The sequence below is a fragment of the Emys orbicularis genome, chromosome 1, assembly GCF_028017835.1.
Source record: "Emys orbicularis isolate rEmyOrb1 chromosome 1, rEmyOrb1.hap1, whole genome shotgun sequence".
NCBI lineage: Eukaryota > Metazoa > Chordata > Testudines > Emydidae > Emys > Emys orbicularis.
In genome coordinates this window covers 165,740,576-165,883,717 of record NC_088683.1, presented here as the reverse complement: position 1 = coordinate 165,883,717, position 143,142 = coordinate 165,740,576, and the positions used below count along the sequence as shown (strand labels likewise).

The 143,142-nt window shown below is 47.3% G+C and overlaps 3 protein-coding genes and 4 non-coding genes across 7 annotated transcripts; 3 read left to right on the top strand and 4 right to left on the bottom strand.

Annotated features, from left to right (window-relative positions):
- The first annotated feature begins 27,840 nt into the window (after positions 1–27,840).
- CPOX (coproporphyrinogen oxidase) lies at positions 27,841–42,611 on the top strand. The gene is made up of 7 exons (XM_065398920.1): positions 27,841–28,294; positions 30,640–30,783; positions 32,000–32,110; positions 32,946–33,087; positions 36,841–37,059; positions 39,906–40,010; positions 40,720–42,611. The coding sequence occupies exons 1-7, from the start codon at positions 27,841–27,843 to the stop codon at positions 40,805–40,807; spliced, it is 1,263 nt and encodes a 420-aa protein (XP_065254992.1). The 3' UTR covers positions 40,808–42,611.
- Positions 42,612–59,028: 16,417 nt separating this feature from the next.
- TRNAI-AAU (transfer RNA isoleucine (anticodon AAU)) lies at positions 59,029–59,102 on the top strand. Its single transcript has one exon. It is a non-coding gene; the product is annotated as a tRNA-Ile (tRNA).
- A 657-nt stretch (positions 59,103–59,759) lies between these two features.
- On the bottom strand, positions 59,760–59,833 carry TRNAI-AAU (transfer RNA isoleucine (anticodon AAU)). The gene has a single exon. It is a non-coding gene; the product is annotated as a tRNA-Ile (tRNA).
- A 419-nt stretch (positions 59,834–60,252) lies between these two features.
- On the top strand, positions 60,253–60,334 carry TRNAS-AGA (transfer RNA serine (anticodon AGA)). The gene has a single exon. It is a non-coding gene; the product is annotated as a tRNA-Ser (tRNA).
- A 3,221-nt stretch (positions 60,335–63,555) lies between these two features.
- TRNAL-CAG (transfer RNA leucine (anticodon CAG)) lies at positions 63,556–63,638 on the bottom strand. The gene has a single exon. It is a non-coding gene; the product is annotated as a tRNA-Leu (tRNA).
- A 4,464-nt stretch (positions 63,639–68,102) lies between these two features.
- On the bottom strand, positions 68,103–116,254 carry TTF2 (transcription termination factor 2). The gene is made up of 23 exons (XM_065415907.1): positions 116,216–116,254; positions 115,842–115,947; positions 113,904–113,990; positions 109,688–109,754; positions 108,058–109,089; positions 106,643–106,769; positions 105,592–105,792; positions 93,982–94,139; positions 91,271–91,352; positions 90,822–90,938; positions 89,091–89,241; positions 88,729–88,834; positions 87,485–87,675; positions 86,235–86,388; positions 83,783–83,874; positions 80,787–80,872; positions 79,921–80,048; positions 77,054–77,224; positions 75,713–75,771; positions 72,676–72,829; positions 70,936–71,018; positions 69,231–69,305; positions 68,103–68,247 (listed from the first exon to the last, which is right to left on the bottom strand). Exons 1-23 carry the CDS (start codon positions 116,241–116,243, stop codon positions 68,103–68,105), a joined length of 3,600 nt encoding a protein of 1,199 aa, XP_065271979.1. The 5' UTR covers positions 116,244–116,254.
- Positions 116,255–124,182: 7,928 nt separating this feature from the next.
- Positions 124,183–137,164, bottom strand: GPR161 (G protein-coupled receptor 161). Its single transcript, XM_065423474.1, has 5 exons — positions 136,782–137,164; positions 133,569–134,293; positions 130,631–130,735; positions 127,358–127,477; positions 124,183–124,430 (listed from the first exon to the last, which is right to left on the bottom strand). The coding sequence occupies exons 1-5, from the start codon at positions 137,162–137,164 to the stop codon at positions 124,183–124,185; spliced, it is 1,581 nt and encodes a 526-aa protein (XP_065279546.1).
- Positions 137,165–143,142: the final 5,978 nt, after the last annotated feature.

Below are 143,142 nucleotides of genomic sequence, written 5' to 3'. Positions count from 1 at the left end.
TGTATTTTCCATCCCAATAGAAGGACTGAGCCCAGTCTCACATTTTTCCATGTGATCATTCTGCTCAGGTAGTTCAAGGTTCTGTGATCACACTTAGCTGTGATTTGACAGTCTGTTCACTAACGTGTTGTCCTCTGTCATTTCAGCTCTCCAGGTCCTACAGAAAGACCCAAGTCCCACTGTCCAGCTGGTGGCAACTGAGATTGTAAGTGACATCTGTTCTGGCCGAGTGATTGGGGAATGAAGCGGAACGGAGACAAACAGAAGGCGGCGCTCCAGTACTATAAGGGCCCTACTGTCAATCAAACGTTAACCCCCACCCCTTGCCCACCGGTCACCAGAAGTCCCACACCCATGGGGTATTACTTCCGGGGTCAAGGCAGACACGTTAACCCCCACCCCTTGCCCACCAGTCACCAGAAGTCCCACACCCATGGGGTATTACTTCCGGGGTCAAGGCGGACACATAACCAGAAGCAAGATGTGTCATGTGGCCCCTCTAAGAACTCCTGACACCGCCCTCTACCAATCAGGAGGGGATTCAGCCGCTGGGGACCACCCAAAGAGATTTGACCAACTGGGGGGAATTCTGGGGTGGGGTGACCCATCCGGAAGTGTTTCATGTGACCCCTCTAAGAACTCCTCCCACCACCCTTTACCAATTGCGATGGGTTTTGGCTGCAGAGGACCGCCCCAAGAGGAGATTTGGCCAAAAAAGGCCAGGTTCTTGGATGGGGTGAACCGCCCAGCAGAGGGTCATGTGACCCCTCTAAGGACTCCTCCCAACGCCCTCTGCCAATCAGAGTGCAGAACCATCACCCCATAAGTCCCAGTACCGGGCAGAGGAGGCAATCTCTTACCAAGAAGACATGTTTTAGAAATTGTGGAAAGGCTGAGAGGAAACATGAACTCCTCTACCACCCCCGTGAGAACTTCAGACTTTGGTTTAGCCCCGAGGACCTTTGGACTTGTATGGAGAAAGTGCTACAGCAGTGACAGTTCCAAGGAGGGCCCTTTGACTCCACCGTTGATAGATACCTTGGAACCCGACCCCGAAACCCAAACCAGTGAGTGTGACGGCCTCTCATTGTCCACCCCCCTAAAGTTGGAAGAGGATCATGGCTTGGGGGAGTCACCAGCGGACAAGGTGAACAGAAAAGACGTCGCTCAGGTAAATGAATGATTAAGAAGCGACGGTTGATCATGGGGGTGTAATGGGGTTAGGAATCGACCTGGCATTGCATAAATCTAAAAACAAGCAGTGGGGTGCTTACACTGTTTTTTGTCTGAAAATCTCTCAACAGCTCAACGATGCCTTTCTAGAGGCCTTTGAGAACTTACACATCGGTAGCCCTGTGGGAGTAAATATATCATGCATCAGCTGTTTTTGCTCCTGTCTGAGACACAGATCTCAAGAGGAAAATCCAGAAAAGGACAAAATAGAAGAATGAACCAGATCAGACTCCCTCATTGTAGGGGTCATGGCATCCATTTTTACAGGCGGCTGTAAAAGGTTGTGTTAAACCAGGCAATTAATAAAACTTATTTAAATGTGTCCATATGAATGTGTCCCCCTCCATACTTGTGTTAGTAAAAGATGGTACCAGGAACAGTCATGTCTTCACCTATGGCTCTGTTAAAGAAAATATATTACACCCCCAGGGAAGTTGGGAGCTTGGCGTGGTGAATGCTCTTTTTCAAGTGGCCAAAAAGCATAGTAAAACTTTAACTAGAAGACAGGTAACAGCTTGGCTTTCAGACCAGGATGCTTACACTTTACACAAACTGGCTCGAATACAGCTTCACAGGAAGGATCGGGGCTGATGTACATTAAAAGGAGGAAGAGAAAGAGAAATGTATCATACCTGCAACACACTGGTCCCCCAATACCCTTTAAAAGAAGGGCTTTGATGCGCTGGGCCAGCCATAAGCAAAAGTCCAAGAGGAAGCCTGGGCGAAAGAGAAGACGCTCTCCGCCTGGTAAAAGAGAGATATTTTAATCAACATGGCTTTTGTTCACTGGGGGTCTGAAGAGTGCACCAAATCCGAACTAGACTTGTTTCAAATAGCCCCTACGCAGACCAGCATTGAGAAAAGCATCTACATTGAGGTGCCGCCTCTATCGGCTGTTTCGGAGTCTGCCCCCATTGATGTTTTTATAACAGGGAATGGCATCGATTATATGGATTTAAACAACACGCTGCTGTATCTATGTTGCAAGATTGTAAAAGGAGACGGAACTGAACTCGCCGTGGACGCCGAAGTGGGCCTGGTGAATTACCCCGTGGCCTCTGTTTTCAGTCAGCTGGATGTCACGCTTGTAAGCCAAAGCAACAACTGTTACCCTTAGAGAGCCTTTATAGAATCGGTGCTCAATTACAGCGACGACACCCTTGACACGCAATTTTCCACTGGCCTGTTTTACAAAGACACTACCAGACAACACGAAGAAACAGAGTTGGATGGCGGGAATCTAGGGTTTGTGAGGCTTGCAAAGCTGACGGCCCAGAGCAAGACGGTAGAGCTGCTGGGTCATCTATGCAGCAACCTGTTTTTTCAAGAAAAACTTTTCTTGAATGGAGTGGATGTGAAAATTAAACTGACGCGCAGTAAAGACGCCTTCTGTTTAATGGGGAGTGCAGGCGAAGGCTTTAAATTGCGTATTGTATCAGCATCCCTTTTTGTAAAAAAAGTACGGGTGGCCCCGAGCGTTCGTCTGGGGCATGCAGAGGCCCTGCTTACCCCTAATGCTAAATATCCCGTGGACCGTGTGGGAATGAAAGTGTTTCGCAACCCCGCGAGCAGCGGGGTCAGTAACCAGGAGAACCTGTTTTGGGGACAGTAACCCAAAATGCTTGTCCTAGGGTTTGTGGATAATGATGCCTTTAGCAGAAGTTACACTACAAATCCCTTTCATTTTAAACATTATGATATTAATTTTTTGGCCTTGTATGTAGATGGTGAACAGATACCAACCAAGCCTCTGCAACCAGACTTCGAGGCAGGACGCTGCATGAGAGAATACATGAATCTGGTAAACACATGAAAGGTCGTTCTCTGTTAAATCGACCGTGAGGAGTTTGCACAGGGTTACACCTTGTTTGCCTTTGACCCGTCTCCCGACCAGGAATGTACCGATCAGTATTCCCTGATTAAAACCGGGAACCTGAGAGCAGAAATATGTTTTGGGAAGGCTTTAACCGTCACCGTCAATATGATCGTGTATGGGGTTTTTGACAACGTCATAGAGATAAATCAGAGGAGAAACGTTCTGTTTGACTATATGTGAACATGGACACCGTGCAGCTCTCACATGTCTTATCAACGGACCCTTACACGAAAAAGAATTTCTTAGATGTGTTCCTTTGCGATTGGCTCCCTGGCGGCAAGCTGTCTCAGAGACCCCTAGCTTTGGTGGTCAACACGCATCCACCCAACCAACCTGGTGAACACTGGCTCACCTTGTATCTGGCGGAGCGTAACCGTGGAGAGTTTTTTGACTCATACGGGCACCCCCCAAACAGCCTGTTGTTTCCTAAAAGCATTATGAAATTTTTAAACAAAAATGCCACAGACATTGTGTTTCACAATAGACAATTACAAGACCCCTGCTCTGTCGCCTGCGGCTATCACTGCGTGTTTTTCTTACGTCATCGTAGCAAGGGTTTAACTTTTGACCGGATTTTAAAATTCTGTTCTAATGACTTTAGTGCAAAACGACCGGATGGTGATGAATTTTGTAAAAACTAAATTTAAATTCTTGGGCATGCCTAGCCTTGCTCAAAACATGTTTCAACAAGCCCAGACATGCATATCTTGCAATGATTTTGATAGCCATGTTATCCAATATTCTCAGGCATAACAGACAATGTTTGTTTGGCATTATCCAACACATTTTTTATAAAGTAACTTTTCCCACAGTTGCTAGGCCCCACGAGAATTGCAGAAAAGAGGTGTTTCCACCTCCTATCTATTTTAAAAGCCGTAGGGCAAGGTTTTAAACCCTTCTCCTAGGACCCTCTTGTTGTAAACGACTTTCTGTGTTTTCTTAAGGGTTTTTGTCTCTATTTGCCACTGATTTTTTGTTCTTTACGACAGAGGACTGCTGCACCTCTATCTTTTTTGAGGTGTTTTCTTGCAGGCTCGTGCAATAGTCCAGGACTAGATCTTTCAAACTGTCAAAGTTGGTCTTTTCACAGTTTGCTATGTTCAGGGTAATACCTTTGACTTTCATGCAGGCCTTTCTTCCTGACAGCTTATACCTGTATGTTTTCGGGCCTGCCAACACAAACTTGGTGTTGATCTGGCAGGACCTTGCTTGTGAGGTCCCCTAAATAATCCCGCAGAGGGGGATTCCAGTCACCCTCCCTTTTCACAGATATCACCGAGTCAGTGTCGTGATACAGGCACCGCTCTTGCAACCTGTCTAGCAGGCTGCATAGTTCTAAGCGGGCGTAAGCAGTGGAGAAACAGGCTATGAAAACATTGGTATTTCCAGAGACAGAGTACCGGTCTTGTGTGTGTTTCCAAGACACGCACGCTGTTTCATCGTCGATAAACTCGCAGGATGAAACCTCGTAGTTGGGGGGAAAACAGGTACTGAAAGAGTTAGTCAGGGTCTCTCACGATGCTGATGTTGGGTAGGTTTGTTCTTTGGTCGAATTTACCCCACAGCGAATTTCAAAACAGTTTAGCGATTTGGCGTTTAGCAGTGTTAAACCTGATCTCATGTTGGCATAAATGCACGCCTTCTTTCTGGTAGAAATCGTTAATGTACTTATTTTGATTTTCTTTGTCTGTGCACCAGCTGGGATACCCTGAAGCCTCTTGTTTCTGGTGGAGGTGTAATTTTATGTACTCTGAAAAGAGTTCATCAGATTTTTCATTAAAATGCAGTTTTCATATATTTTAGCCACCGCGTACCCCTTCGCTATGGCCGCGTTCAATTCCACCGGGCACCAAGTCCCCAGGAGGGCCCTCTCCGTGTCAGTATGGGTGCACGTCTCCCGCTGCTTGGTTTCCACACAGGTTCAGCATAGCAGGAACATAAGCTTGCCACCTACTCTGACAGGTAACAATGGGAAAAAGAAGCCTCGTGGGGGGTACACTTTAACTTTTGCAATTCCAAAATAATTTGCAAGGGGTCCCAATTTGTCATATACTATATTGGGGTGTCCGATAGGGTATTCTTTGGTTTTGCTTACGAAAGGGGACAGGCTGGTAAAATCCTAATAGTGGATTTCTTCCCCGGGGTTAGGCTTGTAATATAGGCAGATAGCGTTTGTCCTCCCCCAAAAAAGAGCATCCCTAGGCACGAGAGGCTAGGGCAACTGGGCTCGGTTTAAGAAACCTGCAAGCTTCCTGTCTGTTTCTTTCATCATCTGCCACTCCTGCTCCTAAAGAGTCCTCACTACAAAACCAAGTCGTTTCAGACAGTCAGTCTTGAGCTGCATCTTGTAATAAAGAAACTCAAAAGTTGTCCCCGTCGTAGGGTTTTGTGCTTTTTCACAATGACAGTGACACAACCATGGAAAAAAACAACTATTGAACTCAAAGGCTGTGTGTACCCCGTCAACATTGGCATAACCGTCTAAAAAGTAGGGGTCTACCTGTAGTTCCCCACCCTGTAAAGCATGCCGTATATGTACATTTTCTTTGTGAGAGGTATACAACAGCCACTGAATAGCTGGGGTCGAATATCAATTTTTCTGCCTGTGATAGTTATCTGGAGGGAGAAGAGCTACCATGTTAGGCTCCAAAAACATAAACCTGTACATAGCCATGCAGACACATGCCAGTGTTATGTACCGGAATGGATCTATACACAGTTTTATCTCAGTGAATGTACCAGGTTCTGTCTCTACTAGATCTCCCTTCTCTGTCATTTTCATAATCTCTTTTCTGTATAGGATACAAGCCTGTCTCAAAATTTTGACAGCCTGCTGACAGTTGTACGCGAGCTCTTGCTGCAAGTCAAACGTCTCATACCTGTGGTCCCAATATCAGTCGAGAAACTCTGCTTTTTCCCTGGGCATCATGCTTTCTACACCATAGTGCTCCACACCGGGCATAGGCCCCACTTAATTTTGATTTTTTCAAGTGTTTAAAAAAATGTGGAAAATACCCTTTGCACCCTTCAAACCCCATCGCCTGTGGGAGCTTGCTAAGCTTCATGGGCAAGAAGTTTAAAGAGAGTCTATAAAACGAATGCCCAGGGCCTTAACTTCCACACACATTAGTTTACTACCCTGAGTGATCAGTTCTAGGCACATCTTTTCCTTCAGTAACTGTCTAACGATGAAGTACGCATCGTAACCTTTGGAATTGTGTGCTAGGAATGTGTAGTCCTGGAACTCTTTGCCACTAAAGGTCTTAACCATAGAAAGACACTCATCGTCCTTAAATTCCCAGGACTTTTCCGGCTTTAGGGACATAGTGAAAATGTAATTGGGAGTGTGCAACCCAGTCTCAGTCTATTCAAAATCATAAAAAAATATACTTTTCTGAGGATTCAGACTGTCTAAGGCTGTCCATAAAACAGAGGTGACTTCTACATCACCAGCGATCAAAGCCTGACACTGCTTACAGCGCCTCCCTTTACACCTGTGCCGCTTGTCCACGTAAGACTGACACTTCTCACACAAAGTTTTAGACAGGCATTTGACTAGTTTTTTTGATGCACAGTCGATTTGTCTGTCTAAACACTCTTTGGACTGACAATATAGTCTACAGCTAGGACACCTCAGCTGCATGCCCATGCTGTCTGAGTATGTTACGCTCAGGCAGAGGCGGCAACGATACCTGCAAGAGTGGTCGTGACTGAACACCGTGTGGCAAAACTCACAATAATTTTTCGCTCCGAACAACTTTTTCACATCCAGAACCCCATAGTAATGCTCATCATGCAACAGGATGAAATAAGTCTTGGGGTACACTGGGCCCCCGTTTTTAAAAAGCCCCATCCACCTTTCGCCGCATACAGCACCACCTGTATGTTGACTCCTAAATGCTGCTCAAACGTTGCTATGTCACTGAGCATAATCTTTTTTTGATCTGACCACCCCAGTTTCTCACGCAATTTTCTCGCCCCTGCTAACAATTCCACGTCCCTAGGTTTACGGTCGGACATGACGGCCAAGAGCCCACCTGCAAAACACAGACTGGTACCCGTGTAAGTTTTGAGTTTATTTCTACCACTTTAAAACAAAAAACAACAAACCCACATTTTTTTTAATACACCTCATTTTGCAAAATAAAAACCAAACTGCTTTTAAAAATCAACTTTTAAAATCCAGTTTCAAACCATTTTGCACAGAAAAAAAACCCACCCTCTTAGTTTGAAACACACCATTACCATCAGTTTGCAGCCATATACTTAAAAAAACCCACCTATGTTTTACACACACACACACACAGTTAAAAACATAGTTTGCAACAAAATACTGTTCAATAAATCCACATGCATTTAAAAGCCAATTGCAGAAAGTTACCTTCTACTACAGGATAAAGTGTTGCAGGCACATACTTGTTCTGTTTTCCCCCATGTGTGTTTGGGCCTTTGGATTAAAGAACAAGCAAAAATGTTTGTTAGTATTACCCCCAAATCCCTATACAACCTGTGTAATACCTGAAGTTATTAAGCAAAACTACAGTTAAAATGGTTTTTACCTTGGCCTGGTGATGAAATGCAATTTAAAGTTACTGGTTCCATACTAAACAGATCACACTGCAATAAACATAGGCATCATTATTTACTAAGACAACATGGCCAACGAGTGATATTATATAATATATATTTTCAGAGTTAAAAACAGGGAGCATACCTCCTCTTGCAGTCCAGCTGCCGTTCAAGAGAGTTCCTGTTGAAAAAGACAGTCTCCAAAATACCTGAGGTTTTTATGCCATCCTAACCCTTTCTTTCAAACAGACTTCAAAACAGTAGCTAACAGGTTGATTTGATTGGTATAACTCTGAAATAATAGATACTTAAGGACTTTAGGCCCCCTCCCTAACATTCCCTTTTGTGATCTAGGGTGGGGGAATTAAGCTGTCTGCACACCTGAGCTGCTTTTGGCTACATTTTTTTCCTTTTAGTTAAAATACATTTTTCTGTAGAAATAACAGGAGTACTTGTGGCACCTTAGAGACTAACAAATTTATTAGAGCATAAGCTTTCGTGGGCTACAACCCACTTCTTCGGATGCATCCGAAGAAGTGGGTTGTAGCCCACGAAAGCTTATGCTCTAATAAATTTGTTAGTCTCTAAGGTGCCACAAGTACTCCTGTTATTTTTGCGGATACAGACTAACACGGCTGCTACTCTGAAACCCATTTTTCTGTAGGGCCTTCTTACAGTATTAAACAGTAAATCCCCAATCCTTAGTGTAACTGCCCCATTCCCAAGTGGGGACCCTTTGCAGATATCAATACATGTCTTTGGGGCTTGTTTTTTTAAACATGTTTCTTTCATGCTTAAAGTTTGGGGTGGGGGTTTGAATAAAATGGTTGTATCACAACCATAATAAGCACCCAGAGCTTTTAAATGTTTGATTGTCTTTAGAGCAAATGCTTGTTCTAAAGCATGGTGAAGGTTTGTGAACCCTTGAAACATTTCAGTTTTGAGTTAGACACTTGTGTGTGGGTTGTGGGGTTTTTTTTTGGTAAATATATTATTTTAAACATTTAATGGCATTGAATTGCTAGAAAGAGTGACCCATAGCATTCAAACAACTCCTGGGGTCATATTTAAACTGTCCAATAGAGTTCTGCCAACTCCTGGGACATTTTAACTGTCTAATAGCGCTCTACCAACTCCAGGGGTTCTATTTAAACTGTCCAATAGCATCTGCGAATTCCTGAGGTTTTATTTCATTTCATATTAATCAGAACTTGCCCACCCACCTCCCTTACTATGGGTGCACACCAATCAAATTTATCCCTATGGCAACATGGGTATGTAATCATAATTACCTTCGCTATTCAGTGGGGGTGTGGTTAAAACCATTCAGTTCAACAGGATGAGTCAACTCTATTGTACTCCACAACATACATTTCAGCTTTTTGCTGTAAATGGGTCTCTTTTACACAAAGACACAAGAGCTAGGTTCTCACAAACCATTTTTTTTAAATTGAAAAGACATACAGCTCCTTGAAAACAAACCAAGATGTTCCATCAAAACTTTTAGCTCACTTAAGGGCCAGAGACCTTCTAACAGAAACACAGATAGTCACAAAGCCCTTTTCAATAGATTTTTTTAAAATTTACAGCTACCAAGTTTTATATTGCCTGTTTGTCCCCTCACCATTCTCTAAATTAATCCTTTTAGATTTCTTACAAATAGTCTTTTTCTTAAGCAGGGCTCTGTCACTTTTTGTGCAGACCAGACGGTCAATATAACGCTGTAAGCAGGCATCTTCCAGTTTGGGCATTTTCTTTAAAATGTGGCCAGGGTCTCCACTGAATCGCACAACATTTATCAAGGTCACCCCTTGCGCTAACTGTTCTTGGGTTAGGCACAGACATTGCATAGCATAACCTATGGCAATAATAGTGTTCAATAAACTTTCCAAACACAGCTCAGCACACAGGCCCCGGAGCTTGCAGTTTACATTCATTGAAGTCCAAGTCACACGGTCATGGTGCCATTGGGCTGGCGCATCTATGACACAGCCCTCACAATCTTCAAAAAGCTTTTCCCTAAGATAGTGATTAAGAATGGCATAAACAGCAACGCGTACAATAGTTCGCATAACTTTTTTACGCTCACGACGTGGCACTGGTTCAGTGAGTTCTATCCCAAGCCTCCTCCTAAACTCCTCATAGCCATCATCCTCGGAGTTCATCTTCGCTGCTTGATGCAATGCTGACCAGGGCCTCCGGTCCTCTAGAAAGGCATCGTCGAGCTGTCGAGAGATTTTCGGACAAGAAACAAGTGTAAGTTCCCACTGCTTGTTTTTAGATTTACACAACCCCAGGTTCCTAACCCCATTACACCCCATCATCGACCGTCACTTCTTAATCATTCATTTACCTGAATGACATCTTTTCCATTCACCTTGTCCACCGGTGACTCCCCAAAGCCATGATCACCTTCCTCCTCCAGGGTGATGGACGACGAGAGGCCACCATGCTCATCGGGGTGTCTCATGAGCGGTTGGGCTTCGGGTTCGGCTTCTGGCATATCCATCAATGGCTGGGCCAAAGGAATCCCCTCGGCTGCTCCCTCATCCTCTTCGGAACTGTCGCTGCTGTAACGTTTTCTCCACACAAGTCCAAAGGTCCTCGGGGTTAAAACAAAGTCCAAAGTTCTCACGGGGGTGGCAAAGGAGTCCATGTTTCCTCTCAGCCTTTCCACGATTTCTAAAACATGTCTTCTTGGTAAGAGATGGCCTCCTCTGCCCAGCGCTGGGACTGATGGGGTGATGGTGCTGCATTCTGATTGGCAGAGGGCATTGGGAGGAGTTCTTAGAGGGGTCACATGACCCTCTTCTGGGTGGTTCACCCCGTCCCAGAACCTGCCCTATTTTGGTCAAATCTCCTTTTGGAGCAATCCTCTGCAGCCGAAACTCATCGCGATTGGTTGTGGGAGGAGTTCTTAGAAGGGTCACACGAACCACTTCCGGACTGGTCACCCCACCACAGAATTCCCCCCAATTGGTCAAAGCTCCTCTCGGGGTGGTCCCCAGTGGCTGAAACCCCTCCTGATTGGTAGAGGGCAGTGGTAGGAGTTCTTAGAGGGGTCATACAAACCTCGGAACTCCCCCTGATTGGTCAATTCTTCTCTCGGGGCATTCCTATCAAGGCCAAAACCCATCCTGATTGGTAGAGGACAGTGGGAGGAGTTCTTAGAGGGGTCACATGACACACCTTGCTTCTGGTCATGTGTCCGCCTTGACCCCGGAAGTAATACCCTCATGGGGTGGGACTTCCAATGACCGGTGGGCAGGGCTTATTGGGTCAAGGTGTGGGGTTAACGTTTGATTGACAGTAGGGCCCTTATACTACTCGCTCCCGCTACCCAAAATTGGAAGAAGAGAGAGGCAACTATTATACTGGGCAGTATTAGCCGTTGTACTACTGCTCAGATGCTGTAAGTGAGAGAAGGATGAGGCCCTGTAAAGTAGCCTGGGTTGATTTTTATTACTCAAAGCGTTTTTATTACACATCAGGACATCTAGTCATTCTGATGGACATGTAGCCTCTGGACAAGCTCAGTGATAAGCATGTACATTATACTGCTTGCTCAGGGGTCATTACTATAGTAACAGCCAAGTACCAGCCCAGATCCTCAAATACACCTGAGCTCTAGACTCTGGGTTGTTCTAAATTATGCTGTCTTGAAACAGCCATTGCTGCACTGGAGATTGCTGTAGCACAACGCACACTGTGTGTGCCATCTTCTGTTTCCAGCTCACACCCCATATACTTGGGTGGGAAGCTAGGAGTTGGTGACATACAGCCAGCTACACTGGCAGTACACTATATATGCTAGTTCTCTGTGTTAGGGATTTGCACATGCTGGGGAAATCCTAGCTGCCTCTTAGGGCAGCTTTATGGCTACTTTGTCCTGCTCCACTGCAACATAGGGCAGCAAAAAGGTGACTTTACCACTAATCCCACCCCTATTTATGCACCTACATGTGGTTGTTAGGAGTCAAAGTTTAGGTATCCAGGTTTGGAAAATTCACTCACCTGGCATAAAGTTGTCTGATGTCAACCAAAGGACAAATATGCCTATAAACATCAGTCCCCTTGTTTTTCAAATATCTATTTTAAACACCAAAATGCTGATAGAGATTTAATCAGCACGGCTGCAGGTGGCTATAATGAGTATTTAGGCATCTAACTGCAGATTTTAGTGCTTAACTTTAGTCACCCAAGGCCTTTGTATTTGTATTGCCCAATCCTATGAGTTGCTGAGTGTTCTCAAACTCCCACTGATGTTATTGGGAGATAAGGATGCTCTGCCCTTCAGAGAAGGCGCTCAGCAGATAGAACTCATCCTCCAAAGTTAGCTACTATGATCCTCCACCTCATAGAAAAAGGTCACTGAATGATCAGGCTTCTAGTCTTCATCACCACCTCATTCTCCAGTTTACTGTCCCCCTGGGTTCAGGGCCTGTGGGGATTCACCAGGCAGCAGTTAGCAGAGGAGGGCGAAAGGCAGAGGGAGTCTGGGATGTTATTGCTTATAGCTCTCAATGGGGAGACAATGTTCCTGTAACAGTTGAATATTGGAAGGAAATCAATAGAGACCCCTGCTGAATAGACCCATTCCGCTCATTCAAAAGCGACTATATTAAGTAATATGGGTTCCCCTAATCTTGTAGTGTTTTATGTGTTGGTGTTTGCTTTCTATACCGTATCCAGCAGCTTACTCCCGGTCCATGTTATCAGATTGTTATTCCCTAGTATTCTCCACTCTGTTTATGTGTATTAAGGGGCACTGGACAAATACTCATGACTCTTCACATTTCTTTTTCAGGTGCTGGCCAAGTATCTCACAAAGAAGGTCATATGTAAATAACCCAGCCCCAGATTTTGGATTTACTGTGCACACATTTCCTACTAAACTGTTTGAAGTATCTGTTTCAATTGCTCAGAGGCCTGATTTCTTCTTTCAGAGAAATTGGGGCTTCCTGCATGTCCACTGTAACCATGATGTGGGGGCTTCCTCCCTTACCCTTTCTCTGCAGAGATGGAAGAAGACCTCAGTTCAGTGCCTCTCTGGGGTTTCTAACTACTCTTCCAGGATCTCCACTGTGACGAAATGGTGGATTTTCTTATATTTTTGAGGTTTTCCAATGATTTGCATGCAGAGGGAGTGGGACTCAGTGCCCCTGGGTGTTACTGGTTTAACGAGGTGAGGGGAGAGGGAGTTTGTTGTTACAGAGGACCAGAGAGGGAACTTGGGACCCCAGCCGATGGCCTGGAGGATGGACACCCCAGCGACCGCTGACCTGATGACCCAGATACCCAGATCAGGAGTCACAGCCGGTTCTAGCCAACAGGGCCGGCTCCAGGCACCAGCCCACCAAGCTTGTGCTTGGGGCGGCACCTGGAGGGGGGCAGCGCGGTGCTCCGGCTCCGGCCACCAGGGAGAACGGGGCCGCGGCGGGCTTGCCGCCCTCCCCCCGGCGCCCCGCCGGGGCTCTCCGCCCTCCTCCCGGGGCTCCGGCCGGTCGGGGAGAGCGGCCCGCGGCCGGGCTCCTGGGGGGGGGTGGCAGGAGGCTTTTTTGCCTGGGGCGGCAAAAAAGCCAGAGCCGGCCCTGCTAGCCAGTGGGAGGACAATGGGCTGCGAAGAGAGGACCCCATGATCCAACCAGCCGGTTCCAGCCAGAGGAGGGCAGAGAGAAAGGAGGCCCAGACGACCCTGTTTACCTGGAAAGAAGACAATGGACAGAGGGGGGCTTGGGGCCGGTGATCTCAGATGCAGCTGGGAAGCAGGGGGGGCTCTGGGCTGGAGAGGAGGGGCAGGCAGAGCCCACCCGGATGCAAGGAGACTGGGATGTACTGGGCTGAGGGAGGTCAGGCCTGAGGCCCAGAGTGTTTCCTGTGTTGTGTTCAATGCTCAATAAACCTTCCTGTTTTACGCTGGCTGAGAGTCACTCCGGTCTAGAGAACAGGGTTGCATCGTCCCCTTCAGGGGGAGGAAGGCCCCGGGGGGTCAAGAGCGAGTGGACTCCCTGAGGGGGCCCACGGCGAGAGACAGACGTGTTAAGGCTCAGAGAGGTGTGGCTCCAGGAGGTGGAGGGGCCTAACCCCGAGAGAGAGTGGACCCCCGAGAAGGGCTGTCTCACTGAAAGGGGTGCCCCCCCCCACGGACCACACAGGGCCAGGAGTGGGCACGATCTGTGAGTCCGTGACACCCACAAAGCTAGATCTAATCCCTGTAGTTAGTGATCTGGGGTCTGGTTCTTAATCATATTCTCATCTTTGTTTTTCTGGGAATTCGGTGTTGCTGATGAATTCTGGGTTGTAAGTGGAATGGACTGTGTTCTGGTGAGTTATCCTCCCTCCTGTCTAGTCTATTTCTGGGTCAGAAGGCTATCTGTGAACCGCGTCTGTTTACTTACAGGCTTAGGATAGGTGCCTGCAATAGTGGGCGAGGGAAGGCATCTCTGCTTTTCTAAGCCAAGTCCCTGTTTGTGTACTGCAAGACTTTATCCGAGAGGAACCATTGGATTCCCTAGCTTCCCCCACTGCACTACAAGGGAACGACTGTCATTGGGTATCTCTGATAGGGTATGTCCTGCTGTGCTCACTGGTCTTGTGACTTCTCCATATCAGGGACCAGCTCATTTTGTTAATAATTCACATTGGACTAGAGCTGGGTGAAGGCTGCAGGGTCAGTTCGCTGTGGGGCTCACCAGTTAAACTCCACAGTTCAGAGAATCCTGGAAATGTAGGGCTGGAAGGGTCCTAGAAAGATCATCCCATCCGGTACTATACTTAGACCGTCCCTGACAGCTCTTTGTCTAATGGGTTCTTAAAAACCTCCAATGATGGGGATTCTACAACCTCCCTTTGAGGCCTATTCCAGAGCTTATCTGTCTTTATAGTGAGAACGTTTTTCCTAATATCTAACCTAAATCTCCCTTGCTGCAGATTAAGCTGATTCCTACTTCTCCCACTTCCAGTGCACACGGAAAACAGTTGATCAGGGTCCTTTTTGTAACAGTCCTTAACATATTTGAACACGGTTTGAACATATTTGAGGTTTGGCTAAGATAAAGAGGCCCCTGGAGGAGGGAAAGCAGGTTACAGGGGTATGTGTGCAGCTTTCTTGGGGTGCCCAGGCTCTGAGTCACCTTGTTACCCATCTGGTGAGAGGAAGATTTTCTCAGGGAGCTGATATCTAGTCAAGCATAACATCACCGGTCTGTTAGCCATCCTACCAATCTCCACAGGGCTCTGCCAGCCCTTGCTCTGCCTTGCACGGTAACAGTAGTTGCACCGCAGCCCCCAAGCCCCTCTGAAAGTGTCCCCCAGTAGCATCGGGTTACTGTCACAGGACACTCACAGAAATTACCAGGGAACAGAATCCAAACAGCTTGATTGGTACAGCTCAAGATCAGATCGTTTATAACCTCGCAGCAATGAGATATATGTATAGTGGAATAATCCTAAATTTATTATCAAAGATTTAGATTTAAGAGGTACTGAGTCAGGATAATGGAAACAGAACTGGTTACATATAAAATGAAAATCATAACATGCTTCTTAGAGTCTAAATTTTACATGAACAGGCTAAAATCAATTATTACAGCAGTTTTTCACCTAAAGCAATCTCCCAGCATCGTCATTAACCAACATGCCTGGGATCCAACTTTCCTGAGGAAGGAAAAAGGCTTTTTGCATGCTGTTACCAGATGTGCCCGTCACTTTGGGTAGGCTCATTGATTAGGGTTACTCTTCTGGGGGAGGGGGTCTGTAATTCTATCAATGTGCTGCTTATGTCACTTGTGTGTTCATATGGAGCTCTACTCCTTCTTTCTACAAGTCCCCTCCCAATGGAGCTATCCTGCAGGACCTAGGCTCCCCAGGGCTGGGTTCCTCCAGCCCTAGAACTAGAGCGTCCCCTACCACATTGGCTGGGAGAGCGCATGCAATGAGCCAGCCAGCTGAGCCAGTGTCTCCCCCAGGGAGAGCGCCCCCTACCACCTAGGCTGGGAGAGCACATGCAATGAGCGGCGAGTCTGACAGCCCCAGCTGGCACCCGCCCTGGGCTGGGACCCCCCCATCCCCAGAGCACCCGGGCTGCTCTCAATCCAACATCTGCAGTCAGGAAGGGATTGAAGTGAGGTCAGCCCCGGTGAAAACCTGAGTCCCATGGAGGGGTCACAGGCAGCTGGTCAGGTCTCGCCTGGCCCCTCTGGAAACAGCACGGATGCTGGCCTGGACAGCGCCCGCCCAGAGCGCTGGGATGCCTGAGTCATTTTTGCTGCAGGAAGGGCATGGACGAGGCTGAGAGTAACAGGGGTGCCCATTACCCTGGCGTGGAAGGGGTTAAACACAGCAGGGAGAGTTGGTCCCAGCTGTGCCCTGGGCTAGGCGGAGAAGCTGGGGTTCCCCAGCCAGGGTCTCCAAGCACCCCCCCAGCACAGGCCTCACTCTCCTGTACAAGGCCCGTCCGGCCTCCACTGCCATCCAGTCGATGGCAAAGTCCATCTGGTGCACAAATGGGGACAAGCGGGCGGCCACAGTATGGGCAACACTCAGCACCACACTGGGCTGTTCCCGCACGATCCTGGGGAGAGAGCGGGCAGCTCGTCAGTGCACAGGTGGCCCCGTTGCTGCCAGTGCGCTGCTGACTGCAGCCGCCCCATCCCTGAGTCACCCACCTCCTCTGGAACAGAGCCAGCCAAGAAAACATGGCACCAGGACAGATCACAGCCCAGGGCAGGAGAATCCAGGCCCATGCAACAGGTGCACGATTGGAAGACTGGGACATGGGGCCTTTCCCCTCTAGGGGGAGGCAGCTCCAATCCAGCCCAGGGCAGGGGACTGGCTGGTTTATGGGGGTGGGGAATGGGACACGGTGCCTTTCTCCTCTAGGGGGCACTGGTCCCAATCTGACCCAGGCCACCAGCCTAGATGGAAGTGGGGTGGGAGGTGGGCAGAGCCTGCCCACAGGATGTGGAGGGGAAGGGAGACACCAACTCGTAGAAGTCCGATGTGGAGATCTTGAGGAAGGTGCAGTCACGCTTGGCCTTGATGGTGAAGATGAGGGGCTCCCTGGTCAGCACAGCCAGCTGGCCCACCATCTCTCCAGGCTGCGGCAGAAAGAGGCACACATCCTCCGCCTTGTCAATCATGCGCTGGTAGACGTGTAGGCAGCCCCACAGCAGGAAGTGAAGGCTGACGTCCTGTTGGGGGGTGGGGGCGGAGGATAGAGAGGAACGTCAGCCCCAGCACCAGGGTGAAGGCAGGGCCGGCTTTAGGCCGATTCAGCCGATTCGGCTGAATTGGGCCCCGCGCCTAAGAGGGCCCTGCAGCTGTCCACCCCGCCCCCAGCTCACTTCCCCCTCCTCCCCTCCCCTGAATGCTCCGCCCCCTGCTCCTCCCCCTCCCCTGCTTCCCGCGAATCAGATATTCGCGGGAAGTCTGAAAAGAAGCAGGTCCAGGCGGCAGCAGCAGGTAAGCTGGGGCGGGGGGGGGCGCGAGGAGGGCTCCGGGAAGCGCGGCGCGGCCCAGTCCGGCCCCGGCCGAGCACCCCCAGCCCCGGCCCCAGCGGCTCTGGCTCCAGCCCGGCTCGGGCCCCGGGGCACCGGCCCCGGTTCCGGCCGAGCGCGCCGGCCCGGTCCCGGCACCGTCCGAGCACCCCCGGCCCCGGCCAAGCGGCTCTGGCTCTGGCCCGGCTCGGGCCCCGGGGCGCCAGCCCGGCCCCGGCCGAGCGGCTCCGGCCCGGCTCGGGCCCTGGGACACCGGCCCCGGTTCCAGCCAAGCTCGGGCCCCGGGGCACCGGCCCCAGTTCCGGCCGAGCACCCCCAGCACGGCCCCACGGCTCCGGCCCCAGCCGAGCACACCCGGCCCCGGGGCGCCGGCCCGGTCCCGGCACCTCAGGCCCCGGCCCCGGCGGCTCTGGCTCAGGCCCCGGGGCGCCGGCCCGGCCCCAGCCCGAGCACCTCAGGCCCCGGCCCCGGCGGCTCTGGCTCATGCCCCGGGGCGCCGGCCGAGCACCCCCGGCCCGGCCCGACGGCTCCGGCCCCGGCCAAGCATCCCCGGCCCCGGCCCGGCTTGGGCCCCGGGGCGCCGCCCGAGCGGCCCCGGCCCGAGCACCTCCGGCCCCGGCGGCTCTGGCTCGGGCCCAAGGGCATCAGCCGCGTCCCCAGCCGAGCACGCCGGCCCGGCCTCGGCCTCGGCCCCGGCCGAGCGACTCCGGCCCGGCCCCGGCCGAGCAGAGCCGGCCGAGCACCCCCGGACCTGGCCCCGGCCCCAGCGGCTCCGGGCCGGACCCAAACCCCGCGACCCCAGCCCGAGCGGGGCCCAATTCCTGGGGGCGGGGCTTGCCGCTGGCAAGCCCCACCCCCAGGAATCGGGCCCTGCTCTTGCTAAGGCCGGCCCTGGGTGAGGGGCAGGCCTGCTCCCAAAGTGCGCACCCACAGATAGGCGGCCAGGAGACCTGGGGGACAGCCTACAGCTCCGGCTGAGCCTGAACTCTCTGGAGCACCCCACTAACCTTGGCAGAGCCACAGCCCAGCATAAATTCCCCCAGCTCCATGGAAACCAACCCCTCCCCATTCCAGCTGTGCAGGGGTTTAATGTTTCCTAGGCCTGAGGCCCAGCATCCGGGAAGGAGGAAATGGGGTGGGGGGGGATGCCATCCCACCTGCCCAAAAGGCATGTAGCCCCGGGGGGGGGGAGGGGAGCGCACAGGGAACTTCTGGCGAGGGCGCTGCCAAGCTTCCCTCCCCACCCCCCTGCCCCAACTCACCTACACCTCTGCCTCCGCCTCCTCCCTTGAGTGCGCCAGGTCCCTGCTCCTCCACCTACCTCCCAGCACTTGCCGCTGCAAAACAGCTGTTTCGCGGCGTAACAAGCTGCAGGAGGAAGGGGGAGGAGCGGGAACACGGCGCGCTCAGGGAAGGAGGCGGGGGTTGGCAGGGGATTTGGGGAAGGGGTTGGAATAGGGGCAGGGAGGAGGCGGAGTTGGGGTGGGAACTTTGGGGAAGGGGTTCGAATGGGGGCAGGGCATGGGCGGGAGGGGGCAGGGCAGGGCAGGGTCGGGGGGAGAGGTGGGCAGCACCCACCCAGCACCAACAGACGTCAGCACCTATGGCCACAGTGCCATTGACCTCCGCAAGGAGGGACTCAGCGTGAGAGGCTGAGGAAGCAGCAAGGCCCTGTGACGCTGGCAGACCAGGTGCCAGCTCATGCCAAGGCCCCCAGGCCTCACTGAGCACTGACAAACGCAGAGCCGGGAACCAGGCTGGCTCACCAGTGTGTTCGCACTGTTAGAATAGATGTGAAGTTGATGAGAATGTGTTTGGTGTTTAGAAATACTGAAATGCTTGTAGGATGCTGATCTCACTTATCACATCACTGGAGCCTATGGTGTAGTTACATCAAGCGTTTGCATTGTAAACCTCTTATTGTGTAACTCAACTTCCTTGATTCCACGCCCCCCCGCCCCCGGACACACCCATGAAGGGGAGCCAAGCACCGACCGACACTTGCCCCATCAGTTTGAGCTCTGGGGGAAGGAAATAAGGCCTGACCAGAAAGATTTGTATCACTGCAGGCGTTGGCATTCAGGGAAGGCAAGATTTCTAAGCATAAGCAAGGGATCCACAAGCAGCTTAGCTTGGGTTAGCCCTGAAGGTCGTATTGGTGACCCCTTTCACACAGCAAGCCTATCAGTGCAATCCCCCCTTATAAATTAACCTGGTCCCATCCTGGGAGAGTTCCACTTACCTGAGATATCAACTGGCATGGAGATGCAGCGGCTCAGCAGTGGCACTGCAGAGGGCTCCAGGGACCCCAGCTTGAGCTAATCAGCTGTGAGGGTGACACACACATCCCGTTACACTGGCACAGTGAGCACACGGAGTCCAGAGCCTCCCCTGCCCTGGGTCGGACCCTGTAGCTAGGCCACCTCCAGGGGCAGGATTGGTGACGAGAGCCACTCCACAGCTGTCATGGCATATGGAAGGTGTGCACCAGTTCCGTGCAAGGGGAGTGCCCGGGCCTCCACCCCGCTCCCTGCAGCACAGCACCCCGTACTGAGCCCTTCTGCACCCTTGACTTCTTTCACCCCGTCCAGTCCATGCCCAGCTCAGTTGCTCTGAGGGGGGGCACAGCTGCTGCGTTCCCCTCCCTGAGCCAGGGCAACCCTTATCCAGGTCCTTGGCGCTGGCATCTGGCTGCCTCCAGAGCTCTCCTTGTTGTGGTCGTTGGAGGAGATGCTGATGACGCGCTTGCTGTGTTTGACAGGGCTGGTGCGCGAGGCATGGCTGGGCTGGGGGAAGAGCCGCAGTGGCTGCATCTCCTCCATGACACAGCTGGCATCAGCACCAGGCCAGGCTGGGCAGTGCCAGTCTGGGGACCAGCCACACCCTCCACTCAAGGCCAATAGGGGCCATTCAGAGCATCTTGTCTGACCTCCCCCATCACGCAGGGGGCAACACCTCCCCCAGCAAGTCCTGCCCCCACCCCAGAGCAGAGCTGAGGCAGAGGGACGGGGACGGGCACAGGGACGGGGACGGGCACAGGGACGGCTTGGCTCCCCTCACTTGGCTGATGGCCCAGGAGGGAACATGCTCCACGCCAGCAGCCGCATGGCTTGTGTGAGGGAGACCCGTGTCCACGGAGCTGCGTAATGTGGGAGGGGCCAGATGAGCCACTGTAGACAAGGAGAGCGCAGAGCCCAGCTGAGCCCAGAGCGCCACGTGCTGCCGCCACACGATGGCCCCGCAAAGCTTGCTCTCGGCTGCTGGCTCCCTGGCAGCTGGGGCGAGGGGGTCACAGCGCTGGCCCAGTGACCCATCTGAACGCTGGGCTGGTTCCTCTGGCATCAGAGGATGGACCCGGCTGTTCCCACAGGCCTTGGCTCCACCCTGAGCCAGGTGCTCCACCCAGCAAGGCAGGGAACGCTGCTCCAGCAGCCAAGTCTGAGGGCAGAGCAGGGCTGTGCCAGGGGGAGGGGCTGCTTGGGTGCAGGATTCTCCACCTCTCCAGAGCCACCAGGCCGGGTGTTAAGGCCTCTCACTGTGACTTGCTGCCAGCAGGGGGCACCCTGCCAGGCCCTGCTCCATCCCTGCCGCACAGGGATCCCCCCCTTGCAGACACAGGGGCTTTGCTCGGGGGGTTCTAGCTCTTTCTGTCCCCTCCCCAGCCAGGTGCCGGCCTCCAGCCCCGCTAGTGGGACCAGGGTTTGGACACTGGCCCAGGTCTGGCCCAAACTGCCATGGGCAGGAGGGACCGGGGATGGGAAGGACGAAGGTTCTGGTGCAGGGAGCAGGACCCACCACTCCCGTGGGAGGAGCTCCAGGGCTGGGCCCATCACTCCCGTGGCTGAAGAGTTCATTAATCAGCCTCAGGTAATTGTGCAGGACCAGGAAGGTGACTCGCTGCAGACGCACCACGATGATCTGGAAGGGAAGGGGAGAGTCTGAGCGTGCGGCACAATGCAGGGGAGGGGAGGGCATCAGCACATGGGACGGGGGCCGAGGCCGCACTCACCTGCACCAGGCTCTCGGGGTACTTCTCGAAGACGGCAGAGAAGGCCTCGACCGGCAGCCGCAGCATTGTGGAGTCCTCGCCCACCCGCGCAGACACTGTCCGGTACGGCCGCTGGTGCTCCTGTGTGAGAACCCGAGTGCCCATGGGTCCCTGCACCAAGGCTGGGGTGCCCCCGCCTCCTCCTTCGGGTAGAGCAGCCTACCAGTGGCGGGCACTGCCAAGGACAGCCAGGGATCCGGGGGGTACCCCACGGCTTCAGGCCAAAAGGTCCAGAGAGCAGCCTACAACCACGTTCACCCGAGCCCAGCAGCCAGCCAAGGCCGAGATCCAGGCCCTGTGGAGGAAAGGTTCATCTCCTCTAGACTTCGTGTGGGGCAAGGTGGCAAGCACAGGGCAGGGTGATGGTGGCATGTCACCACCTGGGACCCAGGCTGCAAACCCATCACGGGATGAGGGGTCAGGTGGGCTTAGCACACACATCCCACAGGGCCTTTCTGGTGTGGGAATCTGTGACCAGCTTCCAAGTCCCTTCTGCAACTTCCCTCCAGACTCCTGCTGGGGAGGGCTGTGCGTGCCATGCAGGGGTCGGGGCTCATCCTGAGGGGGGAGCTGGGCTGGGCTGGGCTGCAGCGGCTCATGCTGGGTGGGGTGGGGGGGAATTGCCCGCTGAGGGGGCTGTGTATGTCGTGCAGGGATGGAGGCTCGTGGGGGACGGGGAAGGCATCTGTGCATTGGGATGGGGCTGTGTGTGCTGTGCCGGGGCGGGGATCATTCCACCGGGGAGTTGGCTCATTCTAGGGGCCCCTGTTCTGCCCTTGCAGCTGGAGCAGATGCTGGAGAACGCAGCCGTGCGTGCCCTGAAGCAGCTGATTCTGCTGCACCGGGAGGATGGTCCCAGCCCCTCCCGTACTGCTGAGTGGCTCAACATGCGCAGCTGGTGCTCAGGACACCTTCACATCAAGTGCCCACGCCGTGTCTTCTCCCGCCGGAGCCCCAACAAGCTGGTACTGTTCCTCTCGTCCCCAGGACCCTCTGGGCTGGTGCAGCATGGTGCCACATGGCGAAGCTGTCTGTGCTAAGGAAGACAAGACCCCATGGGGGTGGGCACAGAGCTGTTGTCTCAGAAAAGACCCCCAGGCCAGTCTGGTCCCTGTGGTGCCTCTGCTGCCTTCCATGGCATTAACCTGGGCAGAGCCTGATGCCAGCCTGGCCTAGGTCTGTGATGGCATCAGACCTCTCTGGAGTGCGGGGTGCAGAGCCAGGGGGTTCCCTGTTATAAGGGGGTGGGAGGGTGCTGTGTGTGTGGGAAGGAGTTGCTGTGGGGTGGGGAGTGGGCTCTGGGGCTGCATGGGGCCGGCGGTGCGGGGCCGGGGGCTGCGGCCAGGGGCCGGGGGTGCTGGGCCGGAGCCGCTGGGCCGGGGTCCGGGGGTGCTGGGCCGGGGCTCGGCCGGGGGCCAGCGGTGCTTGGCCGGGGGCCGGGGGTGCTCGGCCTCTTGCAGGCTCAGAGGGGCTGAGCTCAGAGCTGGGGGTCAGGGCTGTGAGGGGGATGGGGTCGGGGGGGTGCCCATCCCCGTCCCCTTACCATGCCGCTTACCCCCTCTCCCGGACAGTGCAGCAGCCGCATGGTGTCTCCAGCGGGGCCTGAGTTCCCGCCGCTCGGCCGCAGCTCGCAGCCCCGCCCCCTTACCGGCGGAGATGCCGAGGGATGGGGGAAGACGGAGGCGGGGGGAGCCTCGGACATATTCGTGGGGCCCCTGCGGGGTCCGGGGCAAATTGCCCCACTACCCCCCCACCCGGGCAGCCCTGACTCTGGGTGCCCCTCTCGCCGCTGCCGCAGCCCGGGCTCGGCTCCAGGGGACTCCGCTTCCCTCCCTCCCCGCTCCTCACACACTCTGGGAGCCCCTCTCGCCGCCGCCGCAGCCCCGAGCCCGGGCTGCAGCGGCGGCGAGAAAGGCTCCCTGAGTGTGTGAGGAGCTGGGGGGGGGCGGGATGCAGGGCGGGAGATGGGGTCCTGCTGCCGCTGCTGCTGCCGCTCCGAGTCTCCCCAGGGCGGCGCGGCGTTTCCCGAGTGGGCTGTGCAGGGCGCCGCCGGGCTGGGCAGGGGGTGCGGATCCCGGCTCGCGCTGACAGGGCGAGTGGCTGGGCCAAGGCCGGCTTCCGGCAATGCCGCCCCAAGCAAAAAAATAAAAATAAAAAAAGCGGGGCCGGAGTGCTGCCCCTTAGAAAGTGCCGCCCCAAGCACATGCTTGGAGGGCTGGTGCCTAGAGCCGGCCCTGGCAGCAGCCATCTTAACACCCTCCACTCACATACACCTGCTCTCTTTCTCAGCTGCTATCCTGCTGTGCTCCCCACAGCTCCCAGTCTGGTGCTGTGGAGGGTGCTGTGTGTGTGGGAAGGAGGGTGCTGTGTGTGTGGGAAGGAGTTGCTGTGGGGTGGGGAGTGGGCTCTGGGGCTGCATGCGTGCTGTATGGGGGTTGCTTTGGGGGGGGTGGCAGCCTGTCTGACTCGCTCCTGGCCCTGCAGAGGGAGATGTACGCAAAGGTCTTTGAGAAGGACGCTGACCGGCACAGTGACTGGCACGGGTCCTGGCTGGCAACAGCATTGCCCGGGTGCTGGGAGGAGGAGGGGCCAGGTAGGGGCTCAGACAGGGCCTGGCTGGGGCACTGAATTCCCATGGCACTCCTTTGCACCCAGGCGCAAACCAGCCCCAATGGGGGGCCATAGGCATCCACAACCCCAGCTTTACAGTGAGCAGGGGGGAAAAACCCAGGAATAGAACCCAGGAGTCCTGGCTCCCAGCCCCATGTCCCTACTGGTACACGAACACTGCCTCCCATTAAGAGCCATGGGAGTGGGGCTGGGACAGTGACCCTGCTGCCCACCACCCTGAGCAGTGCATGCTGGGAGCACCATTGCAGACATCCTGGCCGCCTGCCCCGTTGGAGGCATGGCAGTTGCGTGGCAGGTTGCAGAGTTTGGGGCCATGTGATGGCCCCTGGGGCAGGCTCCCTGCCTGCCATTGGTCTCTGACCCACCTTAGGGGTACCATACGTCCGGATTTTCCCGGACATGTCCAGCTTTTTGGGCCTCAAATCCCCGTCTGGGAGGAAATCCCAAAAAGCCGGACATGTCCGGGAAAATAGGGAGGGAGGGAGGGAGGGGCCGGCGGTGCTCGGCCGGGGGCCGGAGCCGCTGGGGCCAGCGGTGTGGGGCCGGGGCGGCCAGGGGCCGGCAGTGCGGGGCCAGGGGCCGCAGCCAGGGGCCGGGGGTGCTGGACCGGGGGTGCTGGGCCGGGGGCCGGAGCCGCTGGGCCGGGGGCCGGGGGTGCTGGGCCGGGGCCCCAGGGCCGGGGGTGCTCGGCCAGGGCCCCAGGGCCCGAGCCGAGCCGGGCGGGAGACACCGGGGGCCGGCGGTGCTGGGCCGGGGCCCCAGGGCCAGGGGTGCTCGGCCGACGCCCCAGGGCCTGAGCCGAGCGGGGCGGGAGACGCCGGGGCCAGAGCCTCTTCGCATGGACCGGCTGGTCGGTGTAGTGACACAAACAGACCCTGCTCCCGTTTCCCTACTTTGGGTGTACACCGACCGCCGGAGGGAGCCGCTCGGCCGGGGGGGCCGGACTGAGCCGCGCCCCCCCGCCCCATCCCCATCCCCAGCTTACCTGCTACATGCCTGCTTCAGGCTTCCCGCGAATCATATGTTCGCGGGAAGCAGGGGAGGGGGCGGAGTTGGGGCGGGGCCGGATACCATATAGGGATACCATATTTTAAGTGTCCAAAAAGAGGACCCTGCATGGCGCCCCTGCCTCGCCCCAACTCCGCCCCAGCCCCGCCCCCTCCCCCTCCGCCCCAGCCCCCTGCCCCTCCCCCTCCCCTACTTCCCGCGGTGCTCGGCCAGGGGCCGGGGGCTGGCAGTGCTTGGCCAGGGGCCGGGGGTGCTCGGCCTCTTGCAGGCTCAGAGGGGCTGAGCTCGGAGCTGGGGGTCAGGGCTGTGAGGGGGATGGGGTCGGGGGGGTGCCCGTCCCCGTCCCCTTACCATGCCGCTTACCCCCTCTCCCGGACAGTGCAGCAGCCGCATGGGCTCTCCAGCGGGGCTTGAGTTCCCGCCGCTCGGCCGCAGCTCGCAGCCCCACCCCCTTACCGGCTGAGATGCCGAGGGATGGGGGAAGACGGAGGCGGGGGGAGCCTCGGACATATTCGTGGGGCCCCTGCGGGGTCCGGGGCAAATTGCCCCACTTCCCCCCCCCCTCGGGCAGCCCTGACTCTGGGTGCCCCTCTCGCCGCTGCCGCAGCCCGGGCTCGGCTCCAGGGGACTCCGCTTCCCTCCCTCCCCGCTCCTCACACACTCTGGGAGCCCCTCTCGCCGCCGCCGCAGCCCCGAGCCCGGGCTGCAGCGGCGGCGAGAGAGGCTCCCTGAGTGTGTGAGGAGCTGGGGGGGGGGCCGGGATGCAGGGCGGGAGATGGGGTCCTGCTGCCGCTGCTGCTGCCGCTCCGAGTCTCCCCAGGGCAGCGCGGCGTTTCCCGAGTGGGCTGTGCAGGGCGCCGCCGGGCTGGGCAGGGGGCGCGGATCCCGGCTCGCGCTGACAGGGCGAGTGGCTGGGCCAAGGCCGGCTTCCGGCAATGCTGCCCCAAGCAAAAAAATAAAAATAAAAAAAGCGGGGCCGGAGTGCCGCCCCTTAGAAAGTGCCGCCCCAAGCACATGCTTGGAGGGCTGGTGCCTAGAGTCGGCCCTGACCTTTGAGGAGCAGTGGGCGCTGTCCGGGGTTCTCTGCTCGGTGTCCCCGTCAGGTTCCCTTCTTTTGACCCTTTAATCGCACTCCTGTCCCTGTTTATACATTAGTTGTCCCCCGTAATCATTTGGGTTTTAGGTCCTGTGGGTCCTCCCCTTAGGCTGGGGGGAGGATCCTTTAGCAGTGGGCGGGCGGAACCCAATAGGTACAATGCTATGTGAACATTATTATTAAAATTATTACATAGGATGAACAACATTGCCAAGATGCCACTGAAACTAATTTTTCAATTCTTGACTGATTTTTATCTATGCAGCCTTAAAAAAATTAACAGGGGGGGGTTGTTCTTTTGCATTTAATAAACAATAGTAATTTGCTAGTCAAGTGTATTTTAGAATGCTAAGATCACAGTTTATTACATCATCTCTGGAGGGTCAGATTAAAAATGCCACCAGATGGTAGTGACTGAATAGTCTGTGCGACAGATACAGAGCCTAGTCAATAGGGCACTGGATGAGGTATCAGAAGACCATGGATGGTTCTTTTCCTGGATCTGCTATGGATCTGCCGTGTCACCTTGGGCAAGTCACTCCACCTCTGTCTTGTCTATTCAGATTGTGAACTCTTCGGGGCAGGGACTGCATCTCACTATGTTTGTACGGTGCATAGCACAATACAGTTTGTAGGGACTACTTAAATGCTAATAAAATAATAATAATAATAATAACAATGTATAGTCCTAGCCCAATTAGCTAATCCTTTGGGCCACCAAAGCTCACCCAGCAAGCAGCCCATGGCTCCAGTGGATTCACTTGTTATTTTTAGGCCAACAGTAAGTAATCCAAATTTTCAGTGAATTCAAAAATTACCTCAACGTTTTTTTTATGCAACTCAGATATAAAACTAATTACTTTTATTAAAACTGGGTTGACACAAACTATGTATTTTAACAGCCAAATTCTTGTGCCTGGGAAATCACAGGACAGTTGAATAAAGTAACAAGTAAAAGTTGCTTTTCTCAGCATCCAGGATAGATCAGTACCATTCACAGTCATTGACAGTAGGCTTTCTCTGAGCAGTTGATTTGTTTGTAAGATACATTATAAAGCCCTGCTGTAGACTTCTGAGAGTAGGAGTACTTGTGGCACCTTAGGGACTAACAAATTTTTTAGTCTCTAAGGTGCCACAAGTACTCCTGTTCTTTTTGCGGATACAGACTAACACGGCTGCTACTCTGAAACTTCCGAGAGTGTTATCCCACAAAGGGCTGGAACCATTCAGTTAGCGTGGCATCAGTTTTGGTCAGGGGGCATGCTCTGGATCTGATCTCAAGGGCCGGTTTTCCAATAAGGCCTCCAAGTCTTCAGGGGATGAATGCTCACACGCCTGTTGTCACCTCGCAGCTGAGAACAATATTAATTAATGTAAACGCTACAACAGCCCTGCCTTGGGCAGCAACCATTGGGTATTTGGGGGATTAATCCCCTGCCCCCAACCTGCAGCCCCCCTGTCCTGGGCACCGGGCGGGTCTGTAGGGATTACTGCACTCCGCAGCCCCCTCTGCAGGGGACAAAGGGAGGGCCCCTGTGGGGATGACACCGGACGTCCTTATTACGCAGCCCCTCTCCTGCATAACCCTGCAGCACCCGCCAGGTTCAGACACCCCCGCAGCCGGGCGCTGCACCCACGCAGCCACCCCTCGGCCCATGTCCGGCGCTAGCGGGACGCCATGCGCTTCCAAGTCCCCGGTGCAGCCCCGCCCCCTCGTTCTCAGGTGCCTCGCAGCCCTCTCCCCTGCTGCTGCTGGGGGCTGTAGTCCGGCGCAGCGCCCTGGGCGGTGGAACTACATTTCCCGGCATGCCGTGCTCCCCGGGCTGGGAGCGCCGCTGGCTGGCTCAGGCTGCGCGAGGGGGCTGCACCGGCGGCCGCTGTCATGTCCCTGCTGCTGCCGCTGTTGCTGCGTGGGGCTGGGGGCGCCTGTGGCGCGCTGCGCCCATGCTGCCGCGCCGCCGCCCGTCGGGAGCTCAGCTCCTCTTCCGGCGGCTGGGGACCCCCGGGCGGCGGGGCTGGGGTCCGGCCGGGGCGGCGCTCGCTGCTGGCCGGGCTGGCGGGGGCCGCGGCGGCGCTGGCCGGGCTGGGGCTGGTGCGGCGGGCGGAGATGGTGTCGCGGGAGGCGGTGGCGGAGGAGGAGGACGAGCTGTCCCAGCGCTGTGGGGATTTCATGGCCCCGCCGGTGAGCGGGCTGCGGGAGCTGCGGAGCCGGCGCCAGGACATGCGGAGCCGCATGGAGATGCTGATCATGGAGACCCAGAGCCAGGTGTGCCGCGCCCTGGCCCAGGTGGATCGCGGCGCCGCCTTCACCGTGGACCGGTGGGAGAGGAAAGAAGGTGACGAGCCGCGGGGGCCAGGGAGCGGGGCCGAGGGTGCAGGGCATGGAGTGGGAGCCTAACTGCGCGCACCTGGGGCGGGAGGGGGGTGAGTTTCACGCAGGGTGGGTGGACCGGAGGATCCTTACAGGGTGTTTGTGCCTGGCCGCACGTACTCTCGGTATAACAAAAAGTTGACAGATGGGCGATCGGGCGATCAGACCTCAGACCCACGGTGAAGCCTCACCCTGGGTAGATCGTGCCGACCGCTAAGATACCGGAGGGGATTGTTTCTCTCCTACACTTCCCCAGCTTGTCATGACTAGGGTGGGAAGCAGATCCTGTGGGTGTTAATCATTTGATCGGTCTGGAATAGATCACATCACATTACCACTGGTCAAAGAAAAAGAGAGGTGCCAAAAGGGGGCATGCTCGTGTGCATCATCTGGAGAATGTTATATCTGATTAACCGTTCCTCGTGCTATTAACCCTTTCCACTTGCCGCTTTCCTTTCCAATATCCGAGCTCTGCTGCACCCTGAAAATAACTAAGGAATTCCTAGGAACAGGTCTTTGTGTCTGTAGCAATTAAACAATCACTTAAAATATGTTGTGTTGAGTAACTCTTGCAAAATACTACAGTCATCGGTTGTTGCCAAACAGGATAGAGCTGTTTGATGTATGGACAGATTCTGTTTTATAATGATACTTTTCTTGCAGATATGACATTTCTGCCTCCACTCTCCAAGGCATAAATTCTGGGCATTACTCACAATCACACAGAGATTCTAAAAAGGAAGATATAAATGGTCAAGGCTTGAAAAATTTACCAGACACATACTATGTAGAAAAACAAACCTACTGTACAAAAGAAGGCTAGGCCCTACCAATGAGTCCAGAATAAACGTATTAGTGAGAAGTCTGGCTCTTCCTCAGGCCTTCCCAGCTCCAGGGAAGAGAAGAGTTGCTGGGATTTCTACCAGGATGCTTTCCATAGACCCCCCACCACCACCACCACCCTCAAGCAGGGTACATCTTCTATATTTGCCTTTGATTAGTAGGTGTCTGATAAATGTGAAGATCTCTCTTCCTTTAATTGCAAGAAGTTGTTGTTTTCCATCATTTTTCCCCTCTCCAGACCTACCCCTTCTCGATAGCCTCCTGACTGCTGGGGGTAGGAGAAAGGTTTCTTTTGAATCCTCCTTTCTTCCTACTCCCTTTCTCCTGAACAACTCCAGTACTTGCATCTATGGTTGCTCATTGCTTTCCCAAGCAGCAGTGTGAAACTGACATGGTTTGTGACAGTTTTGTTATTCCATTCAGGGTTCTGAATAGCAGGAGAGAAGCTAACTGGTGCCTTCTTATCCAAACACTACTGCTGCTTAGGAAAGTTATGAATAGCGTGTGGAAGCACAGAAGCTGTCTGAAAGTCAAGTGTAATCTTCCTGAATTATCTCCTTCCATTTCACAGATTCTCTTTACAATCATAAGAACTAGATTTTTGTTTTAAATGAAACTAAGTCCTGTACAAGCCCCCATAGTTGCCAGGGAATATTTCACTATTATTGCTGACAAGTGGGAGAGTGAGAATGGATTTTTCAAGGCTTCTAAATGATTTGGAGCAATCATAGTATTTTAAAATGAGAGATTTTGATAAAATGTGTCCCTTAATGAGTGACAATGAATGACTGAGAATGAAGTGTGGTATTAATTACAGTCTTTGGTTTCACTTTGGAGACGTGGAACTGCTTAAAACAAATTCAAATTCAGAAGAGAGTACTAATGGTACTTAAGCTGACCATTTATTCTTGCCACTTATGTAACTTGGGTCATTGGGAGGATTTTTTATGGCGAAAACTCTGCTGCACATCTGAAGTCAAAATCTGGCTATTTGTTTCTACTTGCAGTTACAAGTGACTCTCTGGTTTATAGTTGTTTCTAGCCAGGTTCTAGTAACTCCAGACTTGTCTGTGTTTCCAGTGACAGAATAAATGGGCTCTCTAGGTACTTCACGCAATCTATGGTCAGCCTGTAAAATTCACTGCTTCAAGAGGTGATTGTCAAATAATCGAGGGGGATTTGTAAAAGAACTAGATAATGTTATCATCATCAACATCATTTGTAGTTTTTCGAGGTAAGCAAAGGAGTCAAGATAGCCCACGAAAGCTTATGCTCTAATAAATTTGTTAGTCTCTAAGGTGCCACAAGTACTCCTGTTATTTTTGCGGATACAGACTAACACGGCTGCTACTCTGAAAGATAGCTCTTGAAGATCTAATGGTCACCTATACTCTACTAATCAGTGTTAAGAATTGGCAGGATAAGATGCTTCTGAGATCAAAACTTTCCTGGGGTTGTATTTAACAGGTGGTGGTGGTATCAGTTGTGTGCTCCAGGATGGCAACGTCTTTGAGAAGGCAGGCGTCAATGTTTCTGTAGTTTTTGGGCATCTTTCCGAGGAAGCAGCCCAACAGATGAAAAGCAGAGGAAAAACTCTGAAGACCAAAAATGGTAAAACATGCTACTTAAAATCTAATTGAGTCTACAGTGTTACTGAATTATTGTGTTGGAGACAAATAAACCAGACTTCTCTTATCTATGTTTTTATAAACTGCCTTACCATATTCAAACAGATCTTGAAGAAGGCCACATTTCTGAATGAAATTGTTTTTCTTCTCAGTGCTCTACAACTCTTCCTATAGCATGCATGACAGGTTCTAAACATGAACACCCACCTAGGAAGCTTTCAAATCTCCAAAGATTTGAATATCAAAATAAGTGTCACCTCCTGTCTTGTTGCTCTGTCTTGAGGACAAAAGAAGTGCAGCCAAAATTGTTTGAGAAATTACAAAATCCAGATTAAAGAGGAAAGGGGTATATGGACTATTAAAACAACCTCAAGGTGAAACAGGGTTCATTGATACGATGCCATGATATGTTTGCCGGAAGATTTTTTTTATTTTTTTTTTTAACTCTTGGCTCCTATTAGCATTGCAGTAACACTAGAGTGTAATTCAAGTCAAAAAAGGATCCAGTAAAAATGCCATGAGACGAAGGAGGAATATGGAATACTATATTTGTTCATGAATAAAAATCTTGTTCCGTTACACTGGACACACACACACCCCGTACAAATGTACAATTTAGATTTCTGTTTTTCTTTTGTATATAACTAAAGGGAACTCCTCCCCTCCCCCAAGTAAATTAGAACTTGTTGAGTTGTTTTGTTGCTGAAACAAAAGGCAGAATAGAACCCAGTTTCTCCTGGTCCCCATGCAGTCGTAGTAATACTTCTTTACTCACTGCAATAAGCCAGCATAACTTGGAAGATGCGCCTGAAGCAAGCATGTAAGGACTTACACTGCCATTTTTGGGTCTCTTTTCTGACCATAAATACACTGTAATAAATGACAGCTCACTATTGAAAGCTTGAGCTTGCTTTGCATTTCTCAAATTCCAAATGTTGCTGTTTGTTTGGAGGAGAAAATTGCAAGAGCTGGTATTGTGCTTGTGCACTTCATTTCAGCATTCACTAGATTAGATCCTGATTCTTCAGCTAGCTCCTATGGTCAGACCCGTTTAGTAGACATGCTGACTTCAATGAGACACCATGCAGAGCCAGTTGCAGAATTGGAGTCATAGTTTGGAAGCCTTCAGGTTAAAAGGTGTTGCATGTAAATTGTTCCTGTTCTTAACTACTGCTTTTTATGTATGTGCTGCTGTCTAGGTAAATTGCCTTTTTGTGCCATGGGTGTAAGCTCCGTTATCCATCCAAAGAATCCCCATGTTCCAACTATACACTTCAACTACAGATACTTTGAAATTGAGAACGCTGATGGTAAGATTTATAATGGTCTGGCGTGTGTACAAATATGGAGTCAAATTTTAAGGATGGAGCGTGACTTAGTGGTTAAAGCACAGGATTACAAACCCTTCTAATTCTGTTTCCAGCTATGCCACAAAATTGTTGAGTAGTATTGAGTAAGTCACTTAAGTACTGAGGTTATTTTAGGGTGACCAGATGTCCCGATTTTATAGGGACACTCCCAATATTTGGGGCTTTGTCTTATATAGGCGCCTATTACCCCCACGCCCTGTCCTGATTTTTCACACTTGCTGTCTGGTCACCCTAGGTTATTTTTAACTTTATTTTAATGAAATTTATCAATCTGACACAAGGAGGAGCCAACACCATGTGACCAATCACCAGTGGTCCATGGACCACAATTTGCAAAACCATTTTTTAGAGGAAGTGACTCATTTCCCTGCTATCTTCCTGCTGCAGGGTTAACTTAAACTAATATACTGTAGATGGCTCCTGACTATCATTACAAACCTGAGAGAAAATTTTTGTAAGCCCGTTCAGGGTAGTAACGACAAAAGACTAACCTTGTGCAATTGATACCACATGAGAATGGGCAGTAGTCAGGGCAACTGATATAACACTGCACAAACTTTCCTGCTTGGAGGTTAATTTAATAATTGTCTGGATTCATGAGTCATTTTCACCCATATAATATTAGTTTAAACTAAGCATTTACAGTGCTACTTTTGGGTACTCTTGAATTTAACGTTTGAAAGTAGTTGCAATTGTTGGTTTGTATCTGACACCTAGCATTGTATATGATTTGTGTTTGGAAATAAAGCAGTCGTTGCATGTCTGTCTTCTGTAGGGACTAAGCAGTGGTGGTTTGGTGGTGGAACAGACCTGACTCCAACTTACTTGAATGAAGAGGATGCTGTTCATTTTCACAAAACTCTGAAGGAAGCTTGTGATCAGCATAATCCAGAACTGTACCCCAAATATAAGAAGTGGTATGTGTGGGGAGATGTACTTGCATTGTTGTTTACCTTGGGTCGGATTTTTTGTTTTTTATTTGTGGGAAGGAGGCGGTATCAGACAACAGGCCGTGCTAATGCTGTTGCTTTAAGTTAGTTATTAGCTCACCTCACAAAACTATTGGGAATCTTAGTTAAGCATCTGAGAATGATATATAATTAGTGTGGTTTATCAGGGCCATGTTCTGCCCTCTGATATGTATGAGCAGCTCCCAGTGAACCTCCGCTGGAGCTGCCAGTGTGTATCTGGGTAAAATTTGGCCAGACATGTTTGTAAAGCACTTGGAGATCTCCATTATTCATATGCAACAAACATTTCAAATATGAATGTCTAAAATTGGGCTCCTAAATCGATATTTGTAGCCTGTTTTCCAGAGTTGCTGACACAGATCTCCTGTGTCAGCTTGGGCAAGTAACTTAACGTCTGTGTGTCTCACTTTCCCCATTGGTAAAATGGAGGAAAATAATAAATGCCCCTGTGAGATGGATGGTAAGGGTTAACTTATTACACTCTGAAAAGAACTGAGATCCTCTGAAGGGAGTGACTGCTATAGAATCACAAGCTAATTCGTTTGCTGCTCTTCATTGAAAAGAGTTTTCTACTATGATATGGGCTGTTTGCACTAATAATGTCTTTAACTGCTCTGTTTTTATAATTTTACTTGTTGCTAACCTATCTCTTAATAAATAATACTGTACAATATGGCACAACGTCTGACACGTAACTTGTGCAAGGTTTAGGTGATATAACTCTAAAGAACACACTCGCCCTCTGTTACAATTGGGAATGTTTTTGCAAGTTATACATGACTGAAATTGCCAACTGCTTTTATTTATTGATAACAATGCCTTTCATTCGTGCCTGCTGCCTTCCATATGAGCATCTCAAAGCACATTACAAATATTAAGCAATTAAACCTAGACCTTCATTCCAATGCCCTAGTCACAGGACCATCTATATCTCCTTGTAACACAAGCATATTTTTATTTATTTTGAATCTTTGGAGGAAGAGATGGGGGAAAGTAGCAGGAGATACAGATATTGGCGGGGTGGAGGAGGGAGGGAATGTCAGAAAGCAAAACCGTTGAGAACTTTCTTCTAGTTTCTATGAAATAGTGTTAGATGTGAGGAGCCACAATGGGGCATCTGAATTTTAGACCTTCCGAGCTGCAAAAGACCTATTGGTTTACTTTGTCCATTCTCTGCCAAGGGAGGGTTGCAGACCAAAAGTGCTTTGTCCAGTTTAATCTCTTTTGTGAATGTTTCAAGCAACTGGGCTTTCATGCCTCCCCCTGGGAGATTATTCCACAGAGCTCTCTGGTGAGAAACATTTTATTTATGGTTCAAGCTAAGAAACGTACTTCACTTTTTATCCCTCTGCTCCCAGATATCTTGTACATTGTTAGCCCATCCTAAACAATTCCTCTTCCTCGTGGGGGCAAGACCCTCGGGTGCAATTGCCAAAAGGAGTCGGAGGTAGTTTCTCTGCTCCCACTGAAATCCGTAGTAAAACTCCCATTGACTTCAGTGGGATCAGTTGGGCTAGCACTGCACTTTTGAAAATCCCACCCCAGCGTCTTTGCTGTCAGACAAAGCAGCCAATTACTGGGCTAAATTATATTACTCAGAACTAATTAGGGTGCTTTTGGGGGTGGGGGAAGGAGTTTGTCCTTGTTGCATGCAAGGGGAGCGTCCTGCTAGGTAAACAGCTGCAGCTTTCAATGACAAATGCATTGGAAGCTCAGCTGTGCATCACTTAAAGACATAGATTTAAGCTGACTGTCTCTCTTGCTTTGGAAGACGTAGCTGATGGCGCCCTTCAGTCTTAAAGCATAATGGATTGCTTGCTGCTCTGCGTCCAGTGTCTTATCTGCCACAAGCTATGGTATCCAGAGGAAGGGTAACTTCTTTCTGTAAGCTGCCAGCCTTTGTCTGAGTGTGAGAGATAAAGTGGGTGGTGTGAGTTCATTTTTGCTGTTATCTGGGGGCACGCTAGTTAATGTGCATATGATGATCTTCTCTTCAAGGAATCTCTTATGTAGTAGGATATATCCAAGTGCTTCTGTGCAGGTTGTTACAGTTCCTTTACTAGATGAGAAAGCTATTCAAGCAAGCTACAGAGGTTGAGGATAGCCAGTAGTGTAGGGTATGTCTGCTTAAAGTGTTAACAGATACCCACAAGGAAGGCTGTACAACCATTACTCATTATCAAGTGATGTATATGTATGCAGGGGAGAGGAGAGAATCTAGTGGAATTAGCATGCACTTCCTTGTTCCTTACTCAGAAGGCAGCATCAGGGAGGAATACACTCCTTCCTCTCCCATGAGGAGCGGAGATGAATCACTTCCTTCCTATGCAGACAGCCCAACTCTAGTGTTTGGTTTAAGAAGCAGTTGTCTAGGGACATGCGTGCTGCACCTGAACCCAACTTTCTCAAATGGAAAAGCTCGCGCTTATACTTGCTGTGCTAATTTCTGTCCTAAGTGTCTCATCAGGTTTATACTCTATGCTCTTCTGTTGAGTTTCACACGCTGTCCCACTGCTTTCTAAGGCCTGGTCTATGCTAGGGGTGGGTATCGATCTAAGTTACGAAACTTCAGCTACATGAATAACGTAGCTGAAGTCGACGTACTTAGATCTACTTACCACGGGGTCTTCGCTGCGGTAGGTTGACAGCTGACACTCCCCTGTCGACTCCACCTGCGCCTCTCGCTCCGGTGGAGTACCGGAGTCGGGAAAGCGCTCAGCAGTCAATTTATTGCGTCTTCACTAGACGCGATAAATCGACCCCTGCTGGATCTATCGCTCCGGAGGTAAGTGTAGACATGCCCTAAGTTTCACTCTCCACCCACCTTGGAATAAAAAGCTGATTCTCCCAGCAAAAGAGAGATGTCTTTCAATTTACAGTAACTTCTCCATCTCAGTGCATGTATGGCCCCACATTTTTGTTTTTATTGCTTGAGAGCAGCCATTGTGGGCAGATCTTATGAGATTCTAGTACTAAGAGAGAGACGGGATCTCCTTGGAGGAACCCTCTAACAGGAAAGGAGATACACTGTCCTCTTTTGTCTCAAAATGCACAGCTGTTCTGATATCAAGACTTTCTCATTCTGTCTCAAACTTGAAAATGGGTCTGCTTTCATGGGCAAATGTTGCTAAGATTTGTGAATCTTTCAAGTGTTTTTAAAAAAAACTAGTAAAATTGCAAAGGAGAGAGTTTTTTAGGGAGAAGGTGACATGGCAAAAACTTGTGTGCAGTCTTCCACAAAATAAAATGTGGATTTTGATACAGCTCTGGAAACAAGGGCTGCAGAGCTCAGTGAGATGTACCTTAATAAGACTTTTCCCCAGTTTCCTTGGTAAGGTGAAAGGTGTGGACTTGTACCCTTGAAGACTAATGTTTGCATACATAGCCACGTGTTTCAAAATCTGCTGTTGTGCTTGTTCGCACATGTGCAGTAGCTGATCTTTTTTCAAGGTAAGCAGTGTCGTGCTTCGTTATCCTGAGAGGATGATTTAACCCTTAATGGCAGCTAATGTAGAGCCTAGTCCTGCATGGTGCTGAGAATCTTTAGCTTTCATTTAAGTCAATGGGCGAAGATGGCATTCAGTATCTTGCAGGATTTGGCCTTTCATCTGCATTTCACCAGTCTAATGTCTGGGGTTTTGATTGTTTTACTCTGAACTTAGTGCACTAGCCTTGACATCTGGTTGTTGCTTCTTCCAGGTGTGATGATTACTTTTACATCAAGCACCGTGGAGAGCGAAGAGGGATTGGGGGCATATTCTTCGATGATCTGGACTCTCCCTCAAAAGAAGAAGCATTTCAGTTTGTGCAGAGTTGTGCCAAAGCCATTGTGCCTTGCTACGTTCCCATTGTGAAGAAACACTCCCATGACTCTTTCACACCAGAGGAAAAGTTATGGCAACAGCTTCGTAGAGGGAGGTGAGTAATGCAGGAACAAAATGTAACGTAGTGGAGTTGGGGAAGAGGAGAAAGTGAGACTGGTTCCTCTGTCATGACACGAGGGAAACTTACTCTTCTGTAACATTCCCACATTGAATCTTTGCAGAGTCACAAAGTTATGTTTTAAAAATAGACCCTGAAAATCCTACTTAAGTTGGTACAACTGCATTTTTAGGGTTTCCCCCCCACACACACACTTTTTAAAGGTGTTCAGGCTGATTCCATTTTAGAAGTATAGGATCCTATGCTGCTTTTGCCAGTACAAACTGAACTCTTCATAGTAAATGCAGTATTTTTGCCTGAAGAGATTTCTTTTGCATACTCTGAAATCCTTGGAACTCTCAAGAGTTCAAAGAGAGTCTCTTGAGCACTGCCAATGATACTCATTAGTAAAACATGAGGTTTTTAAACTAAGAGGAAATTGGCCAGCCCTGCTGGTACAGCGCTTGTGTTTTAATAATTCTGTAATACAGTGAGTATGGGGACAAAGATAAATAAGAATACAGACTAGGAAAAATCAGGCCATCCAGTTCCTGCATTTCTTAAAAGTAATAAAGTGCTTTATGTTGAACTTTCCTTTTTAATTTCTCTCTCCCCTTTGAAGAGCCCATCTTTATGATAGTGAAATTTAGTGAGGCAAGATGTCTTGCAGGACAGTATTGTAGTGGGCTTTCACATGCCTTTTGTCACTAGATACATAATGAAAAGGAGCTACTGCATATATGGCACTCCTTAAATACCTTGCTCTAGCAAAACTCCTTCTCTGTTGATTTAGAAATTCTCTGTAGCATAAAAAAGCTGAAGGGACTGAGAATCCCCTGTAAATGTCAGCTGTAATCCTTTTGTTAATTGCTGTGGTACTTCCTTCCTTCTACACGGTGAAAAATAACCCTTTTACTCCACCATTTCTATTCAAAATATGTATTGCTATTTCTTATTGTCTGGCTTCCTCCCTTTCTTCAAAGAAAGTGAATGAACCAGTAAAGGGATATAGAAGATATAGAAAAGAATAAGACTGCAGTTGAGTTTAGGTCCCTGTCCTACAGCCTTTACTCACCTGAGCAATCCCAATTACTTTAATGGGACTACTCACATGAGCAGAGCATTGCAGGATCAGGCCCATTGAATGGTTGTGGCAAACTCTGGAGGGTTGTGGGAAAATAGGTTTCCATTAGGTTGCAGCCAAGACCCTACTAGGCTGCTTACTACGTTTGATCTCCCTGCAGAGCCTTGGGCTAGGTTATTTTCATTCCTGAGCATGAAGATAAGGAGCCCCTCCCTTCACTGTCTCTCTCTTAAACTTGTCTGGTTGTTAAGATAGCCACTTCTGAATTGTAGGGGCTCTTTTCAGTGCCCTAAATGCTGGAGCAAGACAGTGAAAGCAGAGCGGCTGCTGCTGTGCCACGCAGGGTCCCCGCACTCTCCCATTTGAGGGGCTGAGGCAAAGAACAATAACAAAGACAGCTGGGCCACAACAGTGCTTCAGGTGTCCCAATTTGCATGTTGACCCCTACTTACGGAATACACCATGTGCCTCAGGAAGTGTCTCCGAGCTTTAGCATTTAGGTGGGGATTGAGCTTTTTGTGATCTGTCTCGAATGCTTTCCACTAAAATTTTATCTTAATTTCCTTCTTTCTTAACTCCGTACAAGAGAGTTGTGTCCACTTTTGCACTGGCAGGTGCTACCTCATTCCTGTATTTTAAATCATGAAGTGAAGTTCTTGTCTTATATAGCTTTCACTTTTAAATCTCTATCTATAGCCACTCTTGGGGTCAATGCTTGGAATTTTGAGTGGGTGTTTTAGCCCAGCAACTCGGGCAGGACAGGTCCAGCACAGCCTGGACAGAGTTCAGACAAAATATGGCAGTGGGGACTGGGGTGGGGTTGGGAGGCAGGTGTTACTGGATAATAGAGTTTCCTTTTCCCAAATCCCCCGCCTCACTCTCTCTCTGCCACTGTTCTGGGATGCTGGGCATTTTATAATTCCCTGCAGCTGACTCTGCCCTACACATCCTTGTATAAGTGCTGGGTAGCTGTGGGTCTTTCTTAGTGGGAGACTGTTTACCCTTTCCCTATTAGCTATCGGACAGGGCCACCACAGATCCTTACAATAGTCAAAAGGGAGTCTAGCTGGATGAGCTCCTTTGGAAAATGTCCCCTTTGTGAAAAGGATTGCATGCTGGGAAGATCAGTGTTGTAAGGGCACATGGCTCCTTTGGACAGAAAGGTTGCCCAGAACATGATGGCTGTAAATTCATTAAGTGGCTGTTTCATTAGAAAACCTCATCTGGAGACTTGCTAAAGATTTCACTGCCTCCATCTTGTATTTTATTTAGGAGGTAAATATGGCTTCTGATTGTAACTGAGAAGAGTTTCCATCGAGAGTTTAACCAGACTGCATATTGTGCATTGCCTTTGTGCTTATTAATGAGCTGAGTCTGTGGCTTGCAGGGTTGGTTCCAGTATTCTCTCAAATAGTTGTTCAAGAATGGAGTAGATGTTCACAGTTGAGTCATTGAGTTGACAGTCAATTCATTTTACTTATTTGGAAACCTCCTGTTCTTGTTTTGTGATGCCTGTGTGTGCAGTGAAAGTCTCTACTTCCTGTTGTTCACAGGAGGACAAGGCTACATACTCATTCCTGCACATATGCTGAAGGGGGACAGCTGGTTCAAACCAGGTGCTCTTTGTTCTGGTGTCTTGGGGTCAAGGAGACTGAAACTGACTATTGTTTGCAGCCTCCTGCTACATGCAAACATCAACCTATGTGACAGTAAATCTGTTTTTGTGCTAATCCTTTGTGTCTGTGTTATTCCCCCACAGGTATGTGGAGTTCAATCTTGTTTATGACAGAGGTACAAAGTTTGGCCTTGCAACGCCAGGATCCAGGATTGAAAGCATTCTTATGTCTCTGCCACTGACTGCCAGGTAAGGGAAAAGTTGCATGTTATTCACATGCTAGAACACTGTTTGTTTTCTTTCCCGCTGTCCAGTCTTGGCCAGGTATTGGCAGCAGGAAATGTACCTTATACATACCTGCAGACTATATATCGCTCCCCAATCCTACTGTTGTGAAACCAGCATGTTGCAGGGATGGACTGGTTTTATATGTTGAAGTACTCAGACGCTGCTTCCCTTCTCTACATGAAAAGTAGTTCCTAATAAAAGAATGAGAAAATGGAAAAGGTTAAATACTCTCTACTGCTTGGAATATCTTTAACTATTTTTTTTCCACAGCTCCCCATACACTTTTATGGTTCCCTGTCATTTCAGCAGCAGCTTGTTGCTCAGTGGACTATTTTACCTTCATTTTTAACCTTGGATTATTGCAGAGCTCCGTGTTTAGTTTTGACATTAGACAATGAGCTAAGCAGTGGGTGAAAGGACCCCATGCTGCAGTTTGTGCATTGGGGCAAGAGGGAAGTTGAAACCTAAGGGTTCCCTCCCCCGCCCCATCCATTGAATATAATGGGTGTAGAAATATCTATTCCTAACTTGAGATGAAATTTCAGTTGTGTGTGACTATGGCATCCACAGAAAGGCCCAGCCGTCCACACCCAATCAGAACACAGCTTTGGACAAGTGGTGTCCTGCCAGCCAGACTCTAATCGTTATATTCCCTCTTTGTTGTGCGCAGGTGGCAATACATGCACACGCCGCCAGAGAAGTCCAGAGAAGCTGAAATCCTGGAAGTCCTGCGCAATCCCAAAGACTGGGTGCACTGATGAATAGTGTGAGGGAGATGCTCAACTATAAGCAAACAACATGAACTCTTACCAACTGGCTCACTCAAACTGCCATTGCCTGGCAGTTCAGTGTCTGGATTTATATTCTTATCACGTGCCTTAAAAATGTTGTAAACTTGTCATCCTTTGCATGTTGGTGCAGTGTTTCACTGGCAGACACACTTTTCTCTGTCTGTTGCCTTGTGGCGGGTACGTGAGATATTAGTAGGACCAACTGATGTGTTCAGTAACTGTTTCAATTTGTCTAAACACACAATGGTATAAAATACTGTGAAATGTTCCCCTAAAGAATTAGTGTTTTCCAAGCTAAAGGTGAGTTGTGCCCTAAATTACACTGCTTGCTGTTAGGAAATTCACAGGAAATTTTAACATTTTAAAAATAATGTTCTTATTTGTTTCATAGTTAAATGAGTATCTCTGTTCTGGTGCGTATTAAACCTCTTTTTAAATTCAGTTTCAAATACTTTATATCACAGTTATTTTTCACTAAGGGACAGATTTTTAAAGGTATTTTGGTGCCTGACTCCCACTGACGTCAGTGGGAGTTAGGCACCAAATTGGATTGGGTGCCCAAATACTTTTTTTAAATCTGGCCCTGCATTCCTAAAAATGTAGTTCCGTGGAGTGGTGGTTGCTTTAAAAAACAAGTTGAAACTCCACTGAAAGCAGGTAGGAAACATTTGACTCTGGGCCAGCTAAGGAAAATTAGCTCCCTTGCCTTTTTTTCAGACCTACCAAGCAGAGCTATGTTAAAGACAGACTGCACAAACAAAATAGTGAAGCCATACATTTTAAGGAAGATGTTTTTACTTTTAGTCATATCCCAACCATCAAGACTGCAGTATAAAAAATGTTTTATCAATGTGCTTTGTAGATCAAAAATCCTCTAAGATGTATTAAAATTCACTAAAACAGAGCAAAAAGTATGTTTAAACAAAGTGCTGACCCAAAAGAGGAGGAAATCCATCTATATACTAGTTTTTACACTAGGTTTTATTTACATGAATGTACTTCTGAGCTAAAGCATCCTTCACTAACTGCTGACTCTGAGGCCTTTAGGGGATGGTGGCAAAGATTGTAGAGAACACTTACTATAGGAGGGAAGTTGTGACATGCTGCACTGTACACTCTCACAGAAGAACATCCAACATTGTTAAATGTGGGTGTCAAAAGTTAAGGACTGAAATCCAGGATGCATTCAACCCCCCTTGATTATGTGGAATAGTCCCTTACTCCTTAAATAACTCCGTTCATGTCAAAGGGACTACTTGAGGAGTAAGGCACTACTCAGTATGAACAAGTGACAGAATCTCACCCCTTCCATGTCCGGGTATCTAAGGCGGCCTGGTCTAAACAAAGCTGCACCAGTTTAGCTAAAGGTCTGATCTTAAACCAACTTAGTTAAACTGGTGTAGCTTTGTGTGGCACTATTATATTTACTTCAACCTGGCTTATAGTAGCTTAGTTTGCACTGACAAATTTAAACCAGGTATAAACAGGTATGAATGTCCACATAGAGACTTGCACTAGTTAACCTGGTTTACTAATTCAGTTAAAGTTAAACCAATGGGCAAACCCCAAGTGGACTGACTTTCAAAGGTGCTCAGAATCTTTGAATATCAGGCCTTTTTTTTTATTTTTTTTAGGTGTTTATAGAATCCCAAATCTGAAAAATGTGCCCTGTTTGTTTTAGCAAGATGGTATTTACAGCTTTCTTCTGTTTGCTATTTGACTTGTCATTTGACACTACTGAGAAACTGAATAAAGTGGCTAGCGCTGCAAATGTGTTAGTGGTCACTGGTTTCTCATGGTGAAAGAGCAAAAATTATGGAAGTAATTTAATCACAGGCAGGGCCGGCTCTAGACACCATCAAACCAAGCACGTGCTTGGGTCAGCACAATTTCAGGGGTGGCTTTCAGGGCCCCTTTTTTGCTTTGGCAATTGCGCTTCCAGGGGTGGGTTGTTTTTTTTTTCTTGGGGCAGCAAAAAACCTAGAGCTGGCCCTGATCACAGGTACTTTTTAAACAATCTATTCTAATCCTATTCACAAATAGGAGTGTGAGTGCCATGGTAAGCACAAGCCGAGTTCTCTGTTAGCCCTTGCAATTTTATCATCAAGCTTATGATATTTGGTGGTTTTCTTAAAGCCCCGGCTCTCAGGGGCAAGTGATTACCGGAGAATCTCCGCTTTCTGCTTCCAGAGAAAAGCCTGAAACCATGAACAGAGTTCTGTTAGTCTTAAAGGTGCCACAGGACCCTCTGTTGCTTTTTACATGAACAGAGTGTAATTCAAAGGTTCAGAAGCCAGAATGCCAATAAAAAGAACCCATTTTGTGACTTTGTGACTCCTGATGTTTAGCAGCTGACTCTTTTTTTTTTTTTTTTTTTTGAACACTTGGGGTTGGCAATAAACGTATAGGATTTGCTACATATTGGCTGATGCTGTAAAGGGAGGAAGGTCTGATTTCCATAACTAGTGCTATGAACAAATTACTCTGAGACCAGATGCCCCTTCTAGATAGCATAATCTTCCCAGAAAGCCTCTATCTAATTGCCCTAAGTGCAGGGAGCTCAGCAACTGGAGCAGAAACAAGGCAAGCATGTTAGATAGTGAGGGTTTCTGAGCCTTGGCAGTAACCGCAAGGAGATTGGCTAGGTCTGCTCTACATTCTTCCCTTGATCTCTCTGGGACAAATTGATTTCATTAGCTGATTTTTTTTCCCTATATGAAGTTCACAATGTCTTTTATTTTGGGGTGATCTACAGAATCAGTCCTCTCCATCCACTGATCTTAATGTTCCTGACTGTCGTGACCCTGGACCAAGATTGATGCTTGCATTGGGTGTTATCAGTGTGAAAACTTAACTCTTCATTTTTTGAACAGCTACAAACAACATTCAGTAATGACATCTGGGGCTTGCAGTGTTTACCATGGAATACCAGGTCAGAGGGTCCAGCTGGTAGCGCTAGGTGCCATGGGGCTAGTAGAAGCCCCTGCTTAGTAAACAGGAGATCCTGGGTTATCACACTTCCCAGAGATTATTCAAGACTTCATCCTTCAGAGAAAGCTAAAGGTAGAGTTGCTGCACCAGTCTCTTCTTGAGATAAACTTCCCCCACTTTGCTAAAATTAGGATGCTTTTGCAAAAGAGAACTTGATATTTCCAGTGTTCATCTTAAGGACCCCTAACCTGTGGGGGTGAATTCTTCTCTGACATAACTGTACAGAAGACATAGTTGACCATCAGTTGAGCTAATGTGAAATTAGAGGGGATAAAACTGCTGATAATGCTCCATCCCAGTCTTGACTATGGAGAGAGTCATCCATTGCTCCAGGATTTTACTCCATGGATTGCATTAGGCAAGAGCAGCCTGTTAATTTCTTTGATTAAAGGGAAATGGTACCAGCAAGTATTGTAGATGAGGAAAGTCCCCTATTCTCTGAACAGAAAATGCCACAATCTGCCAGCATGGGACCCTGCATTTCCTAGGCTGCTCTAGACAGGTAGCTGGGAAGAGATCTGAGTTTTTCAATCACTCAGTGAATTATTAAGAAGAATTAATATGATTTCCTCAGTTTCCCTCCCTCCTTGTAAACTCCCCCATCCTCTCCAAGTAGCCAGCAGCTCACCTTCCCCCAAATATTTTCCTCCACGTTTTTAGTCGTGAGTATTTAAAATTAGCAAACTAAAAGAGAATGTTGATGAAATGTCAGGGACTTCCTTGATGTGCTGCAATGTAGCCTCAGGTTAGTAAGAGCTAGAGCTAAGAAAAGTATGGATGTATTTTTCACAAAAAGAACCAGGCTGCGGAGACATCAGCAGGAAGGAAGCAAGTACCTGTTTGTACCAGGTAGTTCTGGCTGAGGGGGGTTAAAGTAATGGCTTAGAAATCAATTGGGATCTCCCTAGGCAGGTTTGATTCCTACGAGCTGTGTGTTCCAATGAGTCTTATTTCTGCTGCCAGCAGATTTATTTTCCCCCAAGCCACAGAAACAAGCAGCCACTCCCACTTATCCTGGCTTTTCCCATAACCCTTTTCAACCCAGCAGTTAAGAGGCCTTGCTTCTAAAGAGAGGCCATTTCACGTGCTGCTATGTAATTTTCAATAAACTTTATCATCAATGATCTCGGCAAATTAATCTAAAGAATGGGTAACCCAGCCCCAACAGAGAGACTTTGCTGGGATTGGTGTGTTAATCCAAATCCCTTCACTAAGGAAATCGGGATGGTTTTAGCAGCCCCCATGAACACACTGCTGTGAGCCTTGGCAGGAATTCCCACAAGGGGCTAGCCAGAGAGCTATGCCTTTTACCTCGGCGTCTCTCTGGAGCAGTTCAAAGGTTGAGTGCATTGGCTGTGTTTCCCCAGATCAGTTTCATCATGCTTTTTCCCTCTGAGTGATTTACAGCATCCACAATATTCAATCAGTGGCTTCAGACTCCTAACTATCCCTCATGTCACCACTAAAGACTGTTCACTGTGTTACTGTTGCTGAGTTTCTGTACAAGGCACAATGGTGCATTATTTGGATGGCTATAAGAGGTACAAGTAAAGTTGAAGGCAGTTTCCAGAATTCAAAAGCATTTACCCCTTTTAGAGCCCATAATGCAAGAGCTCACTGTTGATTGGCTACTTAAGGCACCTGCCTAATAAATAGGAGGTGCTGGGGTCAAGTCCCACCAGTGCCCCGGTACTTACTTCCTTTCCTCTGACCTTTAGGAAAAGTTTAGATCTCCCTGACAGCAGAGCTGCAAGGCTCACTCTCAGCTGGTGCAATTCACTTCACACAGCCTGTAGAAGCTGTCATCATGAGCAAAGCTATTTCAGTGGGTTTCTTGATTTTTGGTTCCAATCCTCCCTGGAACTTTTGGGGGTTTCCGCCCGATACATGGACAAAACCCCTGATGTATTGCTGGGCCCTGAGATTGGAGAGATTTTCAGTCCTTCCCAGGGCTGGATTTCCAATTAGGCACACTAGGCACGTGCCTAGGGGCCTTGGGTGGCAGGTATCGTAGGCTGGGGGAGGCTGTGCCTCCCCAAACAGCCTGGTGTGGCCTGCCCACACTCCACTCCCAGGTCCCCTCCTGCCATTCCCAGCGTTCTGCCCTGGCCCAGGCTGGCTGGGGCTGGAGCTTGGGGTGGCTGGCACTCAGGCTGTGCTGCCCACCTGGCACACTGAGGCCAAGGGTGTTGCTGCGGCTGTGCCGCCCACTCCACTAGGGTCAGGGGCACTGGGGGCATGCGGCCGGGGAGGGGGCCACTGATTTGGACCAACTTCTGTTGGTGAGAGACAAGCTTTCAAGCTTACGCAGAGCTCTTCTTCTGGTCTGGAAAACCTACTCAGATGGTCACAGGTAAATACAAGGTGGAACAGATTGTTTAGCATAAGTAGTTAACACATATTTCAAGGGAACATTCAAGGTGAAGTGGCCTGTTAACACCTCTTCTGTCACAGCAGGGAGGGGACAAAGGCAGCTGGGAGGGATGTTAAGTGGGTTACAGATTATTGTAATAAACCATAAATCCAGTGGCTCTATTCAGTCCATGATTTTTAGTGTCTAGCAGAATTATGAATTTAAGCTCCCAGCTTCATCTTTTGAAAGTGTCGTACAGGTTTCCTTTGAGGATGAGAACTAAGACATTGGCTATAGAGTGATCACTTTGTGAAAAGTGTTCACCCACAGGTGATGTGTTTTTTGTCTTTTAACATTTTCTGGTGTTAACCATTTATGGTTATTGTCTGGTTTTCACATGCTTTTCATCTTTAGCTAGCATCCATCTAACACAGTGGTTTTCAAACTTTTTTTCTGGTGACCCAATTGAAGAAAATTGTTGATGCTCGTGACCCAATAGAGCTGGGGATGAGAAGTTTGGGGTGTGGGACGGGCTCAGGGCTAAAGCAGAGGGTTGGGGTGTGGGGTGGGGCCAGGAATGAGGGGTTTAGGGTGTGGGAGGGGGCTCTGGGCTGTGACAGGGGGTTGGGGTGCAGGAGGGGGTCAAGGTTCTGGGCTAGGGCTGGGGGATTTGGGGTGCAGGAAGGGGTTCCAGGTTTGGAGGGGCTCAGGGCTGGGGCAGGGGATTGGGGCATGGACTTACCTCCGGCAGGTCCCGGTCAGCAGCGCAGCTGGGGTGCACCGCGGACCGCTCTGTGCCCCGGATGCAGCCAGCAGCAGGTCTGGCTCCTAGGCGGAGGCATGCAAGCGGCTCCGCGCAACTCTCGCCCGCAGGCACCACGCCCCCAGTTCCCATTGAGCAGCTGCAAATAGCATTATTTCTTTATGTGACAGGGGAAGCAGCAAGATAGATGTATCATACTTTTCAATTTGATGATGTGGCAGAGAAAGAAAAATACAGGTCTTAAAGAATAAGTTGGAGGCATGCTGTGGACCTCAAAGAAATGTCACATGTGAAAGGCACAGATTTTTCACCAGAAGTCAGACAGATGGGGAAAGTAGAGACTAATATGTGACTGATTAAAACTGGCAGCATAATCTTGCAAATTTGGAGAACTCTGTGAATCGCTCATTAAAAACCAACAGAGAGTCCTGTGGCACCTTTAAGACTAAAAACATCTGTTAGTCTTAAAGGTGCCACAGGACTCTCTGTTGCTTTTTACAGATCCAGACTAACACAGCTACCCCTCTGATCATTAAAGACCGTGTTGTGTGTAGTATTGTGCCATTCTCAGCGCAAGCCAGGTTGTTGAAGGAGACTAAGGCTATGTCTACACTGGCAATTGAAAGACAAAACTTTTGTCTTTCAGAGGTGTTAAAAAAAAATCTCCTGAAAGACAAACGTTTTGCCGACAACAAGTGCCAGTGTGAACTATGCTTTGTCGGCAGGAGCGCTCTCCTGCTGACAACGCAAACACTGTCATTGGGGGTGGAAGTTTTTTGTTGTCAGCAGAGCCGACAAACAGCGGCTACATAGCGCGACTTTTAGCGGCAGGGCTGTAGCAACCAGGGCCGGCTCCAGGGTTTTGGCCGCCCCAAGCAGCCAAAAAAAAAAAAAAAAAGCCGCGATCGCGATCTGCGGTGGCAATTCGGCGGGAGGTCCTTTGCTCCGAGCGGGAGTGAGGGACCATCCGCCGAATTGCCGCCGAACAGCTGGACCTGCCGCCCCTCTCCGGAGCGGCCGCCCCAAGCACCTGCTTGCCAGGCTGGTGCCTGGAGCCGGCCCTGGTAGCAACACAGCCATGTCGCTAAAAGCTGTGTAGTGTAGACACAGTCTAATTTAACCCTTGAATGTGCTGTGGACATATGTCATGCTGATGAAATGACTGCAATACTATCAAAGGGGCTGGGTGAACCAGAAAAACATGTGCATACATTGCAGCATAAATCTGCCTTTAGTAAACACCCAGACTCGCAGGCATGGACTGGAGGGCATCCTGCTGCTAATAAAAGCCTGAGATCAATATTAGTAAAAAAAAGAGCAGTCAGAGGCAATTAAAGGTTGTTAGAAATGTGGCCGTAGCCATACCACAAGGAACTGCCCTGCATGTGGGCAAGAATGCTGAAGATGTGGCAAACACAATCATTTTGCCAAAATGTGCAATTCTGGAAAGGAAAAGTCCCATGGCAAACAGATGTTTACCCTCACAGAAGCAGATGAGCATTCATAAGAGCTGTTCCTCAGTACAGGGCCGGCTCCAGGCACCAGCTGAGCAAGCTGGTGCTTGGGGCGGCAGACTGTTCGAGGCGGCATTCGGCCCAATCCTAGGGCGGCACGGTCGCTTTTTTGTTGTTGTTGTTCTTGTTCCGCTCCGGCCGCCCTGTAGGGGGCGGCAGCGCGGAGAACCAGAACGCCCTGCAGGGCAGTCCTCTTCCTTCCCTCCCCGCTGACCGGAGCGGAGCCCTCACGGCAGGCGGCAGGAGGTGGCGCAGTGGGAGGGGCCGCGTGGCAGCGCCCCTGCTGTAGCCCTGGCCGCCCCCTTCTCTCTCTCTCTCTCCCGCCCGCTCCCTCCCCCTCCCCCCCCCCCCCCCGCCGGTCCCCCTGCACCCGAGCTCCAGCCGCGCCGCAGGTTTTTTTTTTTTTTTTTTGCTTGGGGCGGCCAAAAAGCCAGAGCCGGCCCTGCCTCAGTATGCTGAATACTGAGCCTCCCAAGGATGAGTGGAATGTGGATTTGCTCATTAATGATCACAAAACCGTGAGGTTTTAAATTCACAGCCACAGGCCAGTGTTATGCTTGTAAAATTATACAACACTTTAAGGGCCAAACCACTTCACAGCTTGAGTATCGATAACCTATTCAGCAGAAAAACTGCAAGTATGTGGTAAATGCAACTTGGATTATGTGTATTGGGATACAAAATTTGCTGGAATTTCAGGTAGTAGAATCTGACTCATAAACTATACTGGGCTGATAGGCTGTGACAAGTTTAAACTTAGTGCAAAGAGTATGGTAAAGGAAGAACCAGAAGGACATTGTGATATATTTAAAGAATACAAGGAGGTATTTGAAGGTTTAAGTGCTTTCCAGTTAAGCACACCATAAAGATTAACTCACAAGTACCACCTGTAATTCATGCACCTAGAAAAGTTCCAGTGACATTAAGGTACAAAGTAGAAAAATAATTGCACCATATGGAACAGTTGCAAGTAATGACAAAAGTGCAAGAATCTACAAAATGGGTCAATTCTATAGTAATTGTAGACAAACCAGGTTGAGATGAAATAAGAGTATGCTTGGATCCAAGACATATGGATAAAGCAATATGAAGGAAACATTTTCAATTGCCTTTAGTAGAAGAAATCACCAGCAAGTTACCAAAGCTGCAATTTTCACTGTCTCAATTGCCAGTAGTGGATTTTGGCAAATACAGCTGGATGACAAAATTTCTAGACTCTGTATGTTCAACACACCAATGGGCATGTACAGGTTCACCAGACTTCCTTTGGGGATCTGTTCAGCTCCCAAAATGTACCAGCGTGATCCATCAGCCATTTGAAGGTTTGAGAGGTGCTGAATGTTATATAGATGACATGCTGGTGTGGAGAAATACCAGATGAGAACATGATGAAAGGCTCTAGAGCATTCTAGAAAGATGTCATGAAAGGAACCTATGACTGAACAAGAGCAAATGCAAATTGGCTCTGACAGAGTTAAAATATTTGAGGCATCACTTGACAAAAGAAGGTCTAAAACCTGACAACTGAAACATTTCTGCAATAACTGAAATGGCCACACCAACCAGCAAGGACGAATTGCAAAGACTTCTTGGAGTGGTTACTTACCTTGGGCAATTTTATCCCCTACATGTCAACAGTAATAACTTCTTTAAGACAACTGTTGGTGTCACTAGGCATAGCTACCAGGTAACTCAGGGGAGTGGAAGGCCAAAAGAGCCGATGAAGCTCTTCTGCTCTGGGTCTGTGAGCCACAGTGACTCCATCTTGTGAACTCTCACCTACTTCTATGCTAACTGCTTACATGTTGAAGCAGAAATGTAAGATCAGCTTTTCTAGCAGGCAGCTGCTGTAAACAGGCCTTGCAAGGCCAAAAGATAAGCAGACGAATGGGAATTTTTCTAATTGTAACTGCTTGAGGTGGGAGGGTTAAGAGGGAGTAACAGAACAAAGGCTTACACAGAAACAGTTTGGAGTATAAAAGGTAAAAGTTGTTTGTATTTGTTGCACTGGATTTGAGACATGCTGGTCTCCTAGTGCCATTTCAGAGCTCTGAAATAAACTTGGCTTGCTTTCTCCCCTCGGTGTCTTTATTGGTGCCAAGCACCCCGGGAAACGAACCCCTGTTTGCCATCTCGAGGCCCGGTTCTGGGCAGGCAACACAACTGTTGGGAAAAGATGTCAAGTTCGCCTGGATGCTAAGGCATGAGGTGACATATGAACACTTGAAATAATTGCTTACAAGGCCACCCGTGCTGAAGTACTTTAATGTCAAAGAACCAGTTATGCATCAGTGGATGCAAGTTCTACCAGATTAGGTGTTGTATTGCTGCAAAATGGAGCTCCTGTTTCTTATGTCCCTAAAGCTCTGACAACTACACAACAGCGCTATGCACAGATAAGAAAATAAATGTTGAAAATAGTGTTTAGTTGTACGCAATTTCATCAGTTTATCTACAAGAAAAAAAAGTAGCTCTGGAAACAGACCACAAGCCTCTTGAGGCCATTTTCAGAAAAGATTTGCACAGTGCTCCACCAAGGATTCAAAGATAGTTGCTAACACTTCTTAATATTAACAGGAAATTGGATACAGCCCAGGGAAAGAGTTAGCAGTTGTTGATGCTTTGACAGGCAGGGATACTCACCACTGTACTAACGCGGAAAGGGGCAAGACTGGGCACTGCACGGAGCTCCAAGGGACCAGGTATGGTCAGCATACACCATACCATGGGCCCCACCAGGCAACAACACCCCTTGCTCTCTTCTGCTTCCTAAAGGCTTTGGCTGCAGCAACAGCCCTGGGAAAAGACCTGGCCCTCCTCACATGCCCTTGCCCAGCACATCGCCTTTGGGGGCTACACACCTCCTCACACAACACCTGCCTGGGACCTTGCCCTCACCTACCAGATGAGCAGCTCCTTTTTCCTCTCACAACCAGGTCTTTCGACCCTCCCCCTTCCACACTTCAGACTCACGCCCCTCAAACTCATGCCATCACAAACTCACCCATGGCCCCTTTGGCTTTTGAAACGCCTCAGGAGGGCCGCAGCTTTTCAGGCACGCAGATCCTTCCTTTCACCGCGCACTGGACGGACATTCGAAACACAGCGGTTGCCAGGAGGGAATACGCTAATTTTGGACCCTGGCGGTGCCCAGGAAGAATTCCTCTTACTCTTTTCCTGATGGATGGACCCCACTGACTTTCCTTTACCAAGCAGAAACTAGGGACCAGCTGCTGGCTTTCTTTGCAAATGGACGCAATCAGGCTGAGCCACTAGGCGTGCGGCAGGATATCCCCCCACCAAAAAGCAATGCCGTGACCCGGATTCGAACTGAGGTTGCTGCAGCCACAGTGCAGAGTACTAACCAGTATATGATCACGGCCAGCTGATGTGATAGCTAGCTGCATCATGCTCAGCTCTGCACTTACGGGGCAGCACCTACCTCACCTGCAGCCACAGGTATTTCTCAAGTCTCCCCATTACTGTCACAGTCCTCATGCCCCTGGCCGGCGTATTTCCCTTTGCAACTCTGAAACGTGCCCCCACATGCAGGTCCTTAAGCTGACTGGGACAACCCCCGGGCCTCACGCTTTGGCGGGCCCCACGTTTCGGGGGGTGCGGAGTCCAGGGCAGCCTGGGGGATTAGCAGGGGGGCCTGGTGCCGGCAGCAGCAAGCAACCGAGCCCTAGCCCGTTCTGCCCCGCCGGTTCCCGGGCTTGCTCGGGGGAGGGGGGCGGAAGCAGGAAAGAGGCAGGGCAGGGGCAGGGGCTTGGGGGAAGCAGTGGAATGGGGGCAGAGCAGGGGCGGGAAGAGACAGGGTTGGGGTTTGGGGAAGCAGTGGAATGGGGGCAGAGCAGGGGCGGGAAGAGACAGGGTTGGGGTTTGGGGAAAGGGGTGGTGTGGGGGCAGGCTGGGGCTGGAGCGCTTGCTGCTGCCGGTGCCAGGCCCCCCACTGCTGCCAGCCCTAGGTCCCCTGTCAACCTCGCAGGCTGCCCTGGACCCCACATGCCCCTGAAACGCGGGGCCCGCCAAAGCGCGGGGCCTGGGGCGGTTGCCCCGGTCCATCCTATGGACGGGACGGCTCTGATTAAATATAAGCCCAAACATTGGTGGAGCCGGGCTAACGTTCCTGAATATTGGTGGAGCACGGGCACCATGGGCTCATATAACTCGCCGCCTATGCATGACATGCCCTTGCCCAGCAGACTGCCTTTGGGGGCTACACAGCTCCTCCCACAACACCCGCCAATAAGATGAGGTAGAGCTGCTGATAGCATAGCTTCTTACCACTGTACTCAGGAGGAAGGAGATTGTAGTTTGAATGTGCGCTGTGTTCTAAGAGACCTGCTTTGCCCATATTACTGGGCTTTATAATCCACGCTGTGCAACTGCGCTCCTTGCTCTTTCACCAGGCTTAACCGCTTTCCCTGTAACAACAGCAGCACCCCAAGTTAACCACAAACCTCTTCGCCACTCCATATTTTTTTTTCATTATTTACTTTATTCCTTTGGGCAGTGTGGAGCACAGCGCACCATGACACTTGGCGGGGGCTGGGAGGGGAGCAGACTTACAACTTCCAAACAACCAGGGCCGGTGCAACCACTAGGCAAACTAGGCGGTCACCTAGGGTGCCAAGTGGTTGGGGACACCAAAAAGCAGTGAGCCCCAGCCATGGAGGAGCTGGCACGACGCAGGGTGGGCAGCAGCCCTGCAAAGGTGCCACTAGCAGGGAGCAGCCGCGACCCCCACCCCTCCTGCGGCCCGGCACCCCCCCCCCCCCCCGCTCCTGCAGGCTGCAGCAGATGCATGCGGGCGGCAGTCCCCGTGCACCCCCCCGGCTCCCCCATCGCTGTGCTCGGACTCTGCGGCTCCCGGGCATGTGAGCCGCTGCCGCCACCTGGGCACGGGGCCCTGAGCCTGCTCCGGGGAGCCGCAGAGCCCGAGCGCGGCGAAGGGGGAGCTGGGGGGGGGGCGCACGGGGACTGCCGCCCGCATGCATCTGCTGCAGGAGCCCCCCGGGGGGGCGCCGGCCTGCAGCCCGGGCAGGCGCACCCCCCGGTTTCCCCCTCACCGTGCTCGGGTTCTGCGGCTCCCCGGCATGTGAGCTGCTGCCGCCGCCACCACTGCCCCTGCTGGAGGGCTCTGACGATCTGCTGGGGACAGAGGCGGCGGGCGGCATCCGAGCACGCAGCCGCCTCCTCCCCGGGCTCCAACTTTCCCGACTCCCGCCGCTCTCCAGCCCGTGTGCCCCGGGCCAGGCGCTTCCCCAGCACAGCAGCAGCCGGAGCTGGGGGGGCGGGAAGTTGCTTCGGGCCCCGCGGTTCAGGGTGCCGGGAAAGTTGAAGCCCAGGGAGGAGGCGGGTGCGCGCTCAGATGCCGCCCGCCACCTCTGTCCGCTGCAGATCGCCGGAGCCCGGCATTGGCTCCTGCCTTGGGAGCGGCAGCGGGAGGCGGCGCAGGACTAGGAGGGATGCTGCTGTGGACTGTGGCCACCAGGCAGAGTGGGGTTCCCAGGAAATGTTCCTGACCATCACCGCCTGGCTGGCTTGGCAGGAAACAGGGCCGGCTCTGGCTTTTTTGCCGCCCCAGGCAAAAAAGCCTCCGGCCGCCCCCCCCCCCCGCCCCGCGGGGGAGGGGGCAGAGCCCGGGGGGGGGGGCGGCGAGTCCCGGCGGGGGCTCCGCTCTCCCGCCGGGGGGAGGGCGGCCGGAGCCCCGGGGCGAGGGTGGCGAGCCCAGGCGGGGGCTCCGCTCTCCCCCCGGCGGCCGGGGGCAGGGCGCCGGGGGGGAGGGCGGCCGGAGTCCTGGGAGGAGGGCGGCGAGCCCCGGCGGGGGCAGGGCGGCGAGCCCTGGCGGGGGCTCGGCTCTCCCCCCGGCGGCCAGAGCGCCGGGGGCAGGGCGGCGAGAGGGCGGCGAGCCCCGGCTGGGGCTCGGCTCTCCCCCCGGCGGCCAGAGCGCAGGGCGGCGAGCCGGGGGGAGTGCACCGGGGGGGGAGGGCGGCCAGAGCGCCGGGGGGAGGGCGGCGAGCCCGGCTGTGGCCCCGCTCTCCCCGGCGGCCCGAGCGCCGCGCCGCCCCCCTCCAGGTGCCGCCCCAAGCACCAGCTTGGTTGCCTGGTGCCTGGAGCCAGCCCTGGCAGGAAACCTTCGTGGCGCCGACCTGAACCTGAGAGTTGTAAGTTGCAGCCCCTCGGGGTCCCCTTCCCCACATGTTGCATGGGCCAAGCCTCCACAGCTCAAAAAAAACCCTGGACTTTCTAGTTGTATTTCCCTGTATGGATTAATCTGGGATTTCTATGAGAAAACAACCTATATAAAAAGTTACATGATTAAATACTTGATATTTGCATTAACCTAACTTTCAAAAATATGCCCCAACTTTTTTTATTGCAGTGTTTAAATCAAGAAAACAATTCCAGTTGCAATGATGTATCCTGCTCTTTAAACTGTTCAGAAAGCCACAGCATACAAAGAAATTAATGTAGCCAACATTTTAAAAAGTAATTCAACTGATTATAAAACACAGCCACAAAACTAGGAAAATCATGCCAAGACAGTTGGTTTCACACTTCCCAGATAAGGTAGTGATCAGTAAAGTAAGAAACACATATTATGCATAAGTGGAGTCAATGTCAAATAGAAACAGAAGTTTCAGTAAATATTAGTTTAAACTTAAAGACAAACTTTACAATATGAAATCATATGGGAGGGGCCTATTTTATAAAGAACATTTCAAAAAAGCACTTTTCATCAGTTGTTGGAAAGTTGTCAGGTGATTTTTAAGTAGAGATATCAAAGGTCTGCAAATCTGTTATTGAACTTATTACTATGAACACTTGAAAAGGACCAGGGTGATGGGGTTTAGCTACAGCGACACATGATTTTTATACAATCCCTTGTGCTGTCACATTATTTAAAAGAGACAAAGTGGATGAGGTGATATCTTTTATTGGACCAACTTCTGTTAGTGAGAGGGGCAAGTTTTAGAGCTACACAGAGTTCTTCTTCAGGTCTGAAAAAGTACTAACAGTGTCACAGCTAAACACTAGATCTAACAGATAGTTAAGCACAAGTAGTTAGCACATATTCAAGGGGACCATTCAAGGTGAAGCAGCTCATTAACTCCCTTATAATCTCAGGACAAAAGGGGAGATTAGTGGGTTGCAAATTGTTGTAATTAACCATAAATCCAGTATCTTTATGAAGATCATGATTTTTAATGTCTAGCAACGTTTTGAATTCAAGCTCCAAGGCTCATCTTTTGAAAAGCGTTTTGCAGGTTTCCTTTGAGGACCAGGACTGATAGGTCAGATATCCAGTGATTTTGTAGGGGCCCAACTCATGAGTTCTGAAAGTTTGAAGTTGGCAATACTGAATATTACATCATGTCACCAAAGAAATGTAAGTCAAGGTTTCTCAAACTTTTCCACAGGCCGCATCTTAATACAGTTATTGTTTCATGGGCCAAATCCTCCCTCTCTGTATTAATTCTAATGAACAATGCCACATTATGCAGTATTCATTTTTGAAAGTTTATAATAAGCTATGCTTGGGGGGAGGGGGGCGCAAGGTGGAAGTTTCGCCTAGGGCGCAAAATATCCTTGCACCGGCCCTGCAAACAACTGTACCAAGTCGGCATCCCCTGGAATCCTCCGCAGCAGAGGGAAGAAAGCGGAGTTTCCAACTGCAGGTCGCACTACAATAGGTCCTGTTCGGAGGGGGAGGGAGACTTTGCGTAATGTCCATGTGTTACATGCCAGTGATGCAGTGGGAGGGGAAGGAGGAATTGAGAAGTTTGTGCCGAAGACGCCGGTATAAAGAATCGTTTCCCCGCTCTGCAGCAGTTAGATCTGCCTCAAGTCTGCTCTTGTTTGCTGGTAGCGTGACCAGACAGCAAGTGTGAAAAATCGGGATGGGGGTGAGGGATAATAGGAGCCTATAGAAGAAAAAGACTCAAAAATTGGGACTGTCCCTATAAAATCGGGACATCTGGTGTGGTCACCCTATTTGTTGGGTGCAGGTGTCTCACATTACAGAGGAGTTTGGGCAGCATGTACAGTGCGAGCTTAGCCCCTTCCCATGACTAGGTTGGATATTAGGAAACACTATTTCACTAGGAGGGTGGAGAAGCACTGGAATGCATTACCTAGGGAGGTGGTGGAGTCTCCTTCCTTGGAGGTTTTTAAGGCCTGGCTTGACAAAGCCCTGGCTGGGATGATTTAGTTGGGAATTGGTCCTGCTTTGAGCAGGGGGTTGGACTAGATGACCTCCTGAGGTCCCTTCCAACCCTGATATTCTATGATTCTATGACTAGAATTCAAGGGTCCCTGGCTGCCTTACGGGAGACCATGAGACATGTCAGTAACCTGCCCTTAGGATGGGCTTGGAAGGAGTTAGCTGGGCGCAGGTTGTAGTGCGCTCAGCTTTGTTTTAGGGAATTTCATAGAGTAGCCAGCCAGAAACACGTTAAAGGAGATTATTGAATAATAACTGGCGTGTCCGTTTTAAGAACAAATCATGACAGTACTTTTAAAAAGAAAGGTAATTTCAAAGCAGCTCTAACTGGAGTTCAGAAGGGCTGAGCTACTGTCCCCCTGCCCTCTGGAATCACCCCCCGAATGCTGTCATGAATTGGTCTCTTGTCATTTGTGTGCGCAGGTTTCTTTCTTCCTTCAAAATCCTGTCCTCAAAGCTAACAGGAGTACTTGTGGCACCTTAGAGACTAACAAATTTATTAGAGCATAAGCTTTCGTGGGCTACAACCCACTTCTTCGGATGCATATAGAGTGAACCATATATTGAGGAGATATATATACACACCCATACAGAGAGCATGAACAGGTGGGAGTTGTCTTACCAACTCTGAGAGGCCAATTAAGTAAGAGAAAAAAAACTTTTGAAGTGATAATCAAGATGGTTCAGTACAGACAGTTTGATAAGAAGCAAGTGTGAAAATACTTACAAGGGGAGATAGATTCAATGTTTGTAATGGCTCAGCCATTCCCAATCCCTATTTAGCCCTGAGTTGATTGTGTCTAGTTTGCATATCAATTCCAGCTCAGCAGTCTCTCGTTGGAGTCTGTTTTTGAAGTTTTTCTGTTTTAAGATAGCCACCCGCAGGTCTGTCAAAGAATGGCCAGGCAGGTTAAAGTGTTCTCCCACTGGTTTTTGAGTATTATGATTCCTGATGTCAGATTTGTGTCCATTAATTCTTTTGCGTAGAGACTGTCCGGTTTGGCCAATGTACATGGCAGAGGGGCATTGCTGGCACATGATGGCATATATCACATTGGTAGATGTGCAGGTGAACGAGCCACTGATGGTATAGCTGATGTGATTAGGCCCTATGATGGTGTCACTTGAATAGATATGTGGACAGAGTTGGCATCGGGCTTTGTTACAGGGATAGGTTCCTGGGTCAGTGTTTTTGTTCAGTGATGTGTGGTTGCTGGTGAGTATTTGCTTTAGGTTGGGGGGTTGTCTGTAAGCGAGGACAGGTCTGTCTCCCAAGATCTGTGAGAGTAAAGGATCATCTTTCAGGATAGGTTGTAGATCTCTGATGATGCGCTGGAGAGGTTTTAGTTGGGGGCTGAAGGTGACAGCTAGTGGTGTTCTGTTATTTTCTTTGTTGGCCCTGTCTTGTAGGAGGTGACTTCTGGGTACTCACCAGCAACCACACATCACTGAACAAAAACACTGACCCAGGAACCTATCCCTGTAACAAAGCCCGATGCCAACTCTGTCCACATATCTATTCAAGTGACACCATCATAGGGCCTAATCACATCAGCTATACCATCAGTGGCTCGTTCACCTGCACATCTACCAATGTGATATATGCCATCATGTGCCAGCAATGCCCCTCTGCCATGTACATTGGCCAAACCGGACAGTCTCTACGCAAAAGAATTAATGGACACAAATCTGACATCAGGAATCATAATACTCAAAAACCAGTGGGAGAACACTTTAACCTGCCTGGCCATTCTTTGACAGACCTGCGGGTGGCTATCTTAAAACAGAAAAACTTCAAAAACAGACTCCAACGAGAGACTGCTGAGCTGGAATTGATATGCAAACTAGACACAATCAACTCAGGGCTAAATAGGGATTGGGAATGGCTGAGCCATTACAAACATTGAATCTATCTCCCCTTGTAAGTATTTTCACACTTGCTTCTTATCAAACTGTCTGTACTGAACCATCTTGATTATCACTTCAAAAGTTTTTTTTCTCTTACTTAATTGGCCTCTCAGAGTTGGTAAGACAACTCCCACCTGTTCATGCTCTCTGTATGGGTGTGTATATATATCTCCTCAATATATGGTTCACTCTATATGCATCCGAAGAAGTGGGTTGTAGCCCACGAAAGCTTATGCTCTAATAAATTTGTTAGTCTCTAAGGTGCCACAAGTACTCCTGTTATTTTTGCGGATACAGACTAACACGGCTGCTACTCTGAAACCTGTCCTCAAAGCTGCTTTGGTTGTATGAGGTAACACGGAATGACGAATCACCCATGATAGCATGGCTCTCTTCACAGCTAAAAGCTACAAAAGTTTGTGTATGGCTGGCCGGTTAGCTCAGTTGGTTAGAGCGTGGTGCTAATAACGCCAAGGTCGCGGGTTCGATCCCCGTACGGGCCACAGCTTTTGCGATTCTGGCATTCGCCCTTTTCGTTTACTTTTGGGGACAGAAGGAAACAAGCAACTGCATGAGAACGAAGAGGACAACCAAAAACGTCTCCCCTTGCAGTCACCTCAACGCTATAATTAACCGACTAACCAGAGGAAAGTGTTAAAGCAAGAGCGCAGAGCTGCAATGGAAGAGCGGTCGCTCTGTTCCCGTCTCTCAGAGCGGGAATAGGTTTGAAGCAGGAAAAGGAGTTTAGTAAGGCAGGCTCCGCTCTGGAAATAATGAACCTACTCTACCTCCCAGCAGCGTTTAGCCCCGAAAAATCAACATTCACTCTGCAGCCGGAACTGAGACTCGGAGGGGAAAGCTCCTGCCAGGGACCCTCCGGCTGTAGTGACGGGAAGGGGCTGAGCTCGCACTGTACGTGCTGCCCAAGACCCTTTGTAACCTGAGGCACTTGTACCCAGCAAGTGGGTACGGGGGGGTCATCTAACTGCTGCAGAGTGGGGAAAGGAGTCTTTACACCAGCGTGTTGCAGCTCAAACGTCTGACTTCTTTGGTTTTCCTTTTTGTTCCATGCAGATGTTTGTTTCCTCCTGTCCCCATGGGTAAATGAAAAGGCTTTTCCTCCTTCATTCCAAGGGCGAATGCCAGAATCGCAAAAGCTGTGGCCCGTACGGGGATCGAACCCGCGACCTTGGCGTTATTAGCACCACGCTCTAACCAACTGAGCTAACCGGCCAGTCATGCTGCAATGATCCACATATATGTAGTTCAGGAGAGCAAAATTGTCTCAGGCACATTTCAGGACAAAGGTTGAAGTGTCTATGCCATTAGATAGAGATTTTCTGGGTCATTTTATTAAACTTTAAACATTTAAATAACGCTTTGCAGACCATGTTTCTGAAGAAATAAAGTAATCCACACACATGAATTGAGTGAGCACAATTAGTTACCAACAGTGCTGGGGGACCTAATAGGGGAGATGGCCCATTCTCTTGTAAGGGTTTGTGAGAAAAGCTTAGTGAAGGATGTTTAGAATGCAGGACATCTAATGTTCATAGAGTAATACAGCCTGGGGATGGGGCAAAACTGATAAAATTTAGCCCTTAAAGTGCCTGGCTAATCACCTAGAAGGAAGCAATTAACCCTCTCTAGTAAGTAGTCGTGGCCGAGTGGTTAAGGCGATGGACTAGAAATCCATTGGGGTCTCCCCGCGCAGGTTCGAATCCTGCCGACTACGTGCTATTTTTGGCTAATTCCATTTTTGCTACCTGTAGATTTATTTCTTCTCTCCCCTGACACAGAAGTAAGCAGCCCTTCTCAGTTCTAGCTGCCTTTCTCAAAATCCTCATCATAAATTTATCATTCATGACACCAGCAAATTCATAAATTCATGGTGGCTAAGTCCATAAATGGCTATTAGCCAGGATGGGTAAGAATGGTGTCCCTAGCCTCTGTTCGTCAGAGGATGGAGATGGATGGCAGGAGAGAGATCACTTGATCATTGCCTGTTAGGTTCACTCCCTCTGGGGCACCTGGCATTGGCCACTGTCGGTAGACAGATACTGGGCTAGATGGACCTTTGGTCTGACCCAGTACGGCCTTTCTTATGTTCTTATGTTCAGCAAAACTACACGCTAAAATAAGAGTTCTGGCGAGAGGCTCTGTTGAGAGGATTGTGTTAATTTAACCTCTCCAAAGAGGGAAAAGGGAAGCCCAGAAATTCAATGGAAAACAAAAGCAAGAATGTGGGGCATTAGAACAGATCCTGCATGCACGCTGCAGGTTCTGAGCTTCACCGGGAACTCCAAGGCGCTAGCCGAAAGTATAACTCCTCGGATTCACCCTTTTATGTCCCTGGGGCGGCTGGCAGCCCGAGTTCTTTGTCTGGTTTTCCCCTTTAACAATGTCACCTCCCCCCTCTTTGGATGCTTTGCAGGCTGCAGCGATCGCCCTATCCTTCTCACAGCTTAGGGGTTTAAACCCCCTGCCTGCCTCTCAGCTCATCTCTGAGGGACAGAAATGGCATTTGTAGATATAGAATGACGGGTTACTGGAAGGGCACGGGGAATTAAAAGCCACGTGCAAAACCCAGTAAATTTCTTGGGCTCAGCAGCCTTTATCCTTTGGGCATCGGAATTTGTGGCCCCTATAATCAGTACTAGGCACTTTGGTTTAGCTGGTTAAGTCGTCTGTCTAATAAACGGGAGATTTTGGGTTCAAATTGTAGCAGCTCCCCTGCTTGCTGCTTCTTCTTTCCCTCTGGTTTGCAAATGCCTGGAGAACCCCCTACAAGCACAAAGGCAAGGCTCACGCCCTGGCTGGTGAGAATCGCCCCCCTCACCTGCTGTACTTATCAGTAGAGGCAAAGCAACATAGGAGAGCTGCTTCACTAGGCATTTTCAGATCAGACCCTGTCTGGGAGAGTCAGTGTTCGGTAGCACTCAAGCAAACCCTGAGCTAGAGAACGAAATACTGAAGAGCTTTTTCACTGCTTGATGATCATTGTATCCCAGCCAAACGTTTTAGATAACGTTTCTCCTACCTAGACTCCTAGCCAAAGGTTTGCTTTGTCCTCGAGGCAGCAGCAGGGGCTTGACCAGCTGTGACTATTGCCGCCTTAGGTAGCAGGCTATACCTAGCTTAAAGCACAAGGCGAGAAAGGAATGAGAGATGAATCTAGGATTGTGAACCTAGGAGGAGACTGAAATTGTGTTTTGGTCTTTCCAAAATAAAAAGCAAATGAAATTTTATTTCCTGCTGTAACCAAATAATACAAAACGCGCCCAGGGATCAAACCCTCAACGGGGTCATTATTAGCACCACACTTTAATCGAGTTATCCAACACGTTCCTGTCGCTTCCCTGTTCAGCTCTCGAGAGGGGAATGCTGTTTCTGGTATATTTGCTTGGAATCAGGAGTGATGTCACAATGGCATCTGCTGGAGATTTTCTGTTACATTATTAAATCATGAATGATGAGGAGAAAGTGAATAAGGAAGGGTTATTTTTCACTTCACATAACACAAGAACCCAGGGCCACCCACTGAACTTAATATGCAGCAGGTTTAAAACATACATAAGGAAGTACTTCACCCAATGCACAGTTAACCTACGGAACCCATTGCCAGGGGATGTTGTGACAACCGGAAGTATAACTTGGGATCAAAAAAGAATTTGAGAAGTTCATGGAGGATAGGTTCACCAATGGCTATTAGCCAAGATGGGTAGAGAGGCAACCCCAGGCTCTGGATGTCCTGCTGACTGCTAGAAACTGGGACTGGACGACAGAGAATGGACCACTTGAAAATTGCCCTCTTCTGTTCACACCCTCTGAAGCATATGGCAGGATCCTGGTCTAGCTGGACAATCAGTCTAACCCAGTATGACCATTCTTATGTTAAGTTTAAAATGCTCAGCCTTTTTAGCCCACAATTCACAATCTGAGTGAGAACATTCTCACCTTTCATGATGTCATAGCGTGACCCCTCATTGTTAACTGCATTTAACTTAACAACCCTTCCCAGCCCATGTCCCCTTAAGGTGGCAACAGGTCAGGCAGCCATTATCCCATAACCTTTCCCCGGCATTCCCTAATACTAATGACCTTGCAAAGAGCACCAGTGGGTTATGAATAGCCATGGCTGCATACTACTCTCCCTGAGCACAGAGCTGATCCCACTCCAATCCCTCACCTAGAGCTACCACTGTGTTTCTTAATGCCTCTCTCCATAATACAGAAGGTCTTACCTTCCCACAGCTTATTCTCTTGCCTTAATGCAGAAATCACACACCCCCTTTCACACTGGGCACAAGCTCACCTTCCAAGTACAACTCTGTGCTGGCAGGGCTACACTGCTACTGTTATTTGAGAAGCCAGCTCGGGCATACTTACCTGATGTGCAATTGTACCTCCTGACTGCTGTGTAGACATACCCTCAGAGACAACTTTTTCCATGCTGGTCCTACCAGCTTTAGCTACCCTTGCAAAATAAGAACCCATATTTTAGCCGATGTACCAATGGTACAAGTGCCAACGTAGGTAGCAATCAGCAGATTTGCCTGAGTTGCTGGTGAAAATCCCAGGGCACTGTCAACACTAGTGGCTCAGCAGTGTACCAGTTTACACCATTAATGGCCATTGTAGGAAGACAGTTACTAGTTTTGCTGTTGTCAAAACGACAACTGAGAGCTAGGAAAACCTAAAATTCTACCTCACCTGCTTGGCTCAGATTGACTGGACAATTAAAAGTAAAGTTCTGTCTCTTTTTCCATTCTTCTTATTTTACATCAACTACTTCCTTCAGCCAAGACTCTTGATGTGCAGATTTTAAAGAATGTGGAGGAAAATATTAAATCGCATTTCTAGAGTGACAGATTTCTATATTCAAAACATTTGAAACGTTAGAATAAATTGAGATTATTACTTCAGAGAGCAAATTCAAGAAAAAGAAAATTTTGTTGTCAGAAGTGGGATTCGAACCCACGCCTCCAGAGGAGACTGCGACCTGAACGCAGCGCCTTAGACCGCTCGGCCATCCTGACAGCTGTGAAAAAAAAGGGCAGCTCTACAGGTAGAAATGTTTAATCCGTTCATGATAATTATATTTTTCTTAGCATTTAGATTCCTGAGTGAGCTATGCACTTTTTTCTAAGCGCCTTCCCTCAGTAGCAAATACTAGCAGGGCAGATTTCTGGGTGCTGCTGCCACTTTGTGACTTTCTCCTCTCACACATTTCTATACGTCTTCTGGAGTAACATACAGTGTATATGTGTATCGCTTCGTAAAAATAAAACAGTTAATTGTGGGTTCCTAGTATAGAAGATACTAGGGTTGGTTTTGTCACTCACATAATTGATACAGGCATGCTGACTGCCCTACCTGGCATGATTATAGCTCACAGGACTTAGATACTTGGGATGTGAAACATTCAATGAAATTAGGAAGCACTTTTCCTTTAGGGCTAGATAATTGACTACTTTCTGCTGTTCAGAGCACAGAGATTCAGTTCATCCTTCAAATACAGTAAGTAACCAGTCACGTCTTAGCACATATTCAGTCATTGCCACCTGCAAATCGTTACTTCCTATAAGATTTGGTACTGATTTAAAATGTTTACATAAGACCTTTAGTGATTGTGGCCCTGGCATGGACTAGTGTGCTCTGTATTATTTCTACTTAACTGCAGAAAAAGATTCCAGGGGAGTATTATCAGAATTTTTATTACAAAGAGATCACTTATTGACAATGTAGATAGAAAAATGAAGACATCCTTCAGAGCCATTTCAAACCTGCAATTAATTCAGCCTTTTGTTTTATAAGTAATAGTAAAAAAATGAAAGTAAGGTCACATTCATAATTTTTCCACTTCTATTCATTAAAATATCTAGATAACACCAGGGCTCATATACATGGACTGACATTTGTGTTAGTGACAGTTTTAGAAAATAAATATCTTGCTCCTACCCTTTGTGCCTCTAACACAAAAACATGTTTTATTATGACCATTACTGAGGACAAAATCTAAAAAGTTAATATTTGATCTTTATTGCCAAGTCCCATCAAACATTATTTACTCTCTACTGCTCCTTTAATTATATTCAAAGGCTGCTTCTTTTGCCTGCTTGTTTTTTAAACTGAAATATAAAGAAATATCACATTCTCAAGTCTCTTGTTGCTAGAGGACTTTGGCATCTTGGAAAATATAACTACAGATATCAACCATAGCTCTGACTACACCTGAAGGCTTCCCAGCCACTAGCTGAGTGGGGAGAGGGTGTCTTTCTGCTCACGACTCCCCCTGCCAGTTGCTAACCTTGTCAGGCAGGTCTTCAGTGGCTCAACCCTCTAGCTAAGTCACATGTAGTCAAAACAAGACACATGAAGGTGTAGAAGGTCCAACAGGGCCTGTCCCTGTGCCCTTGTTACTGTCTTTAGTCCTGTCTCTGGGCTCAAGCTTTAAGTCTATGTCTGCCCTGGTATACAGCACTGCCCCCAGGGCTTTCTCCCTAGAGATTCTTTAAGTCCTGCCTTCACTTGGGCCTCTAAACAAGTCTTATTCCCTTCTTGGGGCTTAGCCCACCCTGTCAGTGGCTGGTGGAGGGACCTAAGCCTGCCCAGCATTCCAGGTCCCCACCCAGGGACCCTACAAATATTAGCCTGTGCTGTTTCCTTTAACTCCATTGCTGCTTCTGCATTCCCTGAGCCACTTCCTCTTCACCCTTACCTCAGGGCTAAAGTTCTTCCTCACAGAATGCCAGTGTCACCAGAACCCATCTTCTGGTTCTCCCTTGAGCTCCAGCAAGGAGCACCTTTCTCACTCCTCTGGTCCCTGCCAGGAACCGATCTGCTCCTTTTACCTGAGCCTGCTTCCTTGCAGTCTTTCTAGGCAGGCCTGGAGGACCCACCTTCACTGCTCCTTTTTCCGAGGAGGGGTGTGGCAGGACTGCAATGCTTCTAGCAGGGGGCCCCAAAGAGGAGGGATGTGGCAGGATCTGCTCAGGGCCTGCAAGGCTTCCAGCAAGGTACACCCTGGCCTAGACCGTCACACACTGTTTTTAGAATAGCCCAACTAGGTCCTAGATAATCCAAACAGGATACAATGTAACAAAAGAATGCTTAGTGTGTATATCCAGAAACATCCCTTAAAAAGGTGAGGCCAATTAGACTAGGTTAATAACCTCTCTAGGGAAAGGGATGGAACTTCCCTGATGGGACATTTTTAGTTTACCCTGGAGAATACACCATTGGGACCCTATATTGGCAGGAATAGAATCAGACTTTCCAAGTTTCTGTGATTTTAATCCCTATCTCCCCATTTTGCTGGAGAGCATATGTAATTTTAAAAATGGAAAAATTTTCTCTGAAGACTCTGGAAAAGTCAAACAAGAGATGTGGCGTGCTCCTTGTAGGGGATTTAGGGATCTTTATATGGGGGGAGGGGGGTCACATAAGCCATTTGCCCCTTTCTAAACCTACAGCGACCCCACAGCCATTCTGCAGACAGGCCAGAGCTCTTCCCCTCTGGATGGAACTATGGGCACACATTCAATGTGTGTGAATACTGACAAGTGTTTGCCCCCATCCCCTCAGGTAGCTCGGGGGGTGGTGGGATGGAATAGCACTGCAATTTTTTGCGAATCTCATATTATACGGGAACAGGTGTGGAGGTGGTCTTTCCTAGTACCTTATAGGTTCTGAGGACTCTACGGGCTGATCCTCTAGAAATCTAAGGGTCTAGAGAAGGACTTGAGCCAAAGCCAACCTACACACTCCAGAAATGCCACAGCTTCTAACAGAGATCATTAGAGACAACTAGGTCCTAGATAATATATTGCTCACTCTCATGTGACACGGTATTCATCTTTTATCACTTTGACCCATCCATATGAGATGAGTGAGAACAGAAATGAAATCCCAGTTTCATACCACTGCTCCTGTGTGTCACACCCTTATTACATGGTATGAGAAATAAACTATGTCTTTGGTAACAGTGGAGACAAAATCTGCTGAATTCTTCAGTCTGTAAGGGCACTTGTCAAGAGAATTGGCGGTGATGGTTGCAGGCGTCTTTGGAAGTTGGATCCCAAAGGAAACGTGCAGTGGAGAGGAAATCAGAGTGTATTCTGTGTGCATGGCTTTGGAAGTGGGAGAGGAAGAACAAGTATAACAAGCTGGGAGGGTTTGCCTGAAAACCCCATTCTTTAGCAGACGATGATCCTAGTGGAAAACAGACAGCAAACACACTTTCTATTGCAAGTAGATTATTACTGCATCTGCTATAAAGTGGGAAGGACCTAGGATGTAGGCTGATCAGTCCTCAGGGAGGAACCCTGCGAGCATCCAAGCCTGGGGAGAAGGCCTGGTCTGGAGTTTGCATTTCATTTTGATTTCTTTGTACGAGTGTGACTGAAACCCAAGGAGGGGGTAAAATTCCTGCCACCTGCAACTTGCATGTATTGTGTTTGGAGCAGGGAGAAGCTACCTCTCACTTAGATATAAAACATCTGCTTGAGAAGTACAAAGGAATATAAATAAAATTTGTTAAACTAAAAATTGTCTTTTTAAAACTTATTTCTTCTATTGCTTTATTCTCCTCCTCCCCTTCCAATTTTGATCCATTCTACTCACTTCTATCATTTTCCCTTTTGGTATTTTTCTCTGAAAAACAACATCTTTCTTTCCTTCCCATTCATCCCATCTTCTTCTCCACCCTCTTGCTCTTTCCTACCTCACACTCTTTTCCTTTTTGCTCCCCTCTTCTATCCCATTTGCTCTCAAGTTCTCTCTCATTCTAATAAGGGGAAAAATAAAATCTTCTTTAGTCCTATTGTGTGTGTGGGGGTGTTAAGCACATTTCTCTATAGTTAAAGAGAATAAATTTGACTCATAAGTATTATTAAAGAACAGCGGCGGTCGGTAGCTGAAAGGGCAATGGAACGAGCTATGTTGGGAATTTCCCTTCTGGATCGTATCCCAAATGAAATGATTAGAGAACGCAGCGGTGTGAAAGATATTGTTGTGGAAAGCAGATACGATGGGCGGGCCACATAGCACGGTTCACGGACAATAGGTGGACCGCAATCATTACTGAGTGGTACCTGCGAGAACAGAAAAGACCACCTGGTCGGCCTCCAAGAAGATGGGAAGATGACACTGTAAAATGTTTTGGACGAACGTGGAGAAGAAGGGCAAGAATGCGAGAAGAATGGTGGATGTGTTGTGATTGGCGCAGTCTTAATGACAGCTGAAGACCGATCGATCCAGCTAATCCATAAGTATTAAAACAATCGATTATATTTTTATTGGTCTTTACTGTATACTGCTTCTAACTTGAATATAAAACAATTCAAAAATCTAGTAGCTTCTCCTTCTGGAGCAGTTTTTATAACAATTCTAGTTATTGCTCCCATAAGAACTAGCTACTTTAAATACAGGCCCTTTGTTGAAAACTCCCTGGTTTCCTCCAGGCACTGGATTGTGTTCAAGCTATTTGCTGTAAGAGGCAGTTAGATGCCAAAGAGAATTTTGAGGTCAGCCAAGGTGAGTTTGGTGATGGAGTCTCCTGTGCCCGACAGCACTTGTTGAGCCAGATCTTTCTTCTTGATTTGGAGTTGTGAGATCTTTTCTTCCACTGTCTCCTCACAGACAAACCTAAAACCCAAAGCACCACATCACCCTAATTTCTGGAAACATCAGCATTTCAAGCTTCCATCCCCTTTCAACTTCCAGTGACTCATCTTTTTTTCAAGAAAAGGGGAGCAAATCATTTTTATAGCACCTCTCATCCAATGTCAGACTCACACTGCAGCCACCACCATTTATCCTACTAAATGTTTATAGGTTTGTAATTTGAAATTTAAAATTTTAATTATAAGGAAAGAAATCTGAGTCCCTGACCAATCCCTCCTTGAATCATCGTTCTTATTGATATTAAGGGTTTCCAAAAGTAGAGGGCCACATTTGGAATCAAGAGTTTGAAGACCATATTAAACACATGGAACTATATTTGTCCTTATAATGAGTGTCTTGGGGCTGGTCCACACTAACCCCCCAGTTCGAACTAAGATACGCAACTTCAGCTATGTGAATAACATAGCTGAAGTTGAAGTACCTTAGTTCGAACTACAAGGTACTTACCGCGGGTCCACACGCGGCAGGCAGGCCCCCGTCGACTCCGCGTACTCCTCTCGCCAAGCAGGACTACCGGCGTCGACGGCGAGCACTTCCGGGATCGATTTATCGCGTCTAGACAAGACGCGATAAATCGATCCCAGAAGATCGACTGCTTACCGCCGAACCCGGAGGTAAGTATAGACGTACCCTTGATGAATGCAAATGGGCTGATGGCTGAATTGCACTCAGCAGTGGAGAGACCCAAGGCATTCATCAAGCCATTAAAGGAAAAGAGCAGTTTTGGGCTTTGACTTGTTGAAAATCAATTTCAGATCAGCAATCAGGAGGCAAATTCCAGAAACATTCATACGACGCGGCCTCTGATCCTGTGCACAGCCCTGAAGTTCAGAAACAAACATCAAAGCAAGCCCATGTCACCCCGCATCGAAGCCAAGACTTTATAAGGCTGTTGCCTGTCACGTGCACTGCTAACTCAGGAGTTTAGAACAGCAGACCCTGACCTGTGTATCACCACGTCATTCTTCTGCCCCACTCGGTATATACGGTCACATGCCTGATCTTCAAGTGCAGGATTCCTGCAAGGTAAGAAAACTGCTCAGACAGTCTAGTGGCTTGTTAATCTTAGAAACAATGAAGACAAGTCCTTATCCTCAGCTCGTGTGTCCCCCTCCCCATTATACTGCTTATTCCCTCTATACAAGAAATGTGACCTCCTCCCTAGCTCCCTCACTGTTCTGAATATCAGACAATGCACCGCAAATCAGATTCTCCCTATGCCCCTGCTGAAGGTCTACCACAGGGGTCTCAAACACGCGGCCCGCGTGCCCCCCCCCCCCCGGCCTACCTCCAGGCCAGGAGGGAGGGATAGCTCAGTGGTTTGAGCACTGGCCTGCTAAACCCAGGGTTGTTAGTTCAATCCTTGAGGGGCCCACTTAGAGGGGCCCACTTAGGGATCTGGGGCAAAATCAGTACTTGGTCCTGCTAGTGAAGGCAAGGGGCTGGACTCGACAACCTTTCGGGGTCCCTTCCAGTTCTAGGAGATAGGTATATCTCCATATATTAAAATAGGGGTGGGCAAACTACACCTGCGGGATTGCCCCCCTCGAACTCCGCACCGCTTCCTGAAGCGGTTGGCATCATGTCCCTGCGGCCAGGGGAGGGGGGAGAGCAGAGGGCTCCATGTGTTGCCCTGGTTTCCAGGCACTGCTCCCATTGGCCGGAAACGGGGAACCGTGGCCAATGGGAGCTTTGAGGGAGGTACCTGGAGGAGCGGCAAGCTGCGCGCATAGCCCTGCGGCCCCCCCCTCCCCCAGGGGCTGGAGGGACATGTTCCAGCTGCTTCGCGCAGCCTGCCGTGTGTGCCGCTGCCACCCCACGGAGCTGCTTTAGGTAACTTGTCTGAGTTGTTCAAATTATTGGTACCAATGCACGTTACCTCGCACTTGTCAATATTAATGTTCACCTATCATTGAGTTACCATTCATTTCACTTCGTTAGATCTCTTCAAAGTTCCTTAAAAGTCTTCTCTAGTCTTAGGCAAGGATCATCTCTTATGTATTTGTACAGCACCTAGCACAACAGGGCCCTGATTCATGACTGGGGCCTTTGGGCACTACCATAATACAAACAATAATTCTACTAAAAGTTAGAATGATTGCTCCCCTACAGTCCTGCAATATAAGCCACTGATTTATATGAAAGATTGCATATTTTTGTTAGTAGCTCCGACACTCCAGTCTCACATTCCTACAGAGCTCTCCAGTCATGGTGACTTGCTGCTTTCTAAATCTATTACTTATCAATTTTTTCCAAAACAAGCCCTCTAGACTCAGATATTTTTATTTTCAGAACAGATTACTTCTGGGATTGGCACCTCTCTAATAGCTTCCATGGTAAAGACTAAGCTTTTATCCTCTGTGTTGTTCTTATCCACTTTAATAGTTTGTTTTAGCTGCCAAGTGGAGCTTTACTGCCATTTTTCACAGTAGTGGGTGTCATATTGGCCATGAGTTGAATTGTTCTTGAAAGTTTCATTTTAAAAACATTTTGCCTTGACAAGCAAGTAATTTCAGGGATGGAAAAGTAAGACCGTGTGTTTTACCATTCAACCAGATACATCCTTCTCTCATGCAGTTTGTAAGCACTCATGTTACCCATGCTGAAGTAAAGAGCCAATCTACCCTCAAAGTTTCCATCTCACTTTACCAGTGCATGTCAAGAAGGAAGAGGTGGTTTCCTCCAATTAAGTTAAGGCCAACGCCTCCAGCCAGGAGCGAGATCAACATCACCTTCAACAAAGAACAATAAATAAGACAGAAAGGTTACTTTCATAGATTCATCTATTCCAAGGCCAAAAGGGAACGTTGTGATCATCTAGACTGACCTCCTGTATAATACAGGCCATTGAACTTCCCCAAAATAATTTCTAGAGCAGATCTTTTAGAAAAACATCCAATCTTGATTTAAAAATGGCCAGTGATGGAGAATCCACCACAACCCTCAGTAAATTGTTCCAATGATTAATTACTCTCCCTGTTAAAAATTAACACCTTATTTCCAGTCTGAATTTGTCTAGCTTCAACTTCCAGCCATTGGATCCTGTTATATCTTTCTCTGCTAGACTGAAGGGTCCATTATTAAATATTTGTTCCCCATGTAGATACTTATATAATCAAGTCACCCTTTAACCTTATTTTTGTTAAACTAAATTAAATAGACTGAGCTCTTTGAGTAAGTTTCACTGACAAAAGCGCTGGTGTGGACAGTGCTATGTCAGCGGGAGACGCTCTCCTGCTGACATAGCTAACGCCGCTTGTTGGAGATGATTCAATTATGCCGGCAGGAGAGCTCTCTCCCATCGGCATAGAGCGGCTACACGGGAGACCTTACAGTGGTGCAGCTGCCGTGGTACACCTGTGCCGCTGTAAGGTCTGTAGTGTAGACATGGCCTTAGACTAGTTAAAATGTCATCAGATTCATTGTGGTGTTTGCCCCTTCCAAACATGGATTTACACTAGAGGGAACAGCCAGTCCAGTCTGAATTGCAGAAACTTTCACAAAACGTTTTGAAAAAATAATGTGCACAGAGAAATGTTCAACCTGCACTCAGACTACCCAGCCATCGGACGTTCCAGTAGACAGAATTTCAGAAGCTGTCATAGATGAGACGGAAATCTTCATCTCCAAACTGCCATGGCGTTGGATGTTTTTTTTTTTTTTTTTTTTTTAATTTTGGCCCAATCTGAATGAGCCAGTTACAAATGTTTCAATTGGGTCACTCCATTTTAGAGGTGAAGTGTGAATTCTCCCCTGCCAACTTAGCATCCTTGTCCTTGTCCTTAGACTTGGATCAGCATGTGAAGTCTAATAAACACTATAGTGTTCATTTGGTTCTGTTTGTAAGTGAACCTAACATCCCCCTCCCTTCCATAAATCGGTAGTAGGTGACTGAACAACTGAGGTTTTGCATGAAGTACCACATGTGCTGGGAGAAGAGGCTGTAGGGAACAATCCTACAATGGCTCCCATGTCATGGGAGTAGTATGACCCAATACATCTTTTATGTCATCAATCTGCAGTGGGGTAAGCTAGGAACAGTTTCTGCCTGATCTGAATTGCCTATCCCACAGGCTCCCAATCTTGCAGATACAGCTTAATGTTAACAGAGACTTTGGTATGATTGGGTACCAGCAAGCCTTTAACTTGCCTGAGAGCCAGGCATTCTTAGTATGGAAGATTAAAGCAAGTATAACACCAAATAGTGTCTATACCAGAACTGCTCCCATTTACGGACATCTGGCTTTTACAGCTACACCCTCCCACCACGAACACACATCTTGATGCCTGATATAGAATCTGGCCCAGCAAATCCAATCATAAAAAAAAGTAACTACCCCAGCTATTAATAGCTGCATTGAACACAGCTTTCCTGATCCCAGTTCATACCCGAGGCCCTTTGGGATTGTTATTGAACTCTTCCACCAAATCCATCCTTTGCTTAGGATTGACAGAGCCATCCACTGTAGCATACTTCAGCCCTTGACGCTCAAGGTGCACTGCCACAATCTTCAACATGCTAGTCCACTGAGATACGACGACACTGAAGAGAGACAAGAGTCCAAAACAAGCATCAGATATATTGTAACAACCCTACTATGGTAGTGTCTTGCCCCTGACATATTAAGAGTGAATTAAATCTGTTTATCTTCTCTATTTTAGGGTTTAACACTGCTACCCATCACCATAATATGTGAGTGCTTCCCACCAAAATCAACAGCAAAGTCCCTAGAGGGACTTCATGGAATCTGCCTCTCTTTCCTTTTTGGGGTCAAAACTCTGCTTGGGGTAGGTCAGGTTTTTGGATTTGATTTGTTTGGTTTGGGGGGGGGGGGGGGTTAATGGTAGAAAGGTGCTTGTTGCATGCCATTCTTATACTGGAAAGGCTTTTTTGAAGGTGGCTTTGCAGTGTTCCCTACAAGACAATCACACTCGGGATTCACCTGATCTCGTCTGGAAATTTATCCGATAAGTGGCTTACATTGAAGATGGAGATGAGGTGTCTGAGCAGTGACTGCTGCTGTGCATTCTAGAAATCCAGAACTGTATTATCAGACCTAGCAGACACTTGATTTGCATGTGCAATTCCGGCCGCTGTGCTTGGAAGTCAGGTAAGCACATGGGCATACACAAATCGGTTTCTTCCTCAAACATCTGAGTGTGCTTTTTGCACACAAATTGTCCAAAAAAATCAGGCACCAGTTTCCAGCTGGAGCAGGTAGTGACTATTCCTCTTTACTAACAACCTGACCAAAGAGCAAGGGGTGACTAAATGGCAACCTCACCTCCAGCAAGTGGCCACTTGAGCACAGTGTGTTTATTCTGAGGCAGAAAGACTAAGCAAGCTGTTTCTCTCTGCAGTCAGAGATCCTTCCACAAGACTATTCTGACACACAGGGTACGCCTTCACTACCTGCTGTATCGGCGGGTAGCAATCGATTTATCCGGGATCTATATATCGTGTCTCGTTAAGATGCAATATATCGATCCCCGAATGCGCTCACCGTTGACTCCGGAACTCCACCAGAGCGAGCGGCGGTAGCGCAGTCGACGGGGGAGCCGCGGCCGTCGATCTCGTGCCGTGTGGACCCCAGGTAATTCGATCTTAGATACTTCGACTTCAGCTACACTATTCGCGTAGCTGAAGTTGCGTATCTTTGATCGATCTCCCCCCCCCAGTGTAGACCAGCCCACAGTCTGGAGATTTCCCCCCAGCCTGCACCAAACATTAACTGTTCTGGAACAGTCCATTTTCAGATGTGTGACCCTTTTAATAGGATGCCCAAATCCTGCATTTAGATATTTATATCAGCTCTTTGGAGTACCAGTCAGGTATTCAGAAGCACAGATGCTAATCTCAGCATATGAATATATATTTCTGAAGAACTGTTATGATTAGAATAAAATGTAGGAGCAATCAGGTTCTTAGGAGGCACATACCACTGTGGGATCTGAACACCTACATGCACCATTTAGGGATTAAACTGAACCAATCTTCCCTTCTCCCACCCATACTCGCTCTTTGGCACTTCATGTAATAAAGAAAATTATCTCCCACAAGTTATAGATCAGAGAGTTCCTCCCTCCCTCCCTGTGGTCTCTCTCATGAGAGAATCAGATGGCTTATTTGAAAGATTCTGCCCCGCCCCATGTCAATCTTGTGTCCTCTCACACACCAGACCTCCTTGCCTCACATCCTAAATCACCATTTCCCAACGTGAGATACATGTCTCCCTGGGAGGTGTGAAGGACTGGCTGGAGGGCCATGGAAGACTTACACATTAAGATTTGTAGCAGTTCAGCAACACAGTGAGGCAGGATTGTTTTCATTTTCCTGAAGTGGGGCTCAGCTTTCAAAAGTTTGGGAAATGCTGACTTAAGCAGTTTTTCCCCATCCCATGATTTTTTAATTTTATAAGTATTTTCTCCCAGATTCTTCAGCATGACCAAAATAATTCTATTATACCCAAGAGAATATTGCACACCTGGTTTTCAGATCGCCTCACATACTCTCCACACGCATTAATCCCGAATTCACATCCACCTAGTTCCCCAACCACCTTCAAAGTCTCCTCTCCTCCAAATCTCCTCTTTGGCTTCCTGCGTGCTTTCACACACGGCCGACAGTTTGAAATGTTGCGATACTGGGGTGTAGTGGGACGGCTCTCCCAGTCCAGCAGAAAAGGGTTAAAGTCAGCCCTGGGAGAAGGTTGTGGCTGAGAGCTGCTAAGCTGGGCTGCTTGGGGAAGCAGCTGCAGGTGGGCCACGCCCCAATCAGGCCACAGCTGGCCTGTATAAAAAGGCTTTGAGCCAGAGACCTAGAAGTCTGTCTCTCTCCAGGCTAGGAGAAAGCAGGGCCTGGCTCCTTGCAAAACGGGTACTGGGAGTGAAGCAGGGCTGGGGAGAGGCAGGGGAGCTCCAGGCTGGCAACTCCCCTGGCTGCAGGGCCTGGTCCAAGGCCCATCAAGGTACTGGGAGGCAGGCAAAGGCAGCAGGTCCGAACCCCCTTGCCTATGATGAGTGGCTTTTACACTGCAGTCTGCCCCAGGGAGTGGGGGCTTAGTGATGACTGGCAGTAGCCAAGACAGAGGCAAGGTGGGGATTAGAGGGTTGGGGGTTCCCCAGAGAGGGGAGGCGCTGAGACTGCGGGGGTTATTGCCAGGGGGCAGCCCCAGGGTAAAGGGGTACTGGGGTCCAGGAGGGACATGGGGCCAGCTACAAGTGGGACACCGGCCTGCAGAAGATGCTCTGGGTCAAAAGAGCTAATTCCCTGAGATAACCAGCAGGAGGCCCTGCAGGGGTGAGTCCTGCGCCTTTACATGGGGACATTTCACTTTCTGAGGGGTTTCTGTATCGGATCATCTTACTCATTCTTCCCCCTGCCCACAAAAATACACCCCAGAAAGAGAGGCATTACCACACTTACCTCTTCTGGGATTTTGAGTGACTTTGGATGGTCTTCAGTTCAGCCAAGAGATGCGATAGCTGCAGGAGAAGAAGTTAGTCTACTTGTTGTGGAGCCAGGAGGTGGCCTGCACTTTACCACTGGATACACAGAAAAGGCTGAATCCAGACTTAAGTGAGGTCTTCCACTTGGCTGCCTGAGGTAGCGTCACAGGATGTTAACTGATGCTTTGTAAACCTGATTTTGCCTTCATGTACAAACTTACGTTATTTTAAAGAGTTAGTAATCCACAGACACTTGGTTTAGGTAAGTCAATGGCTCTCAACCTTTCCAGACTACTGTACCTCTTTCAGGACTCTGATTTATCTTGTATACCCCAAGTTTCACCTCACTTAAAAACAACTTGCTTCCAAAATCAGACACAAAAATACATAAAAAGTGTCACAGCACACTGTTACTGAAAAATTGCTCACTTCCTCATTTTTACCGTGTAGTTATAAAATAAATCAATTGGAATATAAATATTGTATGACATTTCAGTGTATAGTAGAGGAGTATAAACAAGTCATTGTCTGCATGAAATTTTAGTTTGTACTGACTTTGCTAGTGCTTTTTATGTAGCCTGTTGTAAAACTAGGCAAATATCTAGATGAGTTGATGTACCCCTGGAAGACCTATGTACCCCTATGGGTACGCATACCCCTGGTTGAGAACCAGTGAGGTAAGATACATTGAGTAAAAAATGTAAGTGTTCACTATATGATGTTGCAAAAGGGTAATTTAACTGCAAAAGCAAGTAAGTTGTAATTCACCCCTGTAACTTTTTACTGTAGCTACTGTGACTTTTTAGATAAGTCTTAGCCAGTAACAGTAATAAGACCACAAGACATGGAAACCATGATCAGAAATCAAGAGTTATAAACATGTTTTGTAGGAATCAAACTTCCCGTGTGGACCCAGGCTAGTATTGCTCCCCTTCTCCCACCCGTTATCTAAAGGTTTTAGGGACCACTTTGCTGCCACCTCCCTTCCTCTACCTAGAAGCGCTGTACTGTCTCAAGGGTCTAATGTTTGAGATGGGCATTGAGAGTCCACCAGCATGGTAGATCCTGTGTCTCCTGGTGGTTTTGTTGCAGGTACTCTTCTCTTATAGCCTCCTATGCAGTTTGACAGGATGGAATCTCCCTGAAAAGGGTTCATCTGTACATTCATCTACCCATGCTCAAACTGCTGACCCACCCATCTAGGCAACTGTAAACATATCAGGCTATCAGAATTAACTAAAAAAAACAAAACAAAAAAACAGGAAAATGCTGAAATCTAGGCCTCCCAAGAGATGTGACAGAACCACAGCCAGCATACTTTGGTGCTTTCTCTGGTGATGTCAAAGAGATCCATGCTGAAAGCTTTGCCATTGAGATAGACGGTAGACTTTGGGTCAGGACCTTGGAGTTCTGACAAAGTCAAAGCACTGAGATGTTCTTCCAGGGAAAGAGAGAGGCCTTCACTGTTCAAGTTCGCTTGGTCCAGGGCCTGCAAAAGAGTAAATAAGCAGATATAGTAAGGAATGAGAGCCACATGCACACCAGCACATAGTAAACAGAAAGCATCATCTGCATGCTATTAGCAGAACTTCGAGCTTGGCTTAGGGACCATTCTCCTCCCTGGGCTGTACACCCACAAGATGGAGCTGCTTTTTATAATCAGGAGATAAAGCCATGCTCTGTCTCCAAATCACAGTTGAAATACATAATTTAGAGAGTGGTGAAGCACAGTCTATAGCACTTCACCCCTGAAGCCTCCCTATAAGATGGGTAAGCTTTAGTCCCATTTTACAGATGGGGAAATTGAGGTAGAAGAGAAAACTTATCCAACGTTCAAGGGGGTTGGTGTTGGACCTGGGAATGGAACTCATAAGTGTGGCCTACAGAGCTTTACCATGTGACCTGTGCCGGCCACTTTTATCTTAAATCGGAAAGGTGAGAACCACAAGAAATTATGGCCTAACATGAAAGATGCTGCAATCTGCTCCATATTACACAAGTCAGGTGCGGCGCCTGGCCTCTTGGCAAGTTGCTCAGTTGTGGAGGCCACATCTGCAATGTTCAGTGCTTAACCAGCTCTTTAATGCAGCCTATTGCAGACCCATTAATTCTTTAGTACCAGGAATTTCTAAAACAATGCCCCAAATTCATTTTGCATACATGCCAGTACCAGATGGCACACATGCCCCCACCAGATCAAGGATTGTGGTGTTCACGAGCATGACACTTCAGTAAGTGACCAAGGTAGTAGTAGAGGTCAGCAAATAAAAGATCACGTCATGGATTGGGCAATATGACTCTTAATATGATTCTGGTAAGACTGCTTCTACAATGCAGTGTTCAGACCTCAATACAAGAAAGAGACTAACTCAGGTGGATTCAGAGAAGGAAAACAAAATGATTAGTTTAAGGAAAAAAATCTTAGCCAGTTTAGTTGGCTACTACTAGGAGAGAAGAGAGGACACAACAACAGTCAACAAATATTTGCCAAAGTAAACACCAAGGATGGAGAAGAATTTAAGAGAAATTTAAAGGAAAAGTATGGGCTGAACATCAGGAAATGTTTCCTATTAGGTTGTTGCTAGTTTCTTTCAAATATTCTGCAAAAACTGGTTTGGTTCAAAGCAGCACACTTCTCCTTTACCTTATGAGTTTGCTGTGATACTGGCAGACCAGGTGCCAGCTCATGGCAAGGCCCCTACACTTCACTGAACACTGATAAATGCATAGCTGGAAACCAGTCTGGCTCACCTGTGTGTTAGTATTGTTAAAATAGGAATTAGATTTATAAGCATGTGTTTAGAATTACGAAATGCTCATAGGTTGCTGCATGGATTCATCTTATTTATAACCTCTGTATGCCATATTGTAAGGTTATAGTAAGTGTCTGCATTGTAATCCTCTGTAATTGTGTAAGTCATCAAACAGGAAAGGAGCATTAATTCATGTAGAAATGCTGGGTTCCTACAGAAGGTGTTAGGTCCTGCCCCCGAAGAAGGTCCATTGAACCCAAATGAGCCATTGTGGAACAAAGACTTTGTTGATTGCTCCCCTCCACCCCCATGAAGAGGAGATTTGCAGGTGGATTCGTCCCATCAGCTTGAACTCTGGGGGAAGGGAACAAAAACCACTGACAAGAAAGAACTCTCTGTATGCTGCTTGAACTTTGAGGGGTGAAGATTTCTAAGCATAAGCAAGGGATCCACAGCTGGGTTAGCTCCAGAGAACATACAGAGCTTGCTTATTACAGCAGCTTTTATTACCTTTTGTAACCTAAGACTAACTCATTTGTGTGTGTATATTTATCTACTTTTACCTTGTAAATAACTTATTAATTTTTCTTAGTTAACAAATCTTTACTTAATTTATTATAGGATTGGCTACAAGTGTCACCTTTGGTAGAGGATCTAAGGTGCAATTAACCAGGGGTAAGTGACTGGTCCTTTGGGACCGGGAGTGTCCTGAATATTATTGTGATTTTTGGAGTAAGGGACCATCTATCACAAAGGCAAGTTTGTCGGCATGACAAGACAGTGGAGTACCCAAGGACACTGTCTGACTCCATGTTAAGGCTGTCACAGCACTTGAGGAGATCACACTTGATACTTGGTTGGTGAAATCTAACTATAAAACTCACAACCAGTTTGGGGTTGGTGCCCTGCTTCTCCACAGTCCGCCTTGAGGTTGGTTCTCATGCTTGCGAGCCACTCCAGCCAGCTTGATATTTGCATATTAATATGAATCGCCCATAAACTTACTCAGAGAGCCCCCAACCCTAATCCTACTGCAAAATCCTAGAGTCGTTACTTACCGATAAACTAACCACTGAAACGCAGCCACCTCTGGGTTGGACAGCAACATGACACAACATTTTAATAAATAATGTGGCCAATTAAAATGAAAGGAAAATGTGTAATTTGGCCAGGATGCTGGCACTAAAGCCCCCTCCCTCCCCCATCCCGGCCAACCATGATGGGGAACTGGACTGACCTCAGAGGGAAGAATGCTCCCAAATGAGTTACCAACACAAACCTCCTCCTGTACTTGAGAGTTCTTTGGAAGTTCCATTCAAGGAATTAGAGATCTGACATGTATAGCCAAAATTGCTCTGTGCTCTAATCAAGTGCTTCTAAAATGATCCATTCTATAAAGCACATTAATCACAGTATAAGACTGCATGATTACCACTTTTAGTAAGGAAAGATGGCAGCAGCACTGGCGGAGTCTCAACAACATGGACAAGACATGGACAGTACTTGAGACGTGAGAGTCACTTTGGGAATCCTTTCGACTGGCTCCAAATTCTTGTACTACTATTAGGAAAGAAGAAAATACAGAAAGCATTCAGAGGCATATCAGTGCAGCAGCTCTACCAGTCAGTCATATTTCAACAAGAGGAAATGAAAAGTAACAGCAGTTTAGCATGAAACTTGTGTTTTGCTGGGCTTGGTATGTTCCTACACAAGACATCAAGAAGCAAGAGATTACATAAATTATGTTAACACTTTGTACTTCTGTTAAACCTTTCATTAATCCTCAGCTCCCTTGTTGAGCGGATATTATACCCATTTCAGAGAGGAGGAAACTGAGGCCCAAAGAAGTTAAGTGACTTGCCCAACACCACATAGTGTGAACAGGACTTGGGAGTCCTGAATCAGTCCCCAGGTCTAACCACTACAATACGTTGCTCACACCACCACCTGCCACACCAGTTCTTTATTGCAACTTGCCCCACGTCTCCTTTCTTACCCAGAGCAAACAGATAATGCAGCGTACGGAGAGCCCTATACCTTAAAGGTGAGCCTGGCAATAGCACTGCCAGAAAAAGGCTTTGCAGACACACACCAAACCTTCCCCCCGCATATTCTATAGCCCCACTCGTCACCAGGGCAGCAGTCGAGCTGTTTTCCAACAAAGAGCCCCCAGGTGCTGAGAACTCAGGAGTCATAGCTCCCACTCTCTGCTCTGCACTCTCTCTTAATTTTACGGGAGAATTTCCTCAATTTAAAACACCGCTCCCTGCAAAGCATTTCTACAGCCTCTAGTCTAACCTTTATCAAATGGGTTAGCACCAGGGTACTCTCTGCAATGACTCTGCTGCTCTTCTTGTCTCTTTAAGTAAGACTGTAGTGTTGACCTGGCAAAAATGAAATACAGCAGGGTTACTCAAGGGAGAAATTAGAGATAAATATTTAGACACAGCCTATGTCCCACAAACAGTTTACAATCTAAGCCAGTAGTCCCCAAACTTTTTACCTCATGCCTGTCCTTACCCGTGTCTGCTGCCCCCTCTCCTGAGCTGGGGCTGGGTGCAGGGCCGCGGCTCCAGGAGGGGGGAATGCAGACAGGGGTAAGGGGACGAGGCTGGGACCACAGCTGGGGGGGGCCCTCAGGGCCAGGAGCAGAGCCTCGGCCGGCATCCAGGGCCAGGGGGCACTCCCTCCCCGCCCCCTGTTGAGGGTAGCCCAGGCCCCAGCCACACCCCCAAACATTCCTCTGCACCCCCTTGGGGGTGGTGGGGGTGCCCCACAGTTCGGGGACCTCTGATCTAAGAACTGGAGTGAGGATGGAGAAACAAGATGAGCTTCACCAGCAAGCAAGTTATCATCTCTCTAGTTAATGCTATTATTTTGTGATTCACCTTCAAGGGAATCCTGTGTCAGAGTTTCAGACAAACAGGTAAGGCTGGAATGGAGATCTACTTTATAAAGCATGAGAGGAAGAATTCTCACCATCAAAAAATACCCAAATAACCCCATTTTCCTAGGAATGCAAGGCCCAACGGATGATGTTTTGTGCAAAATACGAATGAATACACTCTGGAGAAAAATACTCAACTGGAGGGAAAAACCTGGAATGTGGTGATGCTGAAAGAGAGGTAGGGGCAACAGTGGGCAGCAAGTTAGAAACTGGTTTGTGACAATGCAATTTTGGGTTGTGTACACAGAAACATGTCACGTTGCAAGGAGGAGAAACGCCCTTCTATATATAGTTCTTTGGTGCAACAGCATCTGAATACTGCATCCAAGGCAGCAAAGAGTATCAGGGGGTTGGAGGGACTGACTTTAATAAAGATTTAAAAATCTGGGTATTTATAACTTGGATAAACAACAAGCCCAGGGAGCTAGAGCATAGTCTTCAACTATTTGATGAGTATAAAGACCATGGACAGAGAAAAATTAGACTTGTTGAGACACAGACCCTTTGGAGGCTTGTGGAGGTGTCACAAGGTAGAAGTCCTCCAAAACAGGTGGGACCACGGAGGACATTCAGATCATTAGTAAGGGTCTGGGAGAGAGGGACTAAAGAGTTAAATTAAATTAATGGAGAATATCCTATCTCTTAGGACTGGAAGGGACCTTGAAAGGTCAGCGAGTCCAGCCCCCTGCCTTCACTAGCAGGACCAAGTACTGATTTTGCCCCAGATCCCTAAGTGGCCCCCTCAAGGATTAAACTCACAACCCTTGGTTTAGCAGGCCAATGCTCAAACCACTGAGCTATCCCTCCTCCTAGAAGACTAGGATGTTACCTGCAGAGTTGTGGAAGTCCAAGAGACTTGTCTACATTATACTCTTCTGGGAAACTGTGACAGTCTGTACCCTTATGTTCACCACTTTTACAAAACTATGATAAATCTTGGACAAATTATGCCCTGTGAGGTATCATTTGAAAGCTCATAATCTGCTGAACATTACTGTTCTGGTAAAATATGTGAAGAAATATTGTATGTAAAGTTATAATATTCTACTGTATGACTTTACTGAGACATGTTCCTAGTTTAGGGAAACAGCTTCAAACTAGTTCCCCAGAGACAAAAGGCTAGCCAGCACCTCAGCCAGGTGTCAGCATAATCACATGGACTATCACCTGATTAAGCGGCCATTCTTTGGCAGGAAGAAGGGTGCGAGTGAGAAATTTACCTCTTGGCAATGGAACAGCTGGGGGTTCCCATGGAAACAGTTATAAAAATGAGGAAAAGTTATACAAATGAACAACAGAAGCCACAAATCACCTCTCTCCCCTCATCTCTTCTCACGGCATCAACAATGTTTGAAAGACAAAAGAAGCATAATTGAACTGGGGGAGGGGTCCTGGCTGGAGATATCTAGCCAGATTGCTGTCTGCATGTTGTAAGCGAAACCTTTTTGCTTTAAATTCACTTAGCTTGTTAAGTTAGGTATTAGCTTGCATTTAACCTTTTATTTCTTTGTAATCAATTCTGACTTATATGCCTCATTACTTGTAATCACTTAAAAACCATCTTTCTGTAGTTAATACACTTGTTTTATCTAAACCCGTGTGTTTGGATTGAAGTGTTTAGGAAATGCCATTTGAGATAACAAGGTATTTGCATATTATTTTCTATGAATGAAATGATGAACTTTATATGAGCTTGTACTGTCCAGAAGGAAAGAGCATGGCAGTACAAGACGCACATGTTTGGGGACAAGTCCAGAATTGGGAATTTGCTGGTGTCACTCTGCAATACAATTCAGGAGTGGCTGGCTAAGAGCACTCATATAACTCAGCTGTGAATAGCTTACATGCTAGAGGCTGTGTGAGAGCCGTCCAGGAGTGGCTGCTCTCACAGCAAAGCAGTGTAAAAGGCACCCCAGACTGGAGAACTGAGGGGACACAGCTATCTAACAGTCCAGTACCCTGGGTAATGTCACAGAAATTTCTCACCATTTTACACTGACATTCAGGGTGGTAATACAAAGGGCACAGGCAGTCAGAGGAGTTTTTAAACCACTGTATCATCACAATCCGCTCCTAGCAGTGTTGAACAACATGGGGGTAAAAACACCAATGATCTGTTTATACTAGTGATCCCACTGTTACAACAATGGTGGAGCTGCAATGATGGGATTGCAAAGGTAGGAGATTTCCAAAAAGCATCTAGCATATACACAGTCGGACATTATTTGGAAAGCAGAATTTGCCCAGACAGTCCACTCCTGGCTTAATAAGATTTCACTGTAAGATGAAAACAAGAATTGGAAAGGAGGGGAAGTCACCATCCTCCCACCTTCTCAGACACTCATACCTTGATCTTGCAAAGAGCACATTGTACACAGACTGCTCATCTTCTGAGAGTTGTAACCGGTGCAACTGAGTGTGTCGCTCAGGCAGAGATACCTAGAGAGAAAAAACAGAGTCAGCCATTTACTGTGTAAAGATTTCAGAAAGCCCCATGATCACTGCTGATTCCTGCAGCTTCATTGAACCCAACATCACCAAACAACATATGCAAAACTCTGCTGTCTCAAAGATCAAACAGCCTGTCTTTCCCCAGGCCAGATGGCCCAGGACTGCTCTGCAGGCAACATGCTCAGCTCCTTGGGAGGAAATCTTTCACACTGCTGTGGATAGAACACTGAAGCCCCTTTGGCCTTCTACAGAGTAGTGTTTCACATGGTCCTCCCCACAACGTTCAAGAGTCAAGGAATAACCACAAGATGGCAGCCATGAGCCGACCATAGGACAGAAGCCATGGATCACCAGGCCTAACAGGATGGCGCTATATTTTAAAATGGGTCAAGCACGTCAGGTCCTAAATGGGTAGGATGTGATAAGGATGGGATGAAGTTTCTCATCTGATTTGAATCTTTAAAAAAAAAAAAATAAAAAAGAAAAAAAAAATCCTTCTTCACTCAAGATTAAAGATGCTAAGCCATGTAGAGCACTCCCTGTTGGCTCTGCATCTGCAGGTACAGTAACACCGCCAGGTTCCTCATCACAGCCACAGCAGCTAACAAGCGAGGCTGATTCTCTAACTTGGGCAGAGTTAGAGAATATATACACAGAAGGAACATTTACCATGTCCATTGAAACTTAAAAATACTATTGGATAGGCATCCCTACAACCCACATGCATGCATCCCCAGCCATGTCCCCTGAAGGTTCAACAGCTAAGAGTGAACACGCCTAACTTGAGGTGGGGTGATCGTTCTGGAAGCAGATGCCAGAGAGATTACTGAACGTTTCTCACCTCAGGCAATAGTCCCACCCAACTCCAGCCCCAACGCCATTGCTGAAAACCCCTCCCCCAAGCCACATACTAGCATCTTGTAGTTCATCTCTCCAGATGCCAAGTTCCCTGGCATTCTTCACTTAAGAAATAGCTAGGTTAAGGGTGAACTCACAATTGCCAACCCCAAACATTCAAAAACTATGAGTCCAGCCCCACGAAAATAAAGAGATTTAAAAAGTAATACTGGGTTTGTTTTTTTTAATTAGCCTTCTGTTTTTCATCCCTTAGGCTAGACTTGCTTCACATTTTAATGCTTTTCTCTGCAATCATGAGGGCCAGAAACTTACTTATGTTAAATTAAAGTTAAGACTCATACAATATCATGATTCCAGGAGCTGGGGCTTTAGGAAAAACACTACAAATCACAAACCTCAAAAATCACTAGAGTTGACAACACTCTGAGCTATACAATGTTTAATTTGCTAATATATTGCATGGAAAGAAATCCGATACCTTATATTTCTCTTTGAATACTGAGACTCACTACTGGGTTTCTCCTCTGCTCTAAAGCTCCGAAGAGGATCACACCTGCCAGTCAGTGACCAATGACAAGGTGCTGCTGCATTCTGACCCAGCTTTTAGTCCAAGAGTTAACAGTTTGGCACAGATCTCAGGAAATGGCACCCTTCTTTCTATGCTAAACCTAATCATCCTAAAGCAATCATGGTACCAACTGGGTGTTTACAGAGCTGTTAAGCTCTGCTTGGTTAGCACTCAGGCTTAAAGGAAGTCAAATGCTCTGTTTATATCAGTCAATATTAAAAGACAAAACAGGCAACTAAGCCTCAAGTGCTACAAGCTTACTACGGCATGACTAATTTCTGGGGTTGAGAAAGCAGCTGCTTGGTACACCGTTCACAATTAGATACTACAAGCTAGCTGCACAACATTTTTAGATGTAGCCTTTTTTTTTTTTTTTTTTTTTTTTTTTAAGTAAGAGTTCTGTATGCTGAGATACCCCAAATAATCCATTAGAGGAAACAAATTGCTATCTTAATTTGTAAGTAGCCATGCAAGGCCATCTTTGGCATTTCATTGCTGTTAAAATCCCAATAGTAGGAATGGCTAGCCTGAATAAGATAAATTTGATACCTGATTATATCTCTTCTCAGAGTATCCAGGCTCACCATTCTGACCTGGCCATTTGTTGGATGTAAGAGTTCAGTTCACTGACTCTCTGCTCTGTAGAATATTTTAATTGACAGGAAATTTAACTTCATTAGGAAAACAACAATATATAATAAGCTTTTTGTTCCATTTTGGGAAGGTGGGTTGCTTTTCCTGAAGAGGAAGCCAAGCCTCCTAGCTGGTGAATGATAAGGTCTGGTCTTGCATCCTAAACTGCAGAACAAAGGGAAAAACCAGTCGTAGAGTGACAAGCCCATATATGAAAAACTACCATCTAATTGCTACATGAAGGGCACAGCTCCCTTTCCCACCCCCAGAAGAGGAGAGAGGTCATTACCAGGGGCTTGCCGGTCGAGTCCAACTGGTCCTTGGTTCTCCGCAATAAGAGACTCCTGGTTAAGATACTCAATCTCTCTCCCCCTTTCTTTGTATTGTTATCTACCTGGTTCTTCCACAGCTTGAATTCATCAAAGGGAGAGCATCGCAGAAACCTACCAGGAGAGGAGAGAAAAGACAATTAATACCAGTTTAAGTGAAGTTCTTTGGTTAGTCTTGAGAAGATCAGAAGAGAATCTGATTACTTCCCATCCAAAACAGCTTTGTGTTCTGTTTACATCAAATTCCCTCAAACAAAAGCCCACAACAGTAACAGAATCTATATTCAGACTTAGCACTGACACATCTTTGTACACTAAAACAACAAACTGTCTCATGATCAGAGAAGTCTTACTCCCAATGGAGCTAGGGGGCAGTGATGTTGGCTCAGCAGGGGTCACCTCCTCTTAGTTGGTATACCTCTGAATACCTCACTTTAAAAAAAAAATGGCAAAAAGAAAAATAGCACAAGAATTTGCCAAAAGACATCACATTTAATGCTTCAAACTCCCATCTCTCCAATCAGACAATCTGTTCATCTCAAGTTTGTGCAAAAGTTCCCCTCCAATCACCAAGCTTGAAGCTAAACTCAGTGATTAAATCAGATACTTTTGTAAACAATCAAAAATAATAAGTGTTCAACCCGCTTATGACCCAACTAGAGCCACTTTTTGCAGAGCCATCTAAATTCATAACTCATTTGTTGGAAACTACTGTAACAAGGACACGCTCCCTCATTCTAACAAAGCCCTAACAATGCCACAGGAGAGAAACAACAACTATTGAGTGAACACAGCTGTTCATTAAGGTCAGTGCCATGGTTAGTTCAATTCTCCTGTAAGAACATAAAGTAGATTAATAACCAACCTAACCCCCTTGATTATGAAAGCAAAACTATAAACAATAGGTCAATGGACCAGGATACAGAGCAACTAGGCTGTGGACCATCTTATCTGCAGGTGTAGAATCTAATGCCATACAAAGAACTACAGTAAAAGTACTGGCCTAGCCAAAATCCATTCACCTGAGAAGACTGCACTACTATACTAATTGCTCGGTGGTATTGAATTACTAAAGAATAACTGGATTGGGAATCCCCACCACTAGCAAAGTTACTCTACACCAGGATCTTTAGTTTAAGATGACTGGACGATGCCTATAGACAAAGCTACGGTGACCAGGGTTATATTGTTTCCCACGTGGTCAGCTCACCTGAGCAGTGAGTACATATCCAGCAGGTTGTTCTGTATAGGCGTCCCGGTGACAGCCCATCTGGCACTGGCTCTCAGTTTGCACACAGCTATAGAGGTCTGAACTTTGGGGTTTTTGATATTGTGGGCCTCATCCAGTATAATCCGAGCCCAGGCGACTCGGAGCAGAGGAGAGCAGGGACATGACGTATCCTGGAGGAGAAAGCAGGCTTCAATTTATAATTCTATATCAGGCTGGGGGGGGGGGGGGGGGGAAGAACCCACATCCTGGAGTGCCAGAAGTCAATAAATTTTTTGGGGGGCAGGAAGTCTTTCCCTGGTGGAAGTCCCCACAAATCTGAGCAGGTCTTAGCAGTCACCACTTCTATTGCGGGTCTCTCTCCACCCCTTTATAACATGCACTTGTTATTGGAGTCAAGTAGCTCTGGAAAACTGTCAAGAAAGTCTACTAGCCCTGGATCAAAGCGTCCTTGCCTGTACTTTACCGTGATTATGGATGATAATGAAAAATGCATATTTTAATATCCTGCCCAAAAATATATTCATTCTGGTCAAGCAGAATTTTGCCAGGTTATGACAAAGGGATAAATGTAATGCACCCCAAAAGATAAATCCCATCCCATTAAACACAAGACATTAATCCATGAGGGGAGATTTTACATTTACAAGTGTGTGGAAATACATAGATCCAATGGCTATGGGAGACATATTTGGGTCCCTTGTGCATACAGATGTAAGGAATAAAGTTCATATACAAAGCACAACCCGGGAATTGAGGTGTACTTCATCTATACCATGCAGCCAATTGAAAGTAGTTTTGACTTTAGGGTATGTCTACATTGCAAGAAAACACACATGGCTGGTCCATGTCAGCTGACGCAGGCTTGCGGGCCTCAGGCTGCAGGTCTATAAAACTGCAATGTAAACATTTGGGCTTGGGCTGGAGTCCAAGCCCTGGTTAGTTACTACTATTAAAAGTAACGTGATTATTGTAATAAAGATTAGGATAGATACTCTACTTTTTCTGTTTACTTTGTGCACTTGACAACACATCATCTCCAGTCAGTTTCTCCTGTTTGTATAAGTCTCTCGCAGCAACAGGGGATTGAAAAAGAAATACTTTTCCATGTACAATAATCTTAGGTGTTTCTTGTAACAATAATAGGTTGAATAACTTCTCAATCTAATATGATTTTTAAGTCTCTCTGTATAAAGCAGCCCCCTTGTCAACTCCATGTATCTCACCCCCACATCATGGTCCTCAGCAGGGACCTCTCCCTCTTCCTTCTTTGTGGGAATTTCCTTGGAGAGAAGACTGTAGGTGGTGACAACAATGTCATATTCAGAGAGGCTGTACAAAAAGAAGAGGCATGCTTGTCAGCAATGATACCCATCAGGAACCCTTTCTGCAAGGCAGGCAAAAGCAACACTCAAGGATGAACATGTAGGATACTGTCCTGTAAGAGCCAGTGCTTCAATCAATCCTGCCTCCCTATGCCTCCTACAGTTCTACTATTGGGGGCTTCTCCCCAAGACAGCTCAGCCAATAAGCCTCCTGCTTAGCGCTTTGCTTCTCCTGTGCAGAATTGCCATGGCTTTGCACTTACGCCTCTACTTGCTTGTTCCGGTTGGGTCCATGGTACAGACAGACCCTCAGTTTGCCACTGCTTACATGTCTCTCAACCTCCTTTTTCCAGTGGTGGATCAGGGATGCTGGACAGATGATTAAAGTACCTCGGGAGAGGATGACAGAGGAATCTTAAATAGAAAGACGAGAAAAGGAAGAGGTTTCAGAATCTTCTCATTAGAGTACAATTAGGATGGAATTTCCCAACCAGCTGCCTTGACGTTCCAAACCTTCCATCTATTTAGAGGAGCAGGCCCACTTTTCCCATTCACATGGTTCTGCAAAGTAGATGTGAGTGTCTTTTTTAAGCGTTTCAGTTCTTCAGTGTATTCCTGCAGTTGTACATTTTGGAGAAAATCTGTACGATATTAAAAACGTCACATGCAAACAAAAATATTTTAAAGATCAGCTTATTTTTCATGTACTTGACATTCTTTTGTTGCTATTTAGTGTTAACAAAAATGTCATGCATGAAGCCTTACTAATATAATAAATAAGGATTTCAATATGAAGCAATATGAAGCTCTGAAAGACTAAAGTGCCTTATTATCACACTTCATTATTTCTGTTTCAGCATGCTGAAAGTCTAGAAAAAAGCCAGAATGTGACATCTCACGAAAACAGTCTATGCAAATATTTAAGTTTTGTTTTAGGAAAAAGAAATACCGATTGCTTAAGAAAGACAGAAAATCCCGGTAACATTTTTGGGAGGAATAAAAAAAAAAGCCTCACAACAAATTAACTGAGGATGGAGCCATCATTCTGAGGAAATAAATTAATAATGAATGTTTCTGTGTACACATACACAGAACTGGATACACTGGTGCAATCAGTCTGTAGGAGGATGTATGCAATCTCCACTTGGCTTTAGTACAAGATATGCATAACATTACCTAGTTTCTATGCTTCAAAATGAAGTATAGATTAAATACCCATAGGGAATTCTTTCCCTCACCGTCAAAGATGGAACGGTGTTTTTAGTTCTTTGTATCACATAGTGCTGGCAGAATCCTCCCTACCGAGATTCAAGGAGGGGCGGGGGATTACACAAAAAACCCCCCACAAACGTACAGTCATTTGGATCCCAAGATTATCTCCAAGTGTAAATGGTAATAGATGAGCTCGATAGCAGTGCTTGGATTTCTCAGACACATCCTTAGCAATCTTGCTAGGACTTTGACCAACCAAATTGCATAACACCCAACAAAGATTTATGAAAGACCTATAGTTCCTACAGACTGGGCAGGCCATGGTCACACACACAGTTTCTAAACTCCACCCAACGGAGGGGCACATTTAACAGCTTGCAGAAACCCCAGGGACAAACAAAAGGGGAAAATGTAGCCTTCTGATATTCACTGCAACTCACTGACTTCAGAAGGAGTTACATATCCAAGGGCAAGACTGTATATTACTTGCATATAATGGAGCAGTATGCATTTGCCTTAATCCTGGCTAAATGGAGACAGACTACAAATCCCAGCATTCACATCTCTATCCTGATTGAGTGGAGCACTATGATCCCAGCATATACCTTCTGCAGGCTGCACCTCCAGAGCCAAGTGTAGGGCAACCACTTTGTAGCACACTGTGGATCAGACTTTGGCCAACCAGGTACCACAACGCATGTTGCCCACACACAATGCACATCTTTTAGAGAGCCCAGACACTTGAAGTACTAGCATTGTGTTGCAGTATAATTGTTCTATACCGTGTTTCGACAGCCACATTTCTAATTTCTTCTCCTTTCCTTTCCCCTTCTCTAGCCTTTTCTGGGCCAGAATGAGTGCAATCATTGTTAGAGTCTTCCCCAGGCCCATATCATCCGCTGGAAAGAAAAAGCAGAGGGAAAATCACGATTACCTCATGAAATGAGTCTGCATAGCTCAAATCTATGCTGACGCATCTCAAACTCACAAGTAACATAGTATGATATTTGTTGATCTTGAAGAAAAACGTACTACCGCAAGCTATGATTTGCTATGGGCTGCTGACCCATATTTGGATGGGATACAAGGAAAACAGGATTCTCCAGGATATAGAACCTGACTAAAATACAGCTTTCACCACTGCCACCATAGTGGAGAATTAATTACAAGGCATGTTTTTGCCAGTATAAATGCATCCCAAAAGGATACACTGCATCATTATGTTGCTTACCCAGAATTCCTCCACACGGTCTCTGACTCTCCCTCCAGAGTAGCCATGCAAGTGCTTGCTTCTGGTGCAGCAACAATGGGATCTGAAAAGATTAGGTACAGAATGTAAAGTGTAATTGCCTTTCAGAGACATTGCTCTCAGACATTTCTGTTCTCAATGCCAAGTTGGTCAATTCATCAAGTTCTGTTTTAGTGCAACTGTACGCTCAGCACTTGTCTGTCAGCTTTCTTTCCAAACCAATACAAACCTCTCAGAGTGGTACTAGTTCCTCTGAGATCAGACTTTTTGCAATAGCAAGACGCTATAAAGGTTATAAGACAGCCTAACTTGTGCTAGTACTTCACACACAAGCTGGAAGAAATTTTTAAATGTATGATATTTGTAAAGAAATATGAAAGATATTTTATGAGCACAATGTCATTTTAAAAGCTGTATTTTACTATGAAAGATCACTGTCTGAGAAACAGATCTATACAGTGTAGGAAAATTTAAAAAACAACAAGTTTTTATCCTTGGGAATCATGTCTAGCAAATAACGCAACTTCTGACCCTGTATGTTATATTATTTTATATTATTGTATAAGCATCCAAACTAATTTATTATATGACCTGTAGTGGAAATCTGAGGTGTTATTGAGAGTAAAGGAATTTTTTCATGACTAACTGCATATAGCAACAATCAACTCCTAATAATGTTGGAGGAGGTCAAGTTTGACTATTTATTCATTCTCTTAGTATTCCTCTACTATCTACTCTATAGGACTGATTTCTGTACACCTCTACCTCGATATAACGCTGTCCTCGGGAGCCAAAAAATCGTACCGCGTTATAGGTGAAACCGCGTTATATCGAACTTGCTTTGATCCACCGGAGTGCGCAGCCCCCTCCTCTCCCCTCTCCCCCCCCCCCGGAGCACTGCTTTACTGCGTTATATCCGAATTCGTGTTATATCGGGTTGCATTATATAGGGGTAGAGGTATACTTGCATAAGGCAAAAGCTGTTTTTAATAATGAAATAGTCCAGCTGATTGTGGCACAGAGTTGGCAATGGCATAGCTATCAGCATTTTTATAGAGTAGCTGTCACTGTAGTATCTAGGTTCTTCATGAGGATTAAAGAATGACAATTAAATCTGCCCAGCAGGGACAGATTTTCTTGTGGATCCCCATACTCGGTTCATGCAATACTATGGCAAAAAGGGCTAATGTGATCTTTGGATATATAAACATGGGAGTAGTGAGTAGGAGGATGATTTTATCTCTGTATACATCATTGGTGAGGCTGATACTGGAATACTGCATACAGTTCTGATATCCACATTTTAAAGAGGATGTTGAAAAATTAGCTTATCAAACCGAGTGAGAGGTGACTTGATTACAGTGTCTAAGTACCTTCACAGGGAAAAAATGCTCCAGGTATTAAAGGGCTGTATATTCTAGCGGAGAAAGGTGTAACAAGAACAAACGGCTTGAAGCTGAAGCCAGACAAATTCAAATTAGAAATAAGGTACACGTTTTTAAAACAGTGAGGGTGACTAACCACTGGAACAAACTACCAAGGGAAGTGGAGGGTTCTCCATTTTGTGGAGTCTTCAAAGGCTGGATGCCTTTCTGGAAGATGTGCTTTAGCCAGGTTATGCTTTGGGCTCAATACAGAGGTAACTGGGTGAAACTGAATGGCCTGAGACATACTGGAGATCAGATTAGATGATCTAATGATCTTTTCAGTCTTTAAACTCTATGAAACTATGAATTGCTAAAAGGCTTTGAAGCACATAGCTGCAAAATTTGGGAGCTAACTGCACTTACACCCTTCACTGTCTAGTCAACAGGGAGTGCTCTAATCCACAACACAGCTTGGGCTAAATTCTAGGGTAGATTAGAGTACATGCAAAAAGAATAAGAAGTGGGCAGCTGTGTCTAAGATCAGCACAGAGGATCGTAATTAAGGTGATGATCAGAAGAAGAATAAGTAGTAGAAGAACTGTGAAGAGGAATGTACTACTCATGTCATGTACAGACAGAGAACTTCAGTCACTAGGCCTGCCCACCTGACACCTTTCACTAGTGCCAAACTCACTAGTCAAACCATCTCAAGTTATTTTCCTGTGGGGGCAAAAAACCATATGTGATTACGTATTAAGAACTGTATCATAATGCATACACATAAGGGGGCTGAATTTTGGTTGTACAGGCAGCCTTAATCTGGCATTTCCTAACTGTCAAGTGAGTGACCTTACATCCCAAATAACATTCTTTCAGCATAGTTTTTGTATGTAATATTTAGACTACAGCAGCACCCAGAGAACCCAATCAGGATCAGAGCCTCATTGTGCTAGTCGCTCTGGAAATACATACATAGACATGGCCTCTATCCCAAAGACTTAGCGAAGAAGAAAAGTGGTAAGGTTCCAATGTAGCTGACAGAACGCTAAAAATCTTCTGGTAAAACTGAAGATTCATATGTCACTCATAGTACTGCAGTTTCCTCCTCCCACAAAAAATGATAGAAGTGAAAGACAAAGTTCTGCTTTTTATTGATGCACTTCTTGGCTTAAGTGGAACAGTATACGTAAGGCAGTACGTTTGTCTAGGAATAGGTAATACGCTGGAATAACCCATTTTATAGCATAATCCCTGACATTATGTTTCATAAGATTACATGAAACTGTGAATCAAATTAAGTACTGCCCTCCCTTACTACTGGCTCACCTTCAACCCAGATGGGTCCTCAGCCACAATCTCCTCTGTGGGGCAGGATTCTAGAGATTTGTGTAGATGGTTAATGGCATCACTTGTGGCACTGTGCACAGCCCTAAGTCGATCTTCAGTCATTCTACCTCCATACAGCCCCTGCACACTGGAGTTTGCTAGGAAAAGACACATAGTGAATGAGGACTGTTTATAGCGCTAATTCCCACTAACAGGCTCAGAGGCTAAAAGGCATGGTTAAATGGCTACAGGCTCCCAAAAAACACCACAATGCACCCCCCGGTAACAAACACAGATCAGTGTGGATAAAAATTGATTGTTTTATTTTTTAATTAATCAATTTTTTTTTAATTTAAGTTAAATAGAGGTTTATTTTTTAAAAACTTAAATGTGAAATTGACAACCTAGGTTAAAGTTTAAATCTATTAAAATCACGTAAAATTAAATAGAAAAAATATTAAGCAGTACATGTCTGCTGCCAAGTTTTAAAGAAAAAGAAAAAAATCAAACCATTGAACTAGTGGAAGTTACTGGCTAAGCACCTGGAGCCAGAGTTTGCTGAAGTGATAAACCAGCTTTTGTCAGTAGTAGCTTCTTCTGCAGCTGCAGAGAGAATATTTTCTTCATTTCAGTTTATTCAACTAGTTCATTCAAACCTTAAGAAATCAACTGGGAGTTGAAAAAGCAGAAATGTTTGTTTTCCCCTCTTCCAAACCATGAATAAACACTAGGTGTTAGAGGATGAGATCTATTAGCTTTAAAATCTGGAAGGACATGGTGTCCAGAAACAAATCAGTTCAATTCACTAACTACAGATAATATTTCCTTTGTTTAATAAATCAGTTTTAAATGCAAAACATGCTTTAATAAACTTTTTGATGAACTTTTTTCTTATGTATCCAGAACATTTTAGTTTTATTTAATAAAAAAATAAAATGGTGCTTGTGTATTTGACTGAATTTGAATTTCCATCCAAACAGAGTTTAACACAAATCAGAAGTAAAATTAATCATAATCTAGTAAATAAGAAATGCATGTCACCATTTTTAATAAAAATGTAAAAATTAAGAATCTGAATAAATGTAAATTAAGCTATATAAATGCTTATATAAATGTGTATAGATATAGAGAAAAAAAAAGTACAAAGTGTAGTGTAAAAGCTATATTTAGTTGCAAATAAACATGTTTTAATGGTTACCAACCAATAAGAATCCTTTCTTTAGAAAAACTAAAAAGTACAATGCAAAACAAAATTACAACTGATGATTTAAATCAAGATTTCCTGCTTGCTGATTTAAATAACCTTGATTTAAATCAAACCACTCTGCAAGGAATTAGTATCTGATCACACTGCCTAATCCCCATGTGCAACGTAGAGCTAACTTTTTTCATATACCTTATAGGTTGCCAAACCCACCCACCCACAGAGATCTCAACTTGGTTCAGGATGGAGAATAGCATACTGGGATCTACACTCTGCTTAACGAAGGACCATGTCAGCAGCTTGCCAGAAACCAACCTAACAAAATAAAGCAAAGTTTCTGACTCCCTGATGTATCCAGATATTCCTTCTATCAGGATTTACTCCTCAAGATACCTCATTGTACTTTTACTACTACACTAAGGCCTGGTCTACACTACGAATTTAGGTCGAATTTAGCAGCGTTAAATCAAATTAAGCCTGGACACGTCCACATGACGAAGCCCTTTCTTTCGACTTAAAGGGCCCTTTAAACCGGTTTCTTTACTCCACCTCCGACGAGGGGATTAGCACTAAAATCGGCCTTTGCGGGTCGGATTTGGGGTAGTGTGGACGGAATTCAACGTTATTGGCCTCCGGGAGCTATCCCACAGTGCTTCATTGTGACCGCTCTGGATAGCACTCTCAACTCAGATGCACTGACCAGGCAGACAGGAAAAGCCCCGCGAACTTTTGAATTTCATTTCCTGTTTGCCCAGCGTGGAGAGCACAGGTGACCACGCAGAGCTCATCAGCACAGGTAACCATGATCGAGTCCCAGGATCGCAAAAGAGCTCCAGCATGGACCGAACGGGAGGTATGGGATCTGCTCGCCATATGGGGAGACAAATCAGTGCTAGCTGAACTCCGTAGCAGTAAACGAAGTGGCAAAATATTAGAAAAAGTCTCAAAGGCCATGAAGGACAGAGCCATAACAGGGACACACAGCAGTGCCGCGTGAAAATTAAGGAGCTAAGGCAAGCCTACCACAAAGCCAGAGAGGCAAACGGAAGATCCGGGGCAGAGCCGCAAACATGCCGCTTCTAAGCGGAGCTGCGTGCCATGCTAGGGGGTGCAGCCACCACTACCCCAACCGTGTGCTTTGACTCCATCAATGGAGAATCACGCAACAGGGAAGCGGATTCGGGGTACGAGGAAGATGATGATGAAGACGATGATGAAGACAATGAAGATAGCTCACAGCAAGGAAGCGGAGAAACCGGTTTCCCCAACAGCCAGGATATGTTTATCATCCTGAACCTGGAACCAGTAACCCCCGAACTCACCCAAGGCGTGCTCCCAGACCCTGAGGGCACACAAGGGACCTCTGGTGAGTGTACCTTTGTAAATATTACACATGGTTTAAAAGCAAGCGTGTTTAATGATTAATGATTAATTTGCCCTGGCAATCGCGGCCAGTACAGCTACTGGAAAAGTCTGTTAACGTGTATGGGGATGGAGCGGAAATCCTCCAGGGACATCTCCAGAAAGCTCTCCTTCATGTACTCCCAAAGCCTTTGCAAAAGGTTTCTGGGGAGGGCTGCCTTATCCCGTCCGCCATGGTAGGACACTTTACCACGCCAGGCCAGTAGCACGTAGTTTGGAATCATTGCATAACAAAGCATGGCAGCGTATGGTCCCGGTGTTTGCTGGCATGCAGACAACATCCATTCCTTATCTCCCTTTGTTATCCTCAGGAGAGTGATATCATTCACGGTCACCTGGTTGAAATGGGGGTGATTTTATTAAGGGGACATTCAGAGGTGCCCGTTCCTGCTCGGCTGAACAGAAATGTTCCCCGCTGTTAGCCACGCGGTAGGGGGGAGGGGTGAAGTGATCATCCCAGAGAATTTGGTGTGTGTGGGGGGGGGTAGTTGGGTTTGTGCTGCATGTTAACCCGGAAACCGCAGCCCCTCCTTTTACATTGCAAACCCATTTTAAATGGCCAACCCAACGGGTGCTTGGTATGGGAAATGAGGGCGCTATTGTTTGAAACCATTCCCACATGTTAAGAAGGTTAAAAAAGCCAAAAGACTGTGGCTTACCATGGCTGCCTGCAAGCCGAAATCTGTTGCCTGGCACTGCGTGAGTGATCTCTTACACCAAACCGGCAGGCCCTCAATATAAGAGGAAAAATGCGACCTTGTAACGAAAGCACATGTGCTGTGTACTGTGAACAGCAAAATTTAACGTGAAAGAGTGTACCCATTGTTCTCTAAAATGTGTCTTTTTTAACCACCTCTCCCTTCTCCTCCACCAGCTGCAAATGTTTCTCCTTCACAGAGGCTAGTGAAGATTAGAAGGAGAAAACGGCGGACTCGGGATGATATGTTCTCGGAGCTCCAGATGTCCTCCCACGCTGACAGAGCACAGCAGAATGCGTGGAGGCAGTCAATGTCAGAGTGGAAAAAAGCACAATATGAACGAGAGGAGAGGTGGCGGGCTGAATCGCGGGCTGAAGAGAGCAAGTGGCGGGCTGAAGAGGATAGGTGGCGTCAGATTGCTGACAGAAGGCAAGAGTCGATGCTCCGGCTGCTGGAGCATCAAACTGATATGCTCCAGCATATGGTTGAGCTGCAGGAAAGGCAACAGGAGCAGAGACCGCCACTACAGCCCCTGTGTAACCAACAGCCCTCCTCCCCAAGTTCCATAGCCTCCTCACCCAGACGCCCAAGAACGCAGTGGGGGGGCCTCCGGCCACCCAGTCACTCCACCCCAGATGATTGCCCGAGCATCGGAAGGCTGGCCTTCAATAAGTGTTAAAGTTTTAAAGTTTTAAACTGCAGTGTGTCCTTTTCCTTCCCTCCTCCCCCACCCCTCCCGGGCTACTTTGGCAGTTATCCCCCTAGTTGTGTGATGAATTAATAAAGAATGCATGAATGTGAAGTAACAATGACTTTATTGCCTCTGCAAGCGGTGCTCGAAGGGGGATGGGGAGGGTGGTTAGTTTACAGGGAAGTAGAGTGAACCGGGGGGGGTGGGGGGTGGAGGGTTCATCAAGGAGAAACAAACAGAAGTTTGACACCGTAGCCTGGCCAGTCACAAAAAACTCATTTTCAAAGCTTCTCTGATGCGCACCGCGCCCTGCTGTACTCTTCTAACCGCCCTGGTGTCTGGCTGCCCTTATTCTCACAGATATTGTGGAGTGCACAGGAAGCAGCAATAACAATTGGAATATTGGCTTCGCTGAGGTCTATCCGAGTCAGTAATCTGCGCCAGCGCGCTTTTAAAGGTCCAAATGCACATTCCACCACCATTCGGCACTTGCTCAGCCTATAGTTGAACAGGTCCTGACTCCTGTCCAGGCTACCTGTGTACGGCTTCATGAGCCATGGCATTAAGGGGTAGGCTGGGTCCCCAAGGATCACGATAGGCATTTCAACATTCCCAATGGTTATTTTCTGGTCCGGGAAGAAAGTCCCTTCCTCCAGCTTTTGAAACAGACCAGAGTTCCTGAAGACGCGAGCATCATGTACCTTTCCCGGCCATCCCACGCTGATGTTAATGAAACGTCCCTTGTGATCCACCAGGGCTTGCAGCAGCATTGAAAAGTACCCCTTGCGGTTTATGTACTCGGTAGCTTGGTGCTTCGGTGACAAGATAGGGATATGGGTTCCGTCTATCAACCCACCACAGTTTGGGAATCCCATTGCAGCAAAGCCATCCACTATGACCTGCACGTTTCCCAGAGTCACTACCCTTGATATCAGCAGGTCTTTGATTGCGTTGGCTACTTGGATCACAGCAGCCCCCACAGTAGATTTGCCCACTCCAAATTGATTCCCGACTGACCGGTAGCTGTCTGGCGTTGCAAGCTTCCACAGGGCTATCGCCACTCGCTTCTCAACTGTGAGGGCTGCTCTCATCCTGGTATTCTGGCGCTTCAGGGCAGGGGAAAGCAAGTCACAAAGTTCCATGAAAGTGCCCTTACGCATGTGAAAGTTTCGCAGCCACTGGGAATCGTCCCACACCTGCAACACGATGTGGTCCCCACCAGTCTGTGCTTGTTTCCCGGGACCAGAATCGGCGTTCCATGCCATGAACCTGCCCCAGTAACACCATGATTTGCACATTGCTGGGGCCTGTACTTTGTGAGAGGTCTATGTCCATGTCAATTTCCTCAGCACTCTCGTCGCCGCGCTGCAATCGCCTCCTCGGCTGGTCCTGGTTTTGCTTTGGCATGTCCTGGCTCTGCATATACTCCAGGACAATGCGCGTGGTGTTCATAGTGCTCATAATTGCCGCGGTGATCTGAGCGGGCTCCATGATCCCAGTGCTATGGCGTCTGGGCTGAAAAAAGGCGCGAAACTATTGTCTGACGGAGGGAGGGGCGAGTGACGACATGGCTTACAGGGAATTAAAATCAACAAAGGTGGCTGTGCATCAGGGAGAAACACAAACAACTGTCACACAGAATGGCCCCCCCAAAGATTGAACTCAAAACCCTGAGTTTAGCAGGCCGTTGATTTCACGGAGGGAGGGGGAAGCAAATGAATACAGAACAAATCTGGTCCATCTATTTTTTACATCTTAAACTGGCAGCAGACGGTGCAGCATGACTGATAGCCATTGGCATCTTCTGGGTGCTTGGCAGAAAATGATGTATTACGACTGCTAGCCATCATCGTCAAGACGGTTCAATAGGACTGCCGGCAGGACTGAGTCTCCAGGAGACAAAACATGTCTGCCCAGGTGCCTCTGATTGAACTCACTGAGGAATATGACGATGACGGATATCAATCGTAATACACCATCCACTGCCAAAAGGCAAGGAGCTGCTGCTGTGTAGCAATGCAGCCCCACGTCTGCCAGCACCCAGATAGCCAATGACGGCTACCAGTCATACTGCACCGTCTACTGCCAAAAGGCAATTAGCTGCTGGTGTGTAGCAATGCAGTGCCACGTCTGCCACCACCCAGATGACATATGGTGACGGTGAGCTGAGCTGAGCGGGCTCCATGCTTGCCGTGGTATGTTGTCTGCACAGGTAACCCAGGTAAAAAGGCGCGAATCGATTGCCGTTGCTCTGATGGAGGGGGAGGGGCCTGACGACATGTACCCAGAACCCCCCGCGACACTGTTTTTGCATCATCAGGCATTGGGATCTCAACCCAGAATTCCAATGGGCGGCGGAGACTGCGGGAACTGTGGGATAGCTACCCACAGTGCAACGCTCTGGAAGTCGACGCTAGCCTCGGTACTGTGGACGCGGTCCGCCGACTTAATGCACTTAGAGCATTTTATGTGGGGACACACACAATCGACTGTATAAAACCGATTTCTATAAAACCGGCTTCTATAAATTCGACCTAATTTCGTAGTGTAGACATACCCTAAGGCCTGGTCTACACTAGGCTTTTATGTCGAATTTAGCGCCGTTACATCGAATTAACCCTGCACCCGTCCACACCACGAAGCTATTTAGTTCGACATAGAGCTCTCTTAAATTCGACTTCTGTACTCCTCCAAAACGAGAGGAGTAGCGCTAAATTCGAAATGGCCATATCGAATTAGGCTAGGTGTGGATGGAAATCGACGGTAATAGCTCCGGGAGCTATCCCACAGTGCACCACTCTGTTGACGCTCTGGACAGCAGTCCGAGCTCGGATGCTCTGATCAGCCACACAGGAAAAGCCCCGGGAAAATTTGAATTCCTTTTCCTGTCTGAGCAGTTTGAATCTCATTCCCTGTTTGGACAGCGTGGCGAGCTCAGCAGCACTGGCAACGATGCAGAGCTCTCCAGCAGAGATGGCCGTGCAATCTAATAGAAGGAGGGCCCCAGCATGGACTGATCGGGAAGTCTTGGATCTCATCGCTGTGTGGGGCGATGAGTCCGTGCTTTCAGAGCTGCGCTCCAAAAGACGGAATGCAAAGATCTACGAGAAGATCTCTAAAGCCATGGCAGAGAGAGGATACAGCCGGGATGCAACGCAGTGCCGCGTGAAAATCAAGGAGCTGAGACAAGGCTACCAAAAAACCAAAGAGGCAAACGGACGCTCCGGATCCCATCCCCACACATCCCGTTTCTACGAGGCACTGCATTCCATCCTAGGTGCGGCCGCCACCACTACCCCACCACTGACCGTGGACTCTGAGGATGGGATATTGTCCGCGGCAGGTTCCTCGTCGGACATGTTAGCGGACGGGGAAGATGAAGAAGGAGATGAGGAGGACGAGGCAGTCGACAGCGCTGGCACCGCTGATTTCCCCGACAGCCAGGAGCTCTTCATCACCCTTACCGAGATCCCCTACCAACCGTCCCCATCCCTTACCCCGGAGACAGAATCAGGGGAAGGATCAAGCAGTGAGTGCTTTAAATATCTAAACATTTATTTTTACAAGAACTGGAATATTTATAATATTAACAATGGCTGTTTATTAAAGTGCTTAAACATGTAAACAATTATCTGCAAAAAAACTGGAATATTTACAATAGTAACAAAGGGTTTTTCATGATTTGTCTGCCTTAGGCTCTTCACAATTTAGTCCCAAGTATTTAAAATTTTTTTTACAATGTCCGGTAAGTCATGATTATGCTGCCCAAGACGCTCCACTCTTTAGTCCCAGTGCACCTACGCGAAAATCCGGTCAATATGGCCGGGGATGGAGGCGAAATCCTCATAGGAGAACTCCTCGTAGGTCTCATGAAGGTACATTTCCAGCCTGTTCATCAGGTTCCTGGGTAGGGCGATCTTAGTGGGCCCTCCGTGGTAGGACACGTTACCGCGCCACGACACCATCAGATACTCTGGTATCATCGCCCTGCAGAGCATAGCGGCAAACGGCCCGGGTTTCTGAAGGCTTTCTCGAAACATCCTTTCCCTCTGGGACTCCGAGATCCTCAGCAGGGTGATGTCGCTCATTACGCCCTGCTTTGAATTAGGGAGGGGAATGTTAGTATTGGGACTGCTTTACAGCCACGCGGTGGAGGGAGAGGGGCAGCATACAGGGATCTTTCCCTGGAACAGCCGCGAGGGGGTGGGACAGGGGCATAGTTCATGCTGTCCTGATTGCTGGCAGCAGAGACTGGCATTGCTTTCAATGTGAAAGGAGGCCAGTGCTACTAGTACAGTTTTAAGCAGCCAGAAGTCTACGGCTTACCATGATTGCACGCTACAGAAGTTCAGGTGTCCTGCCACGCTTCTCAGATAACTGCAAGACCACTGCAGGACCCCAGGCACTGAAGGCGATGGCCGAAAATTCGACCTTGTCCTGAGTGCGCATGTGAGAGGTGCAGTGCATGGTCTTGTTCACAGAGAAAGACTAGGTTCTTTGTACACAACTTCATTTATCTGTCTCAGGAATTCACTCCATTTTTCCCATTCACACAGACACATCTGCGACTGTCTCCCAACCCAGCCTGTCAGCACACTCCCAGAGGCTAGCGCAGATTAGGAGGAGGAAGAAGAAGACGCGGGAGGACATGTTCTCAGAACTAATGAGCTGTTCCCGAGCCCAGGCAGCCCAGCAGACACAGTGGAGGGAGAACTTGTCCCAAATGCACCGAGCAGTCATGGAACGGGAGGAGAGGTGGCGGCGTCAGGAGGACCAGCAGGCTACTGAAAAGCTGCTTGGACTTCTGAGGGAGCAAACGGACACGCTCCGGCGCCTTGTGGATGTTCTGCAAGACCGGAGGCAGGAGGACAGAGCCCCGCTGCAGTCTATCTCTAACCGCCCTCCCCCGCCACCAAGTCCCACACCCCCCTCACCCAAAGTACAAAGAAGGAGGGGCGGCAAGGGCCGTTAAAACTTTCAGTCAACCCCTGCAGACTGCTCTAGCACTAGAAGGCTCTCATTCCCCAAAATTTTAAAAGTCCTTTCCTACACACCTCACAGAAGCCCCCGTGCAAGTTTCAACCCCCACGTTTCATGTCTGGTTCATAATAAAATATTCGTTTCTGTTAATTACTGTTTCCATGATTTTATTTTGGAGGAGAGTCTGTCTGAACGAGGGGAAGGGGCATGGTAATTGGACAGGACAGTCACCTTTACCAGGGTACAGAGGCGGGGTCAGGTCCAGGATCAGGACACATACCCAGTGCAGTGACTAGTGACCCTGTTCAATCTGGGAGGTGGTTTTCATGTTCTGTGGGGGGGGGGGGTTGCTCTGTGACTTTGTGGCGGGGGAGGGCAGTTACAGATCTAATGCATCACAGAGCCCCGCAGCAGGGGAGCTGTAACCCTCCTCCCCCTGCCAGACAGTCACATAGCCGACACATACACGCTGTCCCGCCCAGGAGGGCTGGCAGGCTCTGTTGAAACAACCAGTCCACCACTGCGGAACCCGTCATTCCTGGAGTTTAGAAGCATCATTTGCATCACAACAGTAAACCCGCACCCCGCCACAGTCTGCGTCCCAGGTTTAAAACATTCCCGCGAAAACAGTAATAAAGACAACGGTGTTCATTAACAAAACAGAACAGATTTTATTTTTTGGGAAGGGGGTGAAGGGGGTATGTAACTGGAGAGGATAGTCAACGGTAACTGGGTAAAGAAACGGTGGCAAGTTCAGGTTCTGAGTCCACAAACTTAAAATTCACTGGTGACCCTGCTCAGTCTGGAAACTGTCTTTCAAAGCCTCCCGGATGCACAGTGCGTCCCGCTGGGCTCTTCTAATCTCCCGGCTGTCTGGCTGGGAGTAATCAGCAGCCAGGCGATTTGCCTCAACCTCCCACCCCACCATAAAGGTCTCCCCCTTGCTCTCACAGAGATTGTGGAGCACACAGCAAGCTGCAATAACAATGGGGATATTGGTTTCGCTGAGATCACAGCGAGTCAGTAAGCTTCTCCATCTCCCCTTGAGACGGCCAAAAGCACACTCCACCACCATTCTGCACTTGCTGAGCCGGTAGTTGAACAGTTCTTTTTCTGTGTCCAGGGCGCCAGTATAGGGCTTCATGAGCCAGGGCATTAGCGGGTATGCTGGGTCCCCGAGGATCACTGTAGGCATCTCCACATCCCCAAGAGTTATTTTGTGGTCCGGGAAGTAAATACCTTCCTGCAGCCTTCTAAACAGACCAGAGTTCCTGAACACGCGAGCGTCATGAACCTTGCCCGGCCATCCAACGTTGATGTTAGTAAAACGTCCCTTATGGTCCACCAGTGCTTGCAGCACCATTGAAAAGTAGCCCTTTCGGTTGATGTACTGGCTGGCCTGGTGGTCCGGTCCCAGGATAGGGATGTGAGTCCCATCTATAGCCCCACCGCAGTTTGGGAATCCCATCGCGGCGAAGCCATCTATGATGGCCTGCGCGTTTCCCAGGGTCACTACCTTTGACAGCAGTACCTTCACGATTGCCTTGGCTACTTGCATGACAACAACCCCCACGGTAGACTTGCCCACGCCAAACTGGTTCGCGACTGACCGGTAGCTGTCCGGCGTTGCAAGCTTCCAGAGGGCTATGGCCACTCGCTTCTGGACAGTCAGGGCTGCTCGCATCCGGGTGTCCTTGCGCTTCAGGGCAGGGGACAGCAACTCACAAAGTTCGAGGAAAGTCCCCTTCCGCATGCGAAAGTTTCGCAGCCACTGGGATTCATCCCAGACCTGAAGCACTATGCGGTCCCACCAGTCCGTGCTTGTTTCACGGGCCCAGAATCGCCGTTCCACAGTATCCACAAGACCCATTGCCACCGTGATGTCCTCGGCACTGGGTGTCGTGGTTTCAGACAGGCGTGTGCTACTCTCGGAGTTCAGGTCCTGACCCCGGTGCCGTAGCCTCCTCGCCTGATTTCTCTCTATCTGCCTCAGTGAAAGGTCGATGATGAGCTGCGATGCGTTGACAACGGCCACAACTGCAGCGATGGTCACAGCGGGATCCATGCTCGCAGTGCTGTGGCGTCCGCGCTGTCACTGACCAGAAAAGTGCGCGAACTGATTTCCCGCCGGCGCTTTCAGGGAGGGAGGGCGGGAGTGACGGTTGGATGACGACAGTTACCCAAAAGCACCCTCGACACATTTTTTTACCCAGAAGGCAATGGCGGCTCGACCCAGAATTCCAATGGGCAGCGGGGACTGCGGGAACTGTGGGATAGCTGCCCACAGTGCACCGCTTCCAATGTCGACGCTTGCCCCGTTAGTGTGGACTGACAAAGTCGAATTACTGTCCTTAGTGTGGACACAAACGTTCGACTTTGTAATATCGATTCCACATATTCGATTTAACTAAAATCGAACTACTCTCGTAGTGTAGACATACCCTAAGATTCTACAGAAGAAAGCAACTAGAAATTTACTGGAGTAAGAAGCTCTTGCTCATCCACAGAGTTTAGGATTCCCTCCAAACTGGTGCTTGATTATAGTACCTAATCTGAAAAAAGCCAACTGCTAGCCAGCAGGTAGGCCTAGTTTCTTGCTGCCAACCCAACCTTACCTCCGTAGACATGACTGTAGTATTGACTGGGTCCCAGAGAGGGAGCTGAGCTGCAGCCATGCAGTCCTAGAGAGGTTTTAGCAAGAGAATCCTGGAATGGCTGTGGGTTTTTCAGATGCACAGTCCTGGGTGGTTCAGTGGTCGTCCTGCTGAATGGGTTACACAGAGATTCTTCCTGATTGTCACTAATCACACTGTTGCCTGTTTGAGAAGGAAAACATTGAAGGTTAATGGCTCAGCAATGGACTTCACAGTCTCTCAGCTTTAGGTCACTATTTAAAGTGTGGCACAGTGGAGAAGGGACCAAAAGTTTTCACTTAAGCAAGGACCATTCAGTGGCCTGAGACATGAGAGTCTCAGTTCTGTTCCCAGAGGATGTGTCCATGTTACAAGGGGTGTCCTTCTTGACAGTCTCAGCATGCACAAGTGCCCAGGAACAAATGGCCCAGTGAATCTGAGAGGGTCCATCTCATCCACAGATGATTAATACAGTTAATTAGGTTAGTGAATTAACATCTCATCCACAGATGATTAATACAGTTAATTAGGTTAGTGAATTAACAAACTCCAGAAGTATCCGCTCAACCACATCTGGCCACAAAATGGCAGATGAAGTTTAGTACATTGTACATCTGAGGCAAAATAATTTAAATGCCTTGTACAAAAAGTAAGGTTCTCAACAGAGAGAAAAAGTTAACCCTTAGGATATTGGTCAGTTAGACACAGGCAGTATACATGACTTGCCTTAAATCATACAGTCAAGTTACTGGCAGAGCTGGATCAGAATCCCGAAATTCTGGAGTCCAGTCATGTACTCTAGTCACTAGAGAAAACCACCTCCCAATTAAAAAAAAAAAAATCAACACTCACAGGCAAGAGAAATTTAGTATATGCCTTCATTCATTTTCAGTTGTTTCAATTAATATGGTGTGTTCAGCTTCTTAGCATTCCCATGGCTCTATATATGCAACACACTACATATGAACTTATACTTTTTATAAACACTGTAGTCGGACACACCACTTGGCAAAATTCTGACCATCCCTCTTACCCTTCTCTGCACTTTCTGCTGTTGAGAGGCTGAGAGCACTGAGCGCAGCTTCCAAATCCTGCACTTGCTTTAATAATCTTTCACCTTTATCCGGCAGGGCCTGAACATTCACTGTCGCCAAAGTGCTCTGAAAAACAAAACCCAGAATCTACATCTTATCTTATCTACTCGGTACCGATATCCATCCCCAACTACTTCCAACCAGTCTCCTCTACACAGGACAGTCAAAAAGTCAGAAGTAAAAAGGGTAAGACTTGCATTCTAGGAAGTCAGATATTTTAACCTAATTCTGCAATCTCCAAAATATTTGTAAGTGTAACGTAGTTCGTATAAGGGTTATATAAATCTCTGGAGCACCTTTAACCAGAAAATAAGTTAACTATTATTAAATTTTAGGGGAGGGGAATTAGGAACCCCTGATTCCCTAAGATTATGAGAAGGGGGACACAACCAGCGTAGCCTAAGGATCTCAACAGCTCTCCAGGGCACTCAGTCTAGATTGCTTTCTTTATTCATTATTTTTACTCTTTTCTACAGCATGTTATCCAACAGAAGCAATAGTTCTAGTAGTGAGATCTAAATTCTATTTTGACTTATGCGTGATCAACAGAATTTCTAAGTTTTCAGATCTTTATTATTAGTGATTATGAACAAGACCGAAAGAACACAGCTTGTTCTCTCCATCCCAGAGTAAGCGTGCAAAGCTGGAATCATAAATATTCTCCATGATGTCTTTTTAAAGAGAATCATTTTTCCAAAGTATTACCACACTTTTTAAAAAGTGAACCGTGGCTGCAATCTCCTCCATTCGATGCAATTCTGGGCGCTTCCCGGAGTAGCTAGATAGACGTGGGCTAGCTCTGCTCAAGCTAGCACACTAAAAATAGCACTCAAGCTGACTTGCTGCACCCAACCGGAGAGTGAGAACTCTGTTAATCTCCGACATCTCCCAAGTACAATCCTGCCTGACCCTAGGTACGGATTTGGGGGACTAGCCCTAGCTGTCGCCGATCCCACTGCAGCCACACTGCTAATTGTAGTACGCTAGGTCAAGCAGAGATAGCACGTGTCTACCCACTCTGGAAAGCACTCCCTCAGCTGCTATGTAGACACAGCCTAAGGTGCAGCTCATATGTTCCTACTATGTTGCTGACTTGGCCCTCAGAGAAGAAAATACTAGGTACCCCCTAGCTAGAGGATATGAAGTTCTCTCACACAGTGTTTTAAGTGTATATATATACACACAACTGATGTGTGTCTGGCCTGAGTTTTCAGAAGCCTGAAGTGATCACCTTTCTCTAAGCACTCCGGAGAGTTACTGCTCGGTAGGGGTTATTGATTCTGACGGGGCTGTTGCAAACAGCTGCCTCGAGAATGGGAAGAGCAAAAGTGAGGTGTATAATAGAAACAACAACCTTCTTCTGTTTCAGCTGGACTGTAAGATGGTTCTGAAGGGCTATGGTGTCCAGGGTTTCTTCCTTTCGCAAAGATGTTGCAACTCCTGAAGAGGAAGAGAAAATCCTTTGCTCACTCTTCTCAGATGTTCTCTCACGAACTTCCCCCTGTTGCAAATCCAATACTGACCCATCAGGTTGGTCTTTGCCCAACTTGGAAGAAACAAACACAACTTCACCTTCATCACTGTTAGTATTTTGATTCGCATATTTTCGCTCCCCTGGCACTATTCCTGCCTTTGATGGTGCTGGCTGTTCCACTGGGCCTCCTTCAGAGGGCACTTGGAGCAATGCTGATGGTATTGACAAGCCTGTAGCCTCCTGGGAAATCACACACTCTCTGGGTGTCATGTTCTTCTCTCTAGCCTTTCCACGAGCATCTACCTTCACTTCTATTCCTTTGCCCTTGTCGCTTTTTGAGTCTTCCTTTCTGAGCTGCTCCTCTCTCGGTGGCTCAGTGCTTGCTTTTTGGCTGTCAAGGCTTGGGGATGAAGGCTTTAGTTTCCTTTCTCTGTGCAAGGCATCTTTCACTGGCTTTGCAAATGCCTTCTCCTCTGTGTGCTCAGAGGATTTCTCAGACTCTCCACTGGTGCCGTATTTCTGTTTATCCCCAAAAAGGTTTCTCTCTTTCTGAGTCTCAGACTGACTTGATTTAGCTCTGGACCCTGTTCCCTCCCTAGGTTCTGTGTCACTCCTCTTCTCCCCAGACTGTTTTTTCTTAATCTTCATTCCCACTGGAGGCTCTCTTCCCATCTGAGATTCAGATGTCAATTTTTCCTCCTTTTTATCTAATGCCTGCTCTCTTTTTTCCTTCTGTTTCCCTCCTTCAACGGTATTTTTTCCCCTGTTGCCTTCACTAAGTAGCTTCCAGGAGGACAGTTCACAATTCTTGTCTAGAACTTTGAATGGATTTCGCTGACCATTGGGATTAAGGAATAGCTCTGATGCATGCTGGGATTCTGCATCTACTGGCGGTTTGATGGCTTTGGAATCCTGCAAAATATGCAAATAAAATTAATTCTTTAGTACATGAATTAGGAAAGAACATTACCCCATCCACACCCTCAACCATGCCATAACCCACTCAAGAAAGATATCAGATTCTGTGAATATCACCTTTCCCATAACTCCAGCTAGGCTATGTCAGAGCCGCCATCCTTCTGATCAAGTACTAGTAAGCGCTTGGCTGTAGAAGGCACTACTGAGAAGCATAAAGCTGATTCCTTGCACCCACTGCCCCACCCCAGGGACTAAGCAGGATGTCTCATCAACCATGCAGCCTCTGGGAACGGGGATAGGGAAAAAGAGAAGAGACCACAGCTGGATACTGAAGCCAAGTTGCCCACAATGCAGAGTACTCCCTGTACTTTGGCCTGAGGCAGTTAGTTTTATCTAAGCCTGTAAAGAGAGACCCCAGCATGCAATATTTCATCTTAAGAACAGCAGATTGACACCTTAAATCAAGATGGAGCACTGCACGCTGGAACCCATAGCCCTTCGTAGGTTGAACTGCAGGTTGCATAGTGGACAAATGTAAACAATCGCACACTGTGAGCAGCAGATATCTTAAATATAAATGACACACATGTACCTGCCATGGGATGCTCCCACACCATCTCTTCCCTTCCATCTTACTTTTAAGGCATCGATAGTATAGCCTAGTAGACAATAAAAGAAAACATGAGCTGCGAAAGCATGTTATAACACATACCAGTGAGTTCTGTCACAGAGAATCTTTAAAAATTCAGTTTGCACAAGCAGTGTCCCGGACAGAGTCTCTGGATCTACGCTTTACAGGGATTTGTATGCATTTAGTATATCACTCAAGACCTCTGGAAACACAAACGAGATCAAATTTAGTAACTGCCCAGTGCACAGCTTTCTATAATATTAAAATCCTCTGGATACATTCATTTCCTCTGCTTATAGTTCCTCTCTTGCCTTGAAACAAAAACTGAAGGTGTGGTGACACAGAACATTCAACACAATTCAGTCATTGATTATGATCAAAGTCTTGGGAACCACTCGTGGTTTACCAAAGCCCAAATTTATTAGCCTCTTAAGAGATGGGCTGTGCAATGTATTTCTTTGAAGCTGGAGGGGAGGAGGAGAGGGAGGAGTTAAGAACACAAGAACGGCCGTACTGGGTCAGACCAAAGGTCCATCTAGACCAGTATCCTGTCTACCGACAGTGGCCAATGCCAGGTTCCCCAGAGGGAGTGAACCTAACAGGTAATGATCAAGTGATCTCTCTCCTGCCATCCATCTCCACCCTTTGACAAACAGAGTCTAGGGACACCATTCCTTACCCATCGTGGCTAATAGCCATTAATGGACTTAACCTCCATGAATTTATCCAGTTCTCTTTTAAACGCTGTTATAATCCTAGCCTTCACAACCTCCTCAGGTAAGGAGTTCCACAAGTTGACTGTGCGCTTTGTGAAGAAGAACTCCCTTTTATTTGTTTTAAACCTGATGCCTATTAATTTCATTTGGTGACCCCTAGTTCTTGTATTATGGGAATAAGTAAATAACTTTGCCTTATCTACTTTCTCCACTCATAATTTTATATACCTCTATCATATCCCCCCTTAGTCTCCTCTTTTCCAAGCTGAAAAGTCCTAGCCTCTTTAATCTCTCCTCATATGGGACCCTTTCCAAACCCCTAATCATTTTAGTTGCCCTTCTCTGAACCTTTTCTAGTGCCAGAATATCTTTTTTGAGATGAGGAGACCACATCTGTACGCAGTATTCAAGATGTGGGCGTACCATCAATTTATATAAGGGCAATAATATATTCTCCATTTTATTCTCTATCCCCTTTTTAATGATTCCTAACATCCTGTTTGCTTTTTTGACCGCCTCTGCACACTGCGTGGACATCTTCAGAGAACTATCCACGATGACTCCAAGATCTTTTTCCTGATTCGTTGTAGCTAAATTAGCCCCCATCATATTGTATGTATAGTTGGGGTTATTTTTTCCAATGTGCATTACTTTACATTTATCCACATTAAATTTCATTTGCCATTTTGTTGCCCAATCACTTAGTTTTGTGAGATCTTTTTGAAGTTCTTCACAGTCTGCTTTGGTCTTAACTACCTTGAGCAGTTTAGTATCATCTGCAAACTTTGCCACCTCACATTTTACCCCTTTCTCCAGATCGTTTATGAATAAGTTGAATAGGATTGGTCCTAGGACTGACCCTTGGGGAACACCACTAGTTACCCCTCTCCATTCTGAGAATTTACCATTAACTCCTACCCTTTGTTCCCTATCTTTTAACCAGTTCTCAAACCATGAAAGGACCTTCCCTTTTATCCCATGACAACTTAATTTACGTAAGAGCCTTTGGTGAGGGACCTTGTCAAAGGCCTTCTGGAAATCTAAGTACACTATGTCCACTGGATCCCCCTTGTCCACATGTTTGTTGACCCCTTCAAAGAACTCTAATAGATTAGTAAGACATGATTTCCCTTTAGAGAAACCATGTTGACTTTTGCCCAACAATTTATGTTCTTCTATGTGTCTGACAATTTTATTCTTTACTATTGTTTCGACTAATTTGCCCGATACTGACGTTAGACTTACCGGTCTGTAATTGCCGGGATCACCTCTAGAGCCCTTTTTAAATATTGGCGTTACATTAGCTATCTTCCAGTCATTGGGTACAGAAGCTGATTTAAAGGACAGGTTACAAACCCTAGTTAATAGTTCCGCAATTTCACATTTGAGGTCTATCAGAACTCTTGGGTGAATGCCATCTGGTCCCGGTGACTTGTTAATGTTAAGTTTATCAATTAATTCCAAAACCTCCTCTAGTGACACTTCAATCTGTGACAGTTCCTCAGATTTGTCACCTACAAAAACTGGCTCAGGTTTGGGAATCTCCCTAACATCCTCAGCCGTGAAGACTGAAGCGAAGAATTCGTTTAGTTTCTCCGCAATGACTTTATTGTCTTTAAGCGCTCCTTTTCTATCTCTATCCTCGAGGGGCCCCACTGGTTGTTTAGTAGGCTTCCTGCTTCTGATGTACTTAAAAAACATTTTGTTATTACCTTTTGAGTTTTTGGCTAGCCGTTCTTCAAACTCCTCTTTGGCTTTTCTTAGTGTTAGGCTATGGAATAAGAGGGAGGCTTCTTTTTTAAATTGGCAGCTGACAGAGCTCTGAGAGATGCTTTTATTGGATTGCAGCTGTTTTCTATTTAATCGTGAATTTTAATTGAACACATGTTGAAAGCTTATGTGGGATATAAATATAAATAAATAATTGTACCAAAGAAAAACTTTTTATGATAACATAAGGTTGTTACTAGTAAATAATTGGATCACTGAATAGAATAAGTTGGTTCTTAATACGGAAGGAGCCAAAAATCTGAAAGATATTAAATAAATGAATCAAAAGATGGAAGAACAATTATAAGAAACCCTAGTTTAAGTTTTTCAAACAAGACATTGGGAGTCAGAAAACTGGATTCCATTCCACCAACTACTTGCTTAACCCCTTAAACTCAAGTTTCCTAACTGTAAAAAGGGGTAATATCTATCTCATAGGAGACTGAACAAGCAGTTAACAAACATATGTTAAATCAAAGTCAACTACAAGTAACATTAATTTGCATATAGATTGTATCTATACATTCACATATAGATAGATCGATCACCTATATGACAGAAATGCCCATGTGACAAATTGGGGAAACATCTGATTAATAATATCACACCTGTGTGCTTTATCACATAACTGTAACATCTGCCCAATAATCCATCTCCCTAGGATTAATTCTAACATTTCCAATTGTTGAGCAGCTTCAAACAGTTGATGCTAAACAAACAAACAAAAATCATCAACCTGCCAAACAAACGTTTCCTCTCCACCCCAACTGTAGAATTTCCCTTGAAAACCATACATGTCCGAGGCCTATGATGGTCCTGGGCCAGTGACAACTTTAGTGTTCAATATCCAGTGGCCCAGCAGGATTAGAAATGGGAGCCTGACATCACTGAAGGGGAGATCCAAGCCTTTCTAGTGGGACCTGGCTCTCATTTTTAGTCCTGGGCTGGCCAGAGCTAGACTAAATTCAGACATTTTTATGTACAGGATTCTATTTTACATCATTTTTAAAGATGTTTTACATTTATTAGTGTTAATTCTCTCTCTGTCTGAGCCCAGCCCATTTGGACTCATGCTGACTAAGGCACAAGGATACAAAAAATAGTACTATGATTTTTTTAAAATCTCTGTAATGTTCCTAAAATAGATTTTCCTGTAACATATGTGTCATACAGAGACTACATGATGGCATTCTATAAAAGTTATACCAGCACTCGTTTTTGATGATCTGGATAACTCAGAAATGGCTTTACCATACACGATTATGTGATCATCACAAACTCATGCCAATAAAATCCTTAGTACACAGTGATGTGATATATCTATACAAACTATATCTAGCCAGCAGAAACTGAACTTTGTTGGGAGCTGCTTTTTGTAGGCCTTGTGGTTTCCAACACACATACAATCCATCCAATGGTATCTACAATTTAATGTTGTAAGATTCATATTGTTTTAAAATGATACCAATTTCAGTACAACAAAAACATCCCACCTCAATCCAGTTATTTACATTCTATTCTCTTAGGAACTGGAACCTGCCATATTTGAAAAATAATGTGCAAACCTGCAGAAATGTATACACCAAGCCCTGTAGTGATCAGGCTGTGATGCCACAAGAAGGAAGAGTTATCCCAGCTTTTCAAATTAATGAGAATTACATGCTGTACATGTTCCCTTTGGACAAACCTACTTGTATTCTTCTCTGTCCTGTTGCTGAATCAGAACTTGCAGCTCCACCATATACTTCTCATGGATCAAGCAGTAGGAAGCAGGAAGGCTGAAAGTGGGGGAAAGAGATTTGAGCTGCCTGAGTAAGAGCAGTAGCAGAAACAAATGCCTAAGGCAAAATCCTTAGAGGAAGATCTCAAAGACATGTAGGTAGGTCGGGTTCACAGAACTAATAGCTCCTTGTCAGGGCTCCCCAAACAGCCCCAAAATCACTTAAAATTAATAAAAGGGCTAATCTCTTCTCTCTCTTAGTTTCCAGCACTTAAGACACAGAATGCCATTTATGTAACAAAAACTTTGGTTTTCTTGAACCCACTATTAGCCCGGGTCTTCTGTATAGTTTTGGTATAATTTACAAAGTGGGTAGTCAAGGTGGGAGACAGCTGAATCTCTGGTTTCTAAATAGAAAGATTAAGAGGTACAATATTGATATTAGTAGTTAATCTGTGGGTGAACTACAGGATGGTCTATGGCTACATCTACAAATCACAGTGGTTTGTAGCCCACAGTGAGTGCATATGATGTATATAGGCATCCAAGTTGAAGGTATATAGGCTAGTTGGAGATACAGAATGCCATTTGGCATCCTGACACATCCCCTTTACCTTGACTACAAAAAAGCTGATAACTGTTAATCAGTTGGTGTGATCAATCTGCTGCCTATCATGACAACTAGTATTATCTCATTGTTTCTTTTGTGTTTCCCCCACTTATTTGTATCTCTTATCTTAGTCTTAGACTGCGAGCTTTTTGGCTCAAGGACCATCTTTTTGACCTGTGTTTGTACCACAGCTAGTGCAATAGGGTCCTGGTCTATGCAGGGCTGGTGCAAGGATGTTTCGTGCCCTAGGCGAAACTTCCACCTTGCGCCCTCCCCGAGCCCTGCGGCAGCTCCCCCCCCTCCGCCCTGAGGCACCTCCCCGCCCTGAGGCGCCCCCCCCCCGCGGCAGCTCCCCACCCCCCCTCCGCCCTGAGGCGCCCCCACCCTGCAGCAGCTCCCCACCCCACCCGGCCCGGGGAGCCGTGCAGCAGCTCCCCACCCCAGCTCACCTCTGCTCCACCCCCTCCCCGAACCCTGCGGCACCCCCACCCCACGGCAGCTCCTCACCCCCCGTCTGCCCTGAGGCGCCCCCCCAATGGCAATTCCCCCCCCGCCCGGGGAGCCGTGCGGCACCTCCCCACCCCAGCTCACCTCTGTTTTGCCTCCTCCCCGAGCATGCCGTCGCTGCTCCACTTCTCCTGCCTCCCAGCTTGCGGCGCCAATCAGCTGTTTGGCGCCGCAAGCCTGGGAGGGAGAGAAGCAGAGCGGGGCGGCGTGCTCAGGGGAGGAGGCGGAGCAGAGGTACGCTGGGGTGGGGAGTTTCCCTGCGTGCCACCCCCCCGCCCCTTACTTGCTGCAGGCGGCCCTCCCCGCCTCGCCCCAGCTCCCTCTGCCTAAATGCGGACGGCGACCGGGGCGGCCCAAGATCCGGCCACCGTTGTCGCCGCCGAAGAAAATGCCGCCCCCCAAATGCTAGTGCCCTAGGCGACCGTCTAGGTCACCTAATAGGTTGCACCGGCCCTGGGTCTATGACTAGAGCTCCTAGGAACTATGATAATACAAACAAATAATAAGACACTCTACAGACTCTCTAAGGGGATTAGGATATGTTTCTGCCTTCCCATAAAGCCGTTTCAAACTCAGATGATATGTTTAGATTGCACTGCCTCTCAGAACACATATACAGCAGCTGCCTTTGCTTAGTAATGAATATTGTTATAATGTAATCTGAGAGCGTATCCAACACTGGAAAACCTAAGATAACATACACCGCATCCCAGGCTGTATGGTGACAGCTCAGCATCACCCCCGAGACTGGGGTACGTGTGCGGAAAGGAACATCCCCATCCCTAAACCTACTGTGCAGGAAGGGTGAATCCGCAGGGGTCCTGGTCCCCGCACACGTAGAAACTTTTCCCTTTGTTTGGTCCATCGCGGACGCCTGTTTTTAGGAAACAGAGAGACCCTGGTGGGGAAGCAAAGCAGCCTTGTGAGACTGGTCCCAGCATCCGCTCCACTCTGGGACCCGAGCCCAGGGAGCGCCTCACCCCAGGGACACCCTCAGCCCCAGGAAACTCCCCCACGCTCAGTTGGGGACCCAGCCCCAGGGACCTCCCACTCTGGAGACACCCCCGGGCCCAGGAGCCCTCCTCAGAACAGCCCGACCCGGGGACCCCGCAGCCCCCGCCCTCAGGGAACCCCTCCGGGAATGTCACGGCGGCACCGGCCCTCACCGTGCCCCGCGCACCGCACCGCCTCCATCCCCAAGCACCGAAGCCCCAGCGCGGCCCGGGACCTGCCAGATTCTCCGGGAAACGCGTCCCTTCGGCCACGCCCCCGCTCAGAGATCAGCCAATCCGGTATATTGATCCCGCCCCCCGCTAGCACAGCGGCCAATTGGAGCGGGGGGCATGATGGACCGCCAATCGCAGCGAGGCACCGCCCCCCCCCCCTTTCTCTCTCTCTGCGCGGGCACTCAGCTTTCGAATGGTGGGAAGGAAGTGGGCAAAGCTAAGGGGACAGGTCATTGGTGGGAAGGCAACCAATGAGCCCTCGCGAGAACTCCTCCTATTCCTCCACCGACTACACACCACGTGGGAACTCTGCGCTCCTCCCCATGGGACTAGGGAGCGGGGCCGTGCATGGCTGGGCGGGAGCCGGGGACGCAGCGTCCCATCCCCGAGTCCGGGTCTTGTCCTGCTTCCCGCGCTCCAGTCCCCAGCGCGTGGTGTGTCCCCTCCGCACACAGCTTTCCCTGCCCAGCTCCCCTATAGCACACGGTGCCTTACCCTGCCCAGCTCCCCTATAGCACACGGTGCCTTACCCTGCCCTGCCCATGTCGCAGTCTGTGCTCTTGCCTACCTGCCCCATCTCTGATCTGCCGGGGAAAGGGCTCAATGTTTGGCAGCGGGGAAACCTTCCCACTCTCTCGCTAGAAGTGTCACCAAACTCGGGGCGGCCATCTACCTCACCGGCGGCCACAGGTATTTCTCAAGTCTCCCCATTACAGTCCCAGTTAAAATCGTGACCAAAGGGAAAAAGGAGAGGAAGCCAATCCGATGTCTATCCGTTTTTCTGTCTTCCTCCACCCCTTGACCAAGTCCCTCGCCGTTTGTCTGGGCCATTGTCCTCATGCTCCTGGCCGGCGTATTTCCCTTTGCAACTCTGAAATGTGCCCCCACTTGCAGGTCCCGAAGCTGAGCCTAGTGGCGGAAGGCCATGGAGAGGCTTTCCCTAGGGCAAGCAGGCGGGGGTGTCCTTGCAAGGTAATTGTCTCTCTGGAGGTGAAAATCAGCAGTGTGGGGTGTGAACGGAAGGAGAATGCAAGGCATGTGCTGGGCAGGCCAGGCATTTCTTTGTCCGCCATTCAAAAGGGGCCACCCTCCCCATCGGGGAATCAAACCCCAGTCTCCCATGTGACAGGCGGGGATACGCGCCACTATACTAACAAGGAAAGGGGCATAGTGAGTGCCCACCATTCCCAGAGACCACCTATGGTCAGTGTCCACCATAGCATGGGCCCCAGCAGGCAACAACACCTCTTGCCCTCTTCTGCTTCCTAAAGGCTTTGGCTGCAGCAACAGCCCTGGCCCTCCTCACATGCCCTTGCCCACCAGGCCGCTACGCACCTCCTCACACAACACCTGCCTGGGACCTTGCCCTCACCTACCAGATGGGCAGCACCTTTTTCCTCTCAAAACCGGGTCTTTCGACCCTCCCCCTTCCACACTTCAGACTCACGCCCCTCAAACTCACGCCATCACAAACTCACCCACGGCCCCTTTGGCTTTTGAAGCACCTCTGGAGGGCCGCAGCTTCCCAGGCACGCAGATCCTTCCTTTCACCGCGCACTGGACGGACATTCGAAACACAGCGGTTGCCAGGAGGGAATACGCTGCTTTTGGACCCTGGCGGCACCCAGGAAGAATTCCTCTTACTCTTTTCCTGATGGATGGACCCCACTAACTTTCCTTTACCAAGCAGAAGCTAGGGACCAGCTGCTGGCTTTCTTTGCAAATGGATGCAATCAGGCTGAGCCACTAGGCGTGCGGCAGGATATCCCCCGCCACCAAAAAAGCAATGCCGTGACCCGGATTCGAACCGAGGTTGCTGCGGCCATGGTGCAGAGTACTAACCACTATACGATCACGGCCAGGTGTTTGCAGAGGCAACAGCTGAGTGGAAAATGCTCAGCTCTGTGCTCTCGGGGCGGCCACCTACCTCACCGGCGGCCACAGGTATTTCTCAATTCTCCCCATTACAGTCCCAGTTAAAATCGTGACCAAAGGGGAAAAGGAGGGGAAGCCAATCCGATGCCCGTCCCTTTTTCTGTCTTCCTCCACCCCTTGACCAAGTCCCTTGCTGTTTGTCTGGGCCATCGTCCTCATGCCCCTGGCTGGCGTATTTCCCTTTGCGACTCTGAAACGTGCCCCCATGTGCAGGTCCCCAAGCCGGGCCCAGTGGCGGAAGGCCATGGAGAGGCTTTCGCTAGGGAAAGTAGGTGGGGGTGTCCTTGCGAGGTACTTGTCTCTCTGGAGGTGAAAATCAGCAGTGCGGGGTGTGAACGGAAGTCGCCCTAGAAGGAGAATGCAAGGCATGTGCTGGGCAGGCCAGGCATTTCTTTGTCCGCCATTCAAAAGGGACCACCCTCCCCGTCAGGGAATTGAACCCCGGTCTCCCACATGACACGCAGGCATACTCACCACTATACTAACAAGGAAAGGGGCACAATGAGTGACCATCGCTCCCAGAGACCACCTATGGTCAGCGTACACCATAGCATGGGCACCACCAGAGGCCTGAGCCAAACTATCATTGAGGAAATACCTCTTGTTATTGCTGAAACTATGCTTCAGGTGAGAAAATTTTCAGTGTACATCCATTTTTATTTTTCAAAGTATTAACAAAGAAGTCAATGTATCCATTTTAACATTTAGCGTTAGGGGAGCAGGGGAATACAAAATGAATATAAAAATACCAAAATATTCTTTAGTCAGAATATTATTTCAGTTACACAATCCTGTGCCTCGTAATAACATACAGTACCATGAAAATTACACAAAAATGTGTTAGCATTTGCCAACCGTGATTACAGCTATTTTAGATTGTCCTCTTTCTTCCATAAATCTACAGTCAGAATAGCTCCTTTGATTTGAAATGATCAAACTTTTTTTTAAAAATATAGTATTTAGAGCCCGATTCTCCTTTTGCATCAGTGTAACTCCATTGACTTCAATGGTGTTACCTCTGATTTATTCCAGTGGGATAGAAGTAAATGCTAAGAATATCTGCTTTTCTCTGCAGAAAGGTTTCAAACAGGGGGCGTATGGTTTTTTTTTTAACACATTTATCACAAATATAGAGTACTGTTCCACACTAAAGGACTACTCTCATAGTAAACTGAAATTAAATATATAATAGAACAAAACAATTAAAGTTTGTGATCAACATATTCATAAATTTTTCAGTATTAATTGGGGAAGGGGCCAGATGGAGAAGGGATATGAACATATGCATGCTTTGTGCTAAATTCTGCTCTCAGTTATACGCTGATATAGCCCCACTGACTTCCACGGATTTACAACAGTGTAACTAAGGACAGAATTTTCCCCTTTGTCTATAACAGGGGTGGGCAAACTACGGCCCGCGGGCCAGATTCGGCCCGCCAGCCGTTTTAATCTGGCCCTCGAGCTCCCACTGGGGAGCGGGGTCTGGGGCTTGCCCCGCTCCGGCACTCCAGCTGGGGATCAGAGTCGGGGGCTGCTCCACATGGCTCCAGGAAGCAGCGGCATGACCCTGCTCTGGCTCCTATGTGTAGGGGCAGCCAGGGGGCTCCACTCTGTGCGCTGCCCCTGCCCCAAGCGCCACCCCCGCAGCTCCCATTGGCTGGGAACTGCAGCCAATGGGAGCTGCAGGGGCAGTGCCTGCGGATGGGGCAGCACGCAGAGCCGCCTGGCCACGGCTCCGCATAGGAGCCAGAGCGGGGACATGGCTGCTGCTTCCGGGAACTGGTTGAGATAAGCACCACCCAGAGCCTTCACCCATGAGCCTCTTCCCACGCCCTAACCCCCTGCCCCAGCCCTGATCTCCCTCCCGCCCCCCGAACTCCTCGATCCCAGCCTGGAGCACCTTCCTGGACCCCAAAACCCTCATCCCCAGCCCCACTCCAGAGCCCGCACCCCCAGCCAGAGCCTGCACCCCTTCCCACACCCCAAAACCCTGCCCCAGCCCTGATTCCCCTCCTGCCCTCCGAACTCCTCGATTCCACCCCAGAGCCCGCACACCTGCCCTGCACCCAACTCCCCCACCCAAGCCAAGAGCCCCCTCCAACACCCTGAATGCCTCATTTCTGGTCCCACCCTGGAGCCCGCACCCCCAACCAGAGCCTGCAGCCCCTACCGCACCCCAACCCCAATTTTGTGAGCATTCATGGATTGCCATACAATTTCTATTCCCAGATGTGGCTCTCGGGCCAAAAAGTTTGCCTACCCTATAATAATGGATGAAAACACATGCCTAGCATGACACACCTAATTTGTTACTTGCTGATTTGTATTATTTGAGAAATGAGAGGAGGAGGAAAAGATGTCATATTCTTATGGAAACGATGACTCAAACTTTAAAGTTATTGGGTGAGATTCTGATCCCACTAACACTGGTGTAAATCTGCATTAACTCCATTGAAACCAATCAAGTTTCTTGACAGGGAATTAACTAAAAGTAGAATCTGTACCAATGGGTCTTTTTTTTTTTTTAAAGTTAGAAAAGCCTGTTCCAAGGGGGTGGGGGCCCTAAAAACGTACCCTCCTCATGGAACAAACCTGACCATAATTGCTGCCTATCCTCACCGGGTTAATAGCCATTGATGGACCTATCCTCCATGAATTTATCTACTTCTTTTTTGAACCCTGTTATAGTCTTGGCCTTCACAACATCCTCTGGCAAGGAGTTCCACAGGTTGACTGTGCACTGTGTGAAAAAAATACTTCCTTTTGTTTGTTTTAAACCTGCTGCCTATTAATTTCATTTGGTGGCCCCTAGTTCTTGTGTTATGAGAAGAAGTAAATAACACTTCCTTATTTACTTTCTCCACAACAGTCATGATTTTGTAGACCTCTATCATATCCCCCCTTAGTCGTCTCTTTTCCAAGCTGAAAAGTCCCAGTTTTATTAATCTCTCCTCATACGGCAGCTGTTCCATACCCCTAATAATTTTTGTTGCCCTTTTCTGAACCTTTTCCAAGTCCAATATCTCTTTTTACTTTTAACTAATACTGGAGGACTAAGGATATGGTTGCAGCCTTATGCAATATGTTCCATGCTTTTGTTTTAGTCTTGAACTATGACTTTCTTAATGGAACATTGTTGAGATTTAAAAAAAATTCCTCTGCTATGTAATTAGTTTCAGAGTAGCAGCCGTGTTAGTCTGTATCTGCAAAAAGAACAGGAGTACTTGTGGCTACAGCCCCACGAAAGCTTATGCTCAAATAAATGTGTTGGTCTCTAAGGTGCCACAAGTACTCCTGATCTTTTTATGTAATTAGTAACACCTTTGATTATCAAAAATTAAAGAATTAAAGAAGGGGCACTTCACTCAGGTTGAAGAATGAAACTAAACCGCTCACCTTCACTATCTAGAAACAATGCATTTCCTTGTACTTTGTATACAACTTTGTAAAATGTGTGTGTTTCATAATTAGTTATTTCTCTAACAACACCTCAAACTAGAAAACACTGATAACAACAACAGCATTATGGGGAGGGTGTAAGATGTGTTTCATTTAGTAAATAAATTATTTAGTAAATATATTACTAATAATATGTTAGTGAAATTAACACAGTGAGCCAAATTCAACCCTGGTGTAAGCAGGTGCAACTCCTCAGACCTTCACGGGGGGCTGAATTTCAACCAGTGCCTTGGTGGGTAAGGTGCTCTTTATGTAATGCTAACTATTTTGTGCTTTCATATGTGCTTGGGGGTTTCCCCCCTATGCCTTTGAGACAAAAACTTGACAATTACTTCAACGCAACCTAATGGTGAATAAGAGTGAACCCAATCCATCCAAACTATCCTATGGTTGCCCTTTTAATTCAGGCTCCTTGTTCCCTTTTCCTTCAATGGCATTTTTGGTCAACTTGTTTTGCAAGGGTTACAAAATAAGTGGAACATTAAGAAATTGTTTCTAACAATCTGATGAGCTATTATACCGTGTGTGTGTTCATATAGACAGCAATTAAAACAGCATCACCTGTGAAAAGAAATCCAGTGGCCTAGCTTTCTCCCTGCATATTCATTTTACAATGGCAATAATGACCTCGGTGCAGGTCATTTCCTGGCAATTGATGGGATTATAGATTCTTGGACATGTGCCAAGAGCTGTCAAAAGATACATTTTATACACTGAAAAATTAAATAAAGTAAAATGAATGAGTGACTGGGGTCACTAGGCTACTTTTCAGGCCATCAGCTCCTCACAATCCATTGTTATTAACTATTTCATTCCTGAATATTTTGTAACTATGCAAAACACCCCATTTCGTGGATTGTAGAAGTCTCAATTCAACAGTCCATCTTTATTCAGCAAATCACATGTTTAATTTCAAGCATACACTTAAATCCCATTGACTTCAATGGGACATAAGTAAGTACTTAAGTTAGCCATGAGTTAAGTGCATTGCTGAATAGGGATGGATTTACGCATGTGCTTGAATCCTTTGTTGAACTGGGGCCAGAGAAAGGGGTGATCTAGTGGTTTAAGAATGGGATTGAGTTTCATGAAATCCAGAGATTTTACCCTCTGATATTCTGTCTATGGCCTTGGGTAAGTCACACACAGCCAAATTGTCACAAGAGCTCTGTAATTCTCAGGTTTTAAGTGCCCAAACTGAGATGCCTTGTCCCTGATTTTCAGAGGTTTTGAGCACCTGCAGCTACCACGTGGGCACTCAAAAACTGAGTCACACAAAACGAGTGAGCACTTCTGGACAAACTTGGCCCTTCACTTTAATAATGCTTCAGCAAAAATGGGAATGATACTGCTTACCCACCTACCTGCCGCTTGGGGCTAGGGGGCTGTAAAGATTAATTCATGTTTGTACAGCGCTTGGAACATGAAAAGTGCTATATAAGTGCTAAATATTGTTATTTTAAGATTTAATGAGTTAAACTCCAAGAAATACTTGCACTGAGGTAGTTATTGCTTTAACAACACAAAAAGACGTACTCCCTTGTAAAAATCCAACTCACCAAGCTTTTCTGTGTATAAAGGATGAAACCTGTATAACGTCAATATTAAGTGGCAATACAGTATTTATGTTCTATCTCATCCTTGTTTAATCTCAGTGGCTGTACAATGCCTCTAAGTAAAATCAAAACAAGGAAAGCAAATCGTAATTCTCATTGAGAACTAAAAAACCCCAAACAAAATCTGCATGTCCATCTTCTAAAACCATTTCTGCCATCTTTCCAGTGCTTGTCTGCCTCTACCCATTATATATGTGAGAATGATGTATCTGCTCTCTGTAGTAAAACATTTGTCCAGTGGAACAAAAGCAATAAATATGGCCTCATATTTAGCATTCCCACGATTGAACAATCAAAAATATAATCCACCACCAAAGGTGAGCAGGACAGTAATTTGGATGAAAGGGATCCTGGAAATCTGAAAACTAGGCTCAGATTTTGTGCTTTAGTTAAATCCATGCTCCTGTCATTTTTTTACAGTTCTCCAAAATAACACTGTGTATAAAGTTTCCAGTAAGTAGAGCCATCAAATCTCCTCTTTTAGGGATTACATTGATAGCCCCATGGGTCAGGAAAAAATCTCTACAACACCATGTATAATGCTGCATGGGTTTTTTTGTTTGTTTGTTTTGCTTTCCTATGAAATATCAGGAATTGGCCACTGAAGGATACTTGATCTGATGGACCAGTGGTTTGGTCCAGTAAGGCAAATCCTATGTTTTTATGTGCTGTATAATGGATAAAAACATTACACAAACTCATCTACAGTATCCTGAACAGTAAGTAAATACTGTTCTAAAATGTAGATGTATGTATTTAAAGACAAGTATTCAGGTATTTTCAAGTGTTCTTGACTAAAACACTGAAGTTAAGCCATTCTGAATACTCTGCTTCTTTTACAATAATTATTACTATACTGGGTCCTACTTAGTGGTTTCTTCTAGTTCAGTGCTCTTGTCAAATATTCCCTTCATCGATGCTTTGAAGCTGAAGTCTTTGGCCAGCCTGGGCTCTGCCACCACGCCGTACACCCACATTGCCGCCTGGTATAGTCCACGAAGGAAACAAAGCTCCTGGTAAAGCATCTTCTCCAAACAAGCTGATTTTCACATCAGCTTCAATAGCTTTGGCTAAACTGGATGCATAACTGTCCAGAGATTTATGGACTTCAGCTTTTACATGAAGAACGGAATTCTTTGCAGCTTCTAAAGAAAAAAAAAATTAAGACAGAACAATTAACAATAACATACCATGGCTGTGCAAACATCTGAGGGCAAATATTTGTCTTCAGGACTGCAAATGTGTGATCATGTCTTCTACAAATGATAAATATTGCTATTAATAGTACTTTATGCTTCCACAACATCTTTTGTCTAAGGACCTCAAAGCACACCATGAACACTAATCTTCACAATATCATCATGTCAGGTAGAGAAATTATCCCCAAATTACAGATGGGAAAACTAAGGACTGATGAAGCAAAGCATTTAAGCACATGCTTAACCTGATGTCAAATGGATTACCCACGTGCTTACATGGGACTACATGCTAAATACTTTGCTGGATTGGGACTTAGGCACAGAAAAGGTTATTGGCCTGAACCTGCCAAAGCGCAAAACTTCCACGTATTCCATCTGGCACAGAATTAGGCCCTATGGGAATTACATGACCGTGGGAAAGAAATAAGTGACAAAGCCAGGAATAAAACTCTTGAGTCCCAATTCCCAGCCCCTTCTACTCTGACCATTAGTTTTGTAAACACAAGGGGATTCTCAATTTAGTTTATGCCAAAATTTTACATTTTGTTTACATAAAAAGGGGGACAACACAAGAAGTCACATAGCTCATGGTATGTTTTAAACTTGGTGAAGACCAAACTTTTTATATACAGCAGAACCTCCCTGTTCTACACGTCACTGATCTGCACAAAAAACTGGTAGCCTCCCCCTACTCCTCAGGAATCCATTTAAACAGCCTTGCAGAATTGCTATAAATGTCTGTGAGGCAACACACAAAAGCTACTTGGCTACCTTTTATCATTATGGGGCGGATAATGGAAAAGTAATGATAATTGTCAAACAAAACCCCAAACCAATTCACCCTGGGGTGAGTGTGGGAGTAGAATTTTGCTAAGATAATTTGCAGAAGATACTTCAGAAAAGCCCTCATATTAATAAGACTGCATTATTTTTGGATAAATATACTACAGTATGTGTGTACTGTAGAGTCTCAAGTATTAATGCTAATAATAAAATCAAAGGTAATAACAAGTACACTGTGTGATGCATTGTGGCTGTTTTTATATTGTCCTCATTGACTTATGATTTAGTAAATTCTATCACTTACAATTGGCCTCCTAGTTATTAGCCCAAATTAAAGAGGATCTGCTCAAATTAAATCAACCCTGCAGTGTTCTAAAGCCAGTCCCAGCAACATGTTGCTAGTATTGAGAACCAACATGTGAGCCTAACTAGAAAACAAAGTGAAACTGATTTGTCTAGTTTCCCTGTCCCAGCTGAGACAAATGCAAGGAGCAAACAAACAGCATAAATGGAGAGAAATACATTCTTTCAGTTTAAAGAATTTAAAGTAACACAGCCAGGTAATGGACAGGAGAGACAAGAGGCAGGCAGTATATGGAGAAAATAAAAGCCTGGGAGGGCAGAAAAACATCAAGGTGGTGGAGTCATTGCGGGGAAGAGAGGGGAAAAAAAATACAGTGGGGAGTAGACAACGTAAATGGATGAAACCCAAGGAAAGGCAGGGTCACATAAGGCTGTTGTTCCTGCATGAATGAGCTCCATGCAGGGAAGCCCAGTTTCTGATCCTTGATCTAGACTGGAACTACCTATCAGAAGGAAGGCCTGTTATTAAGCTCTTCTATCCAGGGCGCTGGCTATCCCTGAATAAAAAATAGTGTACCCCCAGTTCAAGGGATACTCATATTTTGAACTGGAAACTGCTATTATCTATTATTGCCAATGGTTTTGTCATAGCGCTGCAGGGGTGTGTGTGTGTGCCCGCACGCCTGGCCCCAGAGCATGCTAGTGCTACACGGGAAGCCTGGGGTAAGGTCATCACTGGGGTAAGGTCATCCAAGGACCTTACACCAATGGAGGATGGGTTGTACCTCTGCTCCATTCCGCCACGCCTCCTCCCCATCTCTATTCCACCCCTGACACCTTCTCCATCCCTTTATGCTGAGAGCACACAGGGTGGCAGAGCTGGCTGGCTTTGCCAGCTTTCTGCAAACCATGAGTTCTCCAGCACAAGGGAAATTCTCCACAGACTATCTCCAGGCAGTTGAAGGCTTATGCAGCGCAAAGTGGCCTTAGCTGTGCAGAGAATCCAGGCCCATGTTTGAAATGCTGTACTCCTCGTGTAGGCCTTTGGTTTTAATTAACAAAGATAACGTGGGCTCTAGCAGAAATATGTTATGCACCACTTTGGCGTACTGGTACACCCCAAGCTTCCTAGTATTCCCGTAAGAACTTCATACAGTTCTGAAGAGCTCTCTATTGTCCCCTACATTGGTTTGCTTTAGTGTTTTGCAAGAGCAGATACCGTTAAATCAGACCACACATCTGTCAGGGATTTCATGTCATGCCTACCCGAATAAGGAGAAAAGAAAGAGCAGATCTTAAAAGGAAGTGGATGGATGGCAGAAAGACAGTTGTAAAATATACCCTGCAAGTGAGTCCTGTCCAGCCTCACCTCCCTAGTTCCAGAAAACGTGCATTTCCCTCCCTTCCACCCACCTACCAACCAGCAGCGTCAGGATGGAAAACGGCAGGGAGAAGCAGCTCAGATGGCATGGGAGCGCGTGTCCACAGGGGTCAATGAGGTAACTAGTGGGAAGTCAGAGCAGGCAGCAGTGGTGAAAATGAGTGACCCAGCAGTAAAGGATGGGGTGAGCAGAAGTTGGGGCCTCTCAAGAAGGTTGTGGAGGAATCAGCAGAAGGGAAAAGTCAGAGCACCTATCAGAAGGGGAAGGATGAAGAGCCCAGGAGTGATACTTGTCCTCTGTGTTCTAAGGTTAAAGAAGGGGACAGCTATGCTCGGCAGCCATCATGAAGGTGCAGGGGGCGGTCATCCCAGGTGAGCAGCATTATAGTATCCACCCTAAACACACCTTTGATTTGCTCCACTTCGTCTTCGAATGTCACCGAACTCCTCCGTCGATAGGGATAAACGCAATGTGGGTGATGAGCTCCATCCGAACTATAATCCTCAAGCAGCATCACATCTGTCCCTGAAATGCAGAAAATGTTTGGAAATAATAACGAGCCCTGAGAAGACAAACCTAAAATTATCGGGGGAAATGAACTTTTGAGTTCATAGACTTGAGCGCCTCTCCTCAAAAATTGCCTAAAATGTGCTGATGTATTATCACTCTGCATTCAACTGTGATGGGATTTCAGACAGGGCCAGGGTCAAGTTATTACCTGGTCTTCAGCTAACCAGAGGTTAATCTGAGGACAATTCCCTGCTTCTCCTGAGCGAGAGAAGGATTGTCTACAGATGGCATTATTCAACAACAGCTACTCCACAATAACTATTCCTGAATAACGCCACAGGTAGGCATACTTATTCTTCGAAAGTGGATCACACTAAATAGGCACCTGTCCACGCATGGTGTTCTTCTGGAATAGCTATTGCCTTTTACATTCATACATTACCTGAATTAATTTTCAAGTGTGGACAAGCCCTTACAAACTGGCTGCTTGGGAGACAGACAGTGGGGGATGCCTATAGGAAGATCAGATTCCATACTCAGAATGGATGGCAAGCCAAGCTGGGGAACGTTCTGATCACTCTATTTTGCCTTTGTTAACTAATTTTGCTTTCTTGTCACAAACATTATTCCTTAAGGAGAACATCTGCCTGACTGATCCTGTATATTTTTCTGCTGAGTCATTCTACCACTTTATGGGTATTGATCTCATGAACACTATTTCATCTACCTGCGTTTCCTCCGTATTATTTAGGTATAAAATAAAGTTTACCTGTCACTGTGTGGGGAATACTAAACTCAACGTCTGGCATGCTGTCACATGAAGGGCCGAATTGTGGCCTGGCTCCTCACTCCAGTGCCGTTGTGGCTGAGTACCGACACTAAGAGTATGTCTACACTGCAATTAGACACCCATGGCTGACCTGTGCCAGCTGATTCAGGATCATGGGGCTCGGTCTGAAGGGCTGTTTAACTGTGGTGTAGACATTTGGGCTTGGGCTGTAGCCTGAGCTCTGGGACTCTCCCACCTTACAGGGTTCTAGAGCCCCGAATGTCCACCCTGCATTAAAGAGCCCCTTAGCCCAAGCCCCACGAGCCACAGTCAGCTGGAATGGGCCAGCCACGGATTTTTAATTGCAGTGTAGACATACCCTATGACAGTCAAAGAGGCATTCTGCCTCCCTAGCATAGAAGCAGACAGGCCGCCTCAGGGAGCACTAGGGGAGCGTGCTGTGTCAGTGCTTCTTACACCTGCTGCTGAAAGGCACAGCCTGTGCTCCCCTGAATGCTTGTGACACTTTACTTTTGCCCAAATACTTTTGTACTCTGACGATGGATCGAAAGCTTCCTACAACAGCCATTCGATGCTTTGTAGCTTGTTCCAAATCATTCATTGGTCAGATTACACCCTCTGCAGACCGTGGCTTTGTGCCCTCTCCACCCACATGAGTTCATTTGATTCCTGGATTTATTCTTATAGCAATAGCCAGAGGGTCCAGGACCAATTTATAGCAAAGGTGACAACACACATCCATGATGAGTTCCATGAGACAAGCCACTGTCGCATATACCTGACCTTTACCAATGATTTATTTAGCAAACCTATTTTTTTTAAACGAAGGATAGTCCAGAATTGAACTGTGATATATAAATATTTCCATTCCATACTGTCAAATGCCTTCTCCAAATACTTAGTAATGAGCGAGTGATCTACCTTCCTCATAGACCATATTAAATGAGTGGGATACTTTTAATGTTCTGTGGATCATCTGGGGTATTGACGTCAATGGTACAAGATCAAAGCCCTACTCCTTGGAAACCCAGCCAGCCTGCAATGGATGGGTAGAATTAGGAAGATGACACTCTAGTCCTTGAGACTATATTTTAGCATATATTTTAAAAACTACATTGAGTAAGGAAATTGGCCTGTAATTCTTGCCCAGAAGTGGATCCCTGTCTATAAGTGATGCTAAGATAGTGTTTTGACTGGATACGGGTGATCCTATATTATCTGCCTCATTAAATACTTGATCTGTAATGGGCATCCCTTGATCTTTTCTCTGTATACAGTTCCTTTGGCTTGTACTATCTGAAAAGCCTGTCTTCTGTCATTCAGGAAGTTCAGTGAAGTGGGATATTTCCCAATTCAAATTCCCTAAACATTGGGGCTCCTAACAACTTATATCTTTGATTTGGTCAGCTGTGGAGGCCTCTTAGTGCCTTTCTTCAAGGATGATAACACAGGATGCTATAAAGAGAAGAGTTTTCCATTACCCGTTATCACCTATAGCTGCACTTAAGCCAGCAATTCACCTACAGAATTAGTGGAGTAGTGTTGCCTTCATGAAAAATCCCACCTTGCCAGCCTCCTTCTCCCATTCTCCCAGTCAGAGAGCAATGCAGAGCTGCAGCTGTCAGAAGAGTGCTCTCTGGTGTCTGTAGAGCAGAAATGCTCTTTAAAATAGATTGCAGGTGGAGGTTTTGGAAAACTTCCCTCTGTTGGCAGTTAAAACCACAGCCCCCCTATTACCAGCGCTGGAAAATTACTGGCAGATCACCATGCCCTTTTCTAGGCTACTGCTCGAGAGATCCATGACAAAGATGAGAAGCCTCCATTCTATAGGAGAGGCTCTAGCATAGAGTGACCAAATGAAATCTCCTATAAGCAGGAAGTGAAGAGACCTATTTCCCGAGCAGTTTGCTTCTTAGCTCTTTGGGGGGTCAGGAAGATCACTGAAGAGGGAAGAAGAATAAAGGAACGGGACAAACAGATTATCACGCTCCTAGGAAATATGCACTAGGGAAAGAAATTATTCTCCTAGGCTTAACAGTATTTTCATAGTAGACACTGCAAGATCAAAAATACAGAGGAGAAGCTAAGGCAGTTCTGCTCAGGGTACCATAGGACAATTGTTTTCAACCTTTTCTCATTTGCAAACCCCTAAAAAATGTCAAATGGCATAGCGGACGCCTTTGGAAATCTTTGACATCGTCTGTGGACCCCCAGGGGTCTGCGGACCACAGATTGAAAACCACTGCCATAGGAGATGCTTAATGTTATTGTTCACCTACCAAAAGATATCTGTACATAAATACAGACTGTTCGCAGAATTCTGCAAGTAAGCCGCAAGTAAAATCTTTCTGTCTGAGAAAGGAAAACAACAGAGTTACCTGAATCCTGAGAGCAGCTGAAACCAGTGTCCCCTGTGCTGCTGCTGTGTCCTAAAGGTCGCCCACCTGCCATGAGAGCTGTAAGATGGGGAGATAGTCCCAGATCTGCAAAACAGTTTAATCATCACTGAGTTGTGCTCTGTATGGTGGATCTACTCTAATGATAGCATCTTCAAATAACCCCCACATCCGAGTGCCCGATTCCACCCCCCAGCTTTCCCAACTTTCCTTTCTCCCCATTTTTCCTGTGACAAGACAGCAAAAACCACCCTCCAGACCCAGCTGCCAAACCACCTGGATTTCCCATCTTGCAATATCATGTCACCAGCTGCCACATGCTCCTGGATTCTTTCCACACGGCAAGCCTGCTGTCTACCTCTCCCCAGCAATTTGCAAGTATGTGCAGTTTATCAGGAGAGCTAATTATATTTAGAAATATATGCACGCAGGGCTGGAAAAACTTATCAGACACCCTCTAGCCAAAGGATTAAATCTAGTAGCCAGAAATAGCTATAGAAGACAAGTGTATTGATGGGACAATAACTAGTGAGGGTTGGCTAATGAGCTAGTTTCCATCTTCTTTGCAACCCTCAGATGCTAGAAAGGGGGAAAACACTGGGATTCTTACTAAGGCGCAGTCTTAGGATCCTGCTCAGGGCTCCACCTTTTCTATCAGCCTCTGGCTAGTAGGGGTCTGATAAATTGGAAGCTGCCCAGCCTACTCTTGCAGCTGGAAGGAGAAAGAACCTTTCTGTCTTTTCTTCCCCAGCTATGCTTCCAATCCTTCCAGAGCCCATCTGTGAGAGCTACCTGGCTTCTGCAATGGGGATGGAGGTTTCCAATGCGCTCACCTTCCTTCCATGTTTTGCATTCTCTTTCCCCACTAATAATTCCAGAGCCTGCCTCTACATTTAGTTCTCCCAAGCAGTACCATGAAAGTGGAAATTTCAAAGAGTGCTGAATTAGCAATCATGAAAATGATCAGAATCTTGCTAATTTCACAGTGCTACAACGTGGCAAAACTTTGATTAGCAATAGAGGCACTGGTGGTGCCTGTCTGCAGACTCAAGAAAACACTATTGCACTGGAATGGTTTCATTACATTTACACCGTTTTCTTCACAACCAGAAGGACTAGAAACTTAATTGAAACAAACAAACAAGCACTCACATTTTCTGAAGTCACTAGAAAAAATTGCCACTGGTGAGACACATGGATTTTTAAACCCCTGTACCTAGTTGACATATACCAGAACACTTAGTCCTAAGGAGTGGAGGGTTATTGCAGATGAGAGGGAGGTGATGGACTTGCCCTAGCTAGAGAATTTAAAAGCTGGTGCCTAACATCCATAAGCTCTTATTAGGCCTGGTTCAAAGCCCATTGAAATTAATGGAAAGATTCCCATTGATTTTGATGGGCTTTGGATCAGGCCCATCATCAGGACAGGGAATGTTCTGCCTTTTTCTAAGCTGAATACAAATTTTACACTTGCAGAGAGTAATAAAATTTGTGTATCAACAGCACATTTGCCTACCCTGCTATACCAAAGCAAACATGACTGCTTGCCAGCAAAGACACTGATTGGTCAAGCAGGCTTCCCAGAATATAGAATACTTTTAACACTAAGAAGCATTGGGAATTGGAGAGTGGTCCTAGGAATCTGAAAGATTTTCTCTGAGATTTTGATACAAAACTACTTTGGTGAGGAATGGAGTATATTATTATTTACCACCAACACCTGACTTGGTGCTGTACACTATACAAAAATAAAAACAGTCCCTGTCCCATATAATTTACAATCTAAAAGGCAGACCAGAAAAAGGATGTGATGGACTGGGATATCTAGAGATGGGGGATCACAATTTTTGTGGGTTTTTTAAATTATAAACTTACTGCTTGTGAGCCTGGTGGAAGTAGATTTTTAAAGGGACTACCATTAATTTAAAACTTCCACTTCTGTCTGGACATGTTTTACCTGGTATTGTTACAAGGAACAACTAAGATTATGGTAACCAAATGATATTAGAGAAAAAATATTTTCTTTATATGTTTCTGTTTGTTCACTCCTTGCATTTGTCAGCACTTTGTGTCTAGTCAGTTTCCCCTGCATGGTTGGTCAATTTCATACTGTGCTTGCATTGCCCTTTCATACAGCAGGTGGTGTTTTTCCCCCTCTCTCATTCTCAAAAACAGACAGAATCATTTTAACTTTTCAAAATATTTTGACCTCAGGCCTACACAGGCCTAGAAAAGTTTAGCCCAATAGGTAAAAGTTTGGGATGTTATAATCAACTGAATACATTGTCTTAGAATGAGAAGTTTGAAGGAATGTTAACTATAGCTATTGTTACAGCTCCAGCTAAAATGACAAGTTTAGCTAAGAGAAAGGCCATACCACTTGGCAAACATTTTTATATTAAGCTGGAAACATTTATACTTTGCTCCTGAAAAATATCCTGGCCCTGATTCTCCATTCTATGACACTGGGTTTACACCAGTGTAACTCCACTGAAGTCAACAGAGTTACACCACCATAAAAACAGGCAATGGAGTGGAGAATCAGACCCACTGAGTATATTGATAGTATAAGAATGCTCAGATTTGGATAATTTGAAATAGAGAGAGTGTGTGTGTGTGTGTGGGGGGGAATCACAACAGAGGAGAAAGGAAATTATTTTTATTGGCCCCAAAGTTAAATCTTCTCTGCCAGGGACAATTTAGCTGCATCAAGAAAGGGAGGTGAATTCCCATCAAAGGCAGGGAACTCATCACAACTTTCCTTCAGATGGGAGGTATAATTTGAAAAACGGTCCCTTGAGAGCTCCCTCAAGCACATCATTAGTTAGTATTTGTACAGCCCTTGGAAGTTGCCACATGAATGCAGATACTAAGTATCAGCCTCAAGGGAAGAGTATTTTTTTATCTAAGTGTTTGTTACCTGTGATCCTATTGGAAATGCTGAATAATCTGGCTGTCCTATGACGCTGAACAAATGACTCCCGGTAATACCGGTCCCCAAAACACATTCCTAATAGTTCTTTGCGCACTGTTTTGTTCCAGAGTCCATAAATCAGTGGATGGCAAATGGCACTTGAAAAAGATAACCATGTTGCTAATGTCTCCAGAGCAGGAGAAATGCTATTTTCCCCCCAAAGTGCTTCTGACGTAATTACTACCATGTAGGGCCCCCATGTGATCACAAAAGCACCAATGACAACCAAGATGGTTATGAAAGCTTTGCACTGATTGGCTGAGTAGACAACCCCTTGGAAAGCATTCCTTCGACTGCCCGAAGAGGAGGTGGAGGTGCTAGAGTTCTTTCTCCCATTCCTCTGAGCATCCTCCTCTACAATGACCACGCTACCGCAGTGAATCTTGCGCGCTTTAATCCTAGCCACACGAAATATGAATCCGTAGCAGATCATCATAACCAGGAAGGGCAGCAAAGCACACCAGATCTGCCAAAAGGCTGTGTAGCCTGCCTCCTTATGCCACGCAGCCACACACATCCATTTGAATTGATCGAACTCCAAGGAAGACCAGCCAAAGAGAGGAGGAAGGCAGCCAATGAGGGAGTGTAACCACACATACACAAGGGCTACAACTGCTCTGTTTCCTGTAATCTTCATTGGATACACCATTGGATATAAGACAGCATAGTACCTGGGAAACACAAAAGGAGACATCAGTACCATCATAGAAAAGTACAGTAAGCAAAGAACTGGGTTTACTGATTAAGATCCAACTCCCATTGGAGTCCAGGGAAAGACTTCCCCACTTCCGCTCCCCAAATCTCAAATGGGGTTAGAGGGACACTTAAAAAAAATCATATTTCAAAAAATTATTTGCGGTCAAGAGCTCAAAAGTCAAGAAGTGCCCAAGATCAAGCTGCATATGCAGCCTTAATTCTACCTACTGATTATAAAAACATGAGTGTGGCCATACTGGGTCAGACCAATGGTCCATCTAGCCCAGTATCCTGTCTTCCAACAGTGGTCAATACCAGATGCTTCAGAGAGAATTAATCCTGGTGTGAATGCATTATTGTAATGATGTTTACAATTATACATGATTACATGCAGCTACTCAAATGCTATGTTATTACAGATCAATTGATTTTAACAATCTTAGATGCATGTGCTGCATCTTGAAATAGTAATTTAATTATTTTCTACCTTTCTATTTCACGATTGTACATGTAATTGCAGGGAAAATGTATTATATTGGGGAGGCGGTGTTGCCTGCTGGAGAGAGCACTAGACAGAGACTATGGGGACCTAGGTTTAGCTCTGCCACTGGCCTACTAGGTATCCTTGGGCATGTCACTTGACCTTTCTGTGCATCAGTTTCCCAATCTATAAAATGGGGATAATGATACTACCTCTTTTGACTCCCTCCTGTGCTTTGAGATCTTCTGATTAAAAGTGATATACAAGAGCTAGGTATTATTAATCACTATAATTGCAGTGGTTTCCAACCTTTTCCATACCATACCCCATGTTACAACAGAAAAAAGGTCTGGAACCCCCCACCATCCATCTAGCCCAAAAGAAAGGGAGGGAGATCATGACTCCCAGGTCGAGAACCCCTGTTATATTGTATTGTTTGAAAAATAGTATGTTATTGTGTTCATGCAACCTTAACTCTGACTTTTCATTGCTTTACCCATGGAACCTTAACATTCTCTTACCAACACTTTTTAGATTGATAGATTTATAGATTCCAAGGCCAGAAGGGATCACTGTGTTCATCTAATCTGACCTTCTCTAGAACTTCCTCCAAATGAATTCCTAGAGCAGATCTTTTAGAAAAAACAGCTAGTCTTGATTTAAAAATAGTCAGTGATGGAGAATCCACTACAACCTGGGTAAGTTGTTCCGATGGTTAATTACTATCACCGTTCACATTTTACACTTTATTTCCAACCTGAATTTGTCTAGCTTCAACTTTCAGCCATTGGATCATGTTATACCTTTCTCTGCTAGATTGAAGAGCCCATTATTAAATATATGTTCCCCAGGTAGATCCTTATAGACTGTAATCAAATCACCCCTTAACCTTCTCTTTGTTAAACCAAATAGATTGAGCTCTTTGAACATGTTTTCTAATCCTTTAGTATCAGAGGGGTAGCCGTGTTAGTCTGGATCTGTAAAAAGCAACAGAGAGTCCTGTGGCACCTTTAAGACTAACAGATGTATTGGAGCATAAGCTTTCGTGGGTGAATGCCCACTTCGTCGGATGCATGTGACGTGCATCCAACAAAGTGGGCATTCACCCATGAAAGCTTATGCTCCAATACATCTGTTTGTCTTAAAGGTGCCACAGGACTCTCTGTTGCTTTTTCTAATCCTTTAATTATTCTTGTACTCTTCTCTGAACCCTCTCCAATTTATCAACATCCTTCTTGAATTGTGGGCACCAGAACTGGACATAGTATTCCACAGTGGTCACATCAGTGCCAAATACAGAAGTAAAATAACCTCTCTACTCCTACTTGAGATTCTCATGTATGCATTGAAGGATTACATTAGCCCAAGGGTGGCCAACCTGAGCCTCAGAAGGAGCTAGAATTTACCAATGTACATTGCCAAAGAGCCACAGTAATACGTCAGCAGCCCCGCCGATCAGCACCTCCCCCTCTTCCCCGCACCTCCCGATCAGCTGTTTCATGGCATGCAGGAGGCTCTGGGAGGGAGGGGAGACGAGCGAGGGCACGGCAGGCTCAGGGGAGGGGGCAGGAAGGAGTGGAGTGGGGGCAGGGCCTATGGCAGAGCCAGGGGTTGAGCAGTGAGCACCCCCTGGCACATTGGAAAGTTGGCGCCTGTAGCTCCAGCCCTGGAGTTGGTGCCTATACAAGGAGCCACATATTAACTTCTGAAGAGCCGCATGTGGCTGCGGAGCCGCAGGTTGGACACCCTGCACTAGCCCTTCTGGCCACAGCGTTGCCCTGGAAGCTCAAATTCAGCTGATTTTCCATCACAACTCCTGATCTTTTTCAGAGTCACTGCTTCCCAGGATCAAGTCCCCCATGGCCTAGATTCTTTGTTCCTAGATGAATACATTTACATTTAGCTGTATTAAAACACATATTGTTTGTTTGTGCCCAGTTTGGAATTAATCATTGCTATTCATAACAAAAAGAGGAGCTTACCGATCTATAGCAATGAGACCAAGAGTTAGCATGCTGGCCGAGCTGATCAGCATATAGAGCAGGGCAGAAAAGTTGCACCAAACTACTCCAAAGATCCATTCCCGCCTGATGGAGCTGGTGACGACAAAAGGAAGCACCAGGACAGACAGAAGGAAGTTGGACAGTGTCAGACTGAACACAAACTTGTTGCTCAGCGTAAGGAGGTAAGACTTCCGATAGAGGGTGACGACAATCACCAAGTTGCCCAAGCAGATGAAAATAGCAATGACGATAATAGCAATCGACTCGGTGACTCTGACTGCCCCGTCTTCCTGCGCTGTGAGGTTTCTCAGGCCCTTCCCATTGCTGAGGGAGGAGTTGATGCTCATTGTCAGAGCACACATTGACAGAGCAGACAGTACATGCTGGGCAGCTGGAACAAGAAGAAAAACACATGAAAACATTATTGTATTTTCCGTGTCTACAATATCTTTTATCCCAGGATCTCAAGGCCCTTTACCAACATTAATCAAGCTTCACAACACCCATGAGGCACATAACCATTTTTAGATGGGGAAACTGAGGCCCAGAGCAGGGACTTGACTTTCCTGAGGTCACACACAAGTCAATGGCAGAGCCAAGCACAGAACCCAAGAACAGGGCTGATTGGAAAACGGGGGAGAAATTCTGCAAACATTTCATTTAATATTTTCCAGGAGTGGAAGGGGGGCATTCTTTCAAACTTTTGACCAGCGTCCTACCCATGAGTTCTAACTCCCAGTCATCTATGCCAAAAAGCTGTTATGAAAAGAAACAATAATGAAGCAATAAATGGTCTTTGTTGATCTCTCTTTATACAGCTGACAGTTTGTGGTATTTTACTCTGGTCTGTGGAGCACTTGCTGGTGATCCACAGAGAGCTGGCTAGTCACATTGCACTGGCTCCTCCTCATTTGCAGCTGCTAAATCACATTAAAAAAAAAACCTAAAATACAGTAAAATACTCTCCTAATATCACTTTTGCAATGACTGTAGTTGCCACAGGAATGTTCTTGTATTGCCAGTGAGCTGGGGGAGGTGAGCCGGACAGTCTGTGTGACTGTCAATGGGAAATGTGTCCAAGAGGCAATTCCTTTGTTAAGATCTCATCCACGGTATGAAAACGTTTGAGAGCCCTTGACCTAAGGCTTTATCACTTCTCCCAGGTGACCAACACCATCTCCCTGTCAGGCCCCAGAAATATTGCTCCTGGTTCCCCTGAGAGCCACTGTGACCTCCCCTTATTGTCTCCGGCAGAGGTATTCCTGACTACTAACCCTTCATTCCAGTGGGCCTGCACCAACTCCTCTGGGCGCCTGATTAGTGGCACTTCCACAGCCGGCTGCCTCGCGAGGCTGCCGACACCACCCGCTGGCCTCAAAAGTGTCACTCCTGCTTAATCACCTTCCCCCTGGCATGAGCATTGGTGTTCCCACTACCGGAGCAGATTTTTCTCCTTCCACAGCCCTGGAAAGGGAATTGGATGGACCGAATGTGCAGCCCTCTCACTGCTCTGTCAGTGAAGCCACACACATACTGAATCCCAAAATCCAGACCAAGAATTGAAAAAATAAAAAGGGAATGTCAAAAAAGATTGGCTTCAAATTCATGCAAACTTGGTGTTAGCATTTCTTGGGGACTGGTGACTCGCAAGGGTTGCTTTGGCTGGGACTCTGGCCATCTACCCTTCCCAGCTGGGCACGAATATCCAGAAAGTGTCCTAGCTCTCTGAGGTGGTTAGAGTTTAAAGGGGCGCTGCCAACCTAAAAATCATATTTTTCCAAACAAATGTCCTTCCATGTGTTCCTAAGAAAACCTTAATTTACTGACATTAAAAGAATTTTTAAAATCGCATTTACTTTTCACCACCAGTGAAGCTCATTGTTTACTGTTTACATTTCATTGGGCACAGACCATGAACATTTTGCATAAGATCCTGGCTGCTTTCGGCTACAACTCTATTGGTACAAAGCAGCCAAAAGCCAGCTTCCCTGGCTACTCAGGAAGGATCTCTCCTATGTAGGAGGATCCTTGGGTGGCACAGAGATATGGATGTGGTTTGAGCAGGAGTGTCCTGGCATCTCAGCAACCCTAGCTGCTGTAAGGGTCCCTTTGTGCTTTTGGCAGCTGGCACAAATCAGAACAGCCCTTAGGCAGTGCTAATTTATGCCAGAGTGCTGGAATGATGAAGAACAAGTCCAGGATCTGAGCAGTCCAGTGGTAGATTAAAGTCACCTTTGCACACTTCCTCTTCAGCTGTGCAGAGCACTCGTCTGCCACAAACAAGGATTTTATCCTTTATTTTTTGTTTATTACAAAGACAAGGTGGGTGAGGTAACATCTTTTATTGGACCAACTTTTGATGGTGAGAGAGACAAGCTTTCGAGACACACAACCCACCTTGTTTCTCTAATATCCTGCGACCAACACAGCTATAACTACTCTGCATACAACAATTATTGTTTATTGTCATTTTCACTTTCAGGTGCTCAAGCACTAGCACAATCCTGCAATGGTTGAGTTGCTAGCACTGTAGGAGGATGCTTAAAACCTAACAAAAATCCATTTTCACTAGTTTTAAATGCCACAAAACCCTAAACTGTTTTTAAAAATATACTACACCTCTGCCCCGATATAACGCTGTCCTTGGGAGCCAAAAAATCTTACCGTGTTATAGGTGAAACCGCGTTATATCAAACTTGCTTTGATCCACCGGAGTGTGCAGCCCCTCCTCCCCTCCCTCCCCCGGAGCACTGCTTTACCGCGTTATATCTGAATTCGTTTTATATTGGGTTGCTTTATATCGGGGTAGAGGTGTATTTTGTTTGGTTCTAAACTACCCCAGAGAAATAAAATAACCATCCTTTTAAATGTAACAAGAACATCTAACTAACAAATTAAACATTCAGAAGAATTTTAATTTGTAAAAGCTTTTTAAACATCATGGTAGGATCCATCCATGGTAGGCTCCATCAATTAGTTTAAAACAATGCACTTGGAACACTCAGTGCTCACCATTCCACTGGCAGTCATATTCCTGGACACATGCCCTCTTTGTGGCACATGTACAAATCTTCCCTGCAAATTTTAAAACATCCAAAAGGCAAAAAAGCATCCCTCCTTTGACCCTCAACCAACAGAGAACAGAAACATGAGCACCAGCCATCTAAGCAGTAACCGATACACTGTGGGACAGTAGCTGGAGGACTATTTGCACTGTTAGAGCTAATATGCCATCACTTGCTATCCACACAGGCACTGCAGTGATGGCAACTGGCTTGGGGGGTGCAGGTTGACATGGTGGTTAGGTGTGGCAGAGCAAGCATAATGCAAAGTGTTTAGCAAATGCCTGTGCACCACGGGTAGCAGCTGTGTGTGCAGATGCAAGGTCTGCATGTTACAGGTGTGCTGGAGGGGAGGCTCCAAATGCTGGTTATCACCCTAATTTCTCTAATGTAGAAAAGGTCCCAATGAGCAGGCAGAGAGATGCATGCAGGTAAGGGCAAAACATCAAGGCAGGGCTCTGCAGAGAATACATTTTCTCTTATTCCACCCCTATGCAGCCAGAGCACGGACTGGGAAGAAAATCCCAGGGGAACACTATTGCTACTGCAGCAAGGGGCTGAGGTGAGGGAGCACAGGGGAGAGAAATTCTTCTAATGCTTCAGGCAGGGGCTTCTGATGGGGCTTCATCTCATAAACAAACGAGGGAAATGCAACCTAGATGGAGCTACTATAAGGTGGGTGCAAAACTGGTTGGAAAACCATTCCCAGAAAGTAGTTATCGGTGGTTCACCGTCATGCTGGAAGGACATAACAAGTGGGGTCCCGCAGGGATCAGTTCTGGGTCCGGTTCTGTTCAATATCTTCATCAATGATTTAGATAATGGCATGCAGAGTACACTTATAACGTTTGTGGACGGTACCAAGCTGGGAGGGGTTGCAAGTGCTTTGGAGGATAGGATTAAAATTCAAAATGCTCTGGACAAACTGGAGAAATGGTCTGAAGTAAATAGGATGAAATTCAATAAGGACAAATGCAAAGTACTCCATTTAGGCAGGAACAATCAGTTGCATACATACAAAATGCGAAATGACTGCCTAAGAAGGAGTACTGCGGAAAGGGATCTGGGGGTCATAGTGGACCACAAGCTAAATATGAGTCAACAGTGTAATGCTGTTGCAAAAAAAGCAAACATAATTCTGGGATGTATTAGCAGGAGTGTTGTAAGCAAGACCCAAGAAGTAATTCTTCTGCTCTACTCCACGCTGATTAGGCCTCAACTGGAGTATTGTGTCCAGTTCTGGGCACCACATTTCAGGAAGGATGTGGACAAATTGGAGAAAGTCCAGAGAAGAGCAACAAAAATGATTAAAGTTCTAGAAAACATGACCTATGAGAGAAGATTGGAAAAAATTGGGTTTGTTTAGTCTGGAATAGAGAAGACTGAGAGGGGACATGATAATAGTTTTCAAGTATGTAAAAGGTTGTTACAAGGAGGAGGGAGAAAAATGGTTTTTCTTAACCTCTGAGGATAGGACAAGAAGCAATGGGCTTAAATTGCAGCAAGGGAGGTTTAGGCTGGACATTAGGAAAAACTTCCTAATTGTCAGGGTAGCTAAGCACTGGAATAAATTGCCCAGGGAGGTTGTGGAGTCTCCATCATTGAAGATTTTTAAGGGCAGGTTGGACAAATACCTGTCTGGGATGGTCTAGAGAATACTTAGTCCTGCCATGAGTGCAGGGGACTGGACTAGATGACCTGGGGAGATCCCTTCCAGTTCTATGATTCTGTGGAGCAAAGGGGAGTGGGGAAGTTGTGTAATGCTGCAGGGCAGGGGAGTGGAGCCCAGGTGGGAAAGCTGGGCGGCTGCTGAGGTAACCCTGCACCATAGGTCTGAGCCCGGCCCCGGGAGCCGAGGGAACTGGGAAGCAGGGGAGCTCTGAGCAGCTCCTGCTGCAGGCCGATCATCCGGGGAAGAATGGCATGGGGTGGCAGAGTAGCTGTGAGCCTCCTTGCACCGGCCCATTGTCCCATCGGAATAACACTTCTTTCCTTTCCTTCGCCTGCTGCTCTGGCCCCCTGGCGTCCGAGTGAGACACAAGCCCAGCCCAGGCGCGGGCAGGTCCCGCGTGACCCGAGCCTGCTGCAGCGAGCTCCGCTCCAGCCCCGGACGCGCCCGCCCGCGGCGCACTGAGACACAGAGGCAAGGGAAATCGCAGCGCCTGTCCCGGGCCCAGCGGCCCCGATCGGGACCTGGGCAGCTCGCAGGGCTCGCGAGAAGCAGGAGACCCCCCCGCCGCAACCCTCTGCAGTCGCTGGCTGGCTGCCCCCCCGGCTCTGCAACCAGAGATGCAGCGCTCGGCTGCTCCCCTGCCCTAAAATCCAGCCTCCCTCCCGACACGGGCTTGTCCCTCCTCCGCACACAAAGGCTGGTGGGGAGGCAAAGTCCCGGGGAAGGGTGGGGCCGGAGAGGCCGCAGGAGCAGGGGGCAGCGAGAACCCACCCGGGGCCGTGAGAGCTCCGCAATGGAGGCACAGACACACACACCCTTCCCCGCCCTGCAGCTGCCATAAGCTCCAGTGAAAAAACCGGAGCGCTCCCCCCTTGGTGTGGGACACACTCACCGCCGGGCCGAGCCGAGCGGCTTCCTCCTTCCCCCGCCGCCTTCGCTGCACTCAGGGGCGGGAGGTTTCGGGTTACAGCGCCCCGGACCCCCCACAGCCGCCGCCAAGAGAGAGGCCCGGAGCAACTGCCCGACCCTCCTCCCTCCTCCTAACCTCCTCCATCCCCCTTTCCTCCTACCTCCATTCCCCTCACATCCCTCCTCCCTCCATCCCCCTTCCTCACATCCCTTCATCCCCCTCACATCCCTCCTCCTAGCCTCCTCCCTCCACCCCCTTTACATCCCTCCCCCTAACTTTCTCCCTCCATCCCCCTTTCTCCTCCCTCCATCCTCTTTCACATTCCTCCTCCTAGCCTCCTCCCTCCACCCCCTTTACATCCCTCCCCCTAACTTTCTCCCTCCATCCCCCTTTCTCCTCCCTCCATCCTCCTTCACATTCCTCCTCCTAACCTCCTTCCTCCATCCCCCTTTCCTCCTCTCTCCATCCGTTCATATCCCTTCTCCCCTCCTCCCTCTATGCCCCTTCCACACATTCCTCTTCCTCCCTCCACCCACCCTTTCCTCCTTCCTCTTTCCCCCTTCCACATTCCCCCTCTGCCTAGCCTAGTTCCTCTATGTCCACTTTCACATCCCTCCTCCTAACCTTCTCCTTCTATCCCCCTTTCCACATCTCTCCTCCTCCTAATCTCCACCATCCATTTCCCTTTCACATTTT

Bases quoted from the DNA above. Each gene is read 5' to 3' on its own strand.
- CPOX (XM_065398920.1), top strand. From the start codon at position 27,841: ATGTCCCTGCTGCTGCCGCTGTTGCTGCGTGGGGCTGGGGGCGCCTGT. The intron at 28,295-30,639 runs GTGACGAGCCGC...TGTATTTAACAG, and splicing joins CCGGTGGGAGAGGAAAGAAG to GTGGTGGTGGTATCAGTTGT. The intron at 30,784-31,999 runs GTAAAACATGCT...GCTGCTGTCTAG, and splicing joins AACTCTGAAGACCAAAAATG to GTAAATTGCCTTTTTGTGCC.
- TTF2 (XM_065415907.1), bottom strand. From the start codon at position 116,243: ATGGAGGCGGTGCGGTGCGCGGGGCACG. The intron at 113,991-115,841 runs GTAGGTTTAGGG...CCCCACTTTCAG, and splicing joins GGATTCACCCTTCCTGCACA to CCTTCCTGCTTCCTACTGCT. The intron at 69,306-70,935 runs GTAAAGTGAGAT...CTTACCTTGCAG, and splicing joins TTCCTTCTTGACATGCACTG to GAATCCTGCACTTGAAGATC.
- GPR161 (XM_065423474.1), bottom strand. From the start codon at position 137,164: ATGTGTGCTCTGACAATGAGCATCAACTCCTCCCTCAGCAATGGGAAG. The intron at 130,736-133,568 runs GTAACAAACACT...ACTGTTTTGCAG, and splicing joins CATTTCCAATAGGATCACAG to ATCTGGGACTATCTCCCCAT. The intron at 127,478-130,630 runs GTAACTCTGTTG...TCTGCATTTCAG, and splicing joins CAGCTGCTCTCAGGATTCAG to GGACAGATGTGATGCTGCTT.